Here is a 109,610-nt window from a genome sequence, read left to right as displayed (position 1 = left end):
AAAATAGAAGATAAAATAACTAATAAATGAATAACTAATCCCATGACTAATCTTTGCATAAAATAATAATCCATCTGTTTCAATTTATGTGAACTCTTTACTATTTAGAGAGTCTACAAGGTGATTCTTTGACCACATTTTTCTTACATTTTTTCTAAATTATCATGACTTAGAGTATTTTTTAATGTAGTTTCTAAATATATAAATGCTGTTTTTACAAATTTAAAAAATTTATGTGAAAATTTAAGGTCACGTTTTAAAATTTGACCCTTTTATTTAAAAAAAATTCACATAAATTAAAAGAGAAACACAAACAAAGTACATAGATTCTCTCACTCATAATTAATAGGAGTAGTACTCCAACGAGTTGCAAAACGACCCCTTAAAGCTATAATGTCATTTTCCAAATTAAAAAGCTCAACAAAATCTTGAAAAATCTTTTTCTTTTGCTTAACTAAAAAGTAGACGTGTCAGCCCATAAAACTTCACTCCACGTCATACCTGTAACTGCAGGTGGGTACAAAAAAGATGTAGTAATAATTAAATAACGCTAATAAACAAAAAAAAAAAAAGGAAGCAAAATACGTAGTAGTAACAGAAATTTAAATTTTAGTGCTGCAATTTTACAGAAAAAGAAAAATAGATAAAAGAGTTTTTTCTTCTTCCTGGATCCCATCAGATCCCTTGTTCTGAATAGCATTTAGGGATTTTTTTTTCGTCCTATTAGTTTCCTTAATTTCAATTTTGGCCCGTTAATTACTCGGATTTTTACTCATTTACCCCGAAATTGAGTTATTTTTTTGAAAAACAATTTGTTGTATATGAAATGAAATGTAGATTGATTGATCTGTTTATTATAGGAGAATCTGAGACCAATTTTTAGGGTTTTGGATTCGGATGGCGTCAGCTCAGGTGTTAAAAAAGCAAGAGCATTTACAAGCTGGGAAAAAAAAGGTAATTTGATTTTTATTTGAATTAGAGAAAAAGGGTTGCTTTGGTTTGTTTTTGAGAATTTAATTTTGTTAAGGTTGTTGGATTACTTTATTTACTTGATTGTTTGCAAATTAATACTCCTACTTAACTTGTTGTTGATTATGTTAATGAGCTGAAATTCTACTTGCTACTTAGAATTAGAAATACTGAAGGGCAGCCCGGTGCACAAAGCATCCCGCGTTAGCAGGATCTAGGAGGGGGGTGCGATGCAGACAGCCTACCCTAATGCAAGCATTAGTGGCTGCTTACATGGCTCGAACCCGTGACCTATAGGTCAAGGAAACAACTTTATCGTTTTTCCAAGGCTCCCCTTCAATTAGAAATACTGAGTGGTTACAATTTGGGGTGTCTTTTGAATTATCATAAGTAGTTATTATCTACTCAAAGTTATGGACTCCCTATGTACTTTCAAGAATGTGACAGGAAATGAGGTACATTGTCTATTTACCCTTAATCATATATGAACAAGGATTACTACTCTCGCCTTTGATTTGTGAAATTGGTTCTTAAACGAGGCAGGAATGGCCTAACAGTGGCCCCATTCCTGCCCCATAAATTCCGGGGTTGTTTGGTTGGTGGGATAAGGGATAACAATCTCGGGATAAAATGTGGGATTATCTTATCCCGCGTTTGGTTATGTGTATTAATTAGTCCAGGGAAGGCGGGAAACATTTTGTACTAAAATGGTTAGCTATCCCATATAGAAGGCGGGATAGCTAATCACCTACTCCCATGGGATATCCCACCCATCGTATATCCTTGTCTATCCCATCCCGGTGACCAAATGACTCAGTGTTTTACTTAGTGCCAATTTCATGTATGAAGTTAAAACACATCAAGACTTAGGTTTGAGGTTGTAGCTTGAGAAGGTGCTTCTTCTTAATATATATATATATATTTTTTTTTTTGCATGACTGGTGGTTGAATAAATTCTGGATTTTCAACTGTTATAGATGACAATTAGTTCTACTCAAGTGAAGCTGACGGTGAAATATATCATTGCTTAGATCTTCTTCTATAGGGACAGAGCTTATAATGTCATAATACTTGAATGGATCTAGCATGAAATGAATAGCTAGGCGATTCTTTTCAAAAGGCTTGGTTGTACGAAGATTTGACTATCTCAGCCTTGTATTCACTCAAATATCTGAAACATGTAATCAGGTAAAGTTGGTCAGGGATTGATTTAGAAGATAGCAAACCATTGAGTCTGATATGAAACATATCTCAGTCCTGATCTTTCTAGGTAGAAGTGAAACATTAGAAAATTCAGTGTGTTGAGATAGATATTTTTATGCTTATCTCTAGCAGTATAGTTGACAATACTGAACGACAGGTATTATTGGTTTCAGGGCATCTTCTATTGAAGCACTAGTTAAAACTGGCATAACATAGTAATTTGTCAGTACAGAGATTTTAATATGTTGGGCTAACCGGTTTTTGGGTGGCGTACGTCTTCTCTTCCTCTTGTGCAACCAGGTGCGGTATCCTAGAGGACCTAGACTGCCACATTGGTGCTGATATCTTTTGAAAGCACATTGACGCTGATTTCTTTTTAATGATCGCTCCTTGAAAGCTCTGGAGGCCGTTTTTCAAAATGTTAATCTGTTATTTAATTTGCCATTTTTAACAATTTGGATACTTGTGAACCATTACCTTTTTAATTTTTGAATATTGTGACATCAAGAACTCCTAAAAATTGAGTAGGTGTTGCCCAGAAGCTGTCGCATCCTCCTAAAATTATGGTTATCATCATACGAAGTTACGAACCTCTAAATTAATCTTTTTTTTTTTTTTGGAGTAAAATAGGTTGTTGGGTACTCCCTTTTTGTTTATTCTTTTGATTTTACTAAATAGCAATTGCATTGTCTAAGTCCTGTATATCACATGGTTTCGTTCTTTATAAAATTTGGTGCTCTCCTTATTTATATGGTACTTCTGCAACTGTATCATTTGCAGCTAGAGGAATTTCGTAAGAAGAAAGCAGGAGAGAGGGCTAAAAAGGCAACTTCAAATAGGCAGCAGCTTGCTTCTGATGGAGGCATAGAGAATCAACCTTCAGGAAATGAACACACTAGAATTAAGGACTCCAGTGGAGCTGGTACATCTGATGCTGTTGGCAGATCTGTTTTAGAGCCATCTGAAATACATGCTAAGCATGATTTTACGAAGCCTGATCTTACCCAGAAGTCTGATTTAATTTTTCCCAATGATGCTAGTGCTGGTGCTACGCCTAGTTTGTACAAATACAACTATGATGCTGTTTCTAAGTCTGCTGTTAAAGCCAACAACTATGAGTTTAGTTCTTCCAGCTCAGAATTGTCTCATTTAGAAGATAAAGGGTCTAAAAGTGATGAGAATCTTAAGGTTTCTGAAACAGTAAGCTATGCTTATGACAACACTGAGAAGAGAAAGAGTGATGGGGCCTTAGAAAGTGTTCCAATCGGGTCTGCGACCAACCACTCTACAGCCATTTTCCCACCTTCATCCCTCAATAATGACAGAACTTCCAGTCATTTCACTTATGATGATCCGGTTAAAAGCATATCGGAGGAGAACCATGCAAAGGATCTTTCTGTTACTAATGATGGTACTTCTCATGCTTTTCCAGCTAATGTCTCCCCTTCAAATTCATTTATTTCTCATGAAGACAAGCCAAGTTATACGGACCGCTGGGCTAGTGACATGACTTCCGCTTCATATGGTGGTAATTTTTTGGTTATATCTGTTCTGTTTATCTAAGTTGTGCACCTGAGGGACCTTTGTTCGCATAATGTCTTTTCTTCCTTTTCTCCATTCTTCTATGGTTTCTTTGATCCAGCTGACTGATTAGTAGATGCACTATTAGTTACCAATTTGATGGTGCACAATCTGATATATATATCCCATTTTGGTAGATTATGTGTCCCGTGCTACCACTGTCACAACATTTTATCCTGAAGTTGGGCGAAATGATGTTGCTGCAGGATCTAATAATTTTGTAGTGCCTGATAAAGGATACAACCAGTTAAGCAGCTCCGGTGTTCACTCGACTAAAACTTCTTCTTGGGCATCGGACATCAAGTATGATGGTTTTAGTTTTGATGCTAGAAGTTCATCTAGGTACTCACAGATGTCTCCACCTACAGCTGGGACAACCGGGAGGAGATCTCCATCTTTCCTTGATTCCATCAACATTTCAAAAGTCTCTGCTGCATCCCCTCCCTCAATAGGATCAATTACTACAGACACATATGACTCAATGGTTTACCCTAGGGACACTCTGGGTTTATCAAATTCATCAAAATTTTCTGGTAATGGGTTAGATCTGTACAAGCATGCTGTTGAGAAAGATATGGGCAACATGGACAACAGACAACCATTTTATTCACAGAAGCAAAATGAAGATTTTGCTGCGTTAGAACAGGTATTTTTGCATCTTTCACTGTTTTGCATAGTAGGTGTACAATTGCTGAATGTCCCTTTACCTACAAAAGTTCAAACTGCTCGTCACTTCCTGCTTTTTGGGTTGGCATAGATTCTCGTCGCTTACTTCAGTGAGAACATTGGACTAAAAACAAATACTGTGCAGTCATCAATAATGTGATGCTTCTTATAAAGTAGATCACATATTCAGCTACCAAAATTTTCTAGTTTCATGAATAGGTACGTATAATGGCAATTGATAGGCACAAGATATTGGGTTCTTTACTCAGTTGACTATGAAGACTAAAAAAAATTCATTGTTTCAGGTCGCTGTCAAAAATAGCAATGTGATGAAATTCAAGTTGTTAACCTTAATGGTTGTAAGCTAGTATGTGGGAATTTAGGTATTGTGAAAATCCATTGATGAAAGAGAGAGAAAGAAGAATGACGTCTGGTGTTTCTCCCTTAAAATAAAAAATTAATGAAATCACGAAAACAATATACTTTATTCTCAAGGTTGTCTTTTGGAGTAATAAACATATGATCCCTATTAAATCAAAGACTTTACGTTTTAGAGAAGGTTCTAAAATAGCTTACACTGTCTAACATGTGGAAATAATGCCAGCCCCTTTAAGAGATTCATTAGCTAATCTGCATTTAATTTGTACCTTCCCATTTATGTGGTAGGGCAAGTAGCAAGTTCGTATCCTGCTAGGGAACAAGGTCTGGTATTCAAGTGGAGAAGGCTGAAGGAGAGGGTCCATTATCTACCGGACTTTAGAAACCGGATACAATGGTTTTGCCGATTATTAAAAATATACACACCCACACGTACATACTTATGAACTTATGTATGTACACATACAGTTTAAGCTGGAAAAGAGAAATAACAACAACAACAACATACCTAATATTATCCCACTAGGTAGGGTCTGGGGAGGGTAGAGTGTACGTAGACCTTACCCCTACCTTGAAAGCAGTGTTATCAAAAGCGAAAAGCGCAAAAAAAGCTCTAAGGTCACCTGGAGCTTTAAGCGCAAAGCGCAAATAAAGTGTGGGCTTTAATGAAAAAAAGCGCAAAGGTGCGAACATACAAATATATATATGTTTAGTCCAAGACTATTAATAATAAGCATGCATAACAAATATATGGACAAGGAAATTGTAGAAACATTATGATAAAGTGAAATATCAATTATCTACTGTCACCTCATCAAGAGAGGCTCATTGGCAAGGAAAAGTATGTCTTAGAGCCTTGATGATGACATTGAAGCGCACATAAAGCGAGGCGAAGCGCTCAACATGTTTTGAGCCTCGCTTCAGGGCTTAAGCGCGCCTTTGACAACACTGCTTGAAAGGTAGAGAGGCTGTTTCCGAAAGACCCTCGGCTCAAGGAACTGAAAAAGAGAAATAATGTCGCTATATTCAATGTCTGGAAAGGTAAATCGATGTGAACTGAACACTGCCTAATCTTGTTTCTCTTCTTTAATTGTGAGATATAATATGTTATGTGTGTTTATCAAGCTAAAAGAGTTTTTCCCCCACACGAAACAGATATGAGTAATAAACACACATCTTTGTTGCTTCATTCGGATCATACTATCAAGATTCATGAAGGTCGCATGTGTTTGTTTGTTTTTGTTCCAATAAGAGAATGGTCCCATGCATTTGTACATATTGAGGAGTGATGGAGCTTTAAAAAACAAAGGATAGTCATCTCTAATGTATACTAATAATTAGAGCACACCTATCTTCATCATTCAGATAATATCCAAAATCACGTATAGTATCATCCGTTTCTATCGAGGGGGGAAGCCTATGGAAAGAAGAACACTGGGACATGCATGACACTATTTGTCTGATATAGGATTTTGTAATAGGATCTGTAGTGGTAAGCACTAACATGCTCTATGTTTATTTTCCACAGCATATTGAAGATTTAACACAAGAGAAGTTCTCTCTACAACGTGCTCTTGAGGCTTCACGAACTCTTGCGGAGTCTCTAGCTGCGGAAAATTCAGCTCTGACAGATAGTTATAATCAACAGGTATACTGCTGTTCATACATATGCATTTTTTCAAAACTATAAAAAGTTAGCCGACTTTCCGTAGGGAAGTATATGCAAGCTTGAAATATTGGGTACATAGGCCATGTTGGTTCCAAACTCAATGAGAGAAGCTTTTTGATGACACAAATTAACTCTTGGCAAAACAAAAGTTCTGATTCTCCCTTATACAATCGGCCAGCATTATTATATATCAGGTCTTTTCTGATGATAAGTTGTACAGTGATTATTTTCTGCATTTTTGTTGTCAATCCTACTGCATTACTAAAGGATTACGTGTCATCTTCGTAGTTTTCTGGTACACGTATGTAATGATTATTGTACGACTATTCTTTTTCTGCATTTTTGTTGTGAATCCTAAAGTCATTATCAAAGGAGTAGTGTCTTCTTTTACAAGTGTTAGGTACTAACATTGAATTACTAGTGAAAAATGTTAGTTCCTCTCTTTATGCTTAGAGTGTTCATTGAGTCCTTTCTATCCAAGCCTTGGTGGATAGAGTTATCCGGTACCATGCACTAGTCAAGCACTTGGCTCCTGTTTAGGTTTTGATCGGAGTAGCTAAGTTGGATGGATATGGATATGGATGTCCAATACGGGTGTGAATTTTGAAGTGAGATTCGTTATCATTTAAATCTTAAAATTCTAGCATACGAATAGGAGCACGGTGCCAAATCCTTTATGTAACCCATACTCACACCTAAATCCTGTTGGATTGACATGGTGTGGCAAGTGGTTTTGAAGGACCTGTGTTACATAGCTGAGCAGTTACTTAGTCACCTGTCGAAACTAAAAGGTATTAACAAGTGTTGATCATAAAATTTGAAAAAAGATGGACGATAATAGCTCCCCCGCATCCCAAAGCGCTGCCATTCTAGGCGTGCAACAAAAAGTAGGAGCGCATCAACTTATGAGTTACATTCTCCTTTTTCTTGGTTGAGTTCGTGCCGTAGTTCTTATCTGTGCTTTTGTTTCTTATTTTTCTATAGATTTACATGACCTGTTCATATGACGGACCTCGCCTTGAAATTCTTAACACTTTTAATAGTGATGTGTAAAAATGAACTGCTGTATTTTCTTTTGCAGGGAAGTTTTGTTGGCCAACTAAAAGCTGAGATGGAGAAGTTGCAGGCGGAGATTAAAGCTCATCTGGTTTGTACAATCTTGCTCGCTTACCCCCAGCTATACTGTAATACCTAATCTGCATTTTCCTTTTTTAAACTCTTTTGGCACTTCTAGATGTTGTGTTCCTGCAACATATTTTAAATGTTGGACTTTTGGAAGTTGTTTCTGATGACTTGCTTGCATTTATTAATTTTGTAAAACTTGCTTTTATTTCTCATCTGGGCACCTTTTAAGGTTTTGTTTTGTTCTGTTTGATTTATCAAGAAGCATCACTGATCAATTTGTTTTGGGATTGTTGATGTGACATCATAAAATTAGCATCTGGCACTATAATGATTGGAAGAGAACTAGCTGAAAAACGTTCGCTGTCTTCTAAAAGACATATTTGCTAACTTTTATGTAAAGTTAGAAGGTCAAGCAATGCATACTGGTTATTTGAATCTTCCATTTCTTTACATCCTACTTATTTTTCCCTTGCTGTAGAGTGTGCAATAGTACTACTTATGTGTCTTACTTTCTTTTGTAATCTGTTTAAAAAGAATGCCACCTTCTATATTTAGGAACTTGTTATTTCCAACACTGGGTTTGTTGTTATTTCCAAAATCCCACGTGGCATGTTTAAAGTCCACAAGATTCAAAGGGAATTTTGGTACCTTACACACATCTTTAGTTTAAGACCACAAGATTTGAAAGTCTCCCTTAGCCTTCAGTTTTTGAGGTAGTAGATTCAATTTTTTTTTTTTTAATCAGATTGCTGGATGAGCAGTAGCTTTCAGTATTACTTTAATTTGAGGTATGTGATTTGCTTTCTTGGTTGAATTCAATCTAACCAGGGAGAACTTGAAGCCGTGAAAATGGAATATACAAATGTACAATTGGAATGTAATGCTGCTGATGAACGCGGCAAGTTGTTGGCGTCTGAAGTGATAGGCTTGGAAGAGAAGGTAATCAACTGCAGTGTTCCCTTCTGTTGACCCAAATAATTTCTTAGGAATGTCTATACCAAAGTAATTCGTCAGGCATATGGTGACTTTAAAGTGATTTTAATACTACATGTGGTTGTCCTCTTTGTTTTATCGGTTTCACTTTGAAATTTGGAAGTTGTTTAACTTCATTATTATATATCATATATTGAATTAGTGTAATGTCATTTACATTTTTAAATTATACTTCAGTGAAAGTCATACACATTTACATTTTTAAAATATACTTTAGTGAAAGTCATGGTGCATAAATAAGTTGACAATATTGAACCGTGAAACAAGGAGTTATAGACTTTGTGTATTCACCATCTAATTATTTAGATTGGATAAGGTGGGTTTGTTCAACGTAAAACTAAACTTAGCTGTTTAAGTGGAGCCGGATGTCTGGAGTATTTCTGACTTATTAGACACATTGATGTCTTGTCTCATAATACTTATTCAGTTTCAAATGGTAACAGCATTTCCTGCAAACATACACTATTCTTGTACTTTGCATTTCGTATGAAAAACATTAGTTCTTTGTCGAAGAAATTGATTGTTATGTTACTGGAAAGAAAATAGAAGTTGGCTTCTCCAAATGTATGCAAGACAGTTTGCATTATTTTCTGAGTTGTTTAAACTTTTACTTTTTTAACAAGCACTCCAAGATGATGTCTTTAATGTTTTGTCAAATATTATTTCTATGGTACTTTGAGGGAAATCTGGTCATTTTGCCCAGCTTTCTGATGGTCTAAGTATAAAGTTAATAAGTTATGGTTACTTGGATCAATAATGCTAGTCATGGGTGATGAGATGTCAAACCAGTGTGTTCTGTTTTCCCGATCCTTTTAGGTAAGTGGATGTTGTTTCTTTTTTCTTTTTGCTTCTTTTCCTTTTTCGCGTTTCCTTCCTGTAGATATAGTCTCATATAGAATCTTTGCCAGCTAAATATGAACAGTCACATTTGTGCCTGCTCTTTCTTTTTATTTTTTCCCATTCTATTTGGGGGAAAAACATCTTATTGATAATTGGTTGAGACCGTTTTATTGACAGATCTTTTTTCTTTTTTAATTTGTTTATGAGATAGATTATCTGCTCTTTATATTTTTGTCTAAAATATTTTGTAGGCACTTCGTCTAAGATCTAATGAGCTTAAACTGGAGAAAGAATTGGAGAAGTCACAAGCTGAAATGTCTTATTTCAAGTATGTTCGAGGCTTGACTGTAAATTAATCAAGGCTGTCATGTTTCCACATAACTCTGTTCTGGTTATAGTTGTCCTTTTCTTCTGTTCTCCGTTTTTTCGCCCTCCTGTCCTTTCGACACCCCACCCTTTTAGAGTGGGATGCCTCTTTTGTTTTGGGTTAAGAGGGTGGTGAGTTTTGGTTTAATAGTTTCTTGCTAGATGGATAGTACAAATTGCTTGATGAATATGAAAAGGATGTCCCAAAATGGTGGCAGAATGTATTGCTTTTAGTTATGATACTTTTAAAGGATTTGTGGCTCCTGAAAGTAAATAGTTGGAAATCGTGTTGGGAAGCTGCTTGTGCATGATCTCATACTAATCTGTATTGGCATAAAAGGTTTAGCATTGAAATAAATGTGGGTGAATGAATGCCAGAATAAGAAAGTGGAATCTTATCCCGGTTGTCATTAACCTCTGGATTTCTGTTGGGATGCATATTTATCTCATTCAACTCTCTATCTTCTTTGCAGGAAGAAAATTTCTAGCCTTGAAAAAGATCGTCAAGATCTGCAATCAACAATTGATGCTTTGAAAGAAGGTAAGATATGGCTATATCTGCTTGTGCCTAGAGAAAAGGCGGTTTGCGTTTTTCCATTGAAATCAGCATGCATCATCTGCAAGGACACATGAACTGTTTCATTTTTACAAATCAGCATGCATCATCTGCAAGCACTTTGTTTATCTGTAGAAAATTTTGTCATGCTGGTGTTCAAAAGATTCATTTCTCCTTCATTCTGGTAAATCTTGTCTTTTATATGACTATTTGCATCCAGATGGTCTCCTGCCACATGAAAAGATTGATTTGTCATCCTTTTTGCTCCCTTTTTGTAACAAAACTTCCTATAATTCATGGCTGGATTTCTCTGATGCAAAAAGATCTAAGACTTGAACCTTGTAGCTTTTAGAGCTTTATGGCTCTATCACTTCCAAGTCTGCTGCGGAAAATGCTGCAGGAGTTATTATTTCTAATTGTTTTTAATTAAATAATCTTGACTTGTCTATATCCTTCCTAACTCTTTTTCGAATTTCTCTTTAAGATACTTAGTGTTGTGAAGCAATCTCTTTTTCCATTATAAGCTTAATTCCTTTCTGTTTCCCGATTCTCTTCTTCTCAACAGAAAAGAAGCTCTTGCAGTCCAAATTCCTAAAAGCTTCTGCTAATGGAAAGTCAGTTGATCCTAGCAGGAATATGCCTACGAAAATAGATGTTTCAACTTCTACAGAGGATCTCCGTATGTATTTCAGATTTCTCAAATTACTGCCTCTGATCTTCTTTTTTTTTAAAAAGAAAACAGATATATCTTTTATTTTTTGCTTTGTATTTTCATAGAATTCAATTTGTGTCCATTCAGGTGAAGATAATATTGCAAGTAGTACCATAAATGACACTAACTTGGTTGGTACTGATGGCCCCGCCACCTCTTCTCTGCCTGATTTTGGGCAGTTTAGTCTCGAAAGTTTGTCACTGGCCATTCCTCCAGATCAGATTAGGATGATCCAAAACATTAATACATTAATTTCTGAGGTAGCATGATATCCTTGAGACTGATCATTTTCTAGTTCCTCTAATTTCGTCCCATCGTCTTTGCTCCCTTAAAAGAATATGACATTTTTTACTAACTAATAACTAAAACATTGTACTACTTGGAATGATTACAGTTAGCTTTGGAGAAAGACGAATTGACAAAAGCCCTGTCAGTTGAATCATCTCAGTGCTCTACATTGAAGGTAACTTGAACTGATGTGCTAGATGGCAATATCACTCAAATCTGCTTCTTCTTTTTTTTTGCTTAAAATCTTCGTCTGAACTTTTTGATTCCTTTTCCCTTTGATATCTTTAAGTAATCTACAAATGCATATTTGGACATGCTTTCTTTGGTCATATATATGGTTGTCTAATTTCTAAAAAGCCATCCCCTCCACACGCTCAGACATTCTTCTTAATATCTGGCCAGCTTCATGTAGTGTTTGCAATAGAAGTCTCCTTGCATAAGCTTTCTTGAGTGCACAGCTAGTTTGAAGGTGGATACTAATAATTCTCTCTCTTTTTAATTATCTTGGGGAATTTTCCTTCTGTTCCTTTTGGGCGTAAAGGAGTTAAACAAGGACTTAACTCGAAAGCTTGAAGTTCAAACACAAAGATTGGAGCTTTTAACTTCTCAAAGTATGGCAAATGATAACAGCCAAGTAAGACAACCAGATGCAGTGTCTGTACATGACCATATGGCATATGCTGATGAAGGAGATGAGGTAACTTAACATATGTTGCTCTGTAAGCCTTTAACTGATATGACTTCTGATTACTGCTTTTTGTGTGCTAATAAAATGCCAGCCTTTTGAAGATCCTTTGCTGCCTTTCTATCTTTCAATTTTAGTAGTTCCGCACTTCTGCTGTTACCTTTCTTTGCAAAGAGAGCTTCAAAGTTTCAGTGAGATGGAATTGTTGGAAAAACAATTATTTTAATATCCCTAAAAAATATTATTTTCTAATGTTTGCTTTTACTTTCCAGCAGACTTTTGATGCAAAGTTTTATTTGCCTAAAAGGCATTCATTAGGGGAAATATGACAGTTGGCTAATGTCTATATTGGTCTAATAAGTTTTGACTCTTTCTTGTCATTAACTTATATAATGCCGTTGGGGGCATTAATCTTCTACAGCTACAAAGTTCCTTTGGCCAAAGTCTACAGACTATAAATTCTCCGATTCTTTTCCACTTCGTTGGAAGTGAAACAAAGAATCAAATCCATCCTTCTTCTCTTGTTCTTTTGCTGGGTTATTTACCTTTGTGAAATCTTTGTTAGATTCTGGCTCCTAGGATTATACTATATGAGCTTGTTGAACCCTGGGGAAGCACCTGATATACCTACACCGGGTGAATTATATTAAGGATAGTGTCTTTGACACGCATCAAGCTTTCAAGAATTTCCTACTGTTTCCGTGTTTTGTACAACAATTTACAACAACACTGCTCTAATAAATGTGACAAAGCTGTTATGCTCTAGGATTCCTTATTTAAAATTCATCTGTATCAAACAGGAAACTGAGTTGATTATAACAAGCTAAGAAAGACTTGAATTTGAACCTGACTCTCTCCCCTGAATATGTAACTTAGAAAATATAGATAATATAAAAGCAACAAGCATTTGGAAGTCTTAGTTATTGCTTTATTCCTTTTCTAGTGGCAGAAAACTCATTTTTTTCTATTGACTTTTAACCTGTTTTTCCAAATATCCTTTTTGAGTGCATGTGAAATATCACTAAAACATAGTTGTGTGTCTGCTGGTGAAGTCAAGCATATATACTATGCATGATCAGCGGCGGACCAGGATTTTACTAAGGGGATTCAAAATATAAAGAAGTGAACATACGAAAAGCCAAGGGGATCATCTACTATATATGCATAAAAGAATAATTGTGACCTTGTAAATACAATGTAATTTTCTGGCGAAGGGGATGTGGATTAACCCCCTTGCACCCCTCTAGCTCCGCCCCTGCTTGCATGGTGGTGCATATTGCCAAGCTGATAGTATCCAGGAGATTAGTTTGGCAGTTGCTGTGATTTTCCTTTTCCTCATCATCTTTTCTTTCTTTTTCGCATCTCGTTTATCAGGTGGTGGAACGGGTATTGGGATGGATCATGAAACTATTTCCAGGAGGGCCATCAAGGCGACGAACCAGCAAGCTTCTTTAATCTCCATGGCAAGAGTATAATGGAGTCTTCTTCGAAAAGCTTTGCTCCTCTCCACCTTGTAATTTTGGTAGCCAGACAAAGTCCGGAATTTGTATATTATCCATGGTGTACACGCACTCCATTTTTTTCTCCCAGAAGAAGCAAATTGTATCTAAGAGGCATATTGAAAGACGGAACAGATGTTTATCTGACAGTTTTGGCAATAAAACATGATCGCGTTGTTTACAAGGATTCGATTATCAAACGTTGCAATGAAGATCAAATACAACAAAAGATTTGGGGATGTCTACTTGATATATTTCCAGAAGATGTGTCTTGTTATCAATCATGAGAAAGAAAAAAGGTTCAAATGATTTTTTTCTTCTATGGAAGTGATGTTTATTATATCTTTTGCCATTGTGCCCTTATGTTGTATTTGTTGAAAACTGAGGCATCAAAAAGCCCAATATATCAAAAAGATGATTTGTCCCGTCCTTTGTACTTGCTTAGGAATCAGAATTCCATTAGTTTTTCAATTTAATTTATTTTAATCTTTTGTGGGGGCCTCTTTGTTCTAGAAATGGTGTCTTTTGGAGGGGTGTAATCAAATGCCCCACATCGCTATCGAAGTGTGATCTTTTCTTGCTTATTAGAATCTATGAGACAACACTGCACGCCGAGCACAGTAACATGTGCTTGTGACCCAAGTGGGGGCAACGAAGTTGTGGAATATTGGGCTGCTCCGTGTTACGGTAGGGCCTGGGTTTGACCGGTCTCCTGGCTTTGCCTAACCACGAAAAGAGTTGGGAATTGCGGACCGAGGCTTGGCATGGAAGTCGGCCCGCGCCAGACATTGGGCTGCGACTCCTAAAGTGGCGTGTTGTGTGTAGCGCGTGAGGAGCCTGAGGTGGTGCCATCCCAGCCCCGGCCTCACATAAGCATACAACAGCTCCCGCTCTGTCCAATTAAACGACAACTTTTGTCGGGCTGAATTTAGCCGCTATTTTGCGGTGATTTTTTTTTTTTTTAATTTTCGTCCCACAATGCAAGTAACTTTTTATGGGACATAAATTTATATTTTGCATCATAATATTTCATAAGTTGGTTGGGTGAGCGGTTTTTCACATGTGAGACTTGTTATCGATTTCGCTCACTGAGATTTTCTCGGTCGAGCTCGTCAAAGGTATGCCGGTTTACATCTCTTGTGGCTATGCGGCTATTGCACAGTGGGCAAGTTATTGATAGCGCACCCGACGGGTAGCGTCTACGGATATCCTTGGGATTTCCAAATAAAAATATTTCACAAGTTATGCCCGCACCTAGGGGTGTATAAAGAAAACCGACAAACCGCACCAAACCGATAAATCCAATCGAGAAAAAATTCGATTAGTGGTTTGGTTGACTTAGTTTGGTATTGAAAAAAAAACTGATCATAATTGGCTTGATTTGATTTTAACTAAAAAAAAGTCAATCAGAACTAAACTAACCCGATATTACATGTATACAATTTTTAAAAAATACTTATACATAAAAAGTTATTTGAAATGTAATTTGTAAATATTTTTTGAACTTTTTCATAGCTTTGGTCTTTTAACTTATTATTTCAAATTTGAACTTAGAATCTTTATTGGTCAAACAATTTTTATAGTCTGTAGATGTTAGTAACTCAAATACAATTCAAATCAAAATCAAAATACTAAATAAAGATCCATTTCTTCTTGTTTGAATAATCATTCATAATCACACGGAAATCAATTCACTCTTTCAATCTGTTTTGGGTCTTTCTTTACAAAAATATTTTTCGACTGCCATGTCGAGAAAGGAAAAAACTAAACCACATTGGCCATATAGGCTACATATGGCCTTAACCTTTCAAAATGTAAAATATACCAAAGAGTAAATTGAAAAAATTACCATAATTACTGTAAAATTCTGTAAAATTTGACTTTAACCTTTCAAAAATAAAAACATTGAACTCATGCGAGCACCCCACGAAAACACGACTCACTTGATCTTATGCGATTTAATTTTTTTTTTTTTGTTGAATATGTTAGTATTATGTCATCACTCATCTCGCATTATATGTTATTTTCTTAAAACACACCTTATTAGATAGTTGTATCTTACTACGACTAATGAAATGTTTGAAACACAAATTATATGTTTGTATGAAGACTTTACCGAAAAAAAACCCGAAAAGATCAAAAAACTACAAGAAAACCCGAGGTTGAAAAACCCGACTTTTATTGGTTTGATTTAATTTATAAATTTAAAAACACGACACAATTGATTTGGTTTGGTATTTGAAAAACCCGAATCAACCGGTTCCATGTACACCCCTACTGCGCCTTTAAAAAGCTTATTAAGTAATTATCTTTAATAAAATCTGTTTTCCATTCGAACCTATTGAAGATTTTAAATAAACTGTACACGTTATCACTTAGAGTAATTATTCACTTAGAGTAATAAACATTAAACTGTTTTCCGTATGGCTTAGAGTAATTAATCGCGTTTGGCACCTTACAATTTATATGTTGTTTAAAAATTGCTATATTAACTGTCACATGCCTAATGGTAAGGGTAAATAAGCATTTCCCTTAACATACAAGATAAGCACTATATAAGAGCTATATAAAATTCAGCTTCAATACTTACAAAATGTTTTCAGCACTCAGTTTTAAAGGCTGCTTAACTTTAGCTATAAATCAAATAAACTTCTACTAGCACATGATGTTTTACGTCATTTAGCAATTTAACTTTCAGCTAAACAACCAAAAAGAGTTATAGTTCTTTGGCATGAAATATTTTGCTATTAGGGTATTCACGGTTCGATTTAGTTAAAAAGAAATTCTCAAATACGATAGAACAAGTTAAAGTAACCATATTTTTCAATATCATCAAGAAAGGCTGAGTTAACACATAGATAATTAGATAAAAGTTGTGTTTAATAGCATTTGGCCAAGGGTATATCGGAAACAACCTCTCTACCCTCCTGATCAGACTCCACTTTGTGGGATTATACTGCATATGTTGTTGTGTATATAGCAATTGTCGATTCGATTTTTTCTCAATGTTTACAAATAAAATCAGACGAAAATATTATCGGCTTTTTAAGGTATGAAACCACATCAAACCAAATAAAAGAGTTACCAATTTATTTAATCATATCAATGCTGGTCTGAATCGATTTTTCCGTTAACTTTGAACACCCCTAAATTGAGATAATAACTATTGATTCACATTGAGGAATCAAAAGGAGGGAACTAAACTATAAACGCCAAAATAATCATAAATCAGTGCTTAGAAAACACATACACATGTTCTCCTTTTTTCAGTTCTGAGACATTCTTTAATATACCTAGAGACAATTAAGATGTTATCTCACATGGTCATTGTTGTCTTTATTGCATTTATTTGGTGCTTCAACCTATCTTATGTTTTCTTACATAATTAGTACCACATAAGAATTAAGTATTACTTGCATAGTTCTACTATATAAAAAAATGTGCAGTATTCCACTAATAGAACTTTATGCTTTGCTTCTACTGGAATGAACAATATATCCCACATCAGTAGTGAGAGATAACGTTTTGTGGTTTATAATAATCCACCAGACGTCACTGCATGCCGAGCTCAGCAACGTGGGCTTGTAACTCAAGTGAGGGCATCAATGTGGTGGAATGTTGGGCTGTCCCAGATGGTTGGGATTGGTGGGCTAGTTTCTGGCCTGCCCTGTCCAAGCGCAGAGTTGGATCCTGTGGCCCGATCGAAAGAACGGGTTGCTGGATTCCTAGAGTGGGGCGGACAGCGTGAGGCTGGTTTTACAGAGCAACGAACAGCCTCCCGGTCTGTGCAGTGGAAGGATAACGGGCCAGTGTTCACCAAGTCCAGTGACGCCTAATGGGCTGCTCCAATTAAACCATCACTTTTTTTTCCATATTTATGGACTTGGCCATTTCTACATCCATTGTCGCCATTTAATTTCTATCCAAATTTTACAACTCTCAAGAATTCGGATACATTAGATTTTTCCGATTTAAATTTTTTTGTTTCCTAATCGAACTAATATTAATTAGTACTTATAGTATTCTTTCCCTACCACGACTAAGATACCAATTAAACCACCACTTTTTTTTGGGCTGGCAAAGTGTACGATATCCTATTTTGACGCCTTAATTGAGGAGATTGATGGTAAGAGCAGGGGTGGGCATTGTACGTTATTGGAAAACATAAGCAATCCCTTCGTAAATCAATTACACAAAAATGGCATTTCAATCAAAGATAGATTGATCAAATTTCAACATCTAAACAATTAATTTTGTACTAATGCTAGTTTATATATATTTTTTGTATTATATTTCGATATACATATTTTTTATAAACACCGAATGTAAAACTTCTTTAAAATGCATACCAAATGCTATAAACCAAAACCACTGTATCAAAATTTTGATTTCGGTATGGCAATGATATATATCATACCATGCCTGCCCCTAGTGAAGAGAGAGCATTTGTTGATTGTGATAGGACTTGAATCCATGAATTAATGTTAGGATTTCCATGGGCATGGTCCGTCGAACTGATGATTATTTATGGACAGCCCACAAAGACGTAAGGAATTAAATTTTATCCTTAAAAAGAATATATGTTACTTTTTTCATTTTAATTTATTTGTCTTATTTCAACTGTGCATGAAGTTTAAAAAAATAAAGAAATTTTTGAATATTGTGATCTAAAATTAAAGATATATATAAAAAGTGTCAAATGCCTTTTAATATGTTGTCTAAATATGTTATGTGAGATGGTGAATTAAAGAGTTGCTAAATCATGAAAGAGATATTTTTTAAAAAAATAAGTAAGACAACAAATTGTAATAGAGAGAGAGCGCTTTCGATTATAAGTTTGATTCTTTTTCTATTAAATTAGAAATTTCAAAGTTTGATTATTTTCCTTTTGTGTTGTCATTCAATATCAAGAATTAACTAAGTCGACTACGTTGTATTCCCGCAGCATAGAGTTGGTTAAAAAGGAGAGCGCTTTCTATTAAAAGTTTCTCTATTTCAAGAATCAGACTTAAAATTTTTAATAAACTCTTTTCCGTCATCACTTAAGAGTAATTATTCGCTTTTGACACCTTACAATTTACAGTTCATAGTTTTTAGGAATTGATTTGACGAACTGCTTAGCCATTTCCGATAACTTTTAGGCTGACAAAATCGTTAAAAGAATTGCTATATTAACTGTCACATGCCTAGTAAGGGTAAATTATAAGCATTTCCCTTAACATACAAGATAAATACAAGGAGTATATGAAAGCTCTATAAAATTCAACTTCAACACTTACTTTTTCAGCACGTAGTTTTTAAAAAGCTGCTCAAGTTTAGCTCAATCAAATAAGACTTTCACTAGCAGTCTAACACCACCTCATGTTTTGCTTCAAATTAGCAATGAAACCATAAGCTAAACAACCAAAAAACAGTTAAAAGAGTTATAGTTCCTCGGTATGAAATATTTTTGCTAATAGTACTGTTCACGGTTGGATTTAATTTGATTTTTTCTCAAATATGATAGAAGCAAGTTAAAATAACCATCTTATCAATATCACCAAGAAAGGCTGAGTTATTATATATAATTACACAAAATATTGATTATATTATTTGTCGATTCGGTTCGATATTTTTCTCAATTTTTAAACTAAATGATAATGATGATAGACGATAGTGACAATCGTGATGCTAGTGATACAGTCGGACCTCTCTATAACAAAGACCTCTCTATAACAACCAAGTCTTTCGGAACCGATTTTTTATGTTATATTTTATTTCTCTATAACAGCATTTCACCTATAACAGCAACAGCTAACTGTATGACAGTACGCTCTTTGTAAAATTACCCCTCATATAACAGCTATTTTCTTTTTTTGGTAATATAATAATTAACCATCTTTATAAAAATATAATATCTATAATTACCAATAATAAATGTAGAGATTTTAACCAAATATTTGATCATTTAATACACTATTTATAACAAAAAAATATCATATGAAGATATATATTTTCATCATTAAATGTAATTTTCTGGCGAAGGAATGTTGATTAACCCCCTTGCACCCCTCTAGCTCCGCCCCTGCTTGCATGGTGGTGCATATTGCCAAGCTGATAGTATCCAGGAGATTAGTTTGGCAGTTGCTGTGATTTTCCTTTTCCTCATCATCTTTTCTTTCTTTTTCGCTTCTCGTTTATCAGGTGGTGGAACGGGTATTGGGATGGATCATGAAACTATTTCCAGGAGGGCCATCAAGGCGACGAACCAGCAAGCTTCTTTAATCTCCATGGCAAGAGTATAATGGAGTCTTCTTCAAAGAAAAGCTTTGCTCCTCTCCACCCTGTAATTTTGGTAGCCAGACAAAGTCCGGATTTTGTATATTATCCATGGTGTACACGCACTCCATTTTTTTCTCCCAGAAGAAGCAAATTGTATCTAAGAGGCATATTGAAAGACGGAACAGCTGTTTATCTGACAGTTTTGGCAATAAAACATGATCGCGTTGTTTACAAGGATTCGATTATCAAACGTTGCAATGAAGATCAAATACAACAAAAGATTTGGGGATGTCTACTTGATGTATTTCCAGAAGATGTGTTTTGTTATCAATCATGAGAAAGAAAAAAGGTTCAAATGATTTTTTTCTTCTATGGAAGTGATGTTTATAATATCTTTTGCCATTGTGCCCTTATGTTGTATTTGTTGAAAACTGAGGCATAAAAAAGCCCAATATATCAAAAAGATGATTTGTTCCGTCCTTTGTACTTGCTTAGGAATCAGAATTCCATTAGTTTTTCAATTTAATTTATTTTAATCTTTTGTGGGGGCCTCTTTGTTCTAGAAATGGTTTCTTTTGGAGGGGTGTAATCAATTGTCCCACATCGCTATCGAAGTGTGATCCTTTCTTGCTTATTAGAATCTATGAGACAACGCTGCATGCCGAGCACGGTAACTTGTGCTTGTGACCCAAGTGGGGGCAACGAAGTTGTGGAATATTGGGCTGCTCCGTGTTGCGGGTAGGGCCTGGGTTTGACTGGTCTCTTGACTTTGCCTAATCACGAAAAGAGTTGGGAATTGTGGACCGAGGCTTGGCATGGAAGTCGGCCCGCGCTAGACATTGGGCTGCGACTCCTAAAGTGGCGTGTTGTGCGTAGCGTGTGAGCTACGCCCTCACATAAAGCAAACAACAGCTCCCGCTCTGTCCAATTAAAACCACACCTTTTGTGGGGCAAACTGTACGGGCTGAATTGAGCCGCTATTTTGCGGTGATTTGTTTTTTAATTTTCGTCCTACAATGCAAGTAACTTTCTACGGGACATAAATTTATATTTTGCATCATAATATTTCATAAAGTGGTTGGGTGAACAGTTTTCCACATGTGAGACTCGTTATTGATTTCCCTCACCAGTAGCCTTTAAAAAGCTTATTAAGTAATTATCTTTGATAAAATCTGTTTTCCATTCGAACCTATTGAAGATTTTAAATAAACTGTACACGTTATCACTTAAGAGTAATTATTCACTTTAGAGTAATAAACATTAAACTGTTTTCCGTATGGCTTAGAGTAATTATTCGCGTTTGGCACCTTACAATTTATATGTTGTTTAAAATTGCTATATTAACTGTCACATGCCTAATGGTAAGGGTAAATCGGCATTTCCCTTAACATACAAGATAAGCACCATATAAGAGCTATATAAAATTCAGCTTCAACACTTACAAAATATTTTCAGCACTCAGTTTTAAAGGCTACTTAACTTTAGCTATAAATCAAATAAACTTCTACTAGCACATGATGTTTTACGTCATTTAGCAATTTAACTTTCAGCTAAACAACCAAAAAGAGTGAGAGTTCTTTGGCATGAAATGTTTTGCTATTAGGGTATTCACGATTCGATTTAGTTAAAAAGAAATTCTCAAATACGATAGAACAGGTTAAAGTAACCATATTTTTCAATATCATCAAGAAAGGCTGAGTTAACATATAGATAATTAGATAAAAGTTGTGTTTAATAGCATTTGGCCAAGGGTATATCGGAAACAACCTCTCTACCCTCAAGGTACGGCTAAGGTCTATGTAAACTCTACCCTCCTGATCAGACTCCACTTTGTGGGATTATACTGGGTATGTTGTTGTGTATATAGCATTTGTCGATTCGATCTTTTCTCAATGTTTACAAATAAAATCAGACGAAAATATTATCGGTTTTTTAAGGTATGAAACCACATCAAACCAAATAAAAGAGTTACCAATTTATTTAATCATATCAATGCTGGTCTGAATCGATTTTTCCGTTAACTTTGAACACCCCTATAATTGAGATAATAACTATTGATTCACATTGAGGAATCAAAAGGAGGGAACTAAACTATAAACGCCAAAATAATCATAAATCGGTGCTTAGAAAACACATACACATGTTCTCCTTTTTTCAGTTCTGAGACATTCTTTAATATACCTAGAGACAATTAAGATGTTATCTCACATGGTCATTGTTGTCTTTATTGCATTTATTTGGTGCTTCAACCTATCTTATGTTTTCTTACATAATTAGTACCACATAAGAATTAAGTATTACTTGCATAGTTCTACTATATAAAAAAATGTGCAGTATTCCACTAATAGAACTTTATGCTTTGCTTCTACTGGAATGAACAATATATCCCACATCAGTAGTGAGAGATAACCTTTTGTGGTTTATAATAATCCACCAGACGTCACTGCATGCCGAGCTCAGCAACGTGGGCTTGTAACTCAAGTGAGGGCATCATTGTGGTGGAATGTTGGGCCATCCCAGATGGTTGGGATTGATGGGCTAATTTCTGGCCTGCCCTATCCAAGCGCAGAGTTGGATCATGTGGCTCAATCGAAAGAATGGGCTGCTGGATTCCTAAAGCGGGGCAGACTGCGTGAGGCTGGTTTCACAGAGCAACGAACAGCTCCCGCTCTGTGCAGTGGAAGGATAACGAGCCAGTGTTCACCAAGTCCAGTATCGCCTAATGGGCTGCTCCAATTAAACCGCCACTTTTTTGTCTATTTATGGACTTGGCCATTTCTAACATCCATTGACGCCATTTAATTTCTATCCAAATTTTACAACTCTCAAGAATTCGGATACATTAGATTTTTCCGATTTAAATTTTTTTGTTTCCTAATTGAACTAATATTAATTAGTACTTATAGTATTCTTTCCCTACCACGACTAAGATACCAATTAAACCACCACTTTTTTTCCGGCTGGCAAAGTGTACGATATCCTATTTTAACGCCTTGATTGAGGAGATTGATGGTCAAGAGTAGGGGTGGGCATGGTACGTTATTGGAAACTTTGGTACGGTAATTTCGATTTTTAAAAATACTATACCATTACCATGCCGAATTACGGTATCTTTAAGTCCGGTTTCGATATTTTGCTGTACAGTAATATCGGTGATCATAGTTTGTTCGACTTCAACTTTCGTATACTCATATAGTAGAGAATTGTGACTTCGGCTATTCAAGAACCGTCTCAAATTTATCACACTGCACAATTACTGTTATATCCGGCATTTTTTTGTATATTTGGAAAGTTCGGAATAATCTTTGCTTGTAAGAAATAAGGCCATATTTGGATTCTTCTAGTATCAACGTGTCGGTTATGGAAATATTGGTGCGGAATTTTCGAGGAAGGTTAAGGACAAAAATCGGAATTTTGAAATTGGTTTCATGAAATTACAAATTTAGCCAAAGTGTTGGGCCAAAAAAAAAAAAAAAATCAAGGCCCAAGGTAATAGGGTGGCCGGCCATAGAGGAAAATGGGCTAGGCCCATGACATGGCCATATTAAGTAAATAAAAGAGAGGAAAGGGCCATTAGTATTCAAGAAACTTCAAGAAAAATTGAGAGAAAAAAAGAAGAAGAGGTCACGGCCAAGGGAGAAAGAAGAGAAAAAAAAAAGAAAAAAAATTCCCTAGCCTTCTACTTTGATCCAAAAATCCTATTCTTGTTGAATTCTTGTCAAGTTAGGGACGCTCTCCGACGTGATATAATTAGTTTAGCGAGAGGGCGACGTTTGCGACAAAGTTAAAAATTGAAGAAAAAGGTAAGAATTCCATTCCTTGTGTTATGAGATGAGTTTATATGCTATAATGATTGGAATAGAATGAGAATTATGGAATTGTGGTGTGTGGTGGCATGGCGTGCATGTGTGTGTGAAAGGGCATGTGGCCGTGAGCCATGGTGGGGTAAGGGAGGATGAATTATGTTTTATTTGGCTTGTTAGTTGCGTTGTTATGACGTTTACGACGTAAAGAAGTCTTGGACAATTTAAAATGGCATTGAAATTGGTTGTATGTTATCATGAGAACGTATGTGATTTTTATATGATTTTTATGTAATTATGAGAATGAGATTCTACGTGTGGATTATGGTTATTGTTATTGAATTTGGAGGGAAACAATGCGATTTAGTAGTTTCGTTGCATTGGTGAGAGTTTTTGATGTAATATGGAATTAGTGGGAATGCTTGAATTCATGAATATTGCTTGGGATGTTATTGAAATATGTTTGAATAATCTTGAGTTAGATAATGAATATGAGAAATGTTGATATTAATTTGATAGTATGAAGTAGGAATGGAAGTCATTGAATTATGAAGAATAGAAGACTTATTTATGTTATAAGGCATTTTGGGATTGTTGTTGTTGGTATTGTGTTGTTAAATTGGCCGAGTTGAATCCTCGGGGGCGTATATGTATAGGGGAAGTCTTTGTCGGAATTTTCATAAACAAGCACTACTTTCCGATTTAAGCCTTAAAGCTCATAAATGACAATTGGTAAATGTGACCAAATGCGATTTTGGAGGAAACGGGAGTTGAGTTTTGACAAGCTTAGGAGAGCGACTAAGGTATGTAAAGCTTGCTTTTCCTTCTTCTTCGGCATGTCCTAGCCCTACTAGGCTAAGATCGGAACCTCGGGGATAATTCCGCTCTCGGAAATCCGAGTTTGATTTTGGTTACTATTCATTCAAATAATTGAAGTACTTTCCTTACTTTGTTGGAAAAATGCTTACACTTTCATAACTCTTTCAAATGAGCTCGGATCGCCTCGAAACTTTCATGGATGCTTCCATAGGGTTCAATATTCGTAAAAATTATGTATGCCACCTTGATTTGACCGAGGTGGGCCCGCTAGCCCCCGAGACCTCTTTTAAATGATCTATTGGGATTATTTGGTTTTGTATTAAGAGAACTTTTAACCATTGCTCCGACTATTATAAGATAATTATTTTAACTATTTCATTGAGTTGATGATACATTTTGACATAAGAACGATTTCGGAGGTTGTAGTTTGGTACACTAAATTCCGATAAACCCGGAACTTGTTTTACACTTCACGATGTTAATAAATATATTTGGGTCATCGATTTTGGGAAGTTAACTCAACCATTTAATTGTTCATTGTGTGTGATGCTACCGTCGGATACTTGACCGCGGTATGCGTTATTGATCACCGGATACCGACGCGGTATGTGGGTACTATTGACCGGGATACTTGGCCGCGGTATGTGTGTATGTGCATGTGTGATATCGCCGTGGATTCTCGGCATGCCTACCCGGTGTATATTATATGGTATGCTATACTGGGGTAGCCTGGACTTGGACCAGTTGATTAATATTAGCTCACATAGATTAGTTCATTTTATCTATATTTTTCGCACTCCGTGTTCTGGTTATGACTATGTTTCTTCGTTTCCGCTTTGCATACTCGCACATATTCCGTGCGACCCCCTTTCTTCTTCGGGGCCGCGTCATGCCCGCAGGTACAGACGCGCCACTTGGTGATCCGCCAGTTTAGGTCACCCTCTCTGCTGTTGAAGTGCTCCTTTATTTTCGGAGCCCGTATTTTGGTATACACCTTTCTATTGTACATATTTGTCTATTCAGGGGTACGGGCGGGGCCCCCGTCTGGTCATATGACTCCGTACGTACGTATGCGAGGTCCGTGGACATGTTTGTGGGTTAGGGTCGTGCGTACGTATGCATGTATATATGTGGTGTTTGGGGCGTGCCATTCGCGCGCGGCGGTCCGCGTATGTATATATACGTTGTGTTGTTGGCCCTGGGTGGCCTTTGTTGGTATTTTCTGCGTGTGTTAATTTTGGTTAGTAAGAAAAACAGAGGAAACTCTGCCCGATTTTCTTTCTAAATACTTGGGTTACGATTTTAAAGTTTTGGTACGCGGTGCCCGTGTCGGGCGCTAGTCACGGCCACGGGGTTGGGTCGTGACAAAAAGTGGTATCGAGCGGTTCGTCTCGGAATGTCCACGAGACCGTGTCTTGTAGAGTCTTGTTTATCGGTGTGTTGTGCACCACATCTATAGCGAGGAGGCTACGGGCATCTAGGGTGTTACTTTTCTTTGGATCTTGGATCGTGCGATAGTCTTGGCATCTTATTAGGATGATTCTTTTTCGATCGGTTGTTGTGTTTTTTCGGTAATGCCTCACGAAGAAGGCGACGGGCGCCCCGAGAAGGGCAAAGCGGTGCCGAGGAGGGGGGAGAGGCTAGCCGGGCCTCCGAGGGTTACTAGGGCCGCGCCCGGTCTATGCCGATGTTGTGCCCCGGCCGTAGGGTTCTGCGTCATCCACCCCGAGGGGGGGAACGGTGCGGCTCCACCATTAGCCCGGAGGCTCCGGCTCCCAAACCAGAGGGCGAGAGCGAGGACTTTGAGGGAGGCGGTGCGGTGCGGCGTTAACGACGATAGTGGCGGGACGGAGACTCGCGGACGCGAGCGGTGGGTGGTGATACGGACGAGACGCGGCAGTGCCGAGGGTCGCGACTTAAACATGTGGTCCCGAGAGTTTTTCGGGTCCCGAGCCCGACGAGACCCCCATGACCGTCGAGCAGCAAATGCGGCGTTCGGCCGAACCAGGTCGAGCTTCGAGACCGAGTACGGTGAGCTAGCTTCACATAGACTACGGGATGTCGCTCAATTGGTACGAGTCTTGGGGAATCGAGGGGTGAGAGTGCTCCCCCAAAACTACGCGGGACGAGTTCCTGGTGCTTTTCTCCGCCACTTCCCCGCCCCCGCAGTTGCGGAGGGCGAGAGTTGACGATTTTTTTGCGGATAAAGCGGAGAGGTCGGAGTGTGCGTGAGTATAATTTGAGTTTGATTCCACTGGCAAGATGTGCACCCAATATAGTAATGATATTTAATGACCGGATGCACCGGTATGTAATGGGATTAGATCGACATTGTCGATCGTTGCATGGCAATGGCAAGACAGATCGACATGGACATCGCCGGTTACGGTGCTTACGCCCGGGTGATGGAGGACGCGTCGAGCGCACGGGGTCCTTCGGTGAGATGTGACAGTGAGGCCGCGAAGAGGGCCAGACCAAGCGGGTACTCGGGATTCGCCAGGCGGCGACCTCGCGGCCCGACGGGCGGTGCCCTCCCGACCAACGCGGTATACCCCCGCGGTTATCGGTTGGAGCCGGACGGTACGGGGTATCCGCAGACGGTCGTAGCTCCGGCGCCGGATTGGCAGGGGACCCGCATTCTAGGCCGAGGCCACCCCTACCCCGATGTCCTCACTGCAGGAGGCGTCACCCAGGGGGGGAATGTCGTCATGCCACGGGGGTGCCTGCTTTACCTCGTGGCCGGCCAGTGGCACTATACGAGATTGCCCACCTCGTGGCAAGCAAGTGTGGGGAGCAGCCACCACCGGGTCGCTGTCGGTTCGTCTTCACCCTCGTAGCTATGCGCCCGATGGGGCGAGGCATGCCGCGCGCTCGCCGCGGCGGAGAGGTCGTGGGCGGAGCCCTCGGGCCTCCGGCGGGTCCATCGAACCGCCTATACGCGCGAACCGTGGACAGATCGAGGCGCCACCGCACGGCATGTAATTTAAACTCTTTAATTGGTCATTCCGATTAATGTATGAATTGTTTGCGATGCCGAAAAGAAACTCCCCCAAATGCTTATAAGATCCCGTAGGGCTAATTTAACATTCGAGGACGAATGTTCCAAACGGGGGGAGAATGTTATATCCGGCATTTTTTTGTATATTTGGAAAGTTCGGAATAATCTTTGCTTGTAAGAAATAAGGCCATATTTGGATTCTTCTAGTATCAACGTGTCGGTTATGGAAATATTGGTGCGGAATTTTCGAGGAAGGTTAAGGACAAAATCGGAATTTTGGAAATTGGTTTCATGAAATTACAAATTTAGCCAAAGTGTTGGGCCAAAAAAAAAAAAAGGAAATCAAGGCCCAAGGTAATAGGGTGGCCGGCCATAGAGGAAAATGGGCTAGGCCCATGACATGGCCATATTAAGTAAATAAAAGAGAGGAAAGGGCCATTAGTATTCAAGAAACTTCAAGAAAAATTGAGAGAAAAAAAGAAAGAGGTCACGGCGGGAGAAAGAAGAGAAAAAAAAAGAAAAAAAAATTCCCTAGCCTTCTACTTTGATCCAAAAATCCTATTCTTGTTGAATTCTTGTCAAGTTAGGGACGCTCTCCGACGTGATATAATTAGTTTAGCGAGAGGGCGACGTTTGCGACAAAGTTAAAAATTGAAGAAAAAGGTAAGAATTCCATTCCTTGTGTTATGAGATGAGTTTATATGCTATAATGATTGGAATAGAATGAGAATTATGGAATTGTGGTGTGTGGTGGCATGGCGTGCGTGTGTGTGAAAGGGCATGTGGCCGTAGCCATGGTGCGGGGTAAGGGAGGATGAATTATGTTTTATTTGGCTTGTTAGTTGCGTTGTTATGACGTTTACGACGTAAAGAAGTCTTGGACAATTTAAAATGGCATTGAAATTGGTTGTATGTTATCATGAGAACGTATGTGATTTTTATATGATTTTTATGTAATTATGAGAATGAGATTCTACGTGTGGATTATGGTTATTGTTATTGAATTTGGAGGGAAACAATGCGATTTAGTAGTTTCGTTGCATTGGTGAGAGTTTTGATGTAATATGGAATTAGTGGGAATGCTTGAATTCATGAATATTGCTTGGGATGTTATTGAAATATGTTTGAATAATCTTGAGTTAGATAATGAATATGAGAAATGTTGATATTAATTTGATAGTATGAAGTAGGAATGGAAGTCATTGAATTATGAAGAATAGAAGACTATTTATGTTATAAGGCATTTTGGGATTGTTGTTGTTGGTATTGTGTTGTTAAATTGGCCGAGTTGAATCCTCGGGGGCGTATATGTATAGGGGAAGTCTTTGTCGGAATTTTCATAAACAAGCACTACTTTCCGATTTAGCCTTAAAGCTCATAAATGACAATTGGTAAATGTGACCAAATGCAGATTTTGGAGGAAACGGGAGTTGAGTTTTGACAAGCTTAAGGAGCGACTAAGGTATGTAAAGCTTGCCCTTTCCTTCTTCTGGCATGTCCTAGCCCTACTAGGCTAAGATCGGAACCTCGGGGATAATTCCGCTCTCGAAATCCGAGTTTGATTTTGGTTACTATTCATTCAAGATAATTGAAGTACTTTCCTTACTTTTGTTGGAAAATGCTTACACTTTCATAACTCTTTCAAATGAGCTCGGATTGCCTCGAAACTTTCATGGATGCTTCCATAGGGTTCAATATTCGTAAAAATTATGTATGCCACCTTGATTTGACCGAGGTGGGCCCGCTAGCCCCGAGACCTCTTTTAAATGATCTATTGGGATTATTTGGTTTTGTATTAAGAGAGAACTTTTAACCATTGCTCCGACTATTATAAGATAATTATTTTAACTATTTCATTGAGTTGATGATACATTTTGACATAAGAACGATTTCAGGAGGTTGTAGTTTGGTACACTAATTCTGATAAACCTGGAACTTGTTTCTACACTTGCTGATGTTAATAAATATATTTGGGTCATCAGATTTTGGGAAGTTAACTCAACCATTTAATTGTTCATTGTGTGTGATGCTACCGCTGGATACTTGACCGCGGTGCTCGTTATTGACCGGATACTCGACCGCGGTATGTGGGTACTATTGACCGGATACTTGGCCGCGGTATGTGTGTATGTGCATGTGTGATATCGCTCGCCGGATTCTCGGCGCGCCTTACCGTGTGTATATTATATGGTATGCTATACTGGGGTAGCCTGGACTTGGACCAGTTGATTAATATTAGCTCACATAGATTAGTTCATTTTATCTATATTTTTCGCACTCCGTGTTCTGGTTATGACTATGTTTTACTGTTTCCGCTTTGCATACTCAGTACATATTCATCGACCCCCGCTTTCTTCGGGGGGCCGTTTCATGCCCGCAGGTACAGACGCGCCACTTGGTGATCCGCCGCTTTAGGTCACCCTCTCTGCTGTTGAAGTGCTCCTTTATTTTCGGAGCCCGTATTTTGGTATACACCTTTCTATTGTACATATTTGTCTATTCGAAGTGTAGGGGTACCTACGCTCCCGTCCCGTCCATATGACTCTGTCTGTACGTGTAGAGGTCCGTGGACATGTTTGTGGTTAGGTCATTACCGCATGGATGCATGTATATATGTGGTGTTTGGGCGATGCCATTCGCCGCGGCGGCCGGTCCGCGTATGTATATATACGTTGTGTTGTTGGCCCTGGGTGGCCTTTGTTGGTATTTTCTGCGTGCAGGTTAATTTTGGTTAGTAAGAAAAACAGAGGAAACTCTGCCCGATTTTCTTTCTAAATACTTGGGTTACGATTTTAAAGTTTTGGTACGCACGGGTGCCCAGGTCGGGCGCTAGTCACGGCCTACGGGGTTGGGTCGTGACAATTACACATGTAAAATATTCAAAAGAAAGCATAAGCAATCCCTTCGTAAAACAATTACACAAAAATGGCATTTCAATCAAGATAGATTGATCAAATTTCAACCTCTAAACAATTAATTTTGTACTAATGCTAGTTTATATATATTTTTTGTATTATATTTCGATATACATATTTTTTATAAACACCGAATGTAAAACTTCTTTAAAATGCATACCAAATGCTATAAACCAAAACCACTGTATCAAAATTTTGATTTTGGTATGGTAATGATATATATCATACCATGCCTGCCCCTAGTGAAGAGAGAGCATTTGTTGATTGTGATAGGACTTGAATCCATGAATTAATGTTAGGATTTCCATGGGCATGGTTCGTCGAACTGATGATTATTTATGGACAGCCCACAAAGACGTAAGGAATTAAATTTTATCCTTAAAAAGAATATATGTTACTTTTTTTCATTTTAATTTATTTGTCTTATTTCAACTGTGCATGGAGTTTAAAAAAATAAAGAAATTTTTGAATATTGTGATCTAAAATTAAAGATATATATAAAAAGTGTCAAATGCCTTTTAATATGTTGTCTAAATATGTTATGTGAGATGGTGAATTAAAAAATTGCTAAATCATGAAAGAGATATTTTTTAAAAAAATAAGTAAGACGACAAATTGTAATAGAGAGAGAGCACTTTCTATTATAAGTTTGATTCTTTTTCTATTAAATTAGAAATTTCAAAGTTTGATTATTTTCCTTTTGTGTTGTCATTCAATATCAAGAATTAACTAAGTCGACTACGTTGTATTCCCGTAGCATAGAGTCGATTAAAAGGAGAGCGCTTTCTATTAAAAGTTTCCCTATTTCAAGAATCAGACTTAAAATTTTTAATAAACTCTTTTCCGTCATCACTTAAGAGTAATTATTCGCTTTTGACACCTTACAATTTACAGTTCATAGTTTTTAGGAATTGATTTGACGAACTGCTTAGCCATTTCCGATAACTTTTAGGCTGACAAAATCGTTAAAAGAATTGCTATATTAACTGTCACATGCCTAGTAAGGGTAAATTATTGGGTCTTTGACATATATATACATCTTAAGGAGAAATATTTACGAAACGTGACGATAGTTTTATATTTACAAAACATAACATTACAAATCCTATACAAAACATGCTTTATATTTAAAAAAAAAAAAGTTAAATTATTTTTTATTTTTTAAAAATCATTTTTTTTAAAAATATTTTTTTATTTTTTAAAAAAAAATATTTTTTTTTAAATTTATTTTTTTTAAAAATTAATATTTTTTTTTTTTGCTCAAAAACTTATGTATGAAAGTTGTATGAAATGTGTATATCTCGCTCAAGACTTAAAAAGTTTGCTCAAAATTTAGTGTATGAAAAATGTATGAAATGTGTATATCTCGTTCAAGGCTTAAAAAAATCCGCTCAAAATTGTGTGTATGAAAACAATATGAAATTTGTATCTTGCTCATGTCTTAAAATTTCGCTCACATTTTCATGTATAAAGTTCATGTTAGATTTCGTAAAATTAATACAACTACAACAACATTGTATATAACTTTGATACAACATTCAAGACTTAAAATAATCGCTCAAATTTTTGTGTATGAAATGTGTATATCTTGCTCAAGGCTTAAAAAGTTCGCTCAAATTTTATGTATGAAGAACGTATGAAATGTGTATATCTTGATCAAGGCTTAAACATTATGCTTAAAATTTTATGCATGAGAATGGTATGAAATGTGTATATCTTCCTCAAGACTTAGAATTTCATTCACATTGTTTGTATATAAATTTCATATTAGGTTTACGAAAAATTAATACAACTACAACAACATTGTAACAATTTTCATACAATATTCAAGGCTTAAAGTTTTCGCTCAAAATTTTGTATATGAAAATTATATTAAAAATTTTGCTCACACATACACATTTCATACAACTTTCATACATAGAAATATGAGGTAATTTTTTAAGCCATTGAGCAAAAAAAAAATATATATATTTAAAAAATATATATAAAAATTATTTTTTAAAAAAATAATTTTTTTTTTTATAAAAAATATATATTTTTTCTGGAAAAAAATAAAAAAACGAAAAATATATGAAAATCCGTCATGTTTTGTAATATATCGTTATGTTTTGTAAATAAGGAAAACTATCGTTACGTTTCGTAAATATTTCTCCTTAACATGTATATATACGTAGTTTTCCCTAAATTATAAGCATTTCCCTTAACATACAAGATAAATACAAGGAGTATGTGAAAGCTCTATAAAATTCAACTTCAACACTTACTTTTTCAGCACGTAGTTTTTAAAAAGCTACTGAAGTTTAGCTCAGTCAAATGAGACTTTCACTAGCAGTCTAACACCACGTCATGTTTTACTTCAAATTAGCAATGAAACCATAAGCTAAACAACCAAAAAATAGTTAAAAGAGTTATAGTTCCTCGGCATGAAATATTTTTGCTAATAGTAGTGTTCACGGCTGGATTTAATTAGTTAGATTTTTTCTCAAATATGATAGAAGCAAGTTAAAACAACCATCTTATCAATATCATCAAGAAAGGCTGAGTTATTATATATAATTACACAAAATATTGAGTATATTATTTGTCGATTCGGTTCGATTTTTTTTCAATTTTTAAACTAAATGATAATGATGATATTGACGATAGTGACAATCGTGATGCTAGTGATATATTGATTGCGATCTTGATTGGAAGATGGAACTGCTAACTAGGATGAATGAGCTAGCTATGGATATGATGCCAAAAATCAATCGATTTATATCAGTCTTCAATTTCTATTTTTTAAAATCTAGAAAAAAAATCAATCCAAATAAAAAAAAAAATTATCATTTGATCTTATCGTTTTCAGTTTAAATCAATTTTTTCATTAACTTTGAACACCCCTATTTGCTATAATTGAGTTATTTGGACAATTCATCAACACTTCAATTACTGGTGATTCACACTGATGAATCAAAAGGAGGGAACTACACTATAAACGCCAAAAGAACCATTAATTGATGCTTAGCAAACACATACATGTTCGTCATTTTTCATTTCTGAGATATTCTTGATTAAAATAGCTAGAGACATTTAAGTTGTTATCCTCACATGGTCATTCTTGTCTTTTTTTTGTTTTAGGTACTTCAACCGATCTTATATAATTAGTACTTACTACGGTAGATTAAGTATTGTAACTTGTATTATTTGCATGGTTTTACTATTTAAATAGATATGCAGTAGTCCACTAATAGAACTTTATGCTTTGCCTCTATTGGAATGAACAATTTGTCCCATATCGCTACCGCGCTATACTCTTTCCTTGTATATAACAATGTGGGAGAGAACATTGCATGCCGAGCTCAGTTACGAGGGCTTGTAACTCAAGTGAGGGCATGAATGTGGTGGGATGTTGGGCTGTCCCAGATGGTTGGGCTTGGTGGGCTTATTTCTGGCCTGCCCTATCCAAGCGCAGAGTTGGATCATGTGGCCCAATCGGAAGAACGGGTTGCTTGATTCCTAGAGTGGGGCGGACTGCGTGAGGCTGGGTTCACAGAGCAACGAACAGCTCCCGCTCTGTGCAGTAGAAGGATAACGGGACAGTGTTTACCAAGTTCAATAACACGCCTAATGGGCTGCTCCAATTAAACCACCACTTTTTTGTCTATTTATGGACTTGAGCCCAGCCCAGCTCAGCTCAAGGATCAAACACTTTCTGATTTCTTGTTTGGTTTTGTTTGTCTCATAATCAAAGAAATGTATAACTATAGAGCATTTGAGTTTTTAATGTTAAAAATAATATTTGATAATTGGTAGTGTAATTTTTAAATCTATTATTCAAAATCATTCTAGTACTTCATTTTTTTTGGCTGGCTCAAGGATCAAACACTTTCTGATTTCTTGTTTGGTTTTGTTTGTCTCATAATCAAGGAAATGTATAACTTTAGAAGCATTTGAGTTTTTAATGTTAAAAATAATGTTTGATAATTGGTAGTGTAATTTTTAAATCCATTATTCAAAATCATTCTAGTACTTCATTTTTTGGGTAAAGTTTGATTCTCACTTAACTCTTCGCTTTCTTTTCATGTACAAAAAGAAAGTAACTTAACAAAGTTATTGGATGTGGTACGAAAGAAGAATTACTAAAACAACAAGTGTATCACTGATTTATGAGAATGCTTGTCATTTTTTCGAGAAAAAAAAAAATCTATGTTCAGTGTTTCTACCAAAGATTTGGAGTTACAGTTTCTTTCCTGTTTTTAGTGCAAAATGATATTGAGGAACCTAGGTTAGAAAATATTATCGCAAATGATAATTTTCCAATTTCCCATTTCATGTGAGTACTAGTCTTATGCATCGGCAAACATTCAAACCACAAAACATGAATCGAAATTGGTTAATAAAAACTTCATTTGTTTTTGGATTTATCAATTTCGTTATAATGTGAATATTGTATTTTAGAAAAAAAGCTGGCATTTCAAAAGAAGTTTAATAGTTGATAAGTGGAGGCAAAGTTACTTCCCTTCACAATTTCAGATTTTCGGTTATTTGTGGAACAATCGAGAATTTCTTTGTTTCGTGCATTTCATCATATCATAAAGGTTTTTTGGATATAGTCAGGTATGAAATTTATTTGCTATAGAAGTTTAAGTTTTTGAAGTTATATGTTATGCTTACGCTTGAGGATTTTAAAGTCAAATTTGGAAGTTAGAATCTCAAGTTAAGTTTTAATGTTTGATTCTTTTCAAAAATGACATCGTAACCAATAAATGACATCGTATTCTGTAAAGCATGTCAAAGGTAGAACTGCTAAGTCGTCGATTCGCTCAGTATGAATAAATGAATCGTGGTAAATTATGATTAATTTTTGTATCTATAAATGCCATGAACGAACACCAAATTATAGGAAGCATAAATAGAATTTGGTCCTATAATATGTTTTCCATCTGATTTTAAGTTTTTCTATCTAGTATCCCACACCAAAATAAATTATTAACTCTCTCCTTGAAAATTATGGTTAAGGTATAAGTATTACTCGCATTATTTACATGGTTGCTTTGAAGCATTTAATTAGTTGAGAGAATGTTTTGTCAACACAACAGTTATTTAGAAGAAAAGGCAGCATTACACTAATAAATCTTTGTATGCTTTGCTTCCAGTGAAATTAACACTATGATCCCATATCGTTATTAAACATTGATCTTTGGTTGCTTATACTAATCCCGTAATTAGCATTAATTGCCGAGCTCTGTAACATGGGCTTGTAACCTAAGTGGGGGCATCAATGTGGTGGGATGTTGGGCTGTCCCAGATGGCTGGGCTTGGTGGGCTAATCTCTGGCCTGCCCTGTCCAAGCACAGAGTTGGGTCTTGTGGCCCAATCGAAGGAATGGGCTGTTGGATTCCTAAAGCGGGGCGGACTGCGTGAGGCTGGTTTCACAGAGCAACGAATAGCTCCCGCTCTGAGCAGTGGGAAGGATTACGGGCCAGTGTTCACCCAAGTCCAATAAATGCTTGATGGGCTGCTCTAATTAAACTACCAATTTTTGTTTATTATGGACTTTTTGGCCCAGCATACTTCTTGTAATATTCTTTTGCTTTATCCAGTGGTCACTTGTGCTGTTTTCATTTCGTGGAACCTAGTTATACACATTTTATGCTCTTCTGGTTCTTAAAAAACCACCGTCATTGAAAGAAATAATTTGAAAGATTGGTTTTTATTTTTATTCTCGATGTAATAATAATTTACATATTGAGCGTTACTCAAATTTACCTTTGATTAAATAAAGCAACAATAAGCAAACTGTTATGGCCTCTTAGCCAATACAAGGAATAGCTTTGGGGGTACTACTGTGACCCGCCTAAGACAACTGACTATCAAATTTGACACTTACAAGAAGCGTCATGATCACAATGTCAAACAACACCTTAGGGTGATGTCTAACATGATTGCTCAACTCAAAAGTGCTGGTCATGTTCTCTCTGATGATGATATTATTGTTCAGGCGGTGATCCAGTCGGATCACTTGGGTGCACGTATATTATAAAAAAATCAAAATCTGTTTATGATAGAAATTCCAAAGCAGTCATTATGGATGGTGAGGCAATATTGGCAGACCATTGTAACATGTCCTCAGTTAGTCAGGCAAGGGAAGTTTCACACCCAAGCAACATACAAGGCACTAAGGGAAGTTATTCCTAGTGTACCTTGGAGGAGTCTTGTTTGCCATACTGCTACAAGGCATAATAGTGTTTATGACGTTTGGATTGAAAGAAACACAAGACTATATCAGAATAGAACCTTGAGTTTGGAAAGTTTTGTGCATGATATTAAAACTTCTGTCTGTATATATTATATTAGAGTTAGAAACAATAAGATGCTATTTGATCTTGTAAGCACTTTGTAAATAGCTTTACTTAAAATCATAGGTGGCAGGGATGTTAGTTTATTGGGTGGTTGGGATAGTTATTTAGCTTGGAGGGTACTTTCAGTTGGTTTTTTCATTACCTGATGGGTTGGCTGGTTAGTTACCTTTTGCTTTGTATAGATACATTTGGTGATTAATTAAATGCTTCTTTAATTATAAAAAAAAATGTAAAATACAAAAAATCAAGTTTCTTTTATAATATGTGTGGGTGGGTCTATACACACATGCCAATAAAAAGGAATAGATTTTCTCACCAAAAAACCTAGTATAAAGGCGATTTGGAAATTACGCAAAATTCACTGTCTCTTTGTCATGTCGATGAAGTCGTAGTACTTCATCTGGTTCAATTTCAAATTTTATGACACTTTATTCATTTACTAACGATCCGTTGACACCATTTAATTTCTATCCAAATTTTACAACTCTCAAGAATTCAGATACATTAGACTTTTCCGATTTTAAATTTTTTGTTTCTTAATCGAATTAATATTAATTAATACTTATAGTATTCTTTCCCTACCACGACTAAGATACCATATGTTGAAAACGAATATCTCATACTCTATATGCAGAAGCGAATCTAGGATTTCTAGAATATGGGTGCACCAATTAAAAAAAAAAAAAAAAAGAAGGAAGAAATATATTAAGTTGAAATTAAAAAAATAAAACTTAATCAGCTACTTGAACGACGTCGTTAAAAGAATCTGATTTGATAAATTTTGTGGCGCAAAATACTTGTGCAGATACACACACACGCCAAGTCTCATCAGTTAAAGAGTAGAGAGCAACAATGGCATTTCTCAGTGGAAAGCTCTCTACTTTACCTTTCAAATTCTACACTGTTTCTTCATCACAACAAGGTTATCTTTCTCTCCATTTCTACATACACTATACAAACAAATACTCTCAGAGGAAAAAAAAAAAATGAAAAAAACAATACTCCCTCGTTCACTTTTACTTGTCATATTTCGCTTTTCCACAGTGAAACTACCTGCAATTTAACAAAATATTTTAAGATGTTTTTTTTTATCATATTGATATGGGAAGAATCACAACTTATGGTATTTTTAATATTTTAAGATGTATTTTTTCGTCATATTGATATAGGAAGAGAATCACAACTTATATTATTTTTCGTATAATTTTCAACAATAACAACAGCATACCCAGTATAATTCACCAGGTGGGGTCTGAATTTTTCTTATAGTTTTTGAACATCTAAATTTTAAAATATCAAATTAATCTAATTTAATTTAGCTTCGAATATTACTCAAATTGACTCTCGACAAGCTATACGTGACAAGGAAAAGTGAACGGAGGGAGTTATCACAAACTTTTGCTACTATGAGTTTTAAGATAATTCTTGAATTATGTTTGTTTGTGTTGTTTTAATTACTCAACAGATACAAATGCAAACTCGAAATCAGTGAAAATAAGAGAAGATTGGAGGAAAAAATCTCGACCAATTCCTCCTGGTGGGACTTATCCAGCTAAAGACCACTGCAGGTTCATAATTCTGCTTTTCTTTTTGTATTAAAATTAACACTTTTAGCTTTTTCTGATGTAATGGGAGATAAATTTAATATCAATGGTGGATATTTAGAGAAGAGCTTGACAATTGGAGTTAATTAGTACTTCTTGATCATTTTTCTTCCTTCTTGATCATTTTTCTTCCTTCTTGATCATTTTTCTAACTTTTAACTTTGTTTTTGTAGGTTTGAATAGTGAAAAAGTTGTACAGAGATGAGTAAATAGAGGGTCTCATTTTATTTTTATCTTGTGTTTGAAAAGTTTTCCTTTTAGGGAACTATGGTGGGTAAATTTTCATAAATTTTATAGTAAATGTGAAAGAATTATGGAAATAAATACGAGGAAGTTTGGACATTATTTTTGCATGAAGTAAAACGAGAATGTGAAATATTCAATTTGAAATGGATTAAGCACAATTTGTTGGGTGTGCGAACAAAGTCCCACATTGGTAGCTGAAAAGATTGGGAGCCAACATATAAGGTGTAGGAATCTCTTAATGGTGTGAGGCCTTTTGGAGAAAACCGTGCGGGCTTAACCCAAATCAGACAATATCACACCACGTTAAGAGTATCTGCGGGCTGGTTGACCCCAACATAATAAGCTAAACATTTAAAATGTTTTAGCTAATTTCCGGAGGTAAAACTTGAAAAAGGGACTTTGGTTGTACTCTATTCGTCCTAAGTTGGATTGAATTTTGTCGAATAGAAACAAAAAGATTTTGAAAGTGTTGTTGTATTATAAGCTTGCTAAGTGTTGCTTGGAAGACTGAGATGCTGATGTTGACAACAATGTCATACATACTAAGTAATATTATTATGTACTAGTTCATTGTTTTTGGGTTACAAGTTTGATATAATCTTTAACCACCCATCCTCATACTTAGTAAATTGATTGCTTGTCAATTTTGTGATATTTTCTTAATCATTATAGTTTTTTTTTACTTAGTAAATTAATTGCTTGTCAATTTTGTGATATTTTCTTAATCATTATAGTTTTTTTTCTTGATGGTAATGTAAAATTTTCTGGTTTGCAGCCGTTGTGGTTTGTGCGACACTTACTACATTGCCCATGTCAAGAATGCATGTGCTTTCTTGGGAGATGGCATGTCTAGAGTTGAGGTGAGTGTTTCTATGCTATTGTATAAGTCATGATACTGTTAGCTTTAGTTGCAGTTCTTATTGTTTATCCCTAGTTTTCGACTTTTCGTTCCTTTTGTTGGTCAGAAATGACTGACTGGAGTTTGATTATTGCATGCTTTCATTGTCACATGCAGATTTACCCTGTGAATTTCTGTTTGTCTACGGCGTCCTTTCTAAAGCTGTCTCATTCATATAGTTTTACATCTCATCAGTATGTGCTATGTGTGCAGTGCAGAGATTTGATAGTGTTAGTGCAGTGTGTTGTGGAAGTCATAAGAAAAGTCTGCAAGCTAGAATTAGATGCTCAGAGAGAGTACCGGTTCATGCTCTCTGATACCGTATAATCCACTATTAGGTTGTGTGAACTTGAATTTATCTCTCTTTCGTCACTCTAATTTCATTAAAATCCTTTTTTGGGAGTATGAGAGAGTTTAATACTTCAGTACTAGGAAATGTTGCATACTTGAACTTGATCGATTCTCCAGTCCCCGCTGATTTTTTTCACAAGCATGTTAGACTTTTAATTTTCTGTTTCACTCTCTTGGATAAAAGGTATGCTGCTCTGAATGTTGACAAGATATGGGAATAAATGAAGGTATGCTGCTCTGAATGTTGACAAGATATGGGAATAAATGAAGTTTTAAGCACTACTATAGAGCTATAAACTACACAAGGTACAAAGCACACATATTGGATAATCATAAGAATGGTTTCTCTAGTTTTTAATAAAATCTCTCGGTACTGAGACAAATGGATTGGATAATGTTTTACTGAACCACACCATGGACTGGGTCTAATTGGACTCCTCATAAGGGAATGGGAAACATTCATAGACCTCCATCTAGGTCTTCAGCATGGTGTGCATCTGTCCTCTTCTTTGTTTTTCTTCTTGTTTACCATTTGTGTTTAATAATATCATACAACGCGGCATAGGTTACAGGTATAACATAATCTCGTGACATGTCAAATTCTTTTTCCCCCAATTTATACAAGTTTCTTTTTATTTTTTTCATCTTTTGTCCTCCTTGGGATTCATAAGGGGAACATTGCCCAAAGGAACTTGGTAAAATATGAAAGTTTGTCCTGCTAAAGTTTGATTGGTGGGTGGAGGGTGATAGGGGATGCATATTTGTTCTTGTATGAGAAAGAATGATTTGACTACTCATTAAAAAACTCTGGTGCTAGCTGCAAGTAGCATTTCCTTGGAATTGCTTTCAACTCCGTCATGCTGTGCTATGTAGGATCTGCTCTTTTAGTCAAAGTTTTATGATAGCTCAAAGTAATAAGATAACGTTTTTGATGAAAAAAATAACCAGATAATGTTGACTGTTCCTTTTCATCTTCTTCAGGCTTTGGAACCTATCGTCCATGGACGAGGACGGAAAGAAGATTCCTTGGATGAGATGTATATGGGGGTGTATGAGAATCTATTGTATGCTCGTAAAACTAAGCCTGTGGAAGGTACAACTTTGGATGCTCTTAAGTGTATTCTAGTTCAGATGTACAGTTGTATGTTTCCTTCTGCTCCTCTAGGTCATTAAAAGAATGCATTTTTTTTTCGTGCAAGATCTATCAGATTTTTCTTTGAGTGAGTTTTTACTGTGTGCCAATTTCTTATGAACAATCTGGAATTTTCTTTCCTATCTTTTCTTCCTGGCATTCAGGAGCTCAATGGACAGGGATAGTGACAACTATTGCTGTGGAGATGCTAAAAGCTGGGATGGTAGAAGCTGTTATTTGTGTTCAGAGGTATGGCCTGCATCCAATTTGGTTAAAAAGAATTAGGTTCTCCCTCCTGGTTACTTCCATTGTACATGACTTGCGCATTTGAAATTTTTGCTTCTCACTCCAAAGTACCCTTATTAATGGCGTTTTAGAAAAACTCACATATTTGGGTATGCATAAAAGTGAAGTGTTATGTTGGAGGAAATTGTGATTTTAGTTTTAAGATCTAAGTAACATCCAAAAACAGATATGACTATATGGATAGAATTGAAGGATTTTCTACTTATTTTAAAAAAGAACTAATACTTATAGGATTTAATCCTGTTCAATCTTCTGCCAATTGCTTCTTTTATGTATTTTTGTTTTCTTTTTATCACTTATTATCCAGCAATCATGGATTCTTACTTCTTCTTTATAATATTTAGTGATCCGGAAGATCGATTTGCTCCCCGACCTGTCCTGGCAAGGTTTGTGACTGGAATTTCCGTACTATTTTATATTCATGTTGATATTCTATTGTTAATTTACTCATTTTCATCCTCCTCTCGACTTTCATGTTTCCAATAGGACTCCAGAGGAAGTTATAGCGGCCAAAGGTGTTAAGCCGACACTGTCTCCTAATCTAAATACTCTTGCGTTAGTTGAGGTTCTTCTTTCACTTCCATTAGCATCAGAATCTTTGCTTCTTTATTGTTGTCGTCAATGCAGTTATAAATTATGTTTCTCTATCAAATTTCTGAATGGAGCATGTTGTCCTAGATTGAAGATGTCATATCTCTCTTCAGTAGGTCAGTGAAACTTGTGTAGCTATGCATTGTGCTTTGCCTCAACTGGGGATTTTATTAAGAGAAGCTCTTTTGCTTTTTTGTTTTGTTTGATATGACAGTTCGAGCTGAATTTCTTTCCTGTCAATGTCAGATTTTCTTCGCCAACTTTCGATAGACATAGCTATTTAAGTCTCCAGCATTACCATTGACGGAAGAAGAATATATGGCCAATACTACTAGAAAGATTCCTCTTTGGATGATGCTTGTCAAGTTTGGAAGGGGAGGGGGACTGCGAAACCCATTAGGGTAAAAAAATAGTATCCTGTTAGAACGCCCCTCATTGGTAATTGTCCAATGGGATACTTCTGTCACATGGAGAAATTTTGCTCCTAGGCAAGCAAGAATCAGCTGGTCTGCTTCAGTGAGAGGTATCTACTCCTTCCCTTGGGAAGGTTTGGCTATCAAGTGAAAGCTAACTGAACAGCTTGTGGACTTCCTGGAAGTCCTCCATTGTTCAGAGGGGGGTGGGGGGGAGGAATTGAATGCCATTTTTATGTGGAGGTCAATCATTTAATTATAACAACTTTCATGGATAATATATGGCTGGGTAAAACAATGAGGAATTTTGATAAATCAGGCTAAAGTTAGTAGCTGTGTATAGATTGTTATGCTGAGAGACCAAACGCGAAAGAAATCATGGCATTGAAATTTGACAAAATTCTGCAGATCTTTTCTTCTCATGACAATGCAATCCATAGAACTTCAGACTTTCTAGTCATGCATGCACTAATGTGTTAAAACTGAGTTTTAAGAGATTCCAGTTTCACTGAGGACTATTGTGCAAGTTTATAGTGTAACTTGTAGTTCAAATGTTGAAGTAAGAGCATGCATTTTCCTGGAAACAGGCAGCTGGTGTGAAGCGCCTTCTCTTCTGCGGTGTTGGCTGCCAAGTGCAAGGTATTCGTGTAGTTATGATCTATTCGTCTCTGCTTTAAGTTATTGTTTGTCATTACATCACTGTATCATAAGCAGAGCATTTGGCGAATTGCAGCTTTAAGATCAGTTGAACAATATTTGAATCTGGAAAAGCTTTATGTACTAGGCACCAACTGTGGTAAGTAGTCAGTGGTATTCATAGATTCCGTTTGTCACATCTTTGATTATGTTTAATATAGCTACCAACTGCCAGAAATTTGATGATGCTAGCAACTGAGTCTGTTTGGACAAATAATCAATCTATTAATTTTCGATAAAAAAAAGGCTTGAACTATTAACATCACCCTGGAGGAGTCCTTGTTAGTATCCCACAAAAGAGTCAGCTGAGCTTTTTCCAGTTTGTACACCACATAAGCAGGGAGGGAAAATGACACATATAGTAAGTGGACAAACTGGATAAGAGTCAATGGAATCTTTTATGATATAAAGTGGGATGCTCTATAAACTGCTTTTTATCAAAATCTCCTTCTCTTAGGTATTTTTTAGCCAATATAGGCCTATACTAAACAGCGGTTTCTTGACAGTGGATAATGGACCACGAGAAGGGTTAGATAAGTTTCTGAAGGCCGCTAGCAGCGAACCTGAAACAGTTCTCCACTATGAGTTTATGCAAGACTACAAGGTGTGCTCCGTTACTCTTTCATGACAAGCTCACGTTCCTTGTGAGACAACCTATGAATAACCTCTGTGATCTTGGAATTCTATCCATTCTAGTATAAGAACAAGGAAACCAACTTCTATATTCTCTATGTGTTTGTTAGGCGATATGTTTTCTGATTTTGTTGTATTCTCAAACTTCCTTAAACAACTTTTCTTAGCCTGATGACTAGGGTGCTCTGTCTAGGATATGTTTTTTATTTTGTTGGTGAGTTCAATTAACTCATGAAGATGCATTTTAATATATCATATTGTCTCCATCCCGATAAAGTCTATATGACAATTCTTTTTATTTTTCCATGTACCAAAATCTTTGACACCATTTTACTAATAATTATTTTATGCAACTTCATTAGCTTCTTTAATTTAAATCTTTCTGACTATTCAACATTTGAAGGTTTGATTTGACATTTTCTATCTCAAACTAATTTCTTTAACAATTATTTGTTTTTTTCTTCAACTAATACCTATATAATACACAAGTCAAACTAATATCTTAAATACGTCAGAAGGTGTTGCATTAAAGTTGATAGAGGTTGTACTATTCGATGTTGGATCAGATCTGCCAATAAGTAGGAACTTGCAAATAGGAAAGGCAAAATTAGGTTCATATGTGTTTTGTCACCCTCGTAGATGAAAACATTTAGACAGTTAATCCTATAAAATTATGTTTTGAAGGATATATTATTGAATTACATATGATAGTTTTCTAATCAGTTGAAACACTAAGCCCGACATTTCAACAGGTCCATCTGAAGCATTTGGATGGCCATATTGAAGAGGTAAAATAGTGGCTTCTTTTCGTATCTTTTGTTTTATCTGAATGCTGTTTATTCAGATATATATTTCACTAAGCAGGTTCCCTATTTCTGTTTACCAGCAAATGATTTAGTTGATGTTATTGCGCCATCTTGTTACAGGTATTTCAATTGCTTATTCTTGATTTTCTGACTGTCCTTAAATAATATCTGTATACTTGCTCCTGTAGACTTTTTCGCCCACAGGTCTGTGGTTAGTGTCCTATATTCTCATTTATCATATATTTCAGTATCCTGTCTCTACTTCTTCGGAATATGAACCTGTGCTGATCTGTGAACTTTTCTTTCCTCCTATCTTACAGCTGTTTTGACTACACAAATGGCTTGGCGGTGAGTTCTCTGTTCATAATCAAAGGCACTCATATATTGCATATACAATTTTCACAAAGAATACTGAGAAAAGAAACATCCAAGAGCAGCATGTGCACAGTACATACACATACATTAGACGTTCAGAGAGCAACAAAAAGTGTACTCTCAATGCTACATTGATTGGTCTTAGATGCTAGAAGGTTAAGTGCTTGTTTTAGAAAAGAGCTAGAATGTTAGAAGTGCTAAGTTCTGAAGATATTCTTGCATTGGACAAATATCATGTGTTGTTTGTTTGATATTTATAATCTCTCTTCTACCTTTCTCTGTTCTCAGAATAGCAAACCCAAGTTGGTCTCCCCATCCTATATTTGAGGGGGCTGATTAGAATCTTAAGTGTTATTGGTAGAATATTAATGTTTAGAATGTCAGATGTGTTAAGTTCTTAAGTCCTCCCCACATTTACAAATGTCTATTATGTCTGACACTTACAAATAGGTGTGCATAGTACTCATCTAAGTATCAAATTTTGCATACGTCTCCTCCATCTTATTTTCTCACAAAAGAAGCTTCTTTCTTAGTTTTCTGACAGGGAAAGAGGTTCCACAAAGGCAGCCTCGAGTATTGAAGAATTTATAGGTTTTAGAGCTATACCTAGCTACTAATTTACTCCAACTGTTTTAGAGCTGACCTAGCTACTAATTTACTCCAACTGTTTTTCAAGTGAAAGCTTGTGACATATCTGGAGATGAGATTCAGTGGTTAAGGTCCAGGGGGGGAATTTTGTAGCAAACTCTTTTTGGTCCTGGACAGTAATGCATTATGCTTTCATTCATAAGTCTGTTCTTTAAGGTTTTAAGAAAGACTTACCTCCCAAGGTAGGGGTAAGGTCTGCGTACACTCTACCCTCCCTAGACCCCACTCGTGGGAGTACATTGCATATGTAGTTGTTGTTGTTGACAATAAGTATTTTTATTCCTAAAAGATTTATCAGTCGCTGTCCTGCTCCATTACTGTAGTTTACAAAAATTATCGTGACGGATTTTTTCTTCTGAATAAACCAAAGCTTAATATCCCGGTGCATGCCAACATTTCAAATCTTACCTTTAGGGAACTTTCCAATCTTAAATTTAAGGAACTTTCCAGGATTTGGTGGTGGGATACATGGGTGTGCCAAAGTATAGCGGAATCAGCATGACGCAGCATCCCCAATATGTTACTGTCAGGTAAAGCAATGCCAAATCGTTTGAGCTTTTGACAGGGTAAACAGATATGATTTTTGCTATACCCCCGAATAAGCTTGCTTAAGAGATAGCTTTGGATATTCTTAATGCAGAAATGAACGTGGTAGAGAAATGCTAAGCCTTATCGAGAACCTTTTGGAAATTACGCCGACGATAAGTAGTGTAATACATGATGCTCCATCTCACAACTTTGCCCTAAAACTCTTTCTGATAATATAATTATTTCAAAGAATGCATCTTATTTCAGGGTAAGCGGCGTCCATTTGTTGTGGAAACCGTGAAGGCAGATGATGAAGCAAAATTTGGTATGTGTTATCTTCTGACATTTATTCATTTCACGCGTAGTGACTAAGCATGCTCTCTCTGTACCCATGCTGGTTCAGAATTTGATATCTGCTCTCGGGTTTTGTACTCTTCTTTGATGAGTCCATGTGCAAGTATCAACCATCTGAGTGTTTATCCCAGCCTTTTCCCCTTCAATGTTGTTGAAGAGTAGGAAATGTTAGGGGAATTTGCAACCTCATGTTTGCTTGTTTAAGTTATGCATCGTTTGATGAATTTATCACTACGCTTGGACCACCATTGATTAATGAATGTCTAGTTTTCAAGTGTTGCTGATTCTGGTCCATTACAAAACGCCACTCTTTATGTTTAGCTATTTTGACTCTTTTGATGTAATCGGAATTTTCTGTAAGGAAGAGAGACTATTGTAGGTGAATCTCAATTTAGTTCGATAATATTCATAGCATATATGTTATGTATGTTCATGTATAATAGGACACTGTTTCATTTACTTCTATAGTATGTTGCAGATGTCTCATCGACTGTTTGTACTGGCCTAAGATTAACCTTAATTTATTTTGATCATTACAACTCGAAGTGGATTTAGTCGCTTGAAAGTTTCAATTATTTGCTATGATACTCACGGTTGATTACAGTGTGCCGAAGGCAGGATCCCGAGAAGTATATCTTTTCCAGTTATGATCTTGAAGTAAATATTTTTTTAACACCTTCTCCATGATCTTCACACGACTCATGCAGAAACTTTTCTGAATTTCCAGGAAGAGGTCCTTCTCAACCTGCTCCAAAGTTTGTTGGAAATTTAATAGCATTTCTTCTCAACATCGTAAGAACTTTTTGTTCATAAATGCTTGTGAATTTCAGAAATGATGACAAATTCCCTGTTCTAAACTTGGTTCTCTGGGTTCAGGTGGGACCGAAAGGTCTAGAATTTGCCCGTTACTCGCTAGATTACCACACAATCAGAAATTATTTACATGTAGTCCGCAAATGGGGAAAAGAAAGGTTTGTAGAAATTAATATTTATTCCAGTATGGGGGACTACACTCATGTCATTCTCTCTCACTATTGTGTGTGTTTGGTGAAATTGCAGAGCTGACAGACATATGCCAGAATATGCAAAGAAAATTGTCAGCACGTACAACCAGAGTGGAGAAATTGATCAAATGCTTTCAAACAAGTGAATAATTTGGTAGATTGCAACTCCTCATGTACGCATACAGTGTCAATTTTTTAAAAGAATAGCTGCATGTTCTTTCTAAAGGAAGGATGCATCCAGTCTATAGAAGTTTGGGGTAGTCCAAATATATTAACACCTTTTGATAGACAAAATGTAATTCCTTTATAATATTAACTACGTTGACTATTGGTAAACAAACTCCATGTATGTGATTTAGTTTTAGATTCTTGAGGATAATGCTTTTGATAGTGAATGCATAACATCACATTTGATTTAGTTTGGCCTAAAATATATCTTCCTATTGGTCTTCTGGTTCAAACTGAACGTTATAATGAAACCTGAAGATGATTTATAGTTTTCGAAAAATAAAAGTTTCATCGTTTCAAACCATGTTCAAAGTACAATGATATGGAAATTCATTTTACAGAAATATTTTAGAAATAGAGGCGGGCGATAGAAGGAAATTAGCCAACGGACTACATGATCCAAGATAATTCTCGGATAGATTTCTTGGCATTACATTAGAAATGGTTAAAAGTATTAGTCAAAGACAATGAAAGCCGGTTGGCAGACTATGAACGGTAATGAAGGCAGAATTTCGTAAAATTAGTCTGGATGGGCTGTTTTCGGTCCGCTTGGTAATATTTAGCCACTAGTTTGAAATGTAATTGAGAAATAGACATTGTTTAGGCGAAAATAACATCTGGACAAAAATACCCCTAGCTAAAACATGGAGCAACTCCTGCACACAGTGTTGGTTTCGAAATTTTGACAAGTGGAACTCCAGCACATTCGGAAATTTGTTGTATTTTTAAACTCATGAATGATTCATGGACTTCAAACTCTTATAAGTTCAAACTCCATGAATGATTTATGAGTCCAAACTTTAAATTCAAATTCAATGGATGATTGAGGTTAGGGGGTTCAGACTTTCATAACTTAAGCGTAAAAATTTGCTGGAGTTTCAAGCTCCATGAACGATTCCTGGAGTTCAAACTCCGTGAATGATTAATGAGTTCAGACTCAATGAACGATTCATGGGGTTCAAATTTTCACAGTAAGTGTAAAAAATTGCTGGAGTTTCGAATTCTATGAATGATTATGTTAAATGTTTATCAGTTCATACCCTAGGAGCAATTCATGAAATTCAAACATTTATTAGTTCAAACTCCATGAACAATTCACAGAGTTCAAATTTTTACAATTTAAGTGTAAAAATTTGCTGAATCTTTGAAGTATTTCACTTTTTGACTTCCCAAGTGTTGGTGTAAGTTATGACATTGGAACCCAAATACTCAATTACCTCATGTACTCCAGGTAAATGGAGATGTTTAAATTCTATGGTTTTAAAAAGAATTCTTTTTTTAAAGAACAATCATGATTTGCTGATTCATAAAACGTCATACATAAGCAATGACTTATCCGCTATATGTGTGTGTGAACATAAACAATATACACAAGTGAACGGTAATATAAATGCATGTCTACAAATGTAAATACAGAATTATATACAAAAAGCATTCAGAACATTCATCCAGCAGCAAATGCACGTAGATATTGGAGTTCCAATAGCACCCAAAGGTATGGTCTAGTGGTCAATAAAGTGGGTTGAGAATCATGGAATATCCGAAAGAGGTTGACAATAAGGTCTTTCAAAATTGACTATTTGCCCTTCTGTTAGAGGTGTTCCAATCTTGGTTACAAATACTAGGTGTTTTTTCTTATCTGTTCACGTCTTGGTGGATAGAGTTACCCGGTGTCTGTGCTAATGGGAGGTAGCAAGATACCTCATGCTTAAGTCATGAACTACCAAATTTAAAACGAATATGTTTGCAGTCATTCAACAAATTAAATATAGGATAACAAATTTCACTTACCATATTTAATGTAATGAAATTGCATAATAATTAATGGTCAGAGCAAATTCTTTGATTAGGACTAACAAATATCCTTGAATAGAAAAGTTTCAGGTTTAAGTTTTGTTAATGAGACAGAGCGTGTGTTTACCTGTGTTTACTAATAACAGGGTACACACTTTTCTGGTAGGACATGCAACAGTAAGATACAAGGACAGTGCCCCCCAGCCAACTCAAGTTAACACTTGCAAAGTGGCTCCTTATTAGAGCATGAAGGAATGGGCTTTCTCATGGAACTTTGAGGATATAGTTTAAGTGACCCAGGCCATGTGTATTTCTCTCTTGGTAAAAGTTATGTCTAATAATAGGTTAGAAAAAACCTAAGTAAGTTCCACTGCAAAAGGACATAATAACAACTGTAGCTTCCTGGTTGAAGTGTTAAATTCAAACACTTTGCATGGAGCAAGTTGAGGAACATGAGCTGTGTGTTTTACAGTCATTTAAGGTTTGAAACTGACTTTTTTTTTTTAAAAAAAAAATATTTCTTTTTACAAGACTTTTGTTTGTGGTGGTGAAGCAATTATAGATGGGACAGTAGATAAAGGTTGCTGCATGCGTGATTCAACAGCATGGGAACTCATATGGGTTGTCTATATATGTACTGCTTCTTTGGATTTTCTTCTTTTTGTTTAATTCTTTTCTGTCAGTGGAATTTTTATGTTCTTTGTTCATTGTGCAATGGGAAATTTAATTCATGTTGGATCTCACTGAAAGGAAGTTCAATTCCCATCTATTACAATAAATTGTTAAAAACGGGAAATAAAATTTGTCACCAAGCAGACAACCATGGACCACTCTTCTGAACCTATCATTCTTCCTCCCACAGTTTCCTTCCTACTGTTTGTTTCAAGGGGCGGAGCTACAGTTCTGCTAACAGGATCGGTAGATTTCAGTAGCTTTGGCCAGACCCTGTATTTGTATTTAAAAGTCCACTTAATATGAATAAATAATTTATCCAGAACCCAATAATCTCAATAATATGCCTTTTCAAGAATCTAGAACTCATAAACTCAAAATCATAGCTCTGCCGCCGTACCCGCTATCTCTTTTAGATTCTTAAAAGAAAAATGAAAATTTCAGGTTATGGACGTTGTACAGGAACCAAATAAATAAGAATGAGAGAGGAGAAGAATCTAGGATGCTAACATGGAAGATTCATATAGATTTGCTGATAGGTGGCTAGACTAGATGGATAGAATCAATCATCATTTTTTAAAATTTTCTATTTTTGGTAAGGCAAGCTGTTACTTGAGATATTGTGAAGAAATGTTAGTAATATTTTGACTTCTGAAGAAGGGGAATTTGTGGATGGAAAGGATTTAGGAAGTTTCCATTCATACATGGAGCTTTGACTGCTCCAGAATGAATCCTTGAACTACCCCATCCATGCATTTGTCCCCTTTGAAGTTCAAGACAATCTTCTCACTTCACTAGGTGATAATGACTGAGCTAGACTCATATGGCATTGGTCTGAGGTATGGTATTTTTAATTCTATCTAATTTGGTAAACCTCTTAAAAGTATACTATTATACATGTGATAGTTTAAGAGAGATGAAACAATATGAAATTGTCCTCCAAGTTTGACTTTTTTCCTTATAACCAAGAAATTTTCGAGGGCTAGCTAGTTGGTGCATTGTTAGAAACTCAATGTATAACGGGTTTGCCCTTCTATCCTTTTTGATATATGAGGCCTTCTGTCCGTGTCAGGTTTTGAACTTACTATGTGCGTCTAATCTCCACATAAGGTGTTATGCTTTTATCATGAATCCTATGTTGCTTAGACTCTAAAAATGCTGCTATATTCGCGTTAGATCCTTCAAAAATAATATACATTTTGAAGGATTCGACACGCACCGGACGACATTTTTAAAGCGTCCAAGCAATCTAGACTGGACCAAGCTTTGGGGCTATCTTCCAAGTTTGACTTTGAAGGCAATGGGATCTTTTTACCCTCTGTTTTTCTCTTTTTTGTGGGCTCTATCCATGTGCTTGGCAACATGGAGGTACTCTAAGAATTTCGCATAGGTATTTCTTGAACTAAACTAGTGAAGAGTCTATGTCATATTTAAATTGAAATAAGGGATGTTGTGGAATTATGGATATTTGGTCCACCATATTTAATCGGCCCCTAGGTGGACCATGTTCTAAAGATAGATCCCATCAGTAGAATAAATGACTAGGTGGACCAAGATTTATTGAGTGAGAGAACCTTTCTATTACCTTTGACCATTCTTTACCAACTTTCATAATATCAGAAGATAAATTTTCCTTCACAAGCATTGAAGCATGATGTGCACGACTCATGATACATAAATTGAACAACATATACTTTTTATGTAACTGATTAAATTACTTGCAGGAAATGAGATATATAAAGTCACATTTTTTCTATTAGTACATATTTTTCAACCTTTTATACACATTCTCCTTAAGATTAGATGCTCAAAAAAGCCTCTTCTCCCTACAAAAATGCCCAAAAATGAATTTTGGGATTTCTCTGGAGAGGGCTGCTCTCTGTTTTGCCTCTTCCTTCTCTTGTCACAAATGGTCTTTACTTTTTTTTTTTTTTTTTGGTTACTTGGCAAGTAAACTTACAGGAAGAAAAGGTAAAAAGTAAATATTAAAAAAAAAAAAAAAAAAAAAAAGGGGGAAAGAAAATTTTAGAAAGGTAACTTGCTTCTTCTTAGGCATGCAACAGCAACAGATTGATTTTTCTGCTTAATTTCTTCTTTCCAAATTTTGCCAATATCTTGTGATACTTTAATGGCATCCAAAGATGCACCAGAGAGTCCTCTTCTTGTAAATCCAACTGCATATAAACCAGCTTTACCTTTCCATCCATTTGGAAATGGGCTTTTTGGAAATCCCTCCCTTGAAAAGAATTCACTTTCCTGAATTAAAAAAATTCTCATTAGACCAAATTTCAAAGAAAAATATTCTTGATAACTCTTAAAAATGAATGATCATGCAATGAAACAGGGAAAGAAGTCAAAAAGAAACAGGATTTAATTTGCAGCTCACATCTGTGATCTAATGCATTCAACCATTTTCTTGGAAAACTCAATCTTCTTTCTGGAAAACTTATTACCATAGTAAAAGAAAAAGAAAATCTAGAGAATATAAAAAAAGAAGATAGGAAGTGATGAGTTATGTTTCTCCGTTCCCAATAAATTAAAAAGAAAATTGAAGTAGCAAATGAGAATACCATCCACCTGATCACTAACAAATACTACAAGAAATAGGAACAGAGAATCTGCAAGAAACCAACTTCCATAACTGTCACAAGAATCCATAAATAAAAAATTAAATGTACCACCTTGGATACACAACCAAACAAAATAAAAATAAACATAAAACTTGTTTATTTTTTCTCACCTTTAACCAGGAAGGGACATTGCTGCAATACCCTGTTGCCAAGATGACACAATCAATCTCAAGAATTTCACCATTCACAAATTCTACTTTTCCTTGAGAAAATTTCTTGATTCCTGGAACTATCTTTATTCCTCCAGATCTAATCTTTTGTAATGCACCTATGTCTAAGACTGGGGTCTTCCCTTCTGTGTTCTTGAGCTGTAAAGGTCCAATGGATGGCCTTTTTAAACCATACTTTTCTACATTTCCAAGAAGTAACCTTGCTGCAACTAGCAATATCTTGTCAACTACATCAATTGATAGCCATTTCATCAATGATACTCCTAACTCAAACGTAGATTTTCCGAGAATTTCCCTTGGCAAAATATGAACCTGTTCATGAAGAAGTCATAAGATATCATTAGATTATATATACTTGTGTGGAATTGGAGATATCGTATTGCAGATTTTCTAGTAAATGAAGTACACAAACATATATAATATTTGTTAGTGTGGAAAGATGCGCTCAAGAAAATGGAGTGCTTTCTCATGGCAGACGTAAGTCATGTAGCTTATGAAAGAATTTGGTTGAGAAAATAAGATTTACCGAGCTTCGAACGACCATGGATGGACTTGCATTGTGGTGGCAAAGATCAAGTGAAACTTCCATGCCTGAATTGCCACAGCCAACAACTAACACATTTTTCCCTTCATAAGCTTCCCCTGTTTTATAGTCACACGCATGCAAAACATGTCCACCAAAATTTTCTAATCCTTCGAATTCAGGCACCACCTTTTCTGCATTCTCTCCTGTGGCCACCACAAGCCACCTGCATATATATTCAGTGACTGAACCATTCTTACACACTGTCTTCACCCTCCATAAACCGCAAGTTTCATCATACATAGCAGTGTGGACCGACTCATTGAATCGTGGGTTGATCTCGAAGTTCTTGGCATAAGATTCGAGGTAGTTAACGAATTGGTACTTAGTGGGATACTCTGGGAAGTGTTCTGGAAATAGGAAGTAAGGCAATTCACAGAATTGTCGCGGGAGGTGAAGTTTAAGACGATCATATGTCCTGTTTTGCCATAAGGACGCAATGCAGTTGGCGCGGTCCAAGATTACAAAGGGAACCCCTTGTTGTTTAAGGCCCGCGCCAACTGCTAGCCCCGAAGGACCAGCACCAATAATGACAGGACCATTTACTAGTATGCATCTTCCAGCAAATAAGTCTTCTTGTTCAAGTGCATGAACCATTAGAGGTGAACAAGGACTATTACAATATTGATTCATCAAAGGTAAGTTTTAGAAATATGCAATAAACTCAACTTTTGTTCTTGTAGTTTCTTGATAGATTTAGTGGGAAAAAAGAGCAAGGAGGAGAAGAAATGTTATGAGTTCTCAAGTTGACAAACAAATGTGTGGAGGGGTTTAGAGGCATAGAGAGGTTTAAATAAGGGGGAAGTTGGACATGACGGGGGTGGGATGCAATTAGGATTTGAAAATGATGAGTTTATTGTCCTTTTCATATGATTAAAGCCTGTGGTCTTCACCCCCCCCCCCCCCCTCGCCTTTGTTTTGAGATGCACATATATTCTTTTAATTAATGTATCTACGCATAATCTATTACATATACAATTGTTTAACTCTCTTTGGACCTATATATATTATTGATGAGACCCCACATTCAATGTAACGACTTCTATAAAAGCATTTCATCTATATCCAAGCTATGCGATTATAGTGTGGCTTGTATGACCTCAAACCAGTGGCAGACCTAGAATTTTTACCAAGTGCTTCAATATATAAGAAATATATAAATAACACGTATATATATATATATATATATATATATATATATATATATATATATATATATATATATTTTTTTTTTTTAAAAAAACATTAAATATACATGTATATACAAATTATTTTTTAACGAAGTGGGTTCATATGAACCCACTTGAAACCACATAGGACCGCCCCTGCCTCAAACTACCTACTTATACCTACATATATATATATCTCCTATATTTTTTTTGGAGTCAACCTACAAATTGAGCTTTCATGTATTTGAATGGTACTTTAAAACTTATTTGCTCCAACTAAGTAGGCGTTTGGACATGCGATTTCATCTCATGAGATGAAATCAGCTTTTGGACATGCGATTTCATCTCATGAAATCCCAAATCATCCAAAAAGGCATGATTTGAGATTTGAAATCATGATTTCAAAAAATATAAATATAAAATTTGACCCATACGTTTATATTTTGTAAAAAAAGACTCATAAGTTGGTAGATATATTTACCAATCATGTTTACCAACCATAAGTTGGTAGATATATTGTTCGTACCATGTAGGAGGATTATATTAAAGAGTAGTTACATTACTATTCATGTTAAAGTTTCCTTTTTATTGAACTAAAGTTTGATCAATTGATGTTGTATATTTTAGAAAGGCCTTCTAGTAGCGTATTAATTTTATTATGAACTATGACTTACGATCATTTGGTAAGATTGTATAAGAATTGGAAAAATTTTGATGATTTTCACAACTTGTGGGGTTTTTTTGTCTATAAAAAAAACTGCAACTGAAGAAATCCAAATTGCATGTCCAAATATGATTTCATCTCATGAGATGAAATCATGTCCAAACGGCTCCTCAGATATATCAAGTTGAGGGTATGGGATATTTGCGAATTGCCCTTCTTTTGGGGTGGTCTTTAAATTTTGCCCGTCATATTTGTGATCTTTAAATTTTGCCCCTCATATTTGTGGTCTTTAAGTTTTGCCCTACGCTTGGATATCTGAGGTTCTGGGTTCGAACCCCCGCTCAGGCATAAAATAAAAAAATAATTTCGCAACGCAGTGGGGGGGAGTGTATCTTATCCGTGATAAAGTCCTTAAGGAAAAACTAAAGTTATGCGGAGGCATAACTTTTCCTCAAGGCATAGTTTAGTTATGCCTTATGGGGCAAAACTTTTCCTTAAGGAACTATGTCTTATGGGGCAGACTTTTAATTAAGGCATAACCAAAAGTATGCCTCATAAGGCAGAACTTTTCCTTAAGGCATAGACTTTGCCTTATAAGGCAAACTTTTAGTTATGCCTTAAGAAAAAGTTCCGTCTTATGGGACATATTTTTAGTTATGTCTTATGGGGCATATTTTTAGTTATGTCTTATGAGGCACACTTTTAGTTAAGGCATAACTAAAAGTATGCCTCATAAGGCGGAACTCTTCCTTAAGCCATAATTAAAAGTTTGCCTTGAAAAGTATATATATATATGCCTCAAGGCAAAGTCTGCCCCCTCCGGCATAATTTTAGTTTTTCCTTAAGGATTGTATGCTAGATCTGGCATACACTCTCCCAGCCCTGCCTTGCGAAATTATTTTTTTATTTTATGCCTGAGCGGGGGTTCGAACCCAGAACCTCAGGTATCCACGCGAAGGGCAAAACTTAAAGAAAGACAAATATGAGGGGTAAAATTTAAAGACCACCCCAAAAGAAGGGCAAACCGTGCAAAAAAATGTATTTAAGACTTAGAAGAAAAAATCATCACACGGCTTAATTAATTCGTTGACTTGGAGGAAATAATGCTTGACATATTCCATTTAAATGGAGCAAAAATGATTTAAAAAAAAAAGACTAAATTCTTTGCCTCATTTGTATGGTTTTTGGACGGAGGGAAAAATTAAATTGAATTGGATACACTAATTAATTGCTTCTTAATTCCATATGATATAGTTGTGGTTAGATATATGAATTTACTGTATTTATTATATATGTGAATTCTCTATTCAAGTGACTCATTGTAGTTGACCTCTATTTACTTGCACCTTCTTTTTTTATCCGAGGTTGAGACCGGTTTTGCTATGTTCACTACTAAAAATACGTAAATATTAAATATTGACGTACGGTTTCGTTGAAATGCCGTCGAAAATGATTTCCTATAGAAAAACCGTCGAAATGTTTTCGACAAAGTACATTTTCAACATACTCTGCCTTCCATGGATGCTTTCTTGGGCCTTTTACCCTCATCCCTTTTGGTGTGGGACGATAAGTACTTCGTCTCGAGTAGGACATGCGCCATGCTTTTGTAGACCACCTAGTATAGGAAATACGTCTGTTTCTAGTAGTGATAAAGCTATATTGGCGAAATTAAAGAAAACAAAATTAAATAGATGAAAATTATTTTGGTCCTTATTGTTTTATACATGTGAGGAGAGAGAGGAGCAGAGAAAGAGAGAGTAAATGTGTCTTCTCCTCCTTATCCTCTATCCATTTTCTTCCAAAATCTACTTAAGAGAAAAATAAATGCCTTTCCCTTTCACTAAATTCCAAATTTAATTTTCTTTTTAATGTATGTTCTATCTCTCTTCCATTCTTTTCCACCTAAAAGCACCATTGAGCATGAAAACCCATAAGCATACCCTTCAAAGGACAAACAACACCAACGAAAAACATGAGGTGCAGCTATTTCCCAATATCTTCTAGTTTTCAACTAAAGTTTATAGGAAATTTCTTAAAACATGTTGAGTTGTCTACATGCCCCTAGAGCATAAGTTTTATAAGCAAGATTTTGAATCCCATATTGTAGAAACTAATTTTGTAGTTTTTGAAAAATATTGGCATAGTTGATTGTAGTGAGATCTCATCATATCAGCTTCGGCCAATGCACATATCCAGCTTGAGTTCCTCTAGGTTGATCAAATGTTTATATATGCCAGCAAAATTTTGGTTCCACCAAGCAATCACATTGGTGGATTCAACTAATACTACAACAACCACAACGTCTAAGCCTCAATCCCAGAGAGTTTAAGAATTTTATAAGTCCAACGTTATAAAACCTTAGGTTTTAGAATACCAGATTCTTTACATGTCTCTAACGAGAATAAAAAATTACTTGCAAACATATCGAACCTAAAGTAAACCTACTACATGACTAAAACCTACATTTAATAAATTGAGAGTGCCTATATAAATCTTTTTCGACTTTTTATGATGTATGAATATGCAATTAGAAGTTCCAATGTTATACTCATATATATATATATATATATAGACTAGACTACTTGTGACATTAAATCATGTGATACTGAATTGACGACCGAGAAAATGGTTCTTAACTTTATGCCAATCATTTAAGTCTCATGATGGACAAGAAATCATTACTCCTCATGTGATTGGATTATCAGGGATTAATTGGTCTTGTGAGCATGTAATATGATTATATGGAGTATAGTATTCTTGCTCTTTAATCTTTGAAGTAATGATAGACATGTCCATCTAGCTTGTTCAATGATTCCTTCTTCCCCTTAGCTTTGGGGAATGTAAAATTAATCTGAAAAGAAGAGTAGTATTTTTGTGACGGTAAAATGTTTGAAACATGTGATCTTAAATGTGTCATAACATTTGCATGATTATAAAAACTTTTCATTAAAGATAAAATAGAAAGTGTAAAATTAATTAATTTCAAATTTCGAATTGTGTCATTAACAAACTAAAAAAGAAAGTATCTCATGAAACAAAAAGAGTAGTTTTTATGAGTTCAATGGGAAGGATCATCCATGAATAAATAACATTTATGTTCTAGGCATTTATAATGTAAAAAAATATTGACACGATCAAATTAATCTATTCTATGGAAAACATTAAGAACCGAAAAGAAAAGGGGTGTTGTGGAAAGTTTAGTGAAACGATTGTAGGAATAATTGATTTATATATTTAATTGTTTAAAAAATCAGAGAGAACTTGAATAATATATGTGTAGTCGGCGTTACTTTCTGCTTGGCTTTTCCGATTACAATTTGGAATTGATTAATTAATTCAACAAACTTTATCTTTAGATTAATCAAACAGATTCAAGTTGTAATAATTTTAATATTTAGGCGTACTTGTTCTCCCCGAGAAAAGTATTATTACACCCTATTAAAAAAGAGAAAGTAAGAAATATTCCCCAACTTTATGTAACCACGAGTTCGTTAATTATTTAGCCTTTTAAATGGGCGGTGGATAATTTAACCAAGTTTGTTATACAAAAAGGAAAAAAAGAGAAAAGTTAATTTAACCGAGTTTGATGATTAAAAAACAAAAAGACTAAAAGATAATTTAACCAAGTTTGATGGAAAAAAGGAAGAAGAGAAAAGTCAATTTAACAAGTTTAGCACTTAGATGGACATGATGGACTAGGCTTCTAATCTAAGATCAATAATTCTTGAATTTAAGTTTTATGCTTTGGCGAGTAAAAACAAATTAGTTAATGGTCAAAAACACATTTGAGCTATCATTTTTCGTGAGTTTTCTGCATGAACTATCACCAATTATTTATCAAAACATACCTCAGCTATTAGTTGTTCTATTTTCCTACTGAACTATCACCATCGTTCAGGTAGCAAAAGTGAACAATTGATAGTTGAGGTGTGTTTTGACAAATAGTTGGTGATAGTTCGGGTAGGAAACTCCCACTCCTGATAGTTCAAGTAGAAAACTCATGAAAAAATGATAGTTCAAGTGTCATTTTGACCATTATCTCAAAAATATTTATATAATGTCACTTATGAAGAAATTACAATTAGTAACTTTTTATGATAAGTATCACCAATAATATAATAAAAATGGTAACTAACCTACTATCACGTGTTCATTAAATTACACTAAAAGTGTAAAAATCTTTGTGCTATTAGTATATGTAACTTACAGCCATAATGTTTTTTTAAGCATTCTTGGACAAGAAGAAAATGATGATGTATATACTTCTAGAAATATAAGAATTTGGAGATAGTAAAAATAAAGTAGAAATGTGCCTACAATTATTCTTCAATAACATAAAATTTGTATCTAATATTATTTGTACTCTAGACAGGGGCGGAGCTATCCTTGGATATTATTTGTACTCTAGATAGGGGCGGAGCTATCCTTGCCCGAGACCCTTTCACCGGAAAATTACATTGTATAAATAAGTGAAATTTTAATTTTATATGTATCTATACCAGTGTTGACACCTTTTGACATAAGTTGAAGTTTCAGTGTAGTGGTTAAGGACTTGTAAAACTTCATTAAGGGTCACGGGTTTGAACCTTGGTCTCAATATATTTAGTATTTTTGACACCCCTTAATATAAATCGTGGCTCTGCAACCTTTAGATGTCCAAAGTACACAAAAAGTAACACGATGGAAGAGATATGTGAGGTTTTGCATTTCCAAGATTCATTTCTAAAGTTTTTTGTTGGTATTCCCAGACTGAACAACGGAAGAATGTTTTCTTCGATGAAATAAGTAGCTCTTCCAAAAGAAATTATTAAATCTATTTAATAAGTAGTTTATTTGGCATCTACAAACTGAAATCTCAGTATTGATTTTTAGATTTAATACCTAAATACTTCAATTATAATTAAGACAAATATTTAGACCTTTTAGCTAGTCTACCACTCGTTACTTGGACCAGACAATTTTGGGATTTAAGTGAATTTCTTGTCAAAAAAATGTAATGCTGTTATATTGATAGATGAAGATCAATTTATGACACCTTTATATGTAAAATAAAATCTATAAATATACTCTCCTTCTCAAATCTGTCGTTTTTTATTTATTTTACACGCCCCTTAAGATTACTCATTCCGTCCCAAAATAAGTGTCATCTTAACAAAAATCACGCTCATTCAAGAAATCAATAAATACAACGTAGAGTTTACTAAACTACCCCTATTTTAAGATGTTTTTGAGAATTGAGTAATATTAAAGAGGACTTCTTTAATGCTAAGTGCATAGTTGGAAACACTTGCCAATTTTTATCTTGAATTTCTAATGTGACTTTTTTGGGACAATTTTTTTTGCTATGACACTTATTTTGGGACGAGAGAGTGTTAATTAGGAGTGATATTTGACTAACTTTGCCATTATACATGTCTAAGTTATAATATCTCTCTATTAAATGTTCACTTTATTTATATATTATCTCTATTGATGACAGAGTTCTACTAAGGATAAAATGAGGAAAAATTAATTAATTATGCTTTAAAGTTCTATAATAATAAATAATTTGAAATAACTATTTTTAGTAACCACGACAGATAATTTGAGACGTAGAGAGTATAAGTCTTATCTTGTAATTATGCAAGCCTTTTTGACATTCATTATTATTATGCTTTCAACTCAATTTTCAAAAACTAGGGATGCACGTAAAGAGACTGCCTAGAAAAGTAATTGGTTAAACAATTTCCTCTCTAAGAAACCAATGGCAGTAGCCAGTAATGTCTGTGGTAAGGCTAAGATCTGTAGCTTCGCCCCTGGAAAATATAGGCTTCATGGCTATTTTACTGTCTAAAACAACCAGGACCAAACCGATCGAGAGTAGAAAAAAGCACGAGCTAGCTAGTAAGAAAGATCGACGCTCGGGCTTGCAACCATCCCAACTAATTTAGTTTGTTAAGTGACCAACTATTGGATTATCGTTCTAAACAGAAGTGAATTTAAGATTTTAATTGGATTTATTGAACTTGATGAGGTGTCACTGACATATAGTGGATTAGACCATATCATATTAGAAAGACTTTGATGACTCAAAATTGGAAAACACGACGAGAGGAAGAGGGAGAACCCATCTTTGTAAAGCAAGACTTCTTTATATTCAGCTAGTTAAAATGGATTACTTATGTTACATATCATTTACTACATCAATTTACGATTCATAAATACATACTTATGAGAGCGTTTTCAATACCATTTTTGTGATCTAGTTTAAGATATGAGTTAGTTCTTTGATAGCCGAGATGAAAATAGTTTAGACTAGTAAATGAAGTGATTTCGAGGTAGGAAACACAAACTCACGTGTGGCATGTTAGAAATGGAAATCTCTTGGATAAGAATTGTCTTAAAAAAATAATCAAAATTTATCGAACATTTGAAGTAGGAACAATGACTTTTGTATTTTACGAGGCTAATAACATGTGCCTCGGTCACTCACACTCTCTCAACATAAACTCCAATACATACGTACCCAAACACAAGAGCCAAATTTTAATCTTAATTAGATGTATCGGATTCGAGCCCTAAAAATAAAATTATCTTTGATAGGGAGTGTTTACCCTCAAAATGAGACTTTAATTTCGAGATGAATCTGAATTAGTGACATGCCCACCTTAACCAAAGCCTCATTAACAAACATATATATATATATATATATATATATATTTGTGAATCTCATTTATAAATGCTTAAATGTACATGTTTAATGCGCTAAGAACTTTCACGCACGGTGAGCTTGTAACATTTTAATCTTAGAATCGTCGACTTTGAGCACGTGCGGTGTATGTATGAGAAGAACCTTAACAGTGACATTCATCTTGTTTAAATTCTGAATGCGCTTCTGGACTTGTGCGATGTAAGAGAAGAAGCTGACAAGGATACGCGCGAACTACCCACATGGAGTAGGTGGAAGAAGAGCGGCTAGTTGTGTCTTGGGAGGACTCATATTTCCCCGTTGGAATTTGGAACCAACCATGCACACATATCAGTTATACATTGAGATTGCAATTCAGTTCCAAAACCTACACTTAATTAGCCTTGAGATTTACACATGATAATTATGTATAAATCCCAAAGTCCAACTCTTTGCCAACCCTATTCACAGTCCTAGAGACATCCCTTGTATTCTGTGGCATGACAAAAATCCACTACTATTAGTTTGATGAAGAAATTGAGATCACCATATTTCTTGGCTCTAAACTGTATAGTACTCCCTCTGTCCCAATTAGCATTTTTCGTTTTTCGAGATTCAAATTATATATGTAAATTTTAGCCGATATTTTATAATGTAATTTTCATCATAGTGACATGAAAAATATTGCAGTTTATAGTACTTTTTGTATAGCGTTTGCATATCTAAAATTTAATTTAAAACATTAAGTGGATCTAATCTCATTTAATTTCAAAGATTAGTCAAATTGACTCTATGAAAGCAAAATGTGTCACATAAATTGGGACGGAGGGAGTATATATTATCCCATTTCAGTTTATCAATTTATGCAACACATTTTTCTTTTTAGTACATTTCAAAAAGATCAATGACGCACTTCTAAATATGGAAACAATTAACTTTACATTTTTCATTTTACTGTTAATGAAATTTTTATAACCACACAAAATATAACAACATGTTTAAAGTTTAAACCCACATGTGTCAAAAGTTTTATAACCACATAAATGCTACAATATATTTTAGATCACAAGTTCAGGAAGTCTTCGTTTCTTTTTGTCACATAAATTGAAATAGATGGAGTAGCTTTTGACATTTTGACTAGGCCGTACGAAGTTTAATCAAAAAGAAAGAAAGCCTTTAATTTTGACAGATATCAAGTATACCCTTAAAACGTGTATAGTTCTAAATGACATGACATTTCTATACCTACAAGAGTAGGACATTTTAAGGGAAGAATAAAAAACTTAAAGAATTTCTTAAGATGAAAAAAAAAAAAAAATCATTTCTGTAGAACAAATTAAGCAAGAGTGTCAGGTAAAATAAAATCGAGGGAGTATATGTTTAACCAGATGCGTTTAATCATATGTTTTAGAGGATTGCATAGAATATATAGAATAAGAGAGATATATGTTGTGGGGGAAAAAAGAGTTGCATGGCATGGAACCTTGTCTAAAAAAGAAACTCTATTCTTTTCACGCAAGAATGCGAAGGTAGTGTTTGTTCTTATTGTGTTATCTTTCCAACGGCTTTGGAAGAAGAGTACAATCATCATTTTAAATTAACATGACAGCTTTTTACTCCCTCCGTTCAATTTTACTTGTCAAATATTCTAAAAATAGATTTTTACTTTTACTTGTCACTTTTAGCATATCAAGAAAAGACAATATATTTTTTTCTGTTTTACCCATAGTATTAATTACTCACTTCAAATCCAATAAAAATATGCATCAATTAATATGGGTACATTGGTACATTATATATTTCATTTATTATTTCTTAAACAGCGTGAAAAATCTAAAGTGGACAAGTAAAAGTGAACAGAGGGATTATATCCTAAATTAATTGTAGGTAAAAGCAAACATTACAATTTTTAGTTAATTTTCAACATATCATCTTTTAGGAAAAACTTGGATGGCAAGGATCCACTATAATTATTATGATAAAGCATGGAATATTTAGCTTATAAGAATTAACTTCTATCAAAGGGGAGAACAAGAGATGTTACATAGAGATAATTAATTACGCCTTTCGATCCAAAATTAGTGTCCACTTATTCTTTTTTAACACCCCTTAAAAAAACATTAATTCCTAAGAAAAAATAAGTAGTTCTGACTAAACTATCGTTAATTAATAAGGCTCTTACTTATTTATTGTCTTGAGTAAATAGGGGCATATCTAGAAAAATAAAGTTTTTTTTTTTTTTTTTTTTTTTTTTAAATTTTTTTTATCATGTACGTAATGGACACTTATATTTTGACCCTGAGGGAGTGACTTATAAAACATGCAGAAACATACACATTCAATTAGAACCTACTACTCCCTCCATGAATCCACCCTATTTTTAAGATGATATTTGAATGGACCCATTAAAATCCTGGTTGATTTGATTCATACATAATATTTACATTTATGGAAAAAAAATTAAAAATAAAAGCTGAAAATTTAATTTTAAGTAAAATATGTCACGACATTAAAAATTTATAATATAATGAATTTATCAAATAGTGAAATCATTTAATTTACAAAATATTTTAGCAAGACAATGGCACTTGTTTAGAGATGGCTCAAAATAGAATGTCACATTAATCGGGACAAAAGAATAATAAGCACACCTAGCTTTACCCTTATTTTCTTCTTTCCTCTCCAAATAAAAAAGTTAAAAACGTATTTAAAAGTGTGGCCTGGTGGACGATTAAGTGGGTTGAGAACCATATATAAGGTCTCAGGTTTTAATTTCAGCGAAGACAAAAATACCATGTAATTTCTTCCTTCTGTCCGAATTTTGGTGGATAGCGTTACCTAGTACTTGTGCTCTGGTGATAGATAATAATTACCCCATAAAATTAATCGAGATGTGCACAAACTTGATCGAATACCACACTAAAAAAAAAAATGTAAAAAAATAAAAACTTTGTGTAGACCGTCCCTAGTTTCTTATAGTTAAAAGATTATTCCAGCCAGATTGTCACAGAGGCCTACCAATGGCATCTTTCCTATGCCTAAATATTGCAACTTTACTAGAGTAGAACATGTAGAGATTGTTCATAAATCTTCTTCACATTGCTTTTTAATTCGATTACTCACTGTAAAGAGGGTTCAATTATTTAATCTATATTTAATTTTGTAATAATACATGGATAAAGATCTTATGAATCCTACTTTCTGTTTTAGGAAACATTTTACGATTTTTGTTTATATAATGAAGCAAACGCGTAGATCAATCTTTAGTAAATTTGTTTAATGCTGTTTCCACACAAGAGTCAAAACAAAAGCTCTTTGACGCTATAATTCAATATAACAAAACTAAAGATCTTCCCACTCGTTTTTTCCCCTCTATAGTATCCTTTTTTTTTTTTTTTTTTTTGTAATTCAATAGAACAAAACTAGCTTTTCCCACTCGTTTTTCCCTCTATTAGTATACTTACCAATTGAACTTAAAAGTACACCAAAGGATCAATCGCACCTTCAATAACACTTCTAATACTGGTAACCTATAACACTACCAAAAAAAAAAAAAAAAAAAAAAGAACAGAAATTAGCTGGACTATGCTATCAAACAATAAAAATTAGTCGTTGTTCCCATATAACACGGACCAGTGACGGGTTGTAAAAAGATAATGTTAGCTACAAACTATTTAGCGATTAAAAATAACAAATTTTATAACTAATTCCTGTTTATGTTTATTGTAGTGTTACCAACTAATTTCGTTGTTCATGAGTCAGATGAAATACTTTCTGAGACTCACAGCTTTTTTGGTACTTCTTAATAGGTTTAGACCCCGAGCCAGCTTAACTCACTTGTAATAGGTTCGGTTCGACTTGATTTGATTTTAGTTAAAGTTTGTGTTCAGTGAGGAAACTAGAATTTTCAACGTAACGTATATTATGTATACATAAAGTATAATCATGATATTATATATATAGTACAATTTATGGCGAAAGAGGTTGGAATGAACCCCCTAGCCCTAGTTCAACTCATTCTTGTTTCCTGCTAGGAATGGTCAAACCTCAATCAAGCTCAGGCTCGACCGAGTCAATTCAGCTCGGCTCAGTTCAATTATATTAAAAACAATAACATACCCAATGCAATCCCACAAGGTTCGTTCAATTATATAGTTGTCTAAAACTAAGTTCATCTATTACACTGAATTACTAATGAAGTAAATTAGCAATTAATTTAATTTGTATGTATGATTAATAAGTAGAAATAGTAAACTTTCTGTGGCCTCTCACAAAGGTTATTTTTTCTTGTATTGTACCTGATTTGTAGAGATATTTCACGTGTAGTAGTCTATAAAACTAATATGCAAAGAACCGTCCTTCCAGAAGATCACTGCACCGTTTTTGTTAATTCGTTTTGTTAGAGAACTTTTTGAATTTTTAAATTTTCAAGTAGTAAGCTTTTTAATTAGAATCTCTTCTTTCAGTTAGGAGAATCACCCCCACAAAATGGCATAAAATCTAGTCAACAATTTCGAATGGAAATCGATCTTGCATATGCAATCCATTATTAAATCTTTAATATGTTAGATTGAGTGGTAATGATTGACATCAGATTCTTCTTTTTTTTTTTTTTTTTTCTTTGGCTCAAATACTGAATATAAACTTTTTTTAAAAAGCTCTCTCCCTTCACTTTTATTTTCTCAGTTTTCATTTTGCACGTCCTTTAAGAAATAATAATTAATTACCATATTTATTGTTTAGTCTTAAGTCTTGGAAAATGATTTGGGGAATAAATAAATAAATAAATAATGTTAAAGAGTAAAATACGAAAAAAAATTCTCTTGATATGCTAAAAGTAACAAGTAAAAGTGAATATGCATTTTTAATATAGTGGACAAGTAAAAGTGAATGGAGGGAGTACTAAATATGAACAAATATTAAAGTTCGATAGAATTACTCAATGTTTAATGAGTTCAGTGTGTGACGCCTATGATGACAAGCTGGCTGACGAGGGCGGATCGATAAAGAGAAGGACTTGCGGGCTTCTAGATTTACAAACTTCTAAAGAAGGGATGTACAAGACACTTTAGGCAAATCCCATATCCGAATAAGAGAGAAATGTGAAGAGCTTGATAAGGCATAACACAAATTCACGTGATATGCAGGTATCGTCGAGCCCAAGAGACAAAATCCGTGATATATGTTGAGTCAAAGTGGACAATATATGCCATGAGCTTGCTATAACACAATGACATCCTAAATCATTAAAGTTCAAATTCTGAACCCACCTCTAGATCCTCCTACCCTCGAACCGCCAAAATAAGTTTTTAAAAAATCTTTAATTCGTTGTGATTGAAAGGGATGTTTGTTTTTCGGCAAATGCCATTTATAATTGGTATTTGTTTTAACACCTTATCGACCATTGGCAACTATTGTGTAGTGCAAGAAAAATCAAGCCGCGTCTCATAATTCTAGAAAGTTTGAATAGTTTAGATCCAATGCAGATGATTAGGGTAGAGAAAATTTTGTTCAATTGAGCGTTCTTCAAATTAATCAAAAATTTTGGTTCTCTATTAACAATATCAAAGATTCTAAGCCAAAACAAACCAATTGATTTGGTAATTACGAGACCCAAATCATTATTGTTTACATGCTTATAAATAGCTCTAGAACATGCATCAGATTCTCTACCAATTTTTCTAGGCATTTGTTTATGGAGAATTAGTCGTTTCCTTTTTTCCATGGTATAGAAGCCCTACCCAATGTTAATAAATTAAAAAGCAAAGTTGGTGTTAGCATATTAATAAGCTAAATATATTTTTATATCATGTGATTTGAGCATTAACAAAACACAAGTTGGTACCTAAATCATTTGCCACGTTCTGATTATAGAAGCCATGGTCAAAGACCCAAGAAAATGAGGGGCAAAAATTCAAAAGAACACTCTAATCTTTGTAAATTGAAACGTAATACACTTATGATTGGCATTGACCATGGAATTAATAAGTGCTTGTGTGAGAGCACATAATTACTTTTTAGCTATGCATCACTCTTTGCATATTCAATTGAGGCAGTTTTTCCAATAATAAGATTCAGTTAATGAGGTCAATAGCTAGGATTTGAATGAATGAAGACTTGTTTTCTACTAAGTCAAATATCTATAAACCCTTTCAATTATGTTAAGCAATTATCTAGGGAATACTCATAATATCTTTTCTTGTTTTTACCAACCTCCTTAAGATCTTCATATTGTCCTCAATTTTTGAGGTTTCCTTTGTTTGTACATCTTATTATTTTGTTTCAAGGGGAATGAAAAGAGAAGAATATAACTTAGAAAAACATATGCAATGAGTTGGGTTTATTGTGCCCTTTTTCCCCCTCTAATTTTATCTTTCTTTTAGCTAGGACTTCGCTATATAAATTTACTAACCGACCTGATCAATTCGAATTTATATTAATAAAAAAAAGTTTTTTATGATGATTAAAGCTCTCCCCATTGAAAGGAACTTCAATATTCTTACAAATTCAAGAACTGTAGTTAAGAAAGGAATAAAGAGAGACCTTGTGATGGGATGGATCTAATCCCTATGCACTTAATCAGAGATCTAGGGTTCAAGCCTAGATAAGAGTAAAGAATTCCAATAGAGGGCGGCTCCCTCTTTAATGAGCATTACGTGGCACAAATTCGAATTAAACAAGACTCGATCCAATGCGAGTACTAGACATTGGATGAAAAAAAGAAGGAAAGCGCACTTATAACACCTGACTACACTATTTGATGGTGACTTCAGCAAAAGTTTATCTGTACCTGGTGTTTGCACTAAACTATACTAATTTATCATTGTTAAGTCTAAAATTAAGATAAGAATATGCTTTATTAAATACTACTATAATTTAGTGATCAAAGTGTATATGAAGATATATATATCAGTACTTATTGAATCGATTTAAATAATTAACTGCCGGTGAATTTGTAGCTACTAGAGAATAAGGAATTAGCGACAGACAAAGTTTCGTAGCTAAACAACAAAAATCCTATGCTAATCTCATTTAGCTACTGATTAGTGACATATTATAAGAAAATCTAATTAGCGAGGAGTTGTTTAGCGACGAATTGACTAAGGATTACAGACAAATTCTGTAGCTAATTTCATGCTCTCTTGTAGTTAGTATGACTTTATTGTCTACTCCTTCGAGGAAGAGATTGACCTAATTATCCGTGTTGATACCTAAAAAGGCTAATTAGGATGAAGTAATTATTTGACAAAAAAGGTATTAAAATCTAGGTTGTTGTATGATGGATTTTCCCTTTATAGAAGTGTCATATCATACTACAATACATTATTTGAAATTGACGATCAAAAATATAAGTTTGAACCGCGTTTGTCATTATTTATCGAACAATTACTTTTTTCCAAGTCAATTATAAACTCTCATATATAAAATCTATGCTCTAATCAAATTAAAAAATAGTGGTGAAAATATAAGGAAAAAAAAAGTTTAGATATATGACACAAAATTAAGATCGAAAAAGATGGCGTTTATCAATGAATTTAGTTGTAATAATCCTAAACTAGAAGAGGTCTTATGACTTATGTCTTTTAATTTGCTTCATCCATTTTTACCAGAGTATCGATTATAGTTGAGATGCCTAATTACCTTTTAAGTGATTTAATGTGTAAGTATTTTTTATATATCATTAGTGTGTATTTAGAGTCATTTGGGCATTCATTTTCTTTTTTTCAAAAAAAATATTCCGAAACATTGTTTGATTATATATTGGAATGACCTTTTATTTAGATTTAGAAGATGAGTTATTTCTAGTTTGGAAAATTGGTTTTGACCATTTTCCAATTGACTTTTTTCTCCTACTCTCAACACTTCAAACTCTTTTTTTCAAGTGAAATGCATGTCCAAATACAATTTCAACTTTCAAATACCATTTTTCACCTTTAATTTCATAAACTTTTTTCTTTACAAATTTCAAATCTACGTCAAAACAACTACTTAAACTCTTTCCTTTAATTAATCTAAATAAAAGTTTGACTTTTTTTTCCTTTTTCTTACAAATTACAAAATCATAAGGTGGAATTTATCATAAATGCTGCTGAACAAGACCATCTTGGAATAACTTGTCCTTCAATCATTTTTTCTTTCTTGGGGAAAGTTCTTTTTCTCCCATAGTGTCTTGAATCTCTTAACAGTTCATTGAATTAAGATGATAGTAAAATAGCATTAGATTTCTAACTTTGTTCTGAAGCCATTTCTAGATTTCATGTTCAAAGGACAAGTTTCACAGGTCCTTTAATCTAACATGTCTCAATCCAAAGAACCTAATTAAACTCTCAAGTTAGATTCAATTTAATTTCCCAAGAACATTTTGCCCCACAACCAAAAATAAATAAATTATAAGTTGATAAAAACAATTCTTATAAAAATATTATACACTTGTGTGATTGTACTATAAGATTATATATTCTAATGCAACTATCTCCATAACTGTCATAACCGAAACCCATTAAAATACTCGATATTTATATCATGTGATAAGTCAAATTAAATGTCCGTAAAATAAGATATTAGGGGAATCAATTAGAAAACATGGCAATTCATGTGGTCACATGACCCTGAGATTAGTTTTTGAGACCATTGCTTAAAATTAGTCAATGATCCTCCTAACAACATTTAACATGGCAATTGCAGCTAAAAATTAAATAAATTAAGGTTAATTGTGACAAACAATTCCTATTTGGATATAATTAATTCTGATTTATTGTTTTTATGTTATATGATCGGTTGCATTTCTACTTCTCCCTTGCCTACGCCGGGGGTTAGGATTAAGAGCTAGATCTCTAATTTAGTTATTTCTTTTCTATTTTGTTTCATTTTTCTCCATCTGTGTTATCAATTACAATGGATTTTCAAGTAAGATTGAATGCCTATCTTAAGGCTTATCAATTAAGAGCTACCATGCAAAAACGGTCATTAATGTGGGAACGACATATCACTTTATCCAAAATAAATTGAGTCCAAGCTTGAAGGTCCATTCGTTTCCTTATCAATTCTCAAGTAGTTTTGAGACTAAATGTCCGCTATGATTTTTTTTGTCCCATCTCTTCTGGTGTATCAGTGTCCAAATTTGGCATCTTTGCTAGTACTTCTTATTTAGAATCCTCTAGAACCACAACATGGTCCGGACTAATTGTAATTTGTATTTGCAAGAGGTAAAGTATATAAAAAGAAGATTTTGTATCCACCGTCCATGCTTGATAATTAGATTTTGTTGAGTTTTGAGCAACTAGAAGTTTGAAGGTAATCATAATTATTGAGATACTCTTTTGGAATTATTTGAAGGTATATAAAGAAAAAAGATTTGAAATACATGTTAAAATTCTTTATAGATAAACAAAATCTCATAATGAAATCCATAATCATTCTAGGGCCACATAAATATGCGCAACAAAATCATAAAGAATTAAGTCAAGTAACTGTAATATTCTCACTAATTCATAGATGGTGATCACGCATTAATTTTAACAGTCAAATGATGATTTATTAAAGAATATTCTTAATATTTTAAAATTTTGTCATTTCGATACTCCTAATAGATTTACATTTTACATCTCCTTGAATTCTTTTGCTTTTTTCTCTTCATTCCCCGAATTTCCTTAGTGGATTTGGATGCTGCAAGCTTTGGGATACCTCTATACACTTTAATTTCTTATATCATAGTTAACGACATGTATGCATATCTCAATTTATCACTTAGGTATAGTAAATTTATAAGATTTAGTAAACATCTCGCGTGATCAAGTTTTTTCCGTATGACAAATTCCATGACAAAAGAAGCCCACACGGACAGTGAATTAAATAGGTATTTAGACGTACATAACGATAACAAGGTGCAACTAGATTCATCTTGCGACTCTCTCTCTATATGTGTATGCACACATATATAAACATAATACATCAACCTACATTGTCACAACGAAACTCTCATTTTGACATAGTTGTTATACAGTGGTTGTACTAAGACAAAACTATCTAAAATTCTAGATCCACCTCTACGTAACATCCTTCCCTTTTGGGAGTTTATGACCTTATAGAATTGAAGCATTTTAGTTATATGCAACGAGAATTTGTACATGTCCCATCTTCGACAACGAAAATATTTGGGTCGAAATATTTTGTTGCACAAAAAAAATCAAGTGGAGTGCTGTTTTATTGACCATGATTGTGTTAGATTGTTTTCACTCCAGTAGCAACAGAAATGAAGCCCATTGCTACTACAGTGGGCTGCTTCGACAGAAGCCCTAAATCCCATCCACCCAATCACAATATCCCTTCCTCGGAAAATGAGATAAGATATCTACTTAAGACTCTTTATTACAAAATATATAGATAGTTTTTTTTATTTAAAAAACATAATGATATTTTACGAAACATGGCGGATCTTCATTTTTTTTTGTTTTCTTTTAATTTTTTCTAAATTAGTTTTTAAAAATTAATTTTTAATTTATTTAAAAAACACAATTTTTAAACTTTTAAAAAATTAAATTTTTAATTTAAAATAAATAAATTCTTACAGATAATTTTTTATTTTTTTTTAAAAAATGATTTTTCTATTTTTTAAAAATAATTTTGTTAATTTTTTTTTTTTTTGCTCGAGGCTGAAAAAGTTAACTCAAAATTTTGTGTATGAAATGTATATAAGTGAGCGAAATTTTTAATATAGTTTTCAAACACAAAATTGTGAATGAAATTTGAAGCATTGAATATTGTATGAAAGTTGTATATAGTGTTGTTTGTAGTTGTATTAATTTTCTAGAAACCTAACATGAACATTATACACGAAAAATGTGAGCTAAATTCTAATTCTTGAGCGAGATATACACACTTCGTACCGTTTTCATACATGAAATTTTGAGCTAATGTTTAAGCCGTGAACGAGATATACACATTTCATATACTTTTGATACTCAAAATTTGAGCGACCTTTTTAAGCCTTGAGCAAGATATACACATTTCATACACTAAATTTTGAATAAACTTTTTAAGTCTTGAGCGAGATATACACATTTCATACACAAAATTTTGAGCGAATTTTTAAGCCTTAAATAGAAAAAAAAATTAAAAAAATTAAAAAAAATTTAAAATTTTTTTAAAAAAATTAAAAACATTTTTTTTTAAAAAAAAATTTAAAAAGTAATTTTTTTTTTTTTTACAAATTAATCATTTAAAAAATTAATTAAAATATTAAAAATTTAATTTTTTTAAAAATTAATCATTTAAAAAATTAATTCAAAAATATTTTTAAAAACATTTTTCCTTTTTAAAAAAAGTTTGTATGAAAGATGAAAATTCGTTATGTTCTGTAAATTAAAAAGTTTCACCATATTTCGTAAATACTTTTCTTATTATGTATTTATATGTCATTCCTATACCAAGTAATCTTCAAGACGGTTTCCCTTCAAATGGACTGGTCTTTAATTTTTACCCTTTAAATGGGCTGGTCTTTAATTTTTGGCCTTCAAAATCGAACTTATTCTTATCGGCATAAGTTCTTTAAGAGCGTTGACATAACTTGTGGATGATGTATAACTTATGTCCCTATAGGCAAAAATTAAAGACCAACGCCCATTTCTTTGAGCTTTTTTTTATTGGGTTAAAAGATTATTTTTTTTTAATTGCGTTAAAAGAATTTTGTATCTTCACGGGTTCGATATGTGGCTACATCACACCCCCTTGGGGTGCAGACCTTGACCCCGCTAACGTGGGATGCTTTGTTCACCGGGCTGCCTTTTATGGTAGATAGCCTCTGCATAGGCGTTCGTTGACTTAAAAAGAGAACTTTCAAGAAAATCTCATTACTGCTGGCATTGCAGCGGTTGCAATTTCAGAACAAGAGCTATAAAAATGGATCAGAGAGAACAGTAAATGGTCATTTACAAAAGGCATGCTCATGCATCACCTACTCGGGTAACAATCAAATGATAATTTTGAATTCATCCTGCTGACCTCAAGAATTTTGAATACAAGATTATACAGGAGCTGAAGCTAAGAGAGCATGAAAATTTGCAGATAGGAAATTGAATTCCATTTCAAAATACTGAAGAAGGCTAGACATGAATCAAATGTAAAAAATACCTTTGGAAAAAGGGACACCTTATGCTCATGGGGCACTGAATTGGCCATTTGCTCTTACAATAATATTGTACTCCAACTAGTCCTTGTTACAAAAGAATCTAGCTAACGCCAACTCTAAATGGTGGATAAAAATGAGACAAATAAGAAGAACAAAGACTAAGTGGAACAAGCTCTAAATTGGAAAACTTCACCCCTGCCCCTTCTATCTAAACTAGACCTACAATTTTACAAGAATACTACATTAGAGCAACTTTACAAGGGGTGTTGGATGTTATGGTATAAAAAAAGAATGGTGCATCCGGAGGGAAAAAGAATCGATTAGTGGATGTACAATAGTTGATATTCATGAAGTGGAAACTTGGATATCGTCCTTCCAATGAACATGCACTTTGTGATTGAGAAACCTCAGCCTTGTTCGCGTAAAAATTGGAAGGCTGCATTTTCAAGCAGTTCGTTTGCAGGTTTTACACCGGTAAAATCAACGTCCTTGAGGGAACTGTTAATATCCTCAACAGAGATGGGGATGCTGCATTTGGAAGCAGATAGATGAATGATTAGAAAAGGATCTATGTCATTTTGACCTATGTTGCTCGGACTCTCGAGAAATGCTGCCATACACGTGGCAGATCCTCCAAAAATGCACTACTTTTGGAGGATCCACACGCACCTGTCCGTATTTTTGAAAAGTCCGAGCAACATAGATTTTGACAGCGAATGAGATTAATATAGTACCTGGAATTATCATCCAATACAAAGTTGTTATCTGCATCATTTGCATTGTCTGCATCATTCGCGTTTTCTTTTGCTTGATCCTTAAAACTGGAAATTACCTGTTACGAGCAGTATGGTTTAGGAATCAAATGCAGAAAAGTTGAGCTAAGCTTAGTCAATGAGAGAAAATCATTAAAGCTAAGGTTCAACATCCCTGATAGAAGAAAACAATAATAAATAAATAAATAAATAAAACAGTTGAGGATGTAAGCGAGATGGATGAACTAATGTTGACCAGCAGGTTGTCTTGAAGGAGCATTTATGATATGTACATAATTAATAAAAGACATTTAACGAAATAAAATAAAAGCAGAAGGAGAAAGGAAGACTTACTTCTGGGGATACACCTTGAGTATTAAAATCTTCATCCCAGTAAAGTGTACATATCCGATACAACTGTTGACTACTCAAAATCTGAAAAGATGATACCTAGGAAGTGTCAGATGCAGTGCCAAGGACTCGTATCGTAACGTGAAGATTAACTTCAAAAGACCGATCTTAACACCAGACATAATTCATTTAGGTCCCTATCGATCTATATACACTTCATAATTCTCCAAATAGGATGCTTTGTGCTAGCACTCAAACAACTAACTAAGGAATATGAACTGCCACAAGTGGCAGCCTGGAATCGCCATACATGATCAACATTTGAAATCTCTAAATGAAGTACAACCAAGAAGACCATGAAGTTGAACTTACGGGGCAGAGATCAGTTGTTAGATCTTCAGATGAAAGTCTCGATTTCTGATTAATAACCTGCAAAACAAGCTATTTAGACAGGACAAAATAGATGGTAGAGGTAAGGTAATTATCTCAAACTTGCAGTAACAGGAAACACTTCTGCAAAATCATACTTGGACATAAGAAGACCAATATTAGCCTATGAAAGCAGAGAAACATTTTTCCAAAAAACCAAAAAAGAGAGATTCATCTTGATTGAAACTTTGCCCATTCAAAGAGGAGAAACATACCAAGAATCCTACTGCCTGCCTCACATGCTTTAGTTCATCCAGAGAAGAACCAACGTACTGCGAAGGAAGAAGATTTACAACGAGCTATAATTGAAGCAATATAAAATTACAAATATGTAAATATAGTTCATGATATCTAATTTCTACTACTCCCTCCATTCCACTTAATGTGACACAATTAGTCCGTCAACTCTTTTTAGTTTTCTGTAGACGAAGTACGAGGGTCAAACTGACTAATTTTCAGTGTGAATATTAACATAGAATCTTCAAGTTGTTTTAAATTTTTACATTTTTGGAAACTACATAAGAAGTACTATAAGTCACATAGTTAACTATTCAACATATAAGGAAGTATTTGAAAAGACATGGTCAAAGAAAAACTCATTTGACTCTCCAAATTGTAATAGTGTCACATAAATGGAAAAGAGGGAGTAACTCATGATAAAGTACCTCTTCTTTTACATTTCCGCACCAATGTTCTAGTTCTTGCAATCCAGCTTTTACATACTCCCCATTGCTGAATGTACAGAACTCTCTTTGAAGGAGAAGGCTGCAATGACGATCAAATAGTAAGGTAAGTGGTGTACCAATGAATTTCTGGCCAATCTTCCTGCTATGAGATACGAAAAAGGTACCTATTGAAAAGCTGAACATTTATGTAAGAAAATATCTGGTTTAGAATTTTCTGGACAAAAACTGGATGAACCTGAAAACAAAATATTCACAAGTCCACTCATCAGTTTATTATAATATTAGCACATTACACTATTTTCAAAATGAAAACATACATAATTTTCTTTCAGTGTACTGAGAAGCCCATTTAGGCTCTCAGTTACGCCATCCCAAGGAGTGGTCGGAGGAGGACCATCGACGGACTTCCGTGGTGATTGTGAGGAGCCGCCTTTTGATGTTTGAGATTCCTAATTAAGATGGGAAGTGAAAGTATAATTAGAAGTTTGAATAACTGAAGTACAACGACTATAACCCTGAGAACTTTGAGTCAAAATAGCAACTAGTTGGAAATACAACAGCTTATCACAATTTTGAGATCCAATAGAAATTCTTTGGAAGGCCATGAATCAAGATAAACCAGAATCCTAATCAAAGGGACAGTAAATATGGCGTAGTGAGTTATTAAACGATATAGGGGCCAACCGAATTCTAGTGAGCTAGGGAATAGTGCTATTTGAGAAGAGTACTTACTCATGAGATATTTTGATTAACAAGCACTGAATGATATTATTCATATCATCCAGAGTACGTGTCTTTATCAAATTTCAATTGCCTCGTGTTCAAAATATAAACTTACATAACTTCAAAACTACAAAGCTAGAAATGAGGACAGTATTAAACTGACTACAGAGTCAACTAAAACAAGAGATTGTCATACAACTTGTACAAAACATGGTGATTTACCTGGATACATGAAGTCAGTAGTGAAGACAAGTCCCTTTTCCAGTTATCCCGAACAATTCCATAAATCTTTTCGACATAAGCACTGAGCTGCATCTTGAAAAATAAAGCTGGCTGCTTTGCCTCAACCTGACGTACAGTGTCGAGACCACCAATAGCAAGGTTGGCAGATGAAGACCGGAAGCTCTATAAAAAAAGTACAATCATTTCAATCAATAAATTTTCTGAAGAAATCTGCTCAAATACTATTTAAAGTAACCTGCATATTCCTCATCTACACTACCAGTATGTTTTATACGGAGAGATTTACCAATATCCAGCCAACGAAACTGAAAACAAGTAACAGTTACATGGTCTTGCTTGGAACTTCGCAGGATACGAGTACACAAACTATTAGAACGTCAAGGACAACACCGACAAGTAGCCTCCTAATAAGTAAGCCAATGGTGAAATTAGATGCGGGATTGTATCTTAAATAGTGCATCACACCTACATACAAGTGTTAATTGTATTTCATATTAGTCAAGTAAGAATCAATACGATTAATTCTCCTTATTTCTTTCTCTCCATTCAAATCTTCAGCTTTCTATTAGATCCTATTCGATCTGTATAAAAGTTTATAGTTATTCCGCTTACTGGTGCAATGTTACATATAATTCACTTCCTCCTCATCGCAGATTTTAAACATGGTACCATTTTCAGATTAGTTGATAGAGTATGCATAGGATTAGTTCATGACATGGAGAAAATCGCCTCTCCTTTCTCTAACTTGGATCACACAGAATACTTCGTGAACTGGCTTCTCTCTGTCCAATCTTGCGTAACTGCTAATAACTTCGCCTTCCGAAATCTTCTGATTGTCTGACCTCGGTTGTGTAAGGGCTCTCAAAGGTTTATAAAGATCTTGGGCCACTCAACCCATAGTTTAAGGTTTTGGATTGCATGCCCAGATTCTTTCACATTTATTATCATCAGTTTCCATCTGCTCCAGCTTCACTTACTCCTCTTCTTTTGCATCAGTTTCTTTTTCTTTTCTTTTTTTGGATAAGGTAAGTTTATTAATCAAACAGTACCAAGGAGGAAACGGGAATGTGAACGGTCAATAGGGGGTAAGGTATGCTTCCTTAAATACTCAAGTGCTCTCCCGTGTTTTGCCGATGCGGAACTCTTCTCCTAACCTAGGGTGTCACATACACTCCCTCTTATGCACTCAGCGTCCTCTTTGAGGTTTGCCCCACCGCATAAGATTTGCCTATACTCAAAGACTGAGGTTTGCCCCGCTACCCAGGATTTGCCTAAACTCGGGCCGAACTCGTCTAACATCGACAAAGGTCGACACAGAGCCGGCTCGATACCATCTGTAATAGCCCAGCCCGCCGGTGATATTGACCACTCTAGGCCTAGACCCCTACGTCTTTAAAACGCATCGCAACCTTCAAGGCCTACTTACTTATATACCTAACATCTATCCTGTGTTTTGTCGATGTGGGACTCTTCTCCTAAGCTAGGGTGTCACATACACCGCCTGCGAACTCAGCGTCCTCGCTGAGGTTTGCCCCACCGCATGGGATTTGCCTAGACTCAGCACTGAGGTTTGCCCCACCTTTCCGGAATTTGCCTAAACTCTGTTGAACTCTGGCCCACCATCGACAAGGCTCTGATACCATCCGTAACAGCCCAACCCGCTAGTGATAATTGCCCGCTTTAGGCCTAGGCCCCCACAGCTTTAAAACGCGTCACTAAAGGGTAAGGCATGCTTCCTTAAATACTCAGGATCTCTCATGTGTTTTGCCGATGCATGACTCTTCTCCTAAGTTAGGATGTCACAACTGCACTAAGCTCCTTTTATGTGTAAGGAGTCTATAAGGTCAAAAATGTTATGTATATTCATCTACAATAATCATCCTTCACTGAAAGTATAGATTGTGTTGATATCTAAACTTAACATTAGAAAGCTGTTTTGTTTCCACAAAATATTGATTTCTGCTCTCTATTCAAATTGTCCAAAATATACATAAAGGAACTATGTTCCACACTTTCTCTCTGCTTATTTCGCAATCTATCCTTGCCAACTACTGGTAAGAGCATGCTTCAGCCTACCATCACCCACTAGACCGACAAAGATATTCCGTATTACTTTGCAAACTCAAGTGGTTTCACCATTATCAGTTTGACGGGCACGTTGAGAAGTCAAGGACCGGTCCCAACCTAATACATAAGTCAATAGTGCAATAAATGCACCACCGTAATTTTTATATTACGTTCCTGGTCGGTTCTGCTTTTGAAATAGCATATTCCCACAAATCTGATAGGGACATGTCCAATTTTGTTAAGTAAAATAACAGGGAACTCAAAGAATAACTGTAGAAACATTCTAAAGATATGCTTTCGAATACACAAAGTCATAGTGCAAAAGATATAGCCAACTTTCAAATATGATGTTGTCTTTCTATAATATTATGCCACTCAGTTTAGGTTAGATAAAATGGGAGGGAGCACACAGAAACTTTAACTCAATAGTTTTAGGAGCACATTCAATAATAGAGACGAGGTACGAATCAAAATACCTGCGCCATTCTACCAAAAAACGATGTTGGTTGGGGCGGTTTACTTGGAGCTGAACCAGTAGTTTTCAGAGTATGCTGAAGCAAAAACAACAATGTTGCACTGTTGGACAACCAATAAGCCATGTGATTATTGTTTGTCTCGTCCTGAAAATTGATATAAAACGAGCATGTGTGTATATCATGAGTTAGAGAGACGGCATTTTTAAAGTTCTCATTATGACAGAAAATAGCTGCAAAATGATGGCTGATTTCGACATGATATTGAAAATTACCTCTATCGCAGACCCAATCATCTGGATAAGACGATCAAATACGTTAGTTTTTTCTGCTTCAAAGGAATTCCAGTGAAGTAGGCATTTGTATATGGTAAATGCTGCCACTGGTTTCCCTTCACTGAACCCTAAATCTTGACTGACACATTTGATAAGAATATCCACACTCTCCTGCAACATAATGTTAAAGAGGATATCAAATGAGTAGCCACGGTATCACCACATTCATTCACGGGAAAGTGGAGGATTATTTCCCATGCTGATGTATTTAACTCAATGTTAGAAAAATAAATTAATGTTTTTGGTATTCATGCAAAACAATTTATACACAAAATCATATTTATGCAGTGCACACACACGTAAAAGCATTCTACCCGGCCCCGAAGGCTTAGCTGACTTGGCAAAGTTACAGGGATTTGAGGCTTAGGTCACAAGTTCGAGCCCTACACCAAGCGAACTAAACCTAATATTTAAGTGGAGAAGGTTAGAGGGGTGGGCCCATAATCCCCGAGTTTCCAAGGTTGCGGTTGGTCCTAAGGTTGGCTACAGACGGATTTCTCGGTATCAAAAAATAATTGAAAAACTTTCTACCCAGGGTTTAGGACTAAAAACGGAACTCTATTGATAAACATATGCAGCTATGTCCTTCCGATACTAGCTTCACCAGCAGATTTGCCAACTTTTTTATAGGTATACAATAACTTCTGAGGAAAAAGTTGCAAGGAAGGTAGTTTTCAAGATGCATCAAGGAGTGTGTCAGCACTCTTTATTTGTTCATTTCTTTAGCTGCCATTACGTATTGTTGATTATTTTTAACCAAGAAATAGCTAATGAACAAGGAAGTATATAAGGGATCATAAATAATGAGGGTGAGGCTAAATCTCACAGTTATACTAGAGTGTTCAACCCACAGGCCTTTTAAAATAAATGTTTTTGTGGCATAGCATGTTTTATGAACTCCAATTTTTGGATATCTTGTCCATATATTCTCAACAGGAAAACAAGTACTAAAGCGGAGAAAGATGGCAAACAGAAAAGGAAATCGGATTGAAATATATTTGATCGCTTCCTGGGTACATACCCGCTGCCTTTCTGCAGTGGATCTCCTCATAGACTCTGTACCAAACCATTTTGCTGCTCCAGCATTGGATCTCCTCATAGAATCTGTACCAAACCTTCTTGATGGTATTGCAGCCAGTGGTTCCTGTATATATATATAATATGTCATAACAGACGTTATGAAAAGCACCAACGTGACTGTTACTCCATCCCAGTTTATGTGACTGTATTCGAGTGCGTACACAGTGTTTACGATGTTAATTTAACTTATATGTTATACTAGTGGTAGTGGTAGTGGAAGAAAACATTAGAGTAATAGTTGAAATATTTGTTTAATAGAGAAATATCACCTCAAAATTTAAAACTTGAACACTTCAATGAATTTGAATTCTTGAAAGTAGTGAAAGTTGTCCAGATATGGCATGGTGTCAAACATTTTGGATGTTCTAAAATATAAAAGTATCATACAAGTTGGGATACAGGGAGTATATAACAAGGCACTAAATAGGTGAATCCTTCACTTACATGATGACCGTTTTCAGAAGGCTGCAGGAGGAAAACAGAAAAAAAAGTGAGGACATGCTCAAGAAAGCTATGAAAAAAAAGAGTGGCATTTCTATGGCATCAGAGGCAGAGTTTTTACTGTGAAACGGCTTGAAGTTCTTCCAGTAGGTAAATGTAACGCTTGCTGTCGAAGAATCTGCTGGTCTTCTATATCGGAAAGTTTCTCTTCAAGCCTGAGATACAAACACAAAGTTAAACAAGATATCCAAGCTAACTAATTCACATGATTAAGAATCCTGAATTTTAACTTGTACAAATATAAGAGAACCATTTAGATTCTGAATAGAAGAAATCTGTGTTCTCTGCTAATTAGTGGAAGAAATGTATGTAGGTTCTACATTTTGCTAAAATGAACAGTAAGTCCTAATAAGACGAGCAAAACCATATCCTGATTGAATTTCAGCTCAAGACAAACACAGCTTCCATATCTAAATTACACGCAAAATCATATTTAAAGAAGAACAACAAGAGGCCAGAGCTTTTGAAAAAACCAAGCCATATATGTCAAACTTTCCAACCTTTGCATGTTAAGCTTCAACTCAATTATCTTAGCCTCTGCATCCAGAGCTTGCTTCAATCGCTCCTCACTTACTTTGCTTGTTTCCTCATATTTTTTCTCTGTTTCGTCAACTTTCTTTTCCAATGAGTTAACAAGAACCTGCAACATATATGATAAACATGTTAAAAAGCTAGCTCGATAACAGAATTATGATAATCACGCATCAGAAACTGCAATCCTGGAGTACTAATCCTATGCAAGAAAAAGTGAACAAGATAAAAAAATCAGAAGCTGCAAGAAAGCTGGTCCTGACCAAAATTCTGCCGGGTATTTATTGATATTCAAGAAGAGTATCTATTAAGTAGTACATCACAATTTAAATCTAACATCTTCACCTTGAGCTGTTCATTTTCAGCAGTAATCTTGCCTGACACCTCCTGATCTGCAACCTGGAACTCTACTTCTTCCAACAACTTTGTGGCAGCCTCGGGATCCTTCATTAGGAGCTCTCTAGAACTGTGATTCCCTCAATCAGTATCAAAAGAAAAAAAAAAAGGAGAAAATAAGGATCAAAATTGGTGTGAGATTCAACTTAGAGCTGTATTGACAATAAAATACCAGCAATTCCAAAAGTTATGAGAAAAGCTGGACTAGGTGGATATCAAAATGCAATTTTGGGTCAAATACAAATTAGATTCAATTAAAAGGAAGGCTAAGGTGGATTGAAACAAGTGAACCACAAATCGTCTGGGAGGTGTATGCAGTTATTTCTGCTGGGAAAATCCTCACCTCTTGAGCTAGCTTTTTGGGGTTGAGTTAGGCTCAAGGTCCATTTTCCTATCATGGTATAAGAGCCAAGGCCATCCAATTCATTGTTTACCTGATGTGGGAGCCCCCATCATATATTGTCCACGCTCTAGATGTCTAGTCCTGGACGTGCAGTGTTGAGTCCCACATCGGTGAAGGGCCATTTTGGTCTCTTTATATGGTCTTGAAAATCCTCATCTCTTGAGCTAGCTTTTGGGGTTGAGCTAGACCATAGGTCCGTTTCTTAATAGGCAGTGCACAAAATAGTGTTGGAAAATAAATAATGTACTTACAATATTAAACTTAGACAGTCTATAAATCAACCGAGGATAAAATCCTGCTTGACTTTCAGCTTTAGACAAACTATGATGGATAATTCAGATTCCAGATTAATATAAACCATATTAAGGTAGAACAAATAAGTAAAGGCGGTTTCGAACAAACAAAGTGAATATGTAAAATTTCCTTACCTTTGCATGGCATCCTTCAGCTGAGTTATCTTAGACTCGGCCTCCAGAACTTGCTTCAGTCGCTCCTCACTTACTCTGGCTGTCTCCTTATATTTTTTCTCTTTTTCATCAATTTCCTTTTCCAATGAGTTAACAAGAACCTGCAACATATTTGACAAGACATTAAAAGCCAGTTTGACAACTGAATTATGAAAATTATGCATCAGAAGCTGTAACCATAGATATAATGTTGAGCAAGAAAACAGTGGATAAAGAATAAATTTGAAACAGCAGAAAAACTTTTCCCGTCAGGATTACTTCATGTACTTATTGAACTTCAAATAGAGTAGAGTTTTTTCATTTTTGGGCCGTCAGCCGAAGTTAATTATGGGCGCTAGCCAAATTATACAAAACCTATACCCTGATTATGTAAATGTATGTAGATGTACGTATATTATATGTATATGTAGATGTACATATATTATATGTATAAATATACTTAATATACAAAACCTATGCATTTGCTGGCTATTATTCTTTTGTGAAGTCCAAAAATGTAATTATCCCAATAGAGTATCCAATATCCATGAAGTAGTACAACGCAGTTAATGTCACATCCTAACCTTAAGCTGCTCATTTTCTGCTGTAAGCTTGTTGACCTGCACCTGATCTATAACTTTGACTTCTTGTATTACAGATCCTTGTTCCACAACCTTTGTGGCAGCCGAATGTTCCTTCGTGAGCAGCCCCTGATCTTTAACCTGGACCTCTTGTGTAACAGATCCTTGTTCCGCGACCTTTGTGGCAGCCTCACGTTCCTTCTTGAGCAACTCTTTAGTTTCTTGAAGCTGGAGCCTCATCTCTTCCAATGCAGACTGTAATTTCATTGTTTCCTGGCTTTTAGCTTCCTCCAGATTATCCTATATAATATAGTTTCTGTCAATTACTTGTGTAAAAGCAAAATGCTAATACAAAATAGAATCACATTATGTTTTCTGTTTATTTTCAATGCTTGCTTTATCTTGGTCCAACTCCCAAGTCCAACAATAAACACTTTGAAATTATAAGACATGCACATTTCCAACATGATGTGCATCAAATATTTGAGCTATATAAACTCCAAATAGAGAAGAATGGACATATAGGATCCAAACAACCGAGCCCAACTACTTTCACATTGAGGTTTAGTTGTTAAATTAATAAATTCCAACTAGAAGGCAACGAAAATATGAGATGAACTCATTTTCTGTAAACTGAGTGGAAAGGACGACATTATAGTTAATGAGCCTGTTAAAACCTAATTACCAATTCTAATACTGGTAGCCATCTTGAAAGTTAAAAGAAAAATATTTACCCTCATGCGCTTCTCCGCCTCTAGTCTCTGTGTCAGCTCTTCAACTTCCTTTTCCAGCTTGCTTTTGGCTTCTTGGAGAGCTCCAGTTTCTTTCGCCGCCTGAAGCAGAAAAGAAAATAAAGATACTTAGAGCATTTATTAAGGCTTTGAACTCCAGCACGTGAAATCCCGATCCCAACAATGGCAGATATAGATTTGCAAGTGCTATATGAGGAAAATCTCATGCTGTATCCGTGAATTTCATTCCATTTCAAATCGGGGTCAAAGACTCTAAAATCAATTTAAAGGAGGAAAATGCCTGAAGAGAGACTTTTGGCAAGATAACAGTTGAATAAATAAATCTGCACCTGCATTCATCAATTCAAGCACAAGATATGGATATTCATTTATTTAACATTGACATGTTCACGATCTTTTCAGTGAATGATTCAGAACTAGTTGTTGATCTATCGTAACTGAAAACTGGGAGAAAAATGACAACTACAATTTACACAGATCAAGGGGCACAACAAACTAGCATGTCGTACATAAAATCTCAAAGGGAAGCCCGGTGCACAAAGCATCCCACGTCAGCAGGGTCCGGGGAAGGGCCGCACCCCAAGGGTGTGATGCAGACAGCCTACCCTAATGCAAGCATTAGGGGCTGCTTCCACTGCTCGAACTCATGACCTATAGGTCCACACAGAGACAACTTTACCGTTGCTCCAAGGATCCCTATCATGAAATTTTGTAATCAATAATGGCCAACAGAAAGAGAAGTTCTTACCATCTTTAGAAGAGAAGTTCTTACCATCTTTAGCTTCCGTAGTTCTTTACGGGCCATTTTAGCTCTCCAGGAACATTGTAGCACAACTACTGCTTTCTTCATCCTCCTATAATGCCGGCATTTCAAGTATCTTCGCAAATCACTCTATAATCAACAGATTCAAGGTAAGAAAATTACAGCAAACCTAAGTGTCATTCAAAACATGTAAAATAGCATGTGAGTTTCAGAAAAGCCAGTAGACAGTCCTTCATTTACCTGGATAAAGATAGCTGCATTTTTTCGCTTTCTGAATTGAAGCTCGTTTCGAGCGGCCATGCCACGCAATCCTGCTTGAATGGAAACAGCTGAAAAACACAGCAATCCATAAGATTTCCTTGCAATGTACTTGCGTGCATCTTTTTGGATCCTCAGACAGGCAGCTTCCCTCCTCATGCGCTCATAGAGAGCCCGTTCAAGCTGGCCTGATAGGTATCATAAAACAGTTATTACACATTTCTTTATTGCATAAGTAAACCATTAGAGGCATTATTGAATGAGATAATTACATTTTTGTACCACTCAAAAGATAATAGCTAGAAAATACATATGTTTGTATATTAACTATAAATATACATATTGTATACACAAAATATGCAGATAATTTACATATAATAACATAATCAGTGTATAGGTTTTGTATATTTTGGCTAGCGCACGTAATTAGTTTCGGCCGATGGGCCAAAAATGAAAAAAAAATCCCTTATTGAATTTAAGGAAACCAATTCCCACAGTGTGACAGACGGTGTGTACAGGGCCAGGATGTATTCACTGCGGATCTAGCTTTTTATTGGCATGTGGTCATATAAATTATATATAGAAATCAAACAGGTTACCATACCCCTACAAACAGCTTGGATTTGGATTGCTGAAACTCGTAACAACACAAATTTTTTGCGAGCGAAATATGTGCGAACTTTTCCCTGGATTTTGCTAGCAGACCTGCCAAGGACCTCATTTCGGCGAGTGTCTAACTCTGCCATTTGACCAGCTCTAAGAAACACTTTTGTTTTACCAACCTGCAATTATGTAATATCAGATAGATGTGTCAAGTGTCAACTGGCATGTACAAATTTTATAAACTTCAACAGAAAGAATCATAAAACCGGATGATACAAATTTGAACAATGTAATACATTCAAAGATCTGATGTAACAAGAAAGTAAGTAACCTAGTTTACAGGTTTCGCACAAGATTCTCAACAATGTTCCTCAACTAAATTTCAGCAACTAAATGACCAAATACTACAATATAAAAGAAAAAGGCACTGAAAGTTCAGAGCAGAAGGAATAAGCATGATTTTGAATTGTCTTAATTCTGGAAAGGATCTCAAAAATCCAAAATTTTGGACTAATAAACTGCTTTTAGACTCGGAATCCGGATTTTATTTGTTTTCTAGATTAGAGAAATTCTATATTATTTTAGGTAGGTAATTCATTTGGAATTTCTTTCCTAAAGGAAAGGAGAATAGGGAGATATTTTACTGATTGTTTCTTGATTTATTGCTGCAGTATTCAGTACACAAACATAATCTCTCTTTAATAGAAAATTCTTAATGATTTTACCCCTTATGATTAACCACTACCAGAAGAACGCCAATCAGTACCTGATAACCTTTGAGGCGAGCTTTCTCTAAAAGTCTCCCGCAAGCAGCAACCTCGTCAATACTATCAATGAGAAGACTATCATGAGAAAAGGAATGTGAAAGAAAACATGGCGACACAAATTTCTCGATGTTGACAGACCAAAGGAAAAAAAATGGATAGAAACCTTTAAAATGTCTAATGCAAATAATACCTTCCATTTAAAACTTCAGGAGCAAGGACCTTAAACCGACTTAAGAATTCATCAAATGGTTTCCGAGTAGGATAGCCAGCACAACTGATCCGAATAGCCTCCAGAACTCCCTAGAAAAAGATTTCGTTGTAAAGTAGCCAGGTTTGCTGAGACTATATAGTTTGTAATAGATAAAGGTTATTAAAGCTTACCCCACAACGAAGCTGCTGGAGTACATTTTGATTCTCAAAAATTTCTGGCTTCAAGAGATTATTTGGCTTCACGCAACGAACATAATGAGGCTCTGTGGCATTAAGTGTCTCAAGCAATGATTGCAATTGTTGCTATATCAGGTAAAGGGTAAGATATTTCAGAGGCATGATGAAGAAATGATCAAAAAAGGTCGATCAAAGGCAATAAGAAAAACATACTTTAAATCGAGCGCCAATAGAGGAAAACTTGGTCTGTTTAGAAGAATCTTCAGGTAAAGGTGGAAACAAGCCAGCGACAAAGTGGCACCTTGAAGCAATAAGTGTTGCTTGGTGCTCTGGAACTACATAATCCTTGTTCTTATCCAAAAAGAACTCGGTTTGGTACGTGACCTGACACGAAAAAGATCAAAAAAAAAAATATTGAGCAACACTTGTTTTTCTTGGCAAAAATTGCATCATGTCATTAGGAACTACTTTTCCTACATACATCACCAGCATAGTGGCAAATAGTAAAATCAGTCCGGGACAACTTTGGCTTGCTGAACCGCTTATGATCTTTAAAAGTCTGATATAGCTTTTCTGCAAAGGTCTCATGTGTTGATCTTGGGAACATACTGGCAGAAGAACCACAAAGAGCAGTCAAAACCACAATCAATGAGGCTTTTGACAGTTAGACCAAAAGAAAGAAAAATTAGAGTAAATTAAAGATTTGAAATGTCTGCATACCAAGCCTCGTCAAGAAGAGCAATGATCCCGCCAGGTTTCTGAAGGAAACAACGTATTCAGAACATAAACATGGTAAAATTGAACCAAAAAATATCAATAAAATTTAAAACCTATGACATAATAGAAATAAGTGATGACAAAAGGACATATTTTGTTTTCCTTTTTTACCAGAATATCTGTGGAAGAAAGAAGTGAAACAAATAGTAAGGTAATCCACATAAGATAATTCGTCATGCACTGATGATTAAATATATTTGGTAGAAAGATCTACTTTATAGAACTCCTCATCTCTATACCTTTGTATTTGGTCTTGTCCCATTTTCTTGCAATAATTTCTTCTCTATACATTTTCTAGGCAGTCATCAAAAGTAAAAGGTGGTGATAAAATATATTCATGATCTACATCACCTTTTCTATAAGATCAAGGATATCTTGGTTATCAATGAAATCTATGTAACTCCAGTCAATTTCCTCTTTGGTATACTCTTCTTGCTCCATCTTGAAAACATGCTGGAAAAGGGAAAAACAAAAGGTTTTAGAATACTAACATTTCTCAGCTATGAGACTGTCAAATGAATCACTACACAAACCTGGTTGAAATGTTGCTGCAGTTTTTCGTTGGTCAAATTAATGCAGAATTGCTCAAAACTGCATTGAAGAAATCAATAATCATAACAAAGGAGAGAGCATCAAAAAAAAATTAAGAAACTAGCAGGGAAACAAAAAGGCTATTCATCTAAATGTGAACCCAACACCAAAAGTGCTTTAAGAAGAAGAATGTGTGTATAGGCAGCAATAACTATAGCAGGAACGGTAAACCATATCCAAGATAAATCTGGTCAAACAGGCAGATGTTGAAAAGAGAAAATAAATTATGGTTAAGTTGGATCAGAGAGGATAATGAACATTCAATTCCAAAAAATCCACATTGGCAGAACAGAACTTTCATCCAGAACTCTGCAAGAAGTTAAGAACTTAACCTATGTGAATGATGAAAACAAAAGCATACCGGTTAAGCACCTGTTTGTCTTGAAACTCTCAAATCCATATATATCTAGAACACCAATTGAGAAAGATGAATCAGGATCTTGGCCAATAGAGTTATTGATCTTGTTCACTATCCTGAACAATGAAACAACATCTGTCTTGGGTCAATTATATTTGGAACAACTAAACAAGCAATAATATTTAATCATTCTGAACTCAACTAACCAATCAAACAATCTTGAGTAGACTATCTTGGCTAAAGCATCTCTACTGAGAGCTGCAGCTTCTGGATCAAGGGACTTTGTAATGGTCTCATCACGAGTTACCATGACACGTTTGCACATGGAGTCCTCAAGGGACTTCTCATCACACCTAAACAAGATTTCACCAAAATGAATTTAAGTTAAAGAACACGAGGGTATCTGGATAATATAAATAGAAGAAACCACTTACATGAATAGTTCAGCTGCAATCTTTAGATGGAACCGAGACTTATCATCCTTAGGTTCTGAAGCATCAGTTTCTGTTCCCTTTGCAAATTCAATGTTCCCCAAGTGAAGAATTGCAGCCACTACTCTAAAAATAGCATCCTGCAGTTGAATATTAAAACTAGAGACTCTCATGAAGTAACCCATGTATCGAAGAATGTAATGATGCTAATACCTGCTCATCGTGACTGATCCCAACAATATCCATGGCCCTTCTCGTTGCCAGGTATTCCTCTGACTCATCCACTCCAGCTAGTTCAAAAAAATTTGATTGGTTCAGATAGTGAAATGTCCTTGGGTTCCCTACTTTATATTTTTCAACATCCTGCAAGAAAAGAGAAGGAAAGAAAACAAGTAGCTCCAACTTAGAACAACATTGCATGATTCTAAACTATTGAAATATGTGACAGCTCATCTAAATGCTTATATGGTTAAAGAGGAGTCACATTTATTTATTTAATTAGCTCTGCAACATATTGCTATCAAATATGTTAAAAAGGGCAGCCCGGTGCACCAAGCTCCCGCTATGCGCAGGGTCCGGGGAAGGGCCGGACCACAAGGGTCTATGGTCATGATGCTATGGAATATGTTCAGACAAGAATATTCTCTGGTCATAATGGTAGTAGTGGCATCAACAACTAGTGCTTAAATTGAAAAACTAGACCATAGCACCTACAGCTACGGCTTCTGCAGCCATACTCAGTACTATCTACTGGCTTATTACAATTCTCTTCAGAGGCGTTTCTGTTTTTTGGTGTGAAAAAGGGACAAAGGAAACTTTCCAAAGACACCTTTCTATTTCTATATTCTTTTTAAATCAATAGATAAGTATTGGACGGTACTTACACCACTAATTGTCATTTAATTTTTTAATAAAAAGGGCAGGTGCACTAAGATCCTGCAATGCACAATGTTCTGCGAAAGGCCAGGTCACATTAGGTCTATTGTACACAACTTTACCTTGTATTATTGCAAGAGGATGTTTCCATGTTCCTTACCTTGTAATTATTCAACAATAACGAAAAATTAAAATTAAAATTAAATAAAGAAGAACCTTCTCTTTTCTTTGTTAACATATTCCTTTTGCTTAATTAGAAAATAGACAAATTGCATCCGGAGGGCAAGCATCAGGTACGATCTAAATCCTAATAGAGGTAAAGTGCTCCCCAACTTGTAGAAGAAAACATTTGCAAATAAAAAGGGACAGTAAAATCACCTGAGGTGGTGCAGCACAAAGCAAATAGAAGCAGTGATAATTTCTCTCAGGATCAGAAACTTGACAAACACGGGATCGTTCCAGCAGATATGTTCTGATAGCAGCACCGGAGATCCTCCCCCTATTATCAAACTGAAGCTCCACAAACTTACCAAAACGACTGCCAAAATACATGTTGGTGCAGCAAAATTCATCAGTTAAATGGAATGTAGAATATGATGAGGAATAAGCATCTGAATTTCTAGTCTCCTCACCTTGAGTTGTTGTTTCTGACTGTCTTAGCATTACCGAACGCTTCTAAAACTGGATTTGACTGAAGAAAGAAAAAGTTAAATATGTATATACATATATCCAGAATGTTTTGAGGTAATCTTTCAACAGATTTTATAAAGTCATTCTTGACAAGAAAGTGGCTGTCTCAAGATTCCAATAGCTGAATTTGATCGAAACAAAGACAAGCTGAGAAAATTTACCAAAAGTTAACCATACCTCAAGGACTTGCTGCTCTACACTCCTTCCCTCAGCTGCAGCTCGCCCTCCCATATATGCAAGATATTGCATAAGCATTTTTGTGCTTTCTGTCTTGCCAGCTCCACTCTCTCCACTTACCAAAATTGACTGGCTTATCCCCTCATGAATCATCTGCCTGCATTTAGAAGCACAATGTGAACGATCATCTAGTGAGTTAATACTTTGACAGCCACTCGAAAAACATGAATCTTGCCTGTAAGCAGCATCAGCAATAGCAAAAGGATGAGGAGGAAGCTCCCCAAGTGCAATTCCTTTGTACTGTTCCATCACACTTTTAGCATATAAATGGGGTAACCGCTTGAATGGGTTCACGGCAATCAAGATGCTCCCCGTGTAAGTCTGAATGCATCCAATCACATGTTAGCTTTCACAACCAGTTTATTCAAGCTATGAAAAAGAAAAAGAAAAAACTTCCGGGGTTGTTTGTTTGAAAGGATTAGTAAAAATAATCTCAACATAAAATCATGCATAAAACAATAAAGTTTTTGTTTGGATTGCCTAGACTAATATTCTCCGGATGATTAATGCAGCATGTGGTTGGTTGTATTATCCCTTCATAATTAATGTTGCATTTGGTTTGCGGTATTAACAATACCCGCATTAAGTTATACAGAAACTTATGTATTATTTTATACGGGATAGAATATGGAAAAAATTACGTGTGTTAGCAATGCAGCACTGAGAGTACTTGTGTTGTTGTCTCCTTATATGATATTAGGCAATCTTAACCTCATGAGGTAGCAAGCCAATGGCGGAACTAGAAATTTATTAAGGAGTGTCAAAATATGAATAAGCAAATATACGAAGAAATTAAGGGGGTTCAACACATAGTATATATACATAAAAAAGTTCTTTTTATATATTTACACAGTGTAATTTTTGGCGAAGGGGTGTCGGTTGACACCCCTTGGATGCATGTGGCTCCGCCACTGTTAAGCTAGCTTTAGAGATTGAGTTAGGGCCGAACACCGTGCCATGGTAGCAGAGCCAGAACCATTCCTATAATCCTAATGTTGCCCCCCCCCCCCCCCCCAACCACCCCCAAACCCCCAATGTTATAAGACAATCTCTACATAGCATTCCCTGCATTATTACTTACTGCATGATCCCTACATAATTATTCACTATACATCAATCCTTTCATTATTAATCACTGCATAAACAATTACTCCTTATGTCCCAATTTATGTGACACTTTTCGCTTCCCGAGATTCAAACTGTATGAACTTTGAACAACATTTTAAGATGTGTTTTTTCACCAAATTGATATGAGAAATCAGAAAAGTTACAACTTATAGTACTTTTCATGTAGTTTTCAAATATATAAATTTTATTCTTAAAATATTGAGTTAATCTAGTCTAATTTAGCTTCAAAATTTAGTCAATTGACTCTAGAAAAGCGAAAAGTGTCAGATAAATTGGGATGGAGGGAGTACTACATTATAGTCTCCGCATAACTAGCATGATTCAAACAGCCCCTTAATGCCTAAAAATCACCGAAAGATAAACAGAAATATATTTGAAAAAAAAATGCATAATAATCATGCCGAAAGTGCTTACATAAATTTCATTCATGTCATATCGACTTCTCAAATTCTGCAAAACTCCAGGTTCATGCAGATAAGATAGTTTTGTCATATCATCCACACCACAAGAAGGCGCATCAGTATCTTTTGCGTACACATTGGATAGATTGGCTGTAACCTAGAAAGTAATTCAGGGAAATTTGTCAATCACATTCAGATACCAGCAAAAATGAATGACGTAATCCTGTCAATGTGTTTTTCAAAAAGTGATAGCATCCAGAGTTCGCTAGCAAGCATGCTGCAAACACTAGAAAAGGAAACTATTTTTAACTCATAAACGCTAATTATAAACTTTTCCAAGAAGCGATACCTGGCTCAGAGACCACAGTGAGCTATAGAAACAATATAGTAAATAGACTTTACTCGGTATAACCATATATAATCTTGTCAATAATACTGCCTGCTGCAGCCATTTTTTTTTTTTTTTCTGAGATCAAAAAATTGGCTGCAATCTGTAGTTTATGTGCTGTCACACGACGCTATTTATTCTCGCCGGAAAAGGAACGGGGAAGGTAAAAGTGAAGATGAAGATTCAACAAATATTTACACAATTACGACCAGACCATACAACACAAAAAACCAAGGCATCATCTAAATTCATAATTATTTAGTAGTTTTGGCTGCTATATGCAAAAAGAAAGCAAGAGGTTATGTGCATAGGAAGAATGTATGCGGCAAACAACAAGACATAATTACATTATCATTTAAGTATTCCCCACAGGCACCAAGGATGTGGATCAAACATAATGCAGCAAAAAAAGAATGTTAAAGCTTAAAAGCCAAAGAAAAAGGAACTTCGAATGATAAACAATAGTAACCCAATAATGGCCTATGTTAGTGTAAAACTTACTGTCTTCCCTGAGGTGCAGTCAACTGTGATCTCTTCGCCATTGACTTCAACAACCACCCCATCTAGCCAAGCTACCTCAGGATCCTCAACCCATACATGAGATCCAACCACAACACTGGCAGAAACACTCTGCAGACAATTAGAATTGCGGAAGTCTCAGACACAGCAATATAAAATCATCTTTTCCTTAAAAACAATGATGCACGTTGAAAGTTTGTATATACCAGAGAGGAGATTTTATAAGCAAAAAGAACAAAAGAACATTAGATAGGACCAGAAAAGAAAAGAAGAATAAGAGGTGAAAGATATTTTACACATGAAATCTAAATTCGTCTACGTATTTAACTCTTGAATGTGCCAATTTGACTCTCAGATAGGGAGATCTTGAACACCCAAACAAACAAACTTATTTCTATTTTGTCTCCAGATAGAAGCTTCAGGGATTTCTGCTTTAATCTTCCAAACACCTCTAACTTGGAGGTGTAGTATGCAACACTTAACAGTTGAAAGTGAATTTTAAACTTAAAAACAAATTATGAGCAATGAAACCTCTGAAAAATAATATCCTATATTCCTTGAAAATGCATCAGATTAGATAATAGCACAAACTATGTGACCATCGTGTCCAAAAGCTTAAGCTTAAGTTGTTCATGAACGAAGCACGTGGAAATTCTTCTTGATAATGCGTGGAGACGAGAATTGCTCCATGTTGAGTTGTGTAACCATCTCATATAAAAGCTTAAGCTATTAGATAGAATATACTTCATGCACTTAATTATATCTCAACTGTTTGTTACCAAGAAGCAATCAATTAAAACCCTTCACTAGAACAACATAATTTAGCTTAAACACACGCCACCTTTCATTACTCCTTCAAGAGAAAACAATACTCATGCAATTGAAAACAGAATCAAAATAACCTAAAGCTGTCAACTATTCGTAAAAAAAGCTCAAAACATTAAGCAAAAGCCAACATGCAAACTAAGGAAATTCTTCAGAAGAATCAAGAATGCCATACCATTTCTCAACAAACACAATGGAGACCAATCAAGACTCCAATTTTTTCCCTTCAAATCCACAACCCAATAAAAACCATTGATATTTTTTTCTGAAAGATACCCATAATGCGCTTCATTATGTAATAAACAACAATATGCCTTTAAAGGAGTGGCCTTTTGTCTTCTCTTTGCTTCTCCACAATGTGTAACCAAAAAAATCAAGAAAATGTGAAGGGAAAGGGTTTAGAAATGAAAATGGGAAAGAAAAATATAATAGGTAATAAGGGGTATTTATATATTTTGAAATCAATCACCCTATATTTTGTTTTTTGTTTTCTTTCTTTCTTCCTATGAATGAAAAGGAAAGAAAACAATCCCCCTTTGCAAATCCTTTCCTTTCCTTTCCTATGAAAAATGTTTGTTTTTCTCTTCAGAATGACAATATTTGTTGTATAATGTTGGCCTATGTTTTGTTCAGGAATTTTGTTTTTGAGGTTTCTTGGTTGGTTACTTCTGTTCACGTCAAAATGCAGAGAGAATCCACAACATGAATGTGTCTATGGAGAGAGAGAGAAGATTTTTAAATGCCCATAATAACCTTTAGTTTTTGTTTTATTTGCACATTGTCCTCACTGCAAGATTTATTTTGGTTCCCCTCTCGTGTCCGGTACTGCATTGGGATCGACATCAGAAGAGAAAACACTTCCTAACAGAAGCGATTTCATACTCAAGGTTTGAACCCGAAACGTGATTACCTATTCACCATAGCCTTAATTGGTACTGACAATGGTTGTGGTGTAGTGGCTGGTACTATTCCATCCTTAACTAAGGTCTTGAGTTCGAACCCTTTTGGGTACGGAGCCACTATTGTTAGGGATTGATTTGCCCCCAATGTGGGACTACCCGACACGAATCCTGATTAGTCGAGCCCCAATTAAGAATACCGGACACCGGATGGGAAACCAAAAAAAGTAGCCTTAATTGGTCTCCTTCAAGATTTTGTTGTTACCTGACTTATCATGAATTTCAACTACCTTTGATGTTTTGCAATTTTTTTTTTTTTTAATATTATCCTTACTAGTATAAGATATTAAAGGAAACTAATCATGGTAAATTATTATTTTGTTGTCATTTTATTTTTCTATGCAATGTACAAAATGGTAAGAAGTTTATGAAATTAAAGGAAACAAATTATGTGATTCGTGAGCAACATTTGAATAACACAAAAATATCATAATAATATAGTCAGATAATATTTCTTCTCACTTTAATTTTTAATTGTTATTGATTTAATGTAAATATTAAATATGAATAAGTACTTATTGTTATGTGAGCATCAGATATATTTATTATAGTTTTCCTTTTCCTTTTTGTTGTAATGGTATGTTCTTATTTTGAGGAAAGAAGCTTAACGTTGTGTACGGTGAGAACCTAATTCTCTCCGATTCAGCGAAGGTCCGTGAAGTCGAATCGAAGGTCCGTTTTGTTGTAAGTTTGTGAAGTCAAACCGATAGTATTACCAAGCTAATGAGTCCGTAAGATAGAACCCGAAGAATATTCAATGGGATAAACCCAAATCAACGGAAAGCTATCTTCACCTGATTTATCGAAGGAGATCGCGCCACCAACGGACGTGCCCGACTATATCGCAACTGTTTATATCCAGATGAGGGTTCGTGCCTCCTAATCCGAGTAGGACTCTAGCACTATTTAAACGCATGTATCAGCCCCATTAGAGGGCATAGCAATCTACAATACATTCTAGTGGCTAATAAAACTTCTTCGTTAAAACCTTTGCCCCAATTTTTCAATCATTTTGTTCCGTTCCAAGTCTTAATTATTCGCATAACAGACCGAGGAAGGAATTTCCTGATCGGATCTAAGGAGTATAGTCCAAAAAAGGATCTTCTTCCACCGGGTTTATCATACCGAACTCAGGCTCTATTTTATTTGCTTTCGCTTCGTTAATTCTTTACCCGCATTCATTTACTATTTGTGTTCGTTATTAAATTTAAGTCACGTATCCTTTAAACCGCGTACAAATTCAATTGTTGCTCTTTTTGCGGTAAACAAACGTTATTCTGACCAGACACTCAATAGACCACCAAATAGGGTTGAGGTGGATCGGAGCGGTAAGTACTTTTTTTTATCATTGGTTTTGAGTTCGAGTTTTGAATATGAAATTATCTTTGTTAGGGAGTGTTTATCACCTAAGAAAAGGACTTTCCGGCATAAATTTAAATTTTGTTTTGTTTCAATGCGAATATCGGACACCAGGTGAAAAACAAACAACAATAAACCTATTAATGATGTTGGTGCATAGAGATTAGTAATTAATTGATCACCACAGACAAAAGAAAAAACAAAAAATAAATGAGAAGAATGAGTTTAGTAATGCTCCAACTTTCCTTCTGTGTCACTGTATAAAATAATAAGAAAATAGCAAGAAACAAATAGACTAAAAATGAAAATAAAATGCCAGAAATTTGTGGAAGATGACAAGGTGCCTAGTCTGCAGAATAACCCAAAGGTTTATACAATGTCCATTTCAAGCCAGTACTTTAGAATATACTATAGCTAGATAATTTGATATGTGCACGCAATGTATTTAAAGGGAAAAATCATGTAATTAGTGAACAATATTTGAATGGCACAAAAATTTCATGACCGTCTAATTTAAAACAAACAATTAATAACAGTATTCGGAATAAATAATCATACCTAATACTTAAATACAAAATATATTTAATAATTCTTAAATTATCTATTATTACTCCATACTCCACCTGTGAGATTATACTGGGTATGTTGTTGTTGTCGTCGTCTTAGGTTTATTAAAATATTTTAACTTTTCACAAAATATTTAATCCAAATAATTATTGTATACATAGTTTATTTTAAATCTTGAATTTATGACACTTTACCTCTTCCAATTCGCACAAAGAGAATGCTAAAATAGTATATAGTGAATGGTTTTCCAGATAATACAAGACAACTAAAATGACTAAAGACAAAAAAAACGAAGGAAAATATATTGATTTAAATATAGATGATGAAGTACAAAAATATTGGTGGATCCTAACATAAATAAAACATTAAAATTTACACGATAAGAATAATTAGAAAACAAAAGAAAGACAAATTAAGTATATCTTACATTTTTTAACATATCTCTACCGCTCATATATCACCACTGATTTCTACTCCCCTCGAGTGCAAGAAGATTTCCTTATAAGCACATCCAGTGAGTTTATAAAACATGCTTGATGTTATGTACAAGGTTTTGAACATCTATGGGAAACACAAAAAAATAAAGGTTCAGTTTTTTTTATACCATCCTCCTAGACTCTATCAAGTTGTGCTTTATGAATCTATAGGACATGTTCATTGTCCGACATATCCATGTCCTGGTCGCGCAAAGCCATAACCACTATCAGAGATACCACATGCTGGTTGTCTGGCACGTCCATGTCCTGGTAGGACTGGACACAAGGCCCAGCGCATCGTGAGCCACCATCGGAAATACCATATGTTGGTTGTTTGGACATCAACCACATCCTTTTTATTAACTTCAACTGCATCATCAAGCTTTTGCTTGAGAAAATGAACCTATTTCAAAAGCAGATTAACAGTGTGTTTGAGTTGTAGGATTTTACGCGCATCAAAAGCTTTTTCTTCGATCCACTCGCGAACATAATCCTCACCCTTCTGATTATGCAACCTCTCTATTTTTTGTCTCAAACACTTTACTACATTTGTAATAACCAATCAAGCTACTAAAATCATCTTTTTTGGTTGTGTGAAATAATCCTTTAGGATGTAACCACTACATTTTTCAAACTCATTAAACAGGAGACAGCGAGGATAAGCAGCTATTGTTGAGGGCTTTTTGTTGCGATCGAAATTGAACCGGAATACATTTAACCCAACTATATCACCAGCAATCACAACATCATCATCGCATCAGATTTATTCTTAAAGGTTTTATTTCAAGACGTACATCGTTTGCATTTTTTGTGAATATTTAAGGCATTTGTAATTGCATAAATCTAGTAATATGAATTTACGAATGAGGCATAGTACTAAATTTATACAATAAATATCTTAGTTAAAAGTGTTTCAATTAATTATGTCCAGAAATATAAATATTTATGGTAACAGTCTAATAAGATTGTCGTTGTCATAAAAATATTCGAGACTTCTAGAAGGAAAAAAACCCGGAGGAGAAATATTCTCTAAAAAAAAACGTCATGTATAAGAAACTTGGAAAACACTAGTTCCATACCAAGCTATTAGTTAATGTTTTAGCTTTCTTTTTATTTTCACCCATCCAAAAGGAAAATCATCAATATGGTTGCTATAACTTATCGATGCATGCCTAAGAACTCTATTTTCATTGGCTCAAAATTCAGTTTTTTTTCTTGTAACAAAACGAACTCCATTAACTGGTATAGAGAAATTAACTTCATTGATCTTCTTAACAATTGTAATAGGCTAATTTCGCCAAAGAAAATAAAAAACGATCATGAAACTAAACAATTTAGACCAAATTAATAAAATTAATGGTAAAATAGAAATTACTATTATGTTAACTCTATAAACCGGGGAAATAAGATAGCAACAACAGAACATTTATAGCAAAAAAAAAAAAAAAAATTGATGAAATTTTAATTTTCGCACGAAATTGAAGAGGTAAAATGATTTTAGCCAAAATTGAAGGAAATAATCAAACATGTTAGCAGTTTTTCCTGAACCCAATCAATCGAAAGTGAATTACTAAAAAAATAAAAAGCAAGTGTATTTGAAATAAACCAAAGTGAAGGAATAAATAAATAAAAATGTCATTTCTGTCATTTGGTTACAAAAGCAAGGGTATTTTTGGATCATAGCCCACAAGCCATAACGATCTTCCTCTTTCCCGCCGAAACGGGTGACAGTTGAACTCCTAGGGAATATAGTGGGGCCTACTTTCCAAGATCTAACGGTTGACAATTGCCTTGATTTGGGTGGGTCCACCCAATGGGGTAAACGTAGGGACAACATTTTCTACTATAGTAATTGAAAATAGCCAATATTCCTAGAGTTTCAAAATTTGATTTGCCTGATAGTAACTAGAAATTTTAAAATGGGCTAAATTTAATCTAAATTAATCATCTAATCAACCCGTTTGCCAAAAGGGAAAATTAAATAGGGGATGGTGGCACTTTTTAATTGAAGGGCTACAGAATGGCGGCCAAACTGCCAAATTTACGGGCGCCAGAAAAGAATGGCGGGTTTTTTTTTTTCGTCTTTCGAAATAACATTTTCTAAGTGATTTTTGGTACAATTTGAACATGAAACTTTTGCAATATGAAATAGAATCTTCTACAACCCATTCTTGCACAAATCCATATCAAGAGAATAAATATAAATTATTATTTTTAATCACTAACTCATATCACGTTCAAAAGAAATTAAACGTAATATAAATTCTAAGACTAAAAAGTATTACTCCAGTTTCTAATTACTACTTAGGAGTAAGTACATTCTTTTTTCTCATTACTTTTTATCTTTTTGTATGATTTACTTATATATTTTTTAAAAATTTATTTATTTATTACTCTCTCATTTCGGCCTCGAGGATGACCCACCCAACCGCAAATTTGTGAACAAGAGAGTACAAGCTTTGAGCCTCACTTCTATATGGTAAAAATCTTGCCCAACCCTACTTAAATAAAGGGTTGGGTTGGGCCACTTTCATGCCTTAAGCCTTTATTGAATAATTTCAATAGTAACTACTTTGTACCAATTTATGTAGCACAGTTTGAATTTCGAGAGTCAAACGGTTTAATTTTGATTGTGAACTCAAGACATGAAATCTTTAAGTTTTTTCAAATAAAATTTACATATTTAAAAACTACGTAAAAAGTGTTATATGTCACGATAATTGACAATTCAAATTATTTAAAAGATATATAGAAAAAATTACGATCAAATAAAAGATATGTTTCAATCTCGAAATTCAAAAGGTGTCTTGCAAAAAAAAAAAAAAAAAAAAGGTGTCACATAAATTGAGACAGATGGAGTAACTTTCTAAAGATAAAATCGAATTGTGGCTGGTAAAATCGGAAAGCACTTTATGTAATTAAATTAATCTCTATGAGAAATTTATGAGTTTTTGTCAAAACAAAATCACAAGAAGGAATATCACCACTGTGCATGTCAATATGAGTGTACTATTGAACCATTTCATAACCATCTAATGAGTAGCCGTGTCAGTCATAACTTTTCATAATTACGCTTCACATACTATAACTATAGTCTATAGAGAACTTCATAACCATCTAACTAATAGCCGATTTAGTCATAACGCTCTGCATAATTACACTTACATTATCACCTAGAACTTTCAGCATCATTTACTCCAATTAGAATTTAGACAGATGGAGTAGTTGCTATTTTGCTAAATATGTATGAAGACTCTTAGAAAATGCTTTTTTTTTTTTTTTTTTCAAAATTAGAGAATACTACTCATTTGTTGTCCATTATAAGCTATCATTAGGTTGACATCAATTTTTCCCTCATAGTAAGCAAATATTTGAGCTTGTAAAAATTCATGTTCTAGTGCAAAGGTTTTAAAGTAGTAGTGTCCCAACTCCCAACCCACCCTTCTTTCTTTTCCTTGTTCAACTCAAAGCTATTCTAATCCCATAATGACTTCAAGTTCAAGAAGAAGCCAATTTTATCATAGTAAAGAAATATATTGTACCTTATGGACCCTATTATAATGTATAGGATAATTTATAAATAGGATCTTTCTTTTAGAGTTTAAGTAGAAAGGAAAAAACTTAGCAGAGATAAAATGTTACGGGGGAAAGAGTGAGAGTATACCAATTAAATAGTACCTAATTAACCACGGAACACTTTTTCTTATTGAGAAATTGTAATGAAGGGGAATTATATTGATAGGGAGAATTGTAATCATATGCATTAATATTAGAGTTCATCTTCAAATTAATACACTTACTCCAAACTAGTACCAAATTTCCAAGGGAACAAAAAATAGAAAAGGAAGAGAGGAGGAAGGTTCGGAATTAATCTAATCAACTAATAAAATAAAGAAACAACTTCACGGCACGAACCCTAATAGATTATGTTCCTCTTCTATATGTAGGCATCTTCCCGAGATCCGAAAGGTGATTTGCCAAGTACCCAAAAGTGTCTTCCACCGGAGCCACATTTGTTATAGAAATTAACAGGAATACCAATTTCTTTAGAGTTGGAGCCTGTTCGGCTATCCTGTCGAAATTAACTTATTTTAATCACTTTTGCTTTTTGAAAAAGTACTTTGAGAAAGTAGTAGTTTGTATTTGACTAATTCATTTGAAAAGTGTTTTTTGTAGTTTGTAGCAGGGAACTTTTAGTAAGAAGATCCAAATATAAAGAAGTAGATACACAAAAAAGCCAAGAAGATTCAACATATAATCTATAAAATTGATCTATTTACGCAATAAGTATTAATTTCAGAAAGGTGTGCCATTTGACTCTCAGAGTATGTCTGGTAATGTTTTCCAATTTTCTCATGTTTGGTTGGTCAAAATGTCTTCGAATATATTTTCTATAGGAAAACAAGTTCCTTGAAAATGAGGAAAAAATGACTTCCTCAAGAAGTAGGAAAAACAAGTTCCACAAGAATATCATTGCAAGTTCATCGTCTCCACCCCACCCACCCAACACCCCCAACCCCTACCCCTCGACCATCCCACACCCCCGCCACCCCCGAATCCCCACCCCTACACCCCCACCCCCACTATCTCCCTCCCCACCCCTATAACCACCTACCCCCAACCCCTACCTCTCACGTCCCTACCACCAACCCCTATCTCTCAACTTTGCGCACTTTGTGAAAGTAGTAACTTTCAAAAATAGCAACTTTATAAAAGTAATCACTTTACAAAAGTAGTCACTTTTAAAAAATATTACTTGCGTAAAGTAGCTACTTTTGAAAAATAGTCATTTTGCAAAAGTAGTCACTTAAGAAAATAGCCACTTTTACAAAATAGCCACTTTTGAAAGTAGATACATTTTAATAATAGTCACTTTTTGAAATGTAGTTACTTCTTTGCAAAAGTAGCCATTTTTTAAAATAGCCTCTTTGTGAAAGTATTAAAACAACTATTTTGCAATGTGCCCTTTCTAAGATAGTGGCCAATTTTGTAAAGTAGCCATTTTTAAAAGTGACACAAAATGGCTACTTTTGTAAGGTGGTCATTTTTTGAAAAATGACAAAAAAGTTGCTTTTTTTCAAATTGGCATTTTCGGTCGTTTTGCAAGAAATATATTTTTGCAAAAATAGCTATTTTTATGACACTTTTCAAAAAATGGTCAATTTATAAAATTAGCCATTTTTGTGTCACTTTTAAAAAATGGCTAGTTTACAAACATAGTCACTTTTTTGGATTGTCTTTCAAAGTGCAAAGTAGTCATTTTTTTGTTGTCTTAGAAAAAGGTCACTTGCAAAGGTATGCACATATTTGGTTATCTTATAAAAATAGCCACTTTGTGAAAGTAACATCTTTTTTTAAATGCGGGGTTCGGGTAGTAGGGAAGGTTGGAATTGGAAGGGTTTTGGGGGGGGGTTGGGGTTGGTGGAGGCAGGGGTGGATGCATGATTTTCCCTCAGGGCTTCTGAAAAAAATAACAAAAGCTAAATATAAAAAATAATGTTGTCCTTGGGAATCAAACCTAAGACACTAGAGACAATTTTGAACACCCTGGACCGCTTGAGCTAACCTTTTGCATTTGTTGAGAGTATTCAAAAGTTAACAAATGTACATAAACACATAAAATCTGCCATATATATACAATGTAAGTTTTTACCGAGGGTGTTCGGGTGAACATCCTCTAAATCCACCCTTGGGGAGTAGGAGGTGAGAGGTAGTGAGCTGGAGGGTTGGAGGTGCGTGTGGTTAGGAGGTTGGATTGGTATTTCCGTCAAACCAAACACTAATAAAAATATTTACCACTTCGAATCAAACACAAAAAAATAAATAAGAAAATCACTTGTTTTTCAAGAAATCATTTTCCATCGTACCAGACACACCCTCTGTCTCTCGTTGAACAAGAATAGCTCTGCCCCTAGCTAGAAGATGCAATATCTTACTTTAGGCGACATAAAGACATTATGATAAAATGGAGCCTCCTTCAGGTTTGTCACTTCAAATAATTTGACACATAACATATTGACAACAATTCATGAACTTTTAACAACTAAGTAGCAGCATCATAAAATTAACTAAGCACTAACCTAACAACTGGAAATGCTGATGCATTCTTCCAAAGCAAATAGAATAAAGCTTACATTAGAGTTAAGAGTTCAGACCAATATAAAAAAATGAAGGACCTAGTAAAGTGAGCCATACAAAATTGTCATGCTGAGAATCTTGCCTGAAAACTATAAATGAAGGACCTAGTAAAGTGAGCCATACAAAATTGTCATGCTGAGAATCTTGCCTGAAAACTATCTAAATTTCTCTATATAGCATCGTTCTAAGCAGTCACTGTTTCTTTTTGAGCATAAGCTATCCCCTTTTCAATGCTAGCTTTCAACTCTGGCTTTAGAGCTTCTAAAGCTTTTTGTTCATACTCAGTTAATCCATTGAGATCAGATGAAATCAATGCCTCGACCCCATTCCGTCCTAGTTTAACCCTCGACGCAAAGAACGGAAGTTCCATCAAGTCAGATTGCACGTAAGAACACTCGTACACATCAGCGTCGCCGTCAAGGGCACGAAGTGATGACTCAACAAATCTAGCCGCTGCATATGCCATTGACAGTGTAGCAGATCCTGCTCCAGCCTTTGCCTCAACGACCTCTGTTCCAGCATTTTGGATCCTCACAGTTAGTTCCTGTACTTCTTCGTCAGTGAAAGTAGTTGACGGTTTTGTCTTTGACAGCAACGGCAGAATAGTAATCCCCGCGTGTCCACCAATCACGGGGACGTCAACGTCTATGAGTCTCAGGTTTTTCGTCTCTGCGACAAATGTGTTTGCCCTGACAACGTCCAGGGTGGTAACACCAAACAGTTTTTTAGGATCGTAAACACCCTTTTGCTTCAGAACCTCAGCAGCAATTGGCACTGTGGAGTTGACTGGATTGCTGATAATATGGATAAAGGCATCAGGGCAGTTGTCAGCAACAGCCTCAACCAAGCCTTTCACGATATTTGCATTTATGTTGAACAAGTCATCCCGTGTCATACCAGGCTTTCTTGGAACGCCAGCTGGTATGACAACTACATCTACATCTTTCAAACAATTGCCCAATTCAGAAGCTCCGGTAAAGTCAAAAACCTGGGCGGGCGTGTTGCAATGGCTGAGATCTGCTGCAACTCCTTTGACATTTGCAATATCGTAAAGGTGCAACGATGAAACTAGTGGTGACATCTTAATCAGAAGAGCTAGAGGCTGGCCTATACCACCAGCAGCTCCAAGAACAGCCACTTTATAAGATGCTTGGGGCTGAAAATTGTTCCGAGGTCTCTGCTTTTCTTTTTGGGCTTTGGGATTAATGGATGATTGAAGAGCTGCAGCAGTTTCCCTCCCCAAAAATGATGACTCCGATTCACATTGCACAAATGCCTCTACCTTGAGACCACTGAAATTCCTAAGGTAGTTCCTGGTATTGTATTTCGCAACAAAGGCCTTTGATTGTAATTTTGGGCTCACTATAGAGCCAAAGGAAGTAGCTGAACCAACTGAGAGAGTAGTTGCTGATGCTGTTGCCATTTCACCCACTGCAAAAAGATCAGATGAACTCAATTTCTTCTATGCATTGTAAGACAGGATTTTAGAACATATTAAGGAGGAACATTCAGCAGTATGTTACATTGTGATAACCGATTAATACTCATAGCATAGCAACCACAATGAATAGTTGGACAACCGATTACTTAGTGCTGCACTTCATACCATCTTGGTTCCTCTCAGAAAAACTTGACCTCCTTCTTTACATGAAATATTTTTCTCCCTCCAACAGTTCAAATTAATATACACTAATTCTGCTTTATATTACTTCAAACTTGATTTTGATATCTTACAAACTACGTATTCTACTTTTTTACATTTCAAAACATGGTCTAAACAATTTCTACCAAACGCAGTATAACGATCTACTTAAAAAATGTACTCATATCGTTCCAATCTATCGGATTTTCCCAGAGAGATATAAGGTCCAAATCCTAGCAGAGGCAAAAAGACTAGGTGATTTCTTCCCATCTGTTTAAGGCTTGGTGGATAAAGTTACCTAAACCTATACTGGCAGAAGGTAGCATTATTCCGTGGAACTAGTCGAGGTGCGCGCAAGATGGCCTGGACCTCATAGTTGTCCCAAAAAAAAAAAAACTTGTCGAAGAAATTCATAACAGAAAAGGGTGGTCATTGCTTCACGAGGCCCCCTAAACTAGGGGAAAAGAAAGAAAGGAATTTTCAGCTTTTGTAAAATCGTCCAAAAGGAGTTCAAGCCTAACAAAGAAAATTAGTCAAATCAGATATTTTACAAACAAAGCATCCCAGTCCTACATTTATTATTCAAATTAAGCTATAAAAGTCACTTTTTGAAACTTTTATGTTCTCAAACAACTATAATCTTCTCGTGAAAACACCAACAAAACATAAAAGCCAACTAATCAGCTCGGCACAAAAATAAGGAAAAATACAGCATCAGCAATTTTAAAACATTGACAACAGATTCCCTGAGTGTAACTGCCAACTATTCAGCTCGGCAGAGGCGGATCCAAGATTTAAATTATATGGGTTCAATCTTCAGATTTTTAATATTGAACCCATTATATTTTTAAAGTTATGGGTTCATATCTACTATTTATTACAATTTTAATAATTTATTACACATAAATTTATGCTCCGCATTGAGAGTTAGAGGTTCAATTGAACCCCCAATTAGAATGCTAGATAAGCCACTGCAGCTAGGCACAGAAAGCAGGAAAAAATAAAAATACATCATCAGCAATTTTGAAAGATTGATGACAGATTCCGTAAGTCTAACTATTCATTGTATAATTCATACTATTATCTACAATTTTATAGAATTTTGCACCATTCAGACTCCTTCTAAATCCAGGAGATTAGACTCGGAATTGAATTTCAGTGTGACGGGATTGAAAAACATTAGCAAGTTAGTCATTGATTTCACAAAGAAGGTAGTATCTGTCCTGCTTCTATTTAAGATCTTAAAATCAATCAAGGCTGTTGTGCTGCAAATAAAGCCTTTTGCAATTAAAGCTAGTTCGTTGAATGTAATTCAAAAACCTAAATGATTATTATGTCAAGACTAGTTAATCTTGTTAAGAAGAGATCACTTCAATATCACGAGATCTTGAATATATTTCCGTATATCTTTTACCACTCTGGACGGCAGTTTGTATAAGCTTTCATTTCTTTCAGTTTCAAGAAAATACCCACTCAAACAGCTATAAAATCTAGATGTTCAACATGAGTTCGGATGCACTTCATCGTCAGCTGCTCTTAAAATTTTACCAGTGAAAGGGTGATAAAATTTATCTATAACCACTCATGTACTTTCCAACACTGCATACTTATTATGTAGGACGACATGTTGAATTTCAACAAAAACCTTATATTTTCCAAAAGATAAGAGAGAAGTGGCCAAGTATAATTGAGCAGCAAAGTGGTAAGATTTTCGCAGTAATCCTAAAAGGACTAACAGCTTAAAGAGGGTTGTTACAAACTTTATGCTGCTACGATATCTTCCATCACGAATTTCAGTCTTTCTGGTTATCTAACAAAAGACCAACTGAAAATGATAATTCCTGATAACAACTTAGGATTAAGAAAAAGAATCTGACTAAAGAATTTACAGGTAAGGCTAGCCCCTTAAATAAATTAACTTTCTTTATGGTGAACTCTATGGCTTTTTCATTTCCTCATTTCAATTCATGGTCATGAACTAAAAATCTTGAAATGGGAAAAAGGAGCTTCAAACTAATTATCCATTCATCCTTAATCACATCAACACTACACTCACTATTAAAAAAAACTGGGTACAGAAAATACAGCCTACAATTGAATAGCCAAAATGAAAAGAAAAAAACTTTATTCTTCTTCTCTTTTTTTCAAGTACCATTTCTAGCCTATCACAAGACACAGAACATCAAAGAGTCATTTTTACATGAGATAAAAGATTGCATAGACAAATTAATCCAAAATGGGACAAGAAAGCAATGATTAACTCAATACAACATGGGAATTTAAATTCAAGAAAATAAAATATAATCACAATGCAATATTATATAATTAGCTCATAATTTTCTCTAGATGATGGACAGTAGCATAAAAATTTAAAGGGGCTTAAAGAAAATGAAATTTAATATCATATTTAGGTCCAAGAAATGTTACCTCAAATACCAAGAACAAAGAATGAGTCTTCAAGTAATTTAAAGTTATAAATTCGGAGGTTCCTAAGAAGATAGCAAAGAATGTTCTTTGAAGATATGGGAGAGAGTAAATTAAAAAAGAAAGATATGAAAAGGAGGTTAAAACAGTCTTTTTGACTTGGTGAAAAGTGAAAACCTGAGAAGCAATTAACCAATTTTAAGCACATGTCATCAAGAATATGACTTGGTCCAAAGAATTAAATAACCATTTAGATTTTTAAAAAAGCACAAAATTAAGTGATTTTCATTTTTAGCTTTGTGATTTTACTCATCAGCAACAATTCCGTTTTTTTTTTAACTATTTCTGGTTGTTGAAATTCTACGTAAGTGGTCACTGTGATTTGGTCTAAAGTCCTCACAAATCGCCAGAATTTTTAGCAACAAATCTTCTACATGACATGTTATGGTGACTTCTAAAATTTGACCAAAATTCCTAACATTTTTTTTGCTCGGATTGCCCTTCTTTTGGGGCGGTTTTTAAATTTTGTCCCTCATATTTGTGGTCTTTAAATTTTCCCCTTTTTGATTTTTTTGTTTTTGTTTTTAAAAGGGGGCGAAACGAGTTGGGTTTAAACCCCCCTCGGGGTAAAATAAAAAAAAAAATTTGAAAAAGTGGGGGGAGTGTATGTCGGGTGGGATCTTTTTGGGGGTAAAAAGGTATCCCCCCAAATAAAGCCTTTTGCAACAAAATTTTCCCCGACTTTTTTAAGGCTGAGTTTGTTACGATGGGCATTTTTTTTAAGGGGCAAAATGTTAAAAAGAACTTTTCAAACTAGATTTTCTTTTAAGGCATTTATTATCCCTTGGAAAGTTGAAGGGGATCTTTTGTTTTGTTTTGGGGCCCTTTTAGTTAAGGATAAAAAAGTTTCCCTTTAAAAAAAAAAAAATAAAAAAAAAAATACATCCTTAAAAAAGTCGCCTCCCCGGACAGTTAAAAAAAATAAAAAAAACCCCCGGGAGGCAGAAACCCCTTAAAGGGAAAAATTTCTTTAAAATCTTTTGTTATTCACAGCTTTTAGTTAAGGTATAAAAAGTTTACTTTAAAAAAAAAAAAAATAAAAAAAAAAATACATGCCTTAAGAAAAACCCTCCGGAAAAGTTAAAAATAATAAAAGTCCGGGAGGGTTTCTAAAATCCCAAAAATATATATATATATATATTTCAAAAAATCGAAAAGTTAAACTAATAAAAGTCTTTAAGGGGCTAGCGAAATTTAAACTTTTCAATTTTTTTTTTAAAATTTTTTTAGTAGGGACGAATGGAACTTGGGGTTTTTGGGAAGGAAAAATTTAAAAAC

General features: G+C 35.0%; 5 protein-coding genes across 10 annotated transcripts; 2 read left to right on the top strand and 3 right to left on the bottom strand.

Annotated features, from left to right (window-relative positions):
- The first annotated feature begins 560 nt into the window (after nt 1–560).
- LOC132043395 (protein BLISTER) lies at nt 561–14,031 on the top strand. 3 transcript variants are annotated; one of them, XM_059434024.1, is made up of 13 exons: nt 561–954; nt 2,953–3,583; nt 3,960–4,399; nt 6,326–6,445; nt 7,548–7,613; nt 8,420–8,530; nt 9,676–9,752; nt 10,264–10,331; nt 10,912–11,025; nt 11,146–11,318; nt 11,453–11,521; nt 11,888–12,043; nt 13,406–14,031. In XM_059434024.1, the coding sequence occupies exons 1-13, from the start codon at nt 898–900 to the stop codon at nt 13,484–13,486; spliced, it is 2,163 nt and encodes a 720-aa protein (XP_059290007.1). In that variant the 5' UTR covers nt 561–897; the 3' UTR covers nt 13,487–14,031. The 3 variants fall into 3 exon arrangements, with proteins under 3 accessions (XP_059290007.1, XP_059289938.1, XP_059289896.1); XM_059433955.1 differs by having other exon boundaries at nt 2,953–3,700; XM_059433913.1 differs by having other exon boundaries at nt 2,953–3,700; nt 3,891–4,399.
- Nucleotides 14,032–37,417: 23,386 nt separating this feature from the next.
- LOC132043183 (7-hydroxymethyl chlorophyll a reductase, chloroplastic) lies at nt 37,418–47,673 on the top strand. 4 transcript variants are annotated; one of them, XR_009411782.1, is made up of 19 exons: nt 37,418–37,592; nt 38,136–38,238; nt 39,296–39,380; nt 40,751–40,862; nt 41,066–41,150; nt 41,552–41,593; nt 41,694–41,772; nt 42,799–42,850; nt 42,945–43,007; nt 43,414–43,511; nt 44,293–44,328; nt 44,405–44,466; nt 44,667–44,694; nt 45,820–45,899; nt 46,010–46,079; nt 46,165–46,222; nt 46,959–47,043; nt 47,128–47,222; nt 47,311–47,354. XR_009411782.1 is itself a non-coding variant. In XM_059433758.1 (19 exons), the coding sequence occupies exons 1-19, from the start codon at nt 37,523–37,525 to the stop codon at nt 47,399–47,401; spliced, it is 1,371 nt and encodes a 456-aa protein (XP_059289741.1). In that variant the 5' UTR covers nt 37,418–37,522; the 3' UTR covers nt 47,402–47,673. The 4 variants fall into 4 exon arrangements, 3 of the variants coding, with proteins under 3 accessions (XP_059289741.1, XP_059289676.1, XP_059289792.1); XM_059433758.1 differs by having other exon boundaries at nt 39,299–39,380; nt 46,979–47,043; nt 47,311–47,673; XM_059433693.1 differs by having other exon boundaries at nt 46,979–47,043; nt 47,311–47,673.
- Nucleotides 47,674–51,656: 3,983 nt separating this feature from the next.
- LOC132068298 (probable indole-3-pyruvate monooxygenase YUCCA3) lies at nt 51,657–54,143 on the bottom strand. Its single transcript, XM_059461855.1, has 3 exons — nt 53,276–54,143; nt 52,690–53,061; nt 51,657–52,205 (listed from the first exon to the last, which is right to left on the bottom strand). Exons 1-3 carry the CDS (start codon nt 53,963–53,965, stop codon nt 51,975–51,977), a joined length of 1,293 nt encoding a protein of 430 aa, XP_059317838.1. The 5' UTR covers nt 53,966–54,143; the 3' UTR covers nt 51,657–51,974.
- Nucleotides 54,144–73,957: 19,814 nt separating this feature from the next.
- On the bottom strand, nt 73,958–95,358 carry LOC132043115 (myosin-7-like). Its single transcript, XM_059433621.1, has 41 exons — nt 94,883–95,358; nt 93,865–93,993; nt 92,989–93,132; nt 91,622–91,767; nt 91,387–91,543; nt 91,152–91,210; nt 90,898–91,057; nt 89,857–90,006; nt 89,647–89,783; nt 89,419–89,565; nt 89,227–89,328; nt 88,797–88,854; nt 88,615–88,716; nt 88,207–88,244; nt 87,968–88,094; nt 87,700–87,870; nt 87,481–87,612; nt 87,290–87,399; nt 87,099–87,159; nt 86,334–86,511; nt 85,712–85,917; nt 85,481–85,600; nt 84,691–84,789; nt 83,960–84,256; nt 83,358–83,497; nt 82,476–82,596; nt 82,100–82,239; nt 81,661–81,754; nt 81,543–81,563; nt 81,040–81,162; nt 79,959–80,129; nt 79,687–79,830; nt 77,123–77,305; nt 76,495–76,626; nt 76,342–76,412; nt 76,157–76,256; nt 75,707–75,763; nt 75,435–75,491; nt 75,066–75,146; nt 74,694–74,791; nt 73,958–74,487 (listed from the first exon to the last, which is right to left on the bottom strand). Exons 1-41 carry the CDS (start codon nt 94,883–94,885, stop codon nt 74,367–74,369), a joined length of 4,887 nt encoding a protein of 1,628 aa, XP_059289604.1. The 5' UTR covers nt 94,886–95,358; the 3' UTR covers nt 73,958–74,366.
- Nucleotides 95,359–104,149: 8,791 nt separating this feature from the next.
- LOC132042953 (malate dehydrogenase, chloroplastic-like) lies at nt 104,150–108,550 on the bottom strand. Its single transcript, XM_059433482.1, has 3 exons — nt 108,276–108,550; nt 104,311–105,637; nt 104,150–104,244 (listed from the first exon to the last, which is right to left on the bottom strand). The coding sequence occupies exon 2, from the start codon at nt 105,627–105,629 to the stop codon at nt 104,391–104,393; it is 1,239 nt and encodes a 412-aa protein (XP_059289465.1). The 5' UTR covers nt 105,630–105,637; nt 108,276–108,550; the 3' UTR covers nt 104,150–104,244; nt 104,311–104,390.
- Between the last annotated feature and the right edge of the window lie 1,060 nt (nt 108,551–109,610).

The sequence above is a fragment of the Lycium ferocissimum genome, chromosome 1 (genome assembly GCF_029784015.1).
Source record: "Lycium ferocissimum isolate CSIRO_LF1 chromosome 1, AGI_CSIRO_Lferr_CH_V1, whole genome shotgun sequence".
NCBI classification, from domain to species: Eukaryota; Viridiplantae; Streptophyta; class Magnoliopsida; order Solanales; family Solanaceae; genus Lycium; species Lycium ferocissimum.
This window is presented reverse-complemented; position numbering and strand designations above follow the sequence as displayed.

What these genes read in the sequence shown, in the direction of transcription:
- LOC132042953 (XM_059433482.1), bottom strand. Translation starts at nt 105,629, where the DNA reads ATGGCAACAGCATCAGCAACTACTCTCTCAGTTGGTTCAGCTACTTCC.
- LOC132068298 (XM_059461855.1), bottom strand. Translation starts at nt 53,965, where the DNA reads ATGAATCAATATTGTAATAGTCCTTGTTCACCTCTAATGGTTCATGCA. An exon ending in CCATGGTCGTTCGAAGCTCG is followed by an intron (nt 53,062 to 53,275) that starts GTAAATCTTATT and finishes CTTCATGAACAG; the next exon opens with GTTCATATTTTGCCAAGGGA. An exon ending in ATGTCCCTTCCTGGTTAAAG is followed by an intron (nt 52,206 to 52,689) that starts GTGAGAAAAAAT and finishes TTTTTAATTCAG; the next exon opens with GAAAGTGAATTCTTTTCAAG.
- LOC132043183 (XM_059433693.1), top strand. Translation starts at nt 37,523, where the DNA reads ATGGCATTTCTCAGTGGAAAGCTCTCTACTTTACCTTTCAAATTCTAC. An exon ending in CCCCGACCTGTCCTGGCAAG is followed by an intron (nt 41,594 to 41,693) that starts GTTTGTGACTGG and finishes TGTTTCCAATAG; the next exon opens with GACTCCAGAGGAAGTTATAG. An exon ending in AGATGATGAAGCAAAATTTG is followed by an intron (nt 46,223 to 46,978) that starts GTATGTGTTATC and finishes CTGAATTTCCAG; the next exon opens with GAAGAGGTCCTTCTCAACCT.
- LOC132043115 (XM_059433621.1), bottom strand. An exon ending in AATCCAAGCTGTTTGTAGGG is followed by an intron (nt 85,918 to 86,333) that starts GTATGGTAACCT and finishes GATACCTATCAG; the next exon opens with GCCAGCTTGAACGGGCTCTC. An exon ending in TACTGACTTCATGTATCCAG is followed by an intron (nt 76,627 to 77,122) that starts GTAAATCACCAT and finishes CATCTTAATTAG; the next exon opens with GAATCTCAAACATCAAAAGG.
- LOC132043395 (XM_059433913.1), top strand. Translation starts at nt 898, where the DNA reads ATGGCGTCAGCTCAGGTGTTAAAAAAGCAAGAGCATTTACAAGCTGGG. An exon ending in CAGATAGTTATAATCAACAG is followed by an intron (nt 6,446 to 7,547) that starts GTATACTGCTGT and finishes TTTCTTTTGCAG; the next exon opens with GGAAGTTTTGTTGGCCAACT. An exon ending in CTCAGTGCTCTACATTGAAG is followed by an intron (nt 11,522 to 11,887) that starts GTAACTTGAACT and finishes TTGGGCGTAAAG; the next exon opens with GAGTTAAACAAGGACTTAAC.